Genomic DNA, 143,165 nt, shown 5'->3' with positions numbered 1-143,165 from the left:
TAGAGTGATGTGTAGAGTGATGTTTTCAATGTTGTGCAGAGTGATGTGTAGCGTGATATTTCAATGTTGTGGAGAGTGATGTGTAGAGTGATGTTTTCAATGTTCTGTAGAGTGATGTGTAGAGTGATGTTTTCAATGTTGTGCAGAATGATGTACAGAGTGACTTTTTCATTGTTGTGTAGACTCATGTGTAGAGTGATGTATACAATGTTGTGTAGAGTGATGTGTAGAGTGATGTTTTCAATGTTATGCCGAGTGATGTATAGAGTGATGTTTTCAATGTTGTGTAGAGTGATGTGTAGAGTGATGTTTTCAATATTCTGCAGAGTGATGTGTAGATTGATGTTTTCAATGTTGTGCAGATTGTTGTGTAGAGTGATGTTTTCAATGTTGTGTAGAGTGAAGTGTAGAGTGATATTTTCAATGTTCTGTAGAGTGATCAATAGAGTGATGTATTCAATGTTGTGCAGAGTGGGGTACAGAGTGATTTTTTCAATGTTGTGTAGAGTCATGAGTAGAGAGATGTTTTCAACGTTGTGTAGAGTGCTGTGTAGAGTGATGTTTTCAATATTGTGTGGAGTGATGTGCAGAGTGATGTTTTCAATGTTGTGTAAAGTGATGTGTTGAGTGATGTTTTCAATGTTGTGTAAAGTGAAGTGGAGAGTGATGTTTTCAATGTTGTGTAGAATGCTGTGTAGAGTGATGTTTTCAATGTTGTGCTGAGTGATATGTAGAGTGATGTTTTCAATGTTGTGCAGAGTGAAGTGTAGAGTGATGTTTTCAATGTTCTGTAGAGTAATGTGTAGAGTGATGTTTTCAATGTTGTGCAGAATGATGTACAGAGTGACTTTTTCATTGTTGTGTAGACTCATGTGTAGAGTGATGTTTACAATGTTGTGTAGAGTGATGTGTAGAGTGATGTTTTCAATGTTGTGTCGAGTGATATATAGAGTGATGTTTTCAATGTTGTGTAGAGTGATGTGTAGAGTGATGTTTTCAATATTCTGCAGAGTGATGTGTAGATTGATGTTTTCAATGTTGTGCAGATTGTTGTGTAGAGTGATGTTTTCAATGTTGTGTAGAGTGAAGTGTAGAGTGATGTTTTCAATGTTCTGTAGAGTGATCGATAGAGTGATGTATTCAATGTTGTGCAGAGTGGGGTACAGAGTGATTTTTTCAATGTTGTGTAGAGTCATGTGTAGAGTGATGTTTACAATGTTGTGTAGAGTGATGTATAGAGTGATGTTTTCAATGTTGTGTAGAGTGATGTGTAGAGTGATGTTTTCAATGTTGTGTAGAATGCTGTGCAGAGTGATGTTTTCAATATTGTGTAGAGTGATGTGTAGAGTGATGTTTTCAATGTTATGTAGATTGTTGTGTAGAGTGATATTTTCAATGTTGTGTAGAGTGATGTGTAGAGTGATGTTTTCAATGTTGTGTAGATTGTTGTGTAGAGTGATGTTTTCAATGTTGTGTAGAGTGCTGTGTAGAGTGATGTTTTCAATATTGTGTAGAGTGATGTGCAGAGTGATGTTTTCAATGTTGTGTAGAGTGATGTGTAGAGTGATGTTTTCAATGTTTTGCAGAGTGATGTGTAGTGTGATGATTTCAATGTTGTGTAGACTGATGTGTAGCGTGATATTAAATGTTGTGGAGAGTGATGTGTAGAGTGATGTTTTCAATGTTCTGTGGAGTGATCGATAGAGTGATGTATTCAATGTTGTGCAGAGTGGGGTACAGAGTGATTTTTTCAATGTTGTGTAGAGTCATGTGTAGAGTGATGTTTACAATGTTGTGTAGAGTGATGTATAGAGTGATGTTTTCAATGTTGTGTAGAGTGATGTGTAGAGTGATGTTTTAAATGTTGTGTAGAGTGATGTATAGAGTGATGTTTTCAATATTGTGTAGATTGTTGTGTAGAGTGATGTTTTCAATGTTGTGTAGAGTGCTGTGTAGAGTGATGTTTTCAATATTGTGTAGAGTGATGTGCAGAGTGATGTTTTCAATGTTGTGTAGAGTGCTGTGTAGAGTGATGTTTTCAATATTGTGTAGAGTGATGTGTAGAGTGATGTTTTCAATGTTGTGTAGAGTGATGTGTATAGTGCTGTTTTCAATGTTGTGTAGATTGTTGTGTAGAGTGATGTTTTCAATGTTGTGTAGAGTGCTGTGTAGAGTGATGTTTTCAATATTGTGTAGAGTGATGTGCAGAGTGATGTTTTCAATGTTGTGTAGAGTGATGTGTTGAGTGATGTTTTCAATGTTGTGTAGAGTGCTATGTAGAGTGATGTTTTCAATATTGTGTAGAGTGATGTGCAGAGTGATGTTTTCAATGTTGTGTAGAGTGATGTGTTGAGTGATGTTTTCAATGTTGTGTAGGTTGCTGTGTAGAGTGATGTTTTCAATGTTGTGCAGAGTGATATGTAGAGTGATGTTTTCAAAGTTGTGCAGAGTGATGTGTAGAGTGATGTTTTCAATATTGTGTAGAGTGATGTGTAGAGTGATATTTCAATGTTGTGGAGAGTGATGTGTAGAGTGATATTTTCAATGTTCTGTAGAGTGATGTGTAGAGTGATGTTTTCAATGTTCTGTAGAGTGATGTGTAGAGTGATGTTTTCAATGTTTTGCAGAATGATGTACAGAGTGATTTTTTCAATGTTGTGTCGACTCATGTGTAGAGTGATGTTTTCAATGTTGTGTCGAGTGAAATGTAGAGTGATGTTTTCAATGTTGTGTCGAGTGATGTATAGAGTGATGTTTTCAATGTTGTGTAGAGTGATGTGTAGAGTGATGTTTTCAATATTCTGCAGAGTGATGTGTAGATTGATGTTTTCAATGTTGTGTAGATTGTTGTGTTGAGTGATGTTTTCAATGTTGTGTAGAGTGAAGTGGAGAGTGATGTTTTCAATGTTGTGTAGAGTGCTGTGTAGAGTGATGTTTTCAATGTTGTGTAGAGTGATATGTAGAGTGATGTTTTCAATGTTGTGCAGAGTGATGTGTAGAGTGATGTTTTCAATATTGTGTAGAGTGATGTGTAGAGTGATGTTTTCAATGTTGTGCAGAGTGATGTGTAGCGTGATATTTCAATGTTGTGGAGAGTGATGTGTAGAGTGATGTTTTCAATGTTCTGTAGAGTGATGTGTAGAGTGATGTTTTCAATGTTGTGCAGAATGATGTACAGAGTGACTTTTTCATTGTTGTGTAGACTCATGTGTAGAGTGATGTTTACAATGTTGTGTAGAGTGATGTGTAGAGTGATGTTTTCAATGTTATGCCGAGTGATGTATAGAGTGATGTTTTCAATGTTGTGTAGAGTGATGTGTAGAGTGATGTTTTCAATATTCTGCAGAGTGATGTGTAGATTGATGTTTTCAATGTTGTGCAGATTGTTGTGTAGAGTGATGTTTTCAATGTTTTGTAGAGTGAAGTGTAGAGTGATGTTTTCAATGTTCTGTAGAGTGATCGATAGAGTGATGTATTCAATGTTGTGCAGAGTGGGGTACAGAGTGATTTTTTCAATGTTGTGTAGTCATGTGTAGAGAGATGTTTACAATGTTGTGTAGAGTGATGTATAGAGTGATGTTTTCAATGTTGTGTAGAGTGATGTGTAGAGTGATGTTTTCAATGTTGTGTAGAGTGCTGTGCAGAGTGATGTTTTCAATATTGTGTAGAGTGATGTGTAGAGTGATGTTTTCAATGTTGTGTAGATTGTTGTGTAGAGTGATATTTTCAATGTTGTGTAGAGTGATGTGCAGAGTGATGTTTTCAATGTTGTGTAGATTGTTGTGTAGAGTGATGTTTTCAATGTTGTGTAGAGTGCTGTGTCGAGTGATGTTTTCAATATTGTGTAGTGATGTGCAGAGTGATGTTTTCAATGTTGTGTAAAGTGAAGTGGAGAGTGATGTTTTCAATGTTGTGTAGGTTGCTGTGTAGAGTGATGTTTTCAATGTTGTGCAGAGTGATATGTAGAGTGATGTTTTCAAAGTTGTGCAGAGTGATGTGTAGAGTGATGTTTTCAATATTGTGTAGAGTGATGTGTAGAGTGATGTTTTCAATGTTGTGCAGAGTGATGTGTAGCGTGATATTTCAATGTTGTGGAGAGTGATGTGTAGAGTGATATTTTCAATGTTCTGTAGAGTGATGTGTAGAGTGATGTTTTCAATGTTGTGCAGAATGATGTGCAGAGTGATTTTTTCAATGTTGTGTCGACTCATGTGCAGAGTGATGTTTTCAATGTTGTGTCGAGTGAAAGGTAGAGTGATGTTTTCAATGTTGTGTCGAGTGATGTATAGAGTGATGTTTTCAATGTTGTGTAGAGTGATGTGTAGAGTGATGTTTTCAATATTCTGCAGAGTGATGTGTAGATTGATGTTTTCAATGTTGTGTAGATTGTTGTGTTGAGTGATGTTTTCAATGTTGTGTAGAGTAAAGTGTAGAGTGATGTTTTCAATGGTGTGCATAGTGATGTGTAGAGTGATGTTTACAATGTTGTGTCGAGTGATGTTTAGAGTGATGTTTTCAATGTTCTGTATAGTGATGTGTAGATTGATGTTTTCAATGTTGTTTAGAGTGAAGTGTTGAGTGATGTTTTCAGTGTTGTGTAGAGTGATGTGTAGAGTGATAGTTTCAATGTTGTGTACAGTGATGTGTAGAGTGATGTATTCAATGTTGTGCAGAGTGATGTCTAGAGTGATGTTTTCAATGTTGTGTAGAGTGATGTCTAGAGTGATGTTTTCAATGTTGTGTAGAGTGATATCTAGAGTGATGTTTTCAATGTTGTGTAGAGTGATGTGTAGAGTGATGTTTTCAATGTGATGTAGAGTGATGTGTAGAGTGATGTTTTCAATGCTGTGTAGAGTGATGTCTAGAGTGATGTTTTCAATGTTGTGTAGAGTGATGTGTAGAGTGATGTTTTCAATGTTCTGCAGAGTGATGTGTAGTGTGATGATTTCAATGTTGTGCAGAGTGATGTGTAGCGTGATATTTAAATGTTGTAGAGAGTGATGTGTAGAGTGATGTTTTCAATGTTCTGTAGAGTGATCTATAGAGTGATGTATTCAATGTTGTGCAGAGTGGGGTACTGAGTGTTTTTTTCAATGTTGTGTAGAGTCATGTGTAGAGTGATGTTTACAATGTTGTGTAAAGTGATGTATAGAGCGATGTTTTCAATGTGATGTAGAGTGATGTGTAGAGTGATGTTTTCAATGCTGTGTAGAGTGCTGTGTAGAGTGATGTTTTCAATATTGTGCAGAGTGATGTGTAGAGTGATGTTTTCAATGTTGTGTAGATTGTTGTGTAGAGTGATGTTTTCAATGTTGTGTAGAGTGATGTCTAGAGTGATGTTTTCAATGTTGTGTAGAGTGATGTGTAGAGTGATGTTTTCAATGTTCTGCAGAGTGATGTGTAGTGTGATGATTTCAATGTTGTGTAGAGTGATGTGTAGCGTGATATTTAAATGTTGTAGAGAGTGATGTGTAGAGTGATGTTTTCAATGTTCTGTAGAGTGATCTATAGAGTGATGTATTCAATGTTGTGCAGAGTGGGGTACTGAGTGGTTTTTTCAATGTTGTGTAGAGTCATGTGTAGAGTGATGTTTACAATGTTGTGTAGAGTGATGTATAGAGTGATGTTTTCAATGTTATGTAGAGTGATGTGTAGAGTGATGTTTTCCATGCTGTGTAGAGTGCTGTGTAGAGTGATATTTTCAATATTGTGTAGAGTGATGTGTAGAGTGATGTTTTCAATGTTGTGTAGAGTGATGTGTAGAGTGATGTTTTCAATGTTGCGTAGATTGTTGTGTATCGTGATGTTTTCAATGTTGTGTCGAGTGATGTGTAGAGTGATGTTTTCAATGTTGTGTAGAGTGATGTGTAGAGTGATGTTTTCAATGTTCTGTAGAGTGATGTGTAGAGTGATGAATTCAATGTTGTGCAGAGTGGGGTACAGAGTGATTTTTTCAATGTTGTGTAGAGTCATGTTTAGAGTGATGTTTACAATGTTGTGTAGAGTGATATATAGAGTGATGTTTTCAATGTTGTGTGGAGTGATGTGCAGAGTGATGTTTTCAATGCTGTGTAGAGTGCTGTGTAGAGTGATGTTTTCAATATTGTGCAGAGTGATGTGTAGTGTGATGTTTTCAATGTTGCGTAGATTGTTGTGTAGAGTGATGTTTTCAATGTTGTGTAGAGTGATGTGTAGAGTGATGTTTTCAATATTGTGTAGAGTGATGTGCAGAGTGACGTTTTCAATGTTGTGTAGAGTGATGTGTTGAGTGATGTTTTCAATGTTGTGTAAAGTGAAGTGTAGAGTGATGTTTTCAATGTTGTGTAGAGTGATGTGTAGAGTGATGTTTTCAATGTTATGCAGAGTGATGTGCAGAGTGATGTTTTCAATGTTGTGCAGAGTGATGTGTAGAGTGATATTTTCAATGTTGTGTAGAGTGATGTGTAGAGTGATGTTTTCAATGTTGTGTAGATTGTTGTGTAGAGTGATGTTTTCAATGTTGTGGAGAGTGATGTGTAGAGTGATGTTTTCAATGTTTTGTGGAGTGTTGTGTAGAGTGATGTTTTCAATGTTGTGTAGATTGTTCTGTAGAGTAATGTTTTCAATGTTGTGGAGAGTGATGTGTAGAGTGATGTTTTCAATGTTCTGTAGAGTTTTGTGTAGATTGATGTTTTCAATGTTGTGCAGAATGATGTACAGAGTGATTTGTTCAACGTTGTGTAGACTCATGCGTAGTGTGATGTTTACAATGTTGTGTTGAGTGATGTGTAGAGTGATGTTTTCAATGTTGTGTAGAGTGATGTGTTGAGTGATGTTTTCAATGTTGTGTAAAGTGAAGTGGAGAGTGATGTTTTCAATGTTGTGTAGAGTGCTGTGTAGAGTGATGTTTTCAATGTTGTGCAGAGTGATATGTAGAGTGATGTTTTCAATATTGTGCAGAGTGATGTGTAGAGTGATGTTTTCAATATTGTGTAGAGTGATGTGTAGAGTGATGTTTTCAATGTTGTGCAGAGTGATGTGTAGCGTGATATTTCAATGTTGTGGAGAGTGATGTGCAGAGTAATGCTTTCAATGTTCTGTAGAGTGATGTTTAGGGTGATGTTTTCAATGTTGTGCAGAATGATGTACAGAGTGATTTTTTCAATGTTGTGTGGAATCATGTGTAGAGTGATGTTTATAATGTTGTGTAGAGTGATGTGTAGAGTGATGTTTTCAATGTTGTGTCGAGTGATGTATAGAGTGATGTTTTCAATGTTGTGTAGAGTGATGTGTAGAGTGATGTTTTCAATATTCTGCAGAGTGATGTGTAGATTGATGTTTTCAATGTTGTGTAGATTGTTGTGTAGAGTGATGTTTTCAATGTAGTGCAGAGTGTTGTGTAGAGTGATGTTTTCAATGTTGTGTAGATTGTTGTTTAGATTGATGTTTTCAATGTTGTGGAAAGTGATGTGTAGAGTGATGTTTTCAATGTTCTGTAGAGTGTTGTGTAGATTGATGTTTTCAATGTTGTGCAGAATGATGTACAGAGTGATTTTTTCAATGTTGTGTAGACTCATGTGTAGAGTGATGTTTACAATGTTGTGTAGAGTGATGTGTAGAGTGATGTTTTCAATGTTGTGTAGAGTGATGTATAGAGTGATGTTTTCAATGTTCTGTAGTTGTTGTGTAGATTGATGTTTTCAATGTTGTGCAGAATGATGTACAGAGTGATTTTTTCAATGTTGTGTAGACTCATGTGTAGAGTGATGTTTACAATGTTGTGTAGAGTGATGTGTAGAGTGATGTTTTCAATGTTGTGTAGAGTGATGTATAGACTGATGTTTTCAATGTTGTGTAGAGTGATGTGTAGAGTGATGTTTTCAATGTTGTGTAGTTTGTTGTTTAGAGTGATGTTTTCAATGTTGTGTAGAGTGAAGTGTAGAGTAATGTTTTCAATGGTGTGCAGAGTGATGTGTAGAGTGATGTTTACAATGTTGTGTCGCGTGATGTGTAGAGTGATGTTTTCAATGTTCTGTAGAGTGATGTGTAGATTGATGTTTTCAATGTTGTGTAGAGTGATGTGTTGAGTGATGTTTTCAATGGTGTGTAGAGTGATGTGTAGATTGATGTTTTCAATGTTGTGTAGAGTGATGTGTAGAGTGATTTTTTTCAATGTTGTGTCGTGTGATATATAGAATGTTGTTTTCAATGTTGTGTCGAGTGATGTGCAGAGTGATGTTTTCAATGTAGTGTAGAGTGATGTTTTCAATGTTGTGTAGATTGAAGTGCAGAGTGATGTTTTCAATGTTGTGTAGAGTGATGTGTAGAGTGATGTTTTCAATGTTGTGTAGAGTGATGTGTAGAGTGATGTGATATGTATAGTGATGTTTTCAATGTTGTGCAGAGTGATATGTAGAGTGATGTTTTCAATGTTGTGTCGAGTGATGTGTAGAGTGATGTTTTCAATGTTGTGTAGAGTGATGTGTAGGGTGATCTTTTCAATGTTGTGTAGATTATTGTGTAGAGTGATGTTTACAATGTTGTGTAGAGTGATGTGTAGAGTGATTTTTTCAATGTTGTGTCGAGTGATGTATAGAATGTTGTTTTCAATGTTGTGTAGAGTGATGTGTAGAGTGATGTTTTCAATGTATTGTATAGTGATGTTTTCAATGATGTGTAGAGTGAAGTTTAGAGTGATGTTTTCAATGTTGTGTAGATGGATGTGTAGAGTGATGTTTTCAATGATGTGTAGAGTGATGTCTAGAGTGATGTGATATGTATAGTGATGTTTTCAATGTTGTGCAGAGTGATATGTAGAGTGATGTTTTCAATGTTGTGTAGAGTGATATGTAGAGTGATGTTTTAAATGTTGTGTGGAGTGATGTGTAGAGTGATGTATTCAATATTGTATAGATTGATGTGTAGAGTGATGTTTTCAATGTTGTGTAGAGTGATGTGTAGAGTGATCTTTTCAATGTTGTGTGGAGTGATGTGTAGAGTGATGTATTCAATATTGTATAGATTGATGTGTAGAGTGATGTTTTCAATGTTGTGTAGAGTGATGTGTGGAGTGATATTTTCAAAGTTGTGCAGAGTGATGTGTAGAGTGATGTTTTCAATGCTGTGCAGAGTGATGTGTAGAGTGATGTTTTCAATGTTGTGCTGAGTGATGTGTAGAGTGATGTTTTCAATGTTGTGTAGAGTGAAGTGTCGAGTGATGTTTTCAATGGTGTGCAGAGTGATGTGTAGAGTGATGTTTACAATGTTGTGTCGAGTGATGTATAGAGTGATGTTTTCAATGTTCTGTAGAGTGATGTGTAGATTGATATTTCCAATGTTGTGTAGAGTGATGTGTTGAGTGATGTTTTCAGTGTTGTGCAGAGTGATGTGTAGAGTGATGTTTTCAATGGTGTGTAGAGTGATGTGTAGAGTGATGTTTACAATGTTGTGTAGAGTGATGTGTAGAGTGATATTTTCAATGTTGTGTCGTGTGATATATAGAATGTTGTTTTCAATGTTGTGTAGAGTGATGTGCAGAGTGATGTTTTCAATGTAGTGTAGAGTGATGTTTTCAATGTTGTGTAGATTGAAGTGTAGAGTGATGTTTTCAATGTTGTGTAGAGTGATGTGTAGAGTGATGTGATATGTATAGTGATGTTTTCAATGTTGTGCAGAGTGATATGTAGAGTGATGTTTTCAATGTTGTGTAGAGTGATGTGTAGAGTGATATTTTCAATGTTGTGTAGAGTGATGTGTAGAGTGATCTTTTCAATGTTGTGTAGATTATTGTGTAGAGTGATGTTTACAATGTTGTGTAGAGTGATGTGTAGAGTGATTTTTTCAATGTTGTGTCGAGTGATGTATAGAGTGTTGTTTTCAATGTTGTGTAGAGTGATGTGTAGAGTGATGTTTTCAATGTATTGTATAGTGATGTTTTCAATGTTGTGTAGAGTGAAATGTAGAGTGATGTTTTCAATGTTGTGTAGATGGATGTGTAGAGTGATGTGATATGTATAGTGATGTTTTCAATGTTGTGCAGAGTGATATGTAGAGTGATGTTTTCAATGTTGTGTAGAGTGATATGTAGAGTGATGTTTTCAATGTTGTGTGGAGTGATGTGTAGAGTGATGTATTCAATATTGTATAGATTGATGTGTAGAGTGATGTTTGCAATGTTGTGTAGAGTGATGTGTAGAGTGATCTTTTCAATGTCTTGTGGAGTGATGTGTAGAGTGGTGTATTCAATATTGTATAGATTGATGTGTAGAGTGATGTTTTCAAAGTTGTGTAGAGTGATGTGTAGAGTGATGTTTTCAATGTTGTGGAGAGTGATGTGTAGAGTGATCTTTTCAATGTCTTGTGGAGTGATGTGTAGAGTGATGTATTCAATATTGTATAGATTGATGTGTAGAGTGATCTTTTCAATGTCTTGTGGAGTGATATGTATAGTGATGTTTTCAATGTTGTGCAGAGTGATATGTAGAGTGATATTTTCAATGTTGTGTAGAGTGATGTGTAGAGTGATGTTTTCAATGTTGTGTAGAGTGATGTTTTCAATGTTGTGTAGAGTGATGTGTAGAGTGATGTGATATGTATAGTGATGTTTTCAATGTTGTGCAGAGTGATATGTAGAGTGATGTTTTCAATGTTGTGTCGAGTGATGTGTAGAGTGATGTTTTCAATGTTGTGTAGAGTGATGTGTAGGGTGATCTTTTCAATGTTGTGTAGATTATTGTGTAGAGTGATGTTTACAATGTTGTGTAGAGTGATGTGTAGAGTGATTTTTTCAATGTTGTGTCGAGTGATGTATAGAATGTTGTTTTCAATGTTGTGTAGAGTGATGTGTAGAGTGATGTTTTCAATGTATTGTATAGTGATGTTTTCAATGATGTGTAGAGTGAAGTTTAGAGTGATGTTTTCAATGTTGTGTAGATGGATGTGTAGAGTGATGTTTTCAATGATGTGTAGAGTGATGTCTAGAGTGATGTGATATGTATAGTGATGTTTTCAATGTTGTGCAGAGTGATATGTAGAGTGATGTTTTCAATGTTGTGTAGAGTGATATGTAGAGTGATGTTTTAAATGTTGTGTGGAGTGATGTGTAGAGTGATGTATTCAATATTGTATAGATTGATGTGTAGAGTGATGTTTTCAATGTTGTGTAGAGTGATGTGTAGAGTGATCTTTTCAATGTTGTGTGGAGTGATGTGTAGAGTGATGTATTCAATATTGTATAGATTGATGTGTAGAGTGATGTTTTCAATGTTGTGTAGAGTGATGTGTGGAGTGATATTTTCAAAGTTGTGCAGAGTGATGTGTAGAGTGATGTTTTCAATGCTGTGCAGAGTGATGTGTAGAGTGATGTTTTCAATGTTGTGCTGAGTGATGTGTAGAGTGATGTTTTCAATGTTGTGTAGAGTGAAGTGTAGAGTGATGTTTTCAATGGTGTGCAGAGTGATGTGTAGAGTGATGTTTACAATGTTGTGTCGAGTGATGTATAGAGTGATGTTTTCAATGTTCTGTAGAGTGATGTGTAGATTGATATTTCCAATGTTGTGTAGAGTGATGTGTTGAGTGATGTTTTCAGTGTTGTGCAGAGTGATGTGTAGAGTGATGTTTTCAATGGTGTGTAGAGTGATGTGTAGAGTGATGTTTACAATGTTGTGTAAAGTGATGTGTAGAGTGATATTTTCAATGTTGTGTCGTGTGATATATAGAATGTTGTTTTCAATGTTGTGTAGAGTGATGTGCAGAGTGATGTTTTCAATGTAGTGTAGAGTGATGTTTTCAATGTTGTGTAGATTGAAGTGTAGAGTGATGTTTTCAATGTTGTGTAGAGTGATGTGTAGAGTGATGTGATATGTATAGTGATGTTTTCAATGTTGTGCAGAGTGATATGTAGAGTGATGTTTTCAATGTTGTGTAGAGTGATGTGTAGAGTGATATTTTCAATGTTGTGTAGAGTGATGTGTAGAGTGATCTTTTCAATGTTGTGTAGATTATTGTGTAGAGTGATGTTTACAATGTTGTGTAGAGTGATGTGTAGAGTGATTTTTTCAATGTTGTGTCGAGTGATGTATAGAGTGTTGTTTTCAATGTTGTGTAGAGTGATGTGTAGAGTGATGTTTTCAATGTATTGTATAGTGATGTTTTCAATGTTGTGTAGAGTGAAATGTAGAGTGATGTTTTCAATGTTGTGTAGATGGATGTGTAGAGTGATGTGATATGTATAGTGATGTTTTCAATGTTGTGCAGAGTGATATGTAGAGTGATGTTTTCAATGTTGTGTAGAGTGATATGTAGAGTGATGTTTTCAATGTTGTGTGGAGTGATGTGTAGAGTGATGTATTCAATATTGTATAGATTGATGTGTAGAGTGATGTTTGCAATGTTGTGTAGAGTGATGTGTAGAGTGATCTTTTCAATGTCTTGTGGAGTGATGTGTAGAGTGGTGTATTCAATATTGTATAGATTGATGTGTAGAGTGATGTTTTCAAAGTTGTGTAGAGTGATATGTAGAGTGATGTTTTCAATGTTGTGGAGAGTGATGTGTAGAGTGATCTTTTCAATGTCTTGTGGAGTGATGTGTAGAGTGATGTATTCAATATTGTATAGATTGATGTGTAGAGTGATCTTTTCAATGTCTTGTGGAGTGATATGTATAGTGATGTTTTCAATGTTGTGCAGAGTGATATGTAGAGTGATATTTTCAATGTTGTGTAGAGTGATGTGTAGAGTGATGTTTTCAATGTTGTGTAGAGTGATGTGTAGAGTGATCTTTTCAATGTTGTGTAGATTATTGTGTAGAGTGATGTTTACAATGTTGTGTAGAGTGATGTGTAGAGTGATTTTTTCAATGTTGTGTCGAGTGATGTATAGAATGTTGTGTAGAGTGATGTGTAGAGTGATCTTTTCAATGTTGTGTGGAGTGATGTGTAGAGTGATGTATTCAATATTGTATAGATTGATGTGTAGAGTGATGTTTTCAATGTTGTTTAGAGTGAAGTGTTGAGTGATGTTTTCAGTGTTGTGTAGAGTGATGTGTAGAGTGATAGTTTCAATGTTGTGTACAGTGATGTGTAGAGTGATGTATTCAATGTTGTGCAGAGTGATGTCTAGAGTGATGTTTTCAATGTTGTGTAGAGTGATGTCTAGAGTGATGTTTTCAATGTTGTGTAGAGTGATGTCTAGAGTGATGTTTTCAATGTTGTGTAGAGTGATGTGTAGAGTGATGTTTTCAATGTGATGTAGAGTGATGTGTAGAGTGATGTTTTCAATGCTGTGTAGAGTGATGTCTAGAGTGATGTTTTCAATGTTGTGTAGAGTGATGTGTAGAGTGATGTTTTCAATGTTCTGCAGAGTGATGTGTAGTGTGATGATTTCAATGTTGTGCAGAGTGATGTGTAGCGTGATATTTAAATGTTGTAGAGAGTGATGTGTAGAGTGATGTTTTCAATGTTCTGTAGAGTGATCTATAGAGTGATGTATTCAATGTTGTGCAGAGTGGGGTACTGAGTGTTTTTTTCAATGTTGTGTAGAGTCATGTGTAGAGTGATGTTTACAATGTTGTGTAAAGTGATGTATAGAGCGATGTTTTCAATGTGATGTAGAGTGATGTGTAGAGTGATGTTTTCAATGCTGTGTAGAGTGCTGTGTAGAGTGATGTTTTCAATATTGTGCAGAGTGATGTGTAGAGTGATGTTTTCAATGTTGTGTAGATTGTTGTGTAGAGTGATGTTTTCAATGTTGTGTAGAGTGATGTCTAGAGTGATGTTTTCAATGTTGTGTAGAGTGATGTGTAGAGTGATGTTTTCAATGTTCTGCAGAGTGATGTGTAGTGTGATGATTTCAATGTTGTGTAGAGTGATGTGTAGCGTGATATTTAAATGTTGTAGAGAGTGATGTGTAGAGTGATGTTTTCAATGTTCTGTAGAGTGATCTATAGAGTGATGTATTCAATGTTGTGCAGAGTGGGGTACTGAGTGGTTTTTTCAATGTTGTGTAGAGTCATGTGTAGAGTGATGTTTACAATGTTGTGTAGAGTGATGTATAGAGTGATGTTTTCAATGTTATGTAGAGTGATGTGTAGAGTGATGTTTTCCATGCTGTGTAGAGTGCTGTGTAGAGTGATATTTTCAATATTGTGTAGAGTGATGTGTAGAGTGATGTTTTCAATGTTGTGTAGATTGTTGTGTAGAGTGATGTTTTCAATGTTGTGTAGAGTGATGTGTAGAGTGATGTTTTCAATGTTGCGTAGATTGTTGTGTAGAGTGATGTTATCAATGTTGTGTAGAGTGATGTGTAGAGTGATGTTTTCAATGTTGTGCAGAGTGATGTGTATCGTGATGTTTTCAATGTTGTGTCGAGTGATGTGTAGAGTGATGTTTTCAATGTTGTGTAGAGTGATGTGTAGAGTGATGTTTTCAATGTTCTGTAGAGTGATGTGTAGAGTGATGAATTCAATGTTGTGCAGAGTGGGGTACAGAGTGATTTTTTCAATGTTGTGTAGAGTCATGTTTAGAGTGATGTTTACAATGTTGTGTAGAGTGATATATAGAGTGATGTTTTCAATGTTGTGTGGAGTGATGTGCAGAGTGATGTTTTCAATGCTGTGTAGAGTGCTGTGTAGAGTGATGTTTTCAATATTGTGCAGAGTGATGTGTAGTGTGATGTTTTCAATGTTGCGTAGATTGTTGTGTAGAGTGATGTTTTCAATGTTGTGTAGAGTGATGTGTAGAGTGATGTTTTCAATATTGTGTAGAGTGATGTGCAGAGTGACGTTTTCAATGTTGTGTAGAGTGATGTGTTGAGTGATGTTTTCAATGTTGTGTAAAGTGAAGTGTAGAGTGATGTTTTCAATGTTGTGTAGAGTGATGTGTAGAGTGATGTTTTCAATGTTATGCAGAGTGATGTGCAGAGTGATGTTTTCAATGTTGTGCAGAGTGATGTGTAGAGTGATATTTTCAATGTTGTGTAGAGTGATGTGTAGAGTGATGTTTTCAATGTTGTGTAGATTGTTGTGTAGAGTGATGTTTTCAATGTTGTGGAGAGTGATGTGTAGAGTGATGTTTTCAATGTTTTGTGGAGTGTTGTGTAGAGTGATGTTTTCAATGTTGTGTAGATTGTTCTGTAGAGTGATGTTTTCAATGTTGTGGAGAGTGATGTGTAGAGTGATGTTTTCAATGTTCTGTAGAGTTTTGTGTAGATTGATGTTTTCAATGTTGTGCAGAATGATGTACAGAGTGATTTGTTCAACGTTGTGTAGACTCATGCGTAGTGTGATGTTTACAATGTTGTGTTGAGTGATGTGTAGAGTGATGTTTTCAATGTTGTGTAGAGTGATGTGTTGAGTGATGTTTTCAATGTTGTGTAAAGTGAAGTGGAGAGTGATGTTTTCAATGTTGTGTAGAGTGCTGTGTAGAGTGATGTTTTCAATGTTGTGCAGAGTGATATGTAGAGTGATGTTTTCAATATTGTGCAGAGTGATGTGTAGAGTGATGTTTTCAATATTGTGTAGAGTGATGTGTAGAGTGATGTTTTCAATGTTGTGCAGAGTGATGTGTAGCGTGATATTTCAATGTTGTGGAGAGTGATGTGCAGAGTAATGCTTTCAATGTTCTGTAGAGTGATGTTTAGGGTGATGTTTTCAATGTTGTGCAGAATGATGTACAGAGTGATTTTTTCAATGTTGTGTGGAATCATGTGTAGAGTGATGTTTATAATGTTGTGTAGAGTGATGTGTAGAGTGATGTTTTCAATGTTGTGTCGAGTGATGTATAGAGTGATGTTTTCAATGTTGTGTAGAGTGATGTGTAGAGTGATGTTTTCAATATTCTGCAGAGTGATGTGTAGATTGATGTTTTCAATGTTGTGTAGATTGTTGTGTAGAGTGATGTTTTCAATGTAGTGCAGAGTGTTGTGTAGAGTGATGTTTTCAATGTTGTGTAGATTGTTGTTTAGATTGATGTTTTCAATGTTGTGGAAAGTGATGTGTAGAGTGATGTTTTCAATGTTCTGTAGAGTGTTGTGTAGATTGATGTTTTCAATGTTGTGCAGAATGATGTACAGAGTGATTTTTTCAATGTTGTGTAGACTCATGTGTAGAGTGATGTTTACAATGTTGTGTAGAGTGATGTGTAGAGTGATGTTTTCAATGTTGTGTAGAGTGATGTATAGAGTGATGTTTTCAATGTTCTGTAGTTGTTGTGTAGATTGATGTTTTCAATGTTGTGCAGAATGATGTACAGAGTGATTTTTTCAATGTTGTGTAGACTCATGTGTAGAGTGATGTTTACAATGTTGTGTAGAGTGATGTGTAGAGTGATGTTTTCAATGTTGTGTAGAGTGATGTATAGACTGATGTTTTCAATGTTGTGTAGAGTGATGTGTAGAGTGATGTTTTCAATGTTGTGTAGTTTGTTGTTTAGAGTGATGTTTTCAATGTTGTGTAGAGTGAAGTGTAGAGTGATGTTTTCAATGGTGTGCAGAGTGATGTGTAGAGTGATGTTTACAATGTTGTGTCGAGTGATGTGTAGAGTGATGTTTTCAATGTTCTGTAGAGTGATGTGTAGATTGATGTTTTCAATGTTGTGTAGAGTGATGTGTTGAGTGATGTTTTCAGTGTTGTGTAGAGTGATGTGTAGAGTGATGTTTTCAATGGTGTGTAGAGTGATGTGTAGAGTGATGTTTTCAATGTTGTGTAGAGTGATGTGTAGAGTGATTTTTTTCAATGTTGTGTCGTGTGATATATAGAATGTTGTTTTCAATGTTGTGTCGAGTGATGTGCAGAGTGATGTTTTCAATGTAGTGTAGAGTGATGTTTTCAATGTTGTGTAGATTGAAGTGTAGAGTGATGTTTTCAATGTTGTGTAGAGTGATGTGTAGAGTGATGTTTTCAATGTTGTGTAGAGTGATGTGTAGAGTGATGTGATATGTATAGTGATGTTTTCAATGTTGTGCAGAGTGATATGTAGAGTGATGTTTTCAATGTTGTGTCGAGTGATGTGTAGAGTGATGTTTTCAATGTTGTGTAGAGTGATGTGTAGGGTGATCTTTTCAATGTTGTGTAGATTATTGTGTAGAGTGATGTTTACAATGTTGTGTAGAGTGATGTGTAGAGTGATTTTTTCAATGTTGTGTCGAGTGATGTATAGAATGTTGTTTTCAATGTTGTGTAGAGTGATGTGTAGAGTGATGTTTTCAATGTATTGTATAGTGATGTTTTCAATGATGTGTAGAGTGAAGTTTAGAGTGATGTTTTTAATGTTGTGTAGATGGATGTGTAGAGTGATGTTTTCAATGATGTGTAGAGTGATGTCTAGAGTGATGTGATATGTATAGTGATGTTTTCAATGTTGTGCAGAGTGATATGTAGAGTGATGTTTTCAATGTTGTGTAGAGTGATATGTAGAGTGATGTTTTAAATGTTGTGTGGAGTGATGTGTAGAGTGATGTATTCAATATTGTATAGATTGATGTGTAGAGTGATGTTTTCAATGTTGTGTAGAGTGATGTGTAGAGTGATCTTTTCAATGTTGTGTGGAGTGATGTGTAGAGTGATGTATTCAATATTGTATAGATTGATGTGTAGAGTGATGTTTTCAATGTTGTGTAGAGTGATGTGTGGAGTGATATTTTCAAAGTTGTGCAGAGTGATGTGTAGAGTGATGTTTTCAATGTTCTGTAGAGTGATGTGTAGATTGATATTTCCAATGTTGTGTAGAGTGATGTGTTGAGTGATGTTTTCAGTGTTGTTCAGAGTGATGTGTAGAGTGATGTTTTCAATGGTGTGTAGAGTGATGTGTAGAGTGATGTTTACAATGTTGTGTAGAGTGATGTGTAGAGTGATATTTTCAATGTTGTGTCGTGTGATATATAGAATGTTGTTTTCAATGTTGTGTAGAGTGATGTGCAGAGTGATGTTTTCAATGTAGTGTAGAGTGATGTTTTCAATGTTGTGTAGATTGAAGTGTAGAGTGATGTTTTCAATGTTGTGTAGAGTGATGTGTAGAGTGATGTGATATGTATACTGATGTTTTCAATGTTGTGCAGAGTGATATGTAGAGTGATGTTTTCAATGTATTGTATAGTGATGTTTTCAATGTTGTGTAGAGTGAAATGTAGAGTGATGTTTTCAATGTTGTGTAGATGGATGTGTAGAGTGATGTGATATGTATAGTGATGTTTTCAATGTTGTGCAGAGTGATATGTAGAGTGATGTTTTCAATGTTGTGTAGAGTGATATGTAGAGTGATGTTTTCAATGTTGTGTGGAGTGATGTGTAGAGTGATGTATTCAATATTGTATAGATTGATGTGTAGAGTGATGTTTGCAATGTTGTGTAGAGTGATGTGTAGAGTGATCTTTTCAATGTCTTGTGGAGTGATGTGTAGAGTGATGTATTCAATATTGTATAGATTGATGTGTAGAGTGATGTTTTCAAAGTTGTGTAGAGTGATGTGTAGAGTGATGTTTTCAATGTTGTGGAGAGTGATGTGTAGAGTGATCTTTTCAATGTCTTGTGGAGTGATGTGTAGAGTGATGTATTCAATATTGTATAGATTGATGTGTAGAGTGATCTTTTCAATGTCTTGTGGAGTGATATGTATAGTGATGTTTTCAATGTTGTGCAGAGTGATATGTAGAGTGATATTTTCAATGTTGTGTAGAGTGATGTGTAGAGTGATGTTTTCAATGTTGTGTAGAGTGATGTGTAGAGTGATCTTTTCAATGTTGTGTAGATTATTGTGTAGAGTGATGTTTACAATGTTGTGTAGAGTGATGTGTAGAGTGATTTTTTCAATGTTGTGTCGAGTGATGTATAGAATGTTGTGTAGAGTGATGTGTAGAGTGATCTTTTCAATGTTGTGTGGAGTGATGTGTAGAGTGATGTATTCAATATTGTATAGATTGATGTGTAGAGTGATGTTTTCAATGTTGTGTAGAGTGATGTGTGGAGTGATATTTTCAAAGTTGCGCAGAGTGATGTGTAGAGTGATGTTTTCAATGCTGTGCAGAGTGATGTGTAGAGTAATGTTTTCAATGTTGTGCTGAGTGATGTGTAGAGTGATGTTTTCAATGTTGTGTAGAGTGAAGTGTAGAGTGATGTTTTCAATGGTGTGCAGAGTGATGTGTAGAGTGATGTTTACAATGTTGTGTCGAGTGATGTATAGAGTGATGTTTTCAATGTTCTGTAGAGTGATGTGCAGATTGATATTTCCAATGTTGTGTAGAGTGATGTGTTGAGTGATGTTTTCAGTGTTGTGTAGAGTGATGTGTAGAGTGATGTTTTCAATGGTGTGTAGAGTGATGTGTAGAGTGATGTTTACAATGTTGTGTAGAGTGATGTGTAGAGTGATATTTTCAATGTTGTGTCGTGTGATATATAGAATGTTGTTTTCAATGTTGTGTAGAGTGATGTGCAGAGTGATGTTTTCAATGTAGTGTAGAGTGATGTTTTCAATGTTGTGTAGATTGAAGTGTAGAGTGATGTTTTCAATGTTGTGTAGAGTGATGTGTAGAGTGATGTGATATGTATAGTGATGTTTTCAATGTTGTGCAGAGTGATATGTAGAGTGATGTTTTCAATGTTGTGTAGAGTGATGTGTAGAGTGATGTTTTCAATGTTGTGTAGAGTGATGTGTAGAGTGATCTTTTCAATGTTGTGTAGATTATTGTGTAGAGTGATGTTTACAATGTTGTGTAGAGTGATGTGTAGAGTGATTTTTTCAATGTTGTGTCGAGTGATGTATAGAGTGTTGTTTTCAATGTTGTGTAGAGTGATGTGTAGAGTGATGTTTATAATGTATTGTATAGTGATGTTTTCAATGTTGTGTAGAGTGAAATGTAGAGTGATGTTTTCAATGTTGTGTAGATGGATGTGTAGAGTGATGTTTTCAATGTTGTGTAGAGTGATGTGTAGAGTGATGTGATATGTATAGTGATGTTTTCAATGTTGTGCAGAGTGATATGTAGAGTGATGTTTTCAATGTTGTGTAGAGTGATATGTAGAGTGATGTTTTCAATGTTGTGTGGAGTGATGTGTAGAGTGATGTATTCAATATTGTATAGATTGATGTGTAGAGTGATGTTTTCAATGTTGTGTAGAGTGATGTGTAGAGTGATCTTTTCAATGTTTTGTGGAGTGATGTGTAGAGTGATGTATTCAATATTGTATAGATTGATGTGTAGAGTGATGTTTTCAATGTTGTGTAGAGTGTTGTGTGGAGTGATATTTTCAAAGTTGTGTAGAGTGATGTGTAGAGTGATGTTTTCAATGCTGTGCAGTGTGATGTGTAGAGTGATGTTTTCAATGTTGTGCTGAGTGATGTGTAGAGTGATGTTTTCAATATTGTATAGATTGATGTGTAGAGTGATGTTTTCAATGTTGTATAGAGTGATGTGTAGAGTGATGTTTTCAATGTTGTGGAGAGTGATATGTAGAGTGATGTTTTCAATGTTGTGTCGAGTGATGTGTAGAGTGATGTATTCAATACTGTATAGATTGATGTGTAGAGTGATGTTTTCAATGTTGTGTTGAGTGATGTGTAGAGTGATTTTTTCAATGTTGTGTACATTGTTGTGTAGAGTGATGTTTTCAATGTTGGGTAGAGTGATGTGTAGAGTGATGTTTTCAATATTGTGTAGAGTGATGTGCAGAGTGATGTTTTCAATGTTGTGTAGAGTGATGTGTTGAGTGATGTTTTCAATGTTGTGTAAAGTGAAGTGTAGAGTGATGTTTTCAATGTTGTGTAGAGTGATGTGTAGAGTGATGTTTTCAATAATGTGCAGAGTGATGTGTAGAGTGATGTTTTCAATGTTGTGCAGAGTGATGTGTAGAGTGATGCTTTCAATGTTGTGCAGAGTGATGTGTAGAGTGATGTTTTCAATGTTGTGTAGAGTGATGTGTAGAGTGATGTTTTCAATGTTGTGCAGAGTGATGTGCAGAGTGATGTTTTCAATGTTGTGCAGAGTGATGTGTATAGTGATGTTTTCAATGTTGTGTCGAGTGATGTGTAGAGTGATGTTTTCAATGTTCTGCAGAGTGATGTGTAGTGTGATGATTTCGAATGTTGTGTAGAGTGATGTGTAGCGTGATATTTAAATGTTGTGGAGAGTGATGTGTAGAGTGATGTTTTCAATGTTCTGTAGAGTGATCTATAGAGTGATGTATTCAATGTTGTGCAGAGTGGGGTACTGAGTGGTTTTTTCAATGTTGTGTAGAGTCATGGGTCGAGTGATGTTTACAATGTTGTGTAGAGTGATGTATAGAGTGATGTTTTCAATGTTATGTAGAGTGATGTGTAGAGTGATGTTTTCAATGCTGTGTAGAGTGATGTGTAGAGTGATGTTTTCAATATTGTGTAGAGTGATGTGTAGAGTGATGTTTTCAATGTTGTGTAGATTGTTGTGTAGAGTGATGTTTTCAATGTTGTGTAGAGTGATGTGTAGAGTGATGTTTTCAATGTTGTGTAAAGTGAAGTGTAGAGTGATGTTTTCAATGTTGTGTAGAGTGATGTGTAGAGTGATGTTTTCAATGTTCTGCAGAGTGATGTGTAGAGTGATGAATTCAATGTTGTGTAGAGTGATGTGTAGCGTGATATTTAAATGTTGTGGAGAGTGATGTGTAGAGTGATGTTTTCAATGTTCTGAAGAGTGATCTATAGAGTGATGTATTCAATGTTGTGCAGAGTGGGGTACAGAGTGATTTTTTCAATGTTGTGTAGAGTCATGTGTAGAGTGATGTTTACAATGTTGTGCAGAGTGATGTATAGAGTGATGTTTTCAATGTTGTGTAGAATGATGTGTAGAGTGATGTTTTCAATGCTGTGTAGAGTGCTGTGTAGAGTGATGTTTTCAATATTGTGTAGAGTGATGTGTAGAGTGATGTTTTCAATGTTGTGTAGATTGTTGTGTTGAGTGATGTTTTCAATGTTGTGTAAAGTGAATTGTAGAGTGATGTTTTCAATGTTGTGTAGATTGATGTGTAGAGTGATGTTTTCAATGTTGTGCAGAGTGATGTGCAGAGTGATGTTTACAATATTGTGCAGAGTGATGTGTAGAGTGATATTTTCAATGTTGTGTAGAGTGATGTGTAGAGTGATGTTTTCAATGTTGTGTAGATTGTTGTGTAGAGTGATGTTTTCAATGTTGTGGAGAGTGATGTGTAGAGTGATGTTTTCAATGTTGTGTAGAGTGTTGTGTAGATTGATGTTTTCAATGTTGTGCAGAATGATGTACAGAGTGATTTTTTCAACGTTGTGTAGACTCATGCGAAGAGTGATGTTTACAATGTTGTGTAGAGTGATGTGTAGAGTGATGTTTTCAATGTTGTGTAGAGTGATGTGTTGAGTGATGTTTTCAATGTTGTGTAAAGTGAAGTGGAGAGTGATGTTTTCAATGTTGTGTAGAGTGCTGTGTAGAGTGATGTTTTCAATGTTGTGCAGAGTGATATATAGAGTGATGTTTTCAATGTTGTGCAGAGTGATGTGTAGAGTGATGTTTTCAATATTGTGTAGAGTGATGTGTAGAGTGATGTTTTCAATGTTGTGCAGAGTGATGTGTCGAGTGATATTTCAATGTTGTGGAGAGTGATGTGTAGAGTGATGTTTTCAATGTTCTGTAGAGTGATGTGTAGAGTGATGTTTTCAATGTTGTGCAGAATGATGTACAGAGTGATTTTTTCAATGTTGTGTAGACTCATGTGTAGAGTGATGTTTATAATGTTGTGTAGAGTGATGTGTAGAGTGATGTTTTCAATGTTGTGTCGAGTGATGTATAGAATGATGTTTTCAATGTTGTGTAGAGTGATGTGTAGAGTGATGTTTTCAATATTCTGCAGAGTGATGTGTAGATTGATGTTTTCAATGTTGTGTAGATTGTTGTGTAGAGTGATGTTTTCAAAGTTGTGTAGAGTTTTGTGTAGAGTGATGTTTTCAATGTTGTGTAGATTGTTGTTTAGATTGATGTTTTCATTGTTGTGGAGAGTGATGTGTAGAGTGATATTTTCAATGTTCTGTAGAGTGTTGTGTAGATTGATGTTTTCAATGTTGTGCAGAATGATATACAGAGTGATTTTTTCAATGTTGTGTAGAGTCATGTGTAGAGTGATGTTTACAATGTTGTGCAGAGTGATGTATAGAGTGATGTTTTCAATGTTGTGTAGAATGATGTGTAGAGTGATGTTTTCAATGCTGTGTAGAGTGCTGTGTAGAGTGATGTTTTCAATATTGTGTAGAGTGATGTGTAGAGTGATGTTTTCAATGTTGTGTAGAGTGTTGTGTAAATTGATGTTTTCAATGTTGTGCAGAATGATGTACAGAGTGCTTTTTTCAACGTTGTGTAGACTCATGCGAAGAGTGATGTTTACAATGTTGTGTAGAGTGATGTGTAGAGTGATGTTTTCAATGTTGTGTAGAGTGATGTGTTGAGTGATGTTTTCAATGTTGTGTAAAGTGAAGTGGAGAGTGATGTTTTCAATGTTGTGTAGAGTGCTGTGTAGAGTGATGTTTTCAATGTTGTGCAGAGTGATATGTAGAGTGATGTTTTCAATGTTGTGCAGAGTGATGTGTAGAGTGATGTTTTCAATATTGTGTAGAGTGATGTGTAGAGTGATGTTTTCAATGTTGTGCAGAGTGATGTGTCGAGTGATATTTCAATGTTGTGGAGAGTGATGTGTAGAGTGATGTTTTCAATGTTCTGTAGAGTGATGTGTAGAGTGATGTTTTCAATGTTGTGCAGAATGATGTACAGAGTGATTTTTTCAATGTTGTGTAGACTCATGTGTAGAGTGATGTTTATAATGTTGTGTAGAGTGATGTGTAGAGTGATGTTTTCAATGTTGTGTCGAGTGATGTATAGAGTGATGTTTTCAATGTTGTGTAGAGTGATGTGTAGAGTGATGTTTTCAATATTCTGCAGAGTGATGTGTAGATTGATGTTTTCAATGTTGTGTAGATTGTTGTGTAGAGTGATGTTTTCAATGTTGTGTAGAGTGATGTGTAGAGTGATGTTTTCAATGTTGTGTAGAGTGTTGTGTAGATTGATGTTTTCAATGTTGTGCAGAATGATGTACAGAGTGATTTTTTCAACGTTGTGTAGACTCATGCGAAGAGTGATGTTTACAATGTTGTGTAGAGTGATGTGTAGAGTGATGTTTTCAATGTTGTGTAGAGTGATGTGTTGAGTGATGTTTTCAATGTTGTGTAAAGTGAAGTGGAGAGTGATGTTTTCAATGTTGTGTAGAGTGCTGTGTAGAGTGATGTTTTCAATGTTGTGCAGAGTGATATATAGAGTGATGTTTTCAATGTTGTGCAGAGTGATGTGTAGAGTTTTTTTTCAATATTGTGTAGAGTGATGTGTAGAGTGATGTTTTCAATGTTGTGCAGAGTGATGTGTCGAGTGATGTATTCAATACTGTATAGATTGATGTGTAGAGTGATGTTTTCAATGTTGTGTTGAGTGATGTGTAGAGTGATTTTTTCAATGTTGTGTACATTGTTGTGTAGAGTGATGTTTTCAATGTTGGGTAGAGTGATGTGTAGAGTGATGTTTTCAATATTGTGTAGAGTGATGTGCAGAGTGATGTTTTCAATGTTGTGTAGAGTGATGTGTTGAGTGATGTTTTCAATGTTGTGTAAAGTGAAGTGTAGAGTGATGTTTTCAATGTTGTGTAGAGTGATGTGTAGAGTGATGTTTTCAATAATGTGCAGAGTGATGTGTAGAGTGATGTTTTCAATGTTGTGCAGAGTGATGTGTAGAGTGATGCTTTCAATGTTGTGCAGAGTGATGTGTAGAGTGATGTTTTCAATGTTGTGTAGAGTGATGTGTAGAGTGATGTTTTCAATGTTGTGCAGAGTGATGTGCAGAGTGATGTTTTCAATGTTGTGCAGAGTGATGTGTATAGTGATGTTTTCAATGTTGTGTCGAGTGATGTGTAGAGTGATGTTTTCAATGTTCTGCAGAGTGATGTGTAGTGTGATGATTTCGAATGTTGTGTAGAGTGATGTGTAGCGTGATATTTAAATGTTGTGGAGAGTGATGTGTAGAGTGATGTTTTCAATGTTCTGTAGAGTGATCTATAGAGTGATGTATTCAATGTTGTGCAGAGTGGGGTACTGAGTGGTTTTTTCAATGTTGTGTAGAGTCATGTGTCGAGTGATGTTTACAATGTTGTGTAGAGTGATGTATAGAGTGATGTTTTCAATGTTATGTAGAGTGATGTGTAGAGTGATGTTTTCAATGCTGTGTAGAGTGATGTGTAGAGTGATGTTTTCAATATTGTGTAGAGTGATGTGTAGAGTGATGTTTTCAATGTTGTGTAGATTGTTGTGTAGAGTGATGTTTTCAATGTTGTGTAGAGTGATGTGTAGAGTGATGTTTTCAATGTTGTGTAAAGTGAAGTGTAGAGTGATGTTTTCAATGTTGTGTAGAGTGATGTGTAGAGTGATGTTTTCAATGTTCTGCAGAGTGATGTGTAGAGTGATGAATTCAATGTTGTGTAGAGTGATGTGTAGCGTGATATTTAAATGTTGTGGAGAGTGATGTGTAGAGTGATGTTTTCAATGTTCTGCAGAGGGATCTATAGAGTGATGTATTCAATGTTGTGCAGAGTGGGGTACAGAGTGATTTTTTCAATGTTGTGTAGAGTCATGTGTAGAGTGATGTTTACAATGTTGTGCAGAGTGATGTATAGAGTGATGTTTTCAATGTTGTGTAGAATGATGTGTAGAGTGATGTTTTCAATGCTGTGTAGAGTGATGTGTAGAGTGATGTTTTCAATGTTGTGTAGATTGTTGTGTTGAGTGATGTTTTCAATGTTGTGTAAAGTGAATTGTAGAGTGATGTTTTCAATGTTGTGTAGATTGATGTGTAGAGTGATGTTTTCAATGTTGTGCAGAGTGATGTGCAGAGTGATGTTTACAATATTGTGCAGAGTGATGTGTAGAGTGATATTTTCAATGTTGTGTAGAGTGATGTGTAGAGTGATGTTTTCAATGTTGTGTAGATTGTTGTGTAGAGTGATGTTTTCAATGTTGTGGAGAGTGATGTGTAGAGTGATGTTTTCAATGTTGTGTAGAGTGTTGTGTAGATTGATGTTTTCAATGTTGTGCAGAATGATGTACAGAGTGATTTTTTCAACGTTGTGTAGACTCATGCGAAGAGTGATGTTTACAATGTTGTGTAGAGTGATGTGTAGAGTGATGTTTTCAATGTTGTGTAGAGTGATGTGTTGAGTGATGTTTTCAATGTTGTGTAAAGTGAAGTGGAGAGTGATGTTTTCAATGTTGTGTAGAGTGCTGTGTAGAGTGATGTTTTCAATGTTGTGCAGAGTGATATATAGAGTGATGTTTTCAATGTTGTGCAGAGTGATGTGTAGAGTGATGTTTTCAATATTGTGTAGAGTGATGTGTAGAGTGATGTTTTCAATGTTGTGCAGAGTGATGTGTCGAGTGATATTTCAATGTTGTGGAGAGTGATGTGTAGAGTGATGTTTTCAATGTTCTGTAGAGTGATGTGTAGAGTGATGTTTTCAATGTTGTGCAGAATGATGTACAGAGTGATTTTTTCAATGTTGTGTAGACTCATGTGTAGAGTGATGTTTATAATGTTGTGTAGAGTGATGTGTAGAGTGATGTTTTCAATGTTGTGTCGAGTGATGTATAGAATGATGTTTTCAATGTTGTGTAGAGTGATGTGTAGAGTGATGTTTTCAATATTCTGCAGAGTGATGTGTAGATTGATGTTTTCAATGTTGTGTAGATTGTTGTGTAGAGTGATGTTTTCAAAGTTGTGTAGAGTTTTGTGTAGAGTGATGTTTTCAATGTTGTGTAGATTGTTGTTTAGATTGATGTTTTCATTGTTGTGGAGAGTGATGTGTAGAGTGATGTTTTCAATGTTCTGTAGAGTGTTGTGTAGATTGATGTTTTCAATGTTGTGCAGAATGATATACAGAGTGATTTTTTCAATGTTGTGTAGAGTCATGTGTAGAGTGATGTTTACAATGTTGTGCAGAGTGATGTATAGAGTGATGTTTTCAATGTTGTGTAGAATGATGTGTAGAGTGATGTTTTCAATGCTGTGTAGAGTGCTGTGTAGAGTGATGTTTTCAATATTGTGTAGAGTGATGTGTAGAGTGATGTTTTCAATGTTGTGTAGAGTGTTGTGTAAATTGATGTTTTCAATGTTGTGCAGAATGATGTACAGAGTGCTTTTTTCAACGTTGTGTAGACTCATGCGAAGAGTGATGTTTACAATGTTGTGTAGAGTGATGTGTAGAGTGATGTTTTCAATGTTGTGTAGAGTGATGTGTTGAGTGATGTTTTCAATGTTGTGTAAAGTGAAGTGGAGAGTGATGTTTTCAATGTTGTGTAGAGTGCTGTGTAGAGTGATGTTTTCAATGTTGTGCAGAGTGATATGTAGAGTGATGTTTTCAATGTTGTGCAGAGTGATGTGTAGAGTGATGTTTTCAATATTGTGTAGAGTGATGTGTAGAGTGATGTTTTCAATGTTGTGCAGAGTGATGTGTCGAGTGATATTTCAATGTTGTGGAGAGTGATGTGTAGAGTGATGTTTTCAATGTTCTGTAGAGTGATGTGTAGAGTGATGTTTTCAATGTTGTGCAGAATGATGTACAGAGTGATTTTTTCAATGTTGTGTAGACTCATGTGTAGAGTGATGTTTATAATGTTGTGTAGAGTGATGTGTAGAGTGATGTTTTCAATGTTGTGTCGAGTGATGTATAGAGTGATGTTTTCAATGTTGTGTAGAGTGATGTGTAGAGTGATGTTTTCAATATTCTGCAGAGTGATGTGTAGATTGATGTTTTCAATGTTGTGTAGATTGTTGTGTAGAGTGATGTTTTCAATGTTGTGTAGAGTGATGTGTAGAGTGATGTATTCAATGTTGTGTAGAGTGTTGTGTAGATTGATGTTTTCAATGTTGTGCAGAATGATGTACAGAGTGATTTTTTCAACGTTGTGTAGACTCATGCGAAGAGTGATGTTTACAATGTTGTGTAGAGTGATGTGTAGAGTGATGTTTTCAATGTTGTGTAGAGTGATGTGTTGAGTGATGTTTTCAATGTTGTGTAAAGTGAAGTGGAGAGTGATGTTTTCAATGTTGTGTAGAGTGCTGTGTAGAGTGATGTTTTCAATGTTGTGCAGAGTGATATATAGAGTGATGTTTTCAATGTTGTGCAGAGTGATGTGTAGAGTGATGTTTTCAATATTGTGTAGAGTGATGTGTAGAGTGATGTTTTCAATGTTGTGCAGAGTGATGTGTCGAGTGATATTTCAATGTTGTGGAGAGTGATGTGTAGAGTGATGTTTTCAATGTTCTGTAGAGTGATGTGTAGAGTGATGTTTTCAATGTTGTGCAGAATGATGTACAGAGTGATTTTTTCAATGTTGTGTAGACTCATGTGTAGAGTGATGTTTATAATGTTGTGTAGAGTGATGTGTAGAGTGATGTTTTCAATGTTGTGTCGAGTGATGTATAGAATGATGTTTTCAATGTTGTGTAGAGTGATGTGTAGAGTGATGTTTTCAATATTCTGCAGAGTGATGTGTAGATTGATGTTTTCAATGTTGTGTAGATTGTTGTGTAGAGTGATGTTTTCAAAGTTGTGTAGAGTTTTGTGTAGAGTGATGTTTTCAATGTTGTGTAGATTGTTGTTTAGATTGATGTTTTCATTGTTGTGGAGAGTGATGTGTAGAGTGATGTTTTCAATGTTCTGTAGAGTGTTGTGTAGATTGATGTTTTCAATGTTGTGCAGAATGATATACAGAGTGATTTTTTCAATGTTGTGTAGAGTCATGTGTAGAGTGATGTTTACAATGTTGTGCAGAGTGATGTATAGAGTGATGTTTTCAATGTTGTGTAGAATGATGTGTAGAGTGATGTTTTCAATGCTGTGTAGAGTGCTGTGTAGAGTGATGTTTTCAACATTGTGTAGAGTGATGTGTAGAGTGATGTTTTCAATGTTGTGTAGAGTGTTGTGTAAATTGATGATTTCAATGTTGTGCAGAATGATGTACAGAGTGATTTTTTCAACGTTGTGTAGACTCATGCGAAGAGTGATGTTTACAATGTTGTGTAGAGTGATGTGTAGAGTGATGTTTTCAATGTTGTGTAGAGTGATGTGTTGAGTGATGTTTTCAATGTTGTGTAAAGTGAAGTGGAGAGTGATGTTTTCAATGTTGTGTAGAGTGCTGTGTAGAGTGATGTTTTCAATGTTGTGCAGAGTGATATGTAGAGTGATGTTTTCAATGTTGTGCAGAGTGATGTGTAGAGTGATGTTTTCAATATTGTGTAGAGTGATGTGTAGAGTGATGTTTTCAATGTTGTGCAGAGTGATGTGTCGAGTGATATTTCAATGTTGTGGAGAGTGATGTGTAGAGTGATGTTTTCAATGTTCTGTAGAGTGATGTGTAGAGTGATGTTTTCAATGTTGTGCAGAATGATGTACAGAGTGATTTTTTCAATGTTGTGTAGACTCATGTGTAGAGTGATGTTTATAATGTTGTGTAGAGTGATGTGTAGAGTGATGTTTTCAATGTTGTGTCGAGTGATGTATAGAGTGATGTTTTCAATGTTGTTTAGAGTGATGTGTAGAGTGATGTTTTCAATATTCTGCAGAGTGATGTGTAGATTGATGTTTTCAATGTTGTGTAGATTGTTGTGTAGAGTGATGTTTTCAAAGTTGTGTGGAGTTTTGTGTAGAGTGATGTTTTCAATGTTGTGTAGAGTGATGTGTAGAGTGATGTTTTCAATGTTGTGTAGATTGTTGTGTAGAGTGATGTTTTCAATGTTGTGGAGAGTGATGTGTAGAGTGATGTTTTCAATGTTGTGTAGAGTGTTGTGTAGATTGATGTTTTCAATGTTGTGCAGAATGATGTACAGAGTGATTTTTTCAACGTTGTGTAGACTCATGCGAAGAGTGATGTTTACAATGTTGTGTGGAGTGATGTGTAGAGTGATGTTTTCAATGTTGTGTAGAGTGATGTGTTGAGTGATGTTTTCAATGTTGTGTAAAGTGAAGTGGAGAGTGATGTTTTCAATGTTGTGTAGAGTGCTGTGTAGAGTGATGTTTTCAATGTTGTGCAGAGTGATATATAGAGTGATGTTTTCAATGTTGTGCAGAGTGATGTGTAGAGTGATGTTTTCAATATTGTGTAGAGTGATGTGTAGAGTGATGTTTTCAATGTTGTGCAGAGTGATGTGTCGAGTGATATTTCAATGTTGTGGAGAGTGATGTGTAGAGTGATGTTTTCAATGTTCTGTAGAGTGATGTGTAGAGTGATGTTTTCAATGTTGTGCAGAATGATGTACAGAGTGATTTTTTCAATGTTGTGTAGACTCATGTGTAGAGTGATGTTTATAATGTTGTGTAGAGTGATGTTTAGAGTGATGTTTTCAATGTTGTGTCGAGTGATGTATAGAATGATGTTTTCAATGTTGTGTAGAGTGATGTGTAGAGTGATGTTTTCAATATTCTGCAGAGTGATGTGTAGATTGATGTTTTCAATGTTGTGTAGATTGTTGTGTAGAGTGATGTTTTCAAAGTTGTGTAGAGTTTTGTGTAGAGTGATGTTTTCAATGTTGTGTAGATTGTTGTTTAGATTGATGTTTTCATTGTTGTGGAGAGTGATGTGTAGAGTGATGTTTTCAATGTTCTGTAGAGTGTTGTGTAGATTGATGTTTTCAATGTTGTGCAGAATGATATACAGAGTGATTTTTTCAATGTTGTGTAGAGTCATGTGTAGAGTGATGTTTACAATGTTGTGCAGAGTGATGTATAGAGTGATGTTTTCAATGTTGTGTAGAATGATGTGTAGAGTGATGTTTTCAATGCTGTGTAGAGTGCTGTGTAGAGTGATGTTTTCAATATTGTGTAGAGTGATGTGTAGAGTGATGTTTTCAATGTTGTGTAGAGTGTTGTGTAAATTGATGTTTTCAATGTTGTGCAGAATGATGTACAGAGTGATTTTTTCAACGTTGTGTAGACACATGCGAAGAGTGATGTTTACAATGTTGTGTAGAGTGATGTGTAGAGTGATGTTTTCAATGTTGTGTAGAGTGATGTGTTGAGTGATGTTTTCAATGTTGTGTAAAGTGAAGTGGAGAGTGATGTTTTCAATGTTGTGTAGAGTGCTGTGTAGAGTGATGTTTTCAATGTTGTGCAGAGTGATATGTAGAGTGATGTTTTCAATGTTGTGCAGAGTGATGTGTAGAGTGATGTTTTCAATATTGTGTAGAGTGATGTGTAGAGTGATGTTTTCAATGTTGTGCAGAGTGATGTGTCGAGTGATATTTCAATGTTGTGGAGAGTGATGTGTAGAGTGATGTTTTCAATGTTCTGTAGAGTGATGTGTAGAGTGATGTTTTCAATGTTGTGCAGAATGATGTACAGAGTGATTTTTCAATGTTGTGTAGACTCATGTGTAGAGTGATGTTTATAATGTTGTGTAGAGTGATGTGTAGAGTGATGTTTTCAATGTTGTGTCGAGTGATGTATAGAGTGATGTTTTCAATGTTGTGTAGAGTGATGTGTAGAGTGATGTTTTCAATATTCTGCAGAGTGATGTGTAGATTGATGTTTTCAATGTTGTGTAGATTGTTGTGTAGAGTGATGTTTTCAAAGTTGTGTAGAGTTTTGTGTAGAGTGATGTTTTCAATGTTGTGTAGAGTGATGTGTAGAGTGATGTTTTCAATGTTGTGTAGATTGTTGTGTAGAGTGATGTTTTCAATGTTGTGGAGAGTGATGTGTAGAGTGATGTTTTCAATGTTGTGTAGAGTGTTGTGTAGATTGATGTTTTCAATGTTGTGCAGAATGATGTACAGAGTGATTTTTTCAACGTTGTGTAGACTCATGCGAAGAGTGATGTTTACAATGTTGTGTAGAGTGATGTGTAGAGTGATGTTTTCAATGTTGTGTAGAGTGATGTGTTGAGTGATGTTTTCAATGTTGTGTAAAGTGAAGTGGAGAGTGATGTTTTCAATGTTGTGTAGAGTGCTGTGTAGAGTGATGTTTTCAATGTTGTGCAGAGTGATATATAGAGTGATGTTTTCAATGTTGTGCAGAGTGATGTGTAGAGTGATGTTTTCAATATTGTGTAGAGTGATGTGTAGAGTGATGTTTTCAATGTTGTGCAGAGTGATGTGTCGAGTGATATTTCAATGTTGTGGAGAGTGATGTGTAGAGTGATGTTTTCAATGTTGTGCAGAATGATGTACAGAGTGATTTTTTCAATGTTGTGTAGACTCATGTGTAGAGTGATGTTTATAATGTTGTGTAGAGTGATGTGTAGAGTGATGTTTTCAATGTTGTGTCGAGTGATGTATAGAATGATGTTTTCAATGTTGTGTAGAGTGATGTGTAGAGTGATGTTTTCAATATTCTGCAGAGTGATGTGTAGATTGATGTTTTCAATGTTGTGTAGATTGTTGTGTAGAGTGATGTTTTCAAAGTTGTGTAGAGTTTTGTGTAGAGTGATGTTTTCAATGTTGTGTAGATTGTTGTTTAGATTGATGTTTTCATTGTTGTGGAGAGTGATGTGTAGAGTGATGTTTTCAATGTTCTGTAGAGTGTTGTGTAGATTGATGTTTTCAATGTTGTGCAGAATGATATACAGAGTGATTTTTTCAATGTTGTGTAGAGTCATGTGTAGAGTGATGTTTACAATGTTGTGCAGTGTGATGTATAGAGTGATCTTTTCAATGTTGTGTAGAATGATGTGTAGAGTGATGTTTTCAATGCTGTGTAGAGTGCTGTGTAGAGTGATGTTTTCAATATTGTGTAGAGTGATGTGTAGAGTGATGTTTTCAATGTTGTGTAGAGTGTTGTGTAAATTGATGTTTTCAATGTTGTGCAGAATGATGTACAGAGTGATTTTTTCAACGTTGTGTAGACTCATGCGAAGAGTGATGTTTACAATGTTGTGTAGAGTGATGTGTAGAGTGATGTTTTCAATGTTGTGTAGAGTGATGTGTTGAGTGATGTTTTCAATGTTGTGTAAAGTGAAGTGGAGAGTGATGTTTTCAATGTTGTGTAGAGTGCTGTGTAGAGTGATGTTTTCAATGTTGTGCAGAGTGATATGTAGAGTGATGTTTTCAATGTTGTGCAGAGTGATGTGTAGAGTGATGTTTTCAATATTGTGTAGAGTGATGTGTAGAGTGATGTTTTCAATGTTGTGCAGAGTGATGTGTCGAGTGATATTTCAATGTTGTGGAGAGTGATGTGTAGAGTGATGTTTTCAATGTTCTGTAGAGTGATGTGTAGAGTGATGTTTTCAATGTTGTGCAGAATGATGTACAGAGTGATTTTTTCAATGTTGTGTAGACTCATGTGTAGAGTGATGTTTATAATGTTGTGTAGAGTGATGTGTAGAGTGATGTTTTCAATGTTGTGTCGAGTGATGTATAGAGTGATGTTTTCAATGTTGTGTAGAGTGATGTGTAGAGTGATGTTTTCAATATTCTGCAGAGTGATGTGTAGATTGATGTTTTCAATGTTGTGTAGATTGTTGTGTAGAGTGATGTTTTCAAAGTTGTGTAGAGTTTTGTGTAGAGTGATGTTTTCAATGTTGTGTAGAGTGATGTGTAGAGTGATGTTTTCAATGTTGTGTAGATTGTTGTGTAGAGTGATGTTTTCAATGTTGTGGAGAGTAATGTGTAGAGTGATGTTTTCAATGTTGTGTAGAGTGTTGTGTAGATTGATGTTTTCAATGTTGTGCAGAATGATGTACAGAGTGATTTTTTCAACGTTGTGTAGACTCATGCGAAGAGTGATGTTTACAATGTTGTGTAGAGTGATGTGTAGAGTGATGTTTTCAATGTTGTGTAGAGTGATGTGTTGAGTGATGTTTTCAATGTTGTGTAAAGTGAAGTGGAGAGTGATGTTTTCAATGTTGTGTAGAGTGCTGTGTAGAGTGATGTTTTCAATGTTGTGCAGAGTGATATATAGAGTGATGTTTTCAATGTTGTGCAGAGTGATGTGTAGAGTGATGTTTTCAATATTGTGTAGAGTGATGTGTAGAGTGATGTTTTCAATGTTGTGCAGAGTGATGTGTCGAGTGATATTTCAATGTTGTGGAGAGTGATGTGTAGAGTGATGTTTTCAATGTTCTGTAGAGTGATGTGTAGAGTGATGTTTTCAATGTTGTGCAGAATGATGTACAGAGTGATTTTTTCAATGTTGTGTAGACTCATGTGTAGAGTGATGTTTATAATGTTGTGTAGAGTGATGTGTAGAGTGATGTTTTCAATGTTGTGTCGAGTGATGTATAGAATGATGTTTTCAATGTTGTGTAGAGTGATGTGTAGAGTGATGTTTTCAATATTCTGCAGAGTGATGTGTAGATTGATGTTTTCAATGTTGTGTAGATTGTTGTGTAGAGTGATGTTTTCAAAGTTGTGTAGAGTTTTGTGTAGAGTGATGTTTTCAATGTTGTGTAGATTGTTGTTTAGATTGATGTTTTCATTGTTGTGGAGAGTGATGTGTAGAGTGATGTTTTCAATGTTCTGTAGAGTGTTGTGTAGATTGATGTTTTCAATGTTGTGCAGAATGATATACAGAGTGATTTTTTCAATGTTGTGTAGAGTCATGTGTAGAGTGATGTTTACAATGTTGTGCAGAGTGATGTATAGAGTGATGTTTTCAATGTTGTGTAGAATGATGTGTAGAGTGATGTTTTCAATGCTGTGTAGAGTGCTGTGTAGAGTGATGTTTTCAATATTGTGTAGAGTGATGTGTAGAGTGATGTTTTCAATGTTGTGTAGAGTGTTGTGTAAATTGATGTTTTCAATGTTGTGCAGAATGATGTACAGAGTGATTTTTTCAACGTTGTGTAGACTCATGCGAAGAGTGATGTTTACAATGTTGTGTAGAGTGATGTGTAGAGTGATGTTTTCAATGTTGTGTAGAGTGATGTGTTGAGTGATGTTTTCAATGTTGTGTAAAGTGAAGTGGAGAGTGATGTTTTCAATGTTGTGTAGAGTGCTGTGTAGAGTGATGTTTTCAATGTTGTGCAGAGTGATATGTAGAGTGATGTTTTCAATGTTGTGCAGAGTGATGTGTAGAGTGATGTTTTCAATATTGTGTAGAGTGATGTGTAGAGTGATGTTTTCAATGTTGTGCAGAGTGATGTGTCGAGTGATATTTCAATGTTGTGGAGAGTGATGTGTAGAGTGATGTTTTCAATGTTCTGTAGAGTGATGTGTAGAGTGATGTTTTCAATGTTGTGCAGAATGATGTACAGAGTGATTTTTTCAATGTTGTGTAGACTCATGTGTAGAGTGATGTTTATAATGTTGTGTAGAGTGATGTGTAGAGTGATGTTTTCAATGTTGTGTCGAGTGATGTATAGAGTGATGTTTTCAATGTTGTGTAGAGTGATGTGTAGAGTGATGTTTTCAATATTCTGCAGAGTGATGTGTAGATTGATGTTTTCAATGTTGTGTAGATTGTTGTGTAGAGTGATGTTTTCAAAGTTGTGTAGATTGTTGTTTAGATTGGTGTTTTCAATGTTGTGGAGAGTGATGTGTAGAGTGATGTTTTCAATGTTCTGTAGAGTGTTGTGTAGATTGATGTTTTCAATGTTGTGCAGAATGATATACAGAGTGATTTTTTCAATGTTGTGTAGACTCATGTGTAGAGTGATGTTTACAATTTTGTGTAGAGTGATGTGTAGAGTGATGTTTTCAATGTTGTGTAGAGTGATATATAGAGTGATGTTTTCAATGTTGTGTAGAGTGATGTGTAGATTGATGTTTTCAATGTTGTGTAGTTTGTTGTTTAGAGTGATGTTTTCAATGTTGTGTAGAGTGAAGTGTAGCGTGATGTTTTCAATGGTGTGCAGAGTGATGTGTAGAGTGATGTTTACAATGTTGTGTCGAGTGGTGTGTAGAGTGATGTTTTCAATGTTCTGTAGAGTGATGTGTAGATTGATGTTTTCAATGTTCTGTAGAGTGATGTGTAGATTGATGTTTTCAATGTTGTGTAGAGTGATGTGTTGAGTGACGTTTTCAGTGTTGTGTAGAGTGATGTGTAGAGTGATGTTTTCAATGGTGTGTAGAGTGATGTGTAGAGTGATGTTTACAATGTTGTGTAGAGTGATGTGTAGAGTGATTTTTTTCAATGTTGTGTCGTGTGATATATAGAGTGTTGTTTTCAATGTTGTGTAGAGTGATGTGCAGAGTGATGTTTTCAATTTAGTGTAGAGTGATGTTTTCAATGTTGTGTAGATTGAAGTGTAGAGTGATGTTTTCAATGATGTGTAGAGTGATGTGTAGAGTGATATTTTCAATGTTGTGTAGAGTGATGTGTAGAGTGATGTGATATGTATAGTTATGTTTTCAATGTTGTGCAGAGTGATATGTAGAGTGATGTTTTCAATGTTGTGTAGAGTGATGTGTAGAGTGATATTTTCAATGTTGTGCAGAGTGATATGGAGAGTGATGTTTTCAATGTTGTGTGGAGTGATGTGTAGAGTGATGTATTCAATATTGTATAGATTGATGTGTAGAGTGATATTTTCAATGTTGTGTAGAGTGATGTGTAGAGTGATCTTTTCAATGTTGTGTAGATTATTGTGTAGAGTGATGTTTACAATGTTGTGTAGAGTGATGTGTAGAGTGATTTTTTCAATGTTGTGTCGAGTGATGTATAGAGTGTTGTTTTCAATGTTGTGTAGAGTGATGTGTAGAGTGATGTTTTCAATGTATTGTATAGTGATGTTTTCAATGTTGTGTAGAGTGAAGTTTAGAGTGATGTTTTCAATGTTGTGTAGATGGATGTGTAGAGTGATGTTCTCAATGTTGTGTAGAGTGAAGTGTAGAGTGATGTGATATGTATAGTGATGTTTTCAATGTTGTGCAGAGTGATATGTAGAGTGATGTTTTCAATGTTGTGTAGAGTGATATGTAGAGTGATGTTTTCAATGTTGTGTGGAGTGATGTGTAGAGTGATGTATTCAATATTGTATAGATTGATGTGTAGAGTGATGTTTTCAATGTTGTGTAGAGTGATGTGTAGAGTGATCTTTTCAATGTTGTGTGGAGTGATGTGTAGAGTGATGTATTCAAATTGTATAGATTGATGTGTGGAGTGATGTTTTCAATGTTGTGTAGAGTGATGTGTAGAGTGATATATTCAAAGTTGTGTAGAGTGATGTGTAGAGTAATGTTTTCAATGCTGTGCAGAGTGATGTGTAGAGTGATGTTTTCAATGTTGTGCTGAGTGATGTGTAGAGTGATGTTTTCAATGTTGTGTGGAGTGATGTGTAGAGTGATGTTTTCAATGTTGTGCAGAGTGAGGTGCAGAGTGATGTTTTCGATGTTGTATAGAGTGATGTGTAGAGTGATGTTTTCAATGTTGTGCAGAGTGATATGTAGAGTGATGTTTTCAATGTTGTGTAGATTATTGTGTAGAGTGATGTTTACAATGTTGTGTAGAGTGATGTGTAGAGTGATTTTTTCAATGTTGTGTCGAGTGAAGTATAGAGTGTTGTTTTCAATGTTGTGTAGAGTGATGTGTAGAGTGATGTTTTCAATGTATTGTATAGTGATGTTTTCAATGTTGTGTAGAGTGAAGTTTAGAGTGATGTTTTCAATGTTGTGTAGATGGATGTGTAGAGTGATGTTCTCAATGTTGTGTAGAGTGAAGTGTAGAGTGATGTGATATGTATAGTGATGTTTTCAATGTTGTGCAGAGTGATATGTAGAGTGATGTTTTCAATGTTGTGTAGAGTGATATGTAGAGTGATGTTTTCAATGTTGTGTGGAGTGATGTGTAGAGTGATGTATTCAATATTGTATAGATTGATGTGTAGAGTGATGTTTTCAATGTTGTGTAGAGTGATGTGTAGAGTGATCTTTTCAATGTTGTGTTGAGTGATGTGTAGAGTGATTTTTTCAATGTTGTGTACATTGTTGTGTAGAGTGATGTTTTCAATGTTGTGTAGACTCATGTGTAGAGTGATGTTTACAATTTTGTGTAGAGTGATGTGTAGAGTGATGTTTTCAATGTTGTGTAGAGTGATATATAGAGTGATGTTTTCAATGTTGTGTAGAGTGATGTGTAGATTGATGTTTTCAATGTTGTGTAGTTTGTTGTTTAGAGTGATGTTTTCAATGTTGTGTAGAGTGAAGTGTAGCGTGATGTTTTCAATGGTGTGCAGAGTGATGTGCAGAGTGATGTTTACAATGTTGTGTCGAGTGATGTGTAGAGTGATGTTTTCAATGTTCTGTAGAGTGATGTGTAGATTGATGTTTTCAATGTTCTGTAGAGTGATGTGTAGATTGATGTTTTCAATGTTGTGTAGAGTGATGTGTTGAGTGACGTTTTCAGTGTTGTGTAGAGTGATGTGTAGAGTGATGTTTTCAATGGTGTGTAGAGTGATGTGTAGAGTGATGTTTACAATGTTGTGTAGAGTGATGTGTAGAGTGATTTTTTTCAATGTTGTGTCGTGTGATATATAGAGTGTTGTTTTCAATGTTGTGTAGAGTGATGTGCAGAGTGATGTTTTCAATGTAGTGTAGAGTGAAGTTTTCAATGTTGTGTAGATTGAAGTGTAGAGTGATGTTTTCAATGATGTGTAGAGTGATGTGTAGAGTGATATTTTCAATGTTGTGTAGAGTGATGTGTAGAGTGATGTGATATGTATAGTTATGTTTTCAATGTTGTGCAGAGTGATATGTAGAGTGATGTTTTCAATGTTGTGTAGAGTGATGTGTAGAGTGATATTTTCAATGTTGTGCAGAGTGATATGGAGAGTGATGTTTTCAATGTTGTGTGGAGTGATGTGTAGAGTGATGTATTCAATATTGTATAGATTGATGTGTAGAGTGATATTTTCAATGTTGTGTAGAGTGATGTGTAGAGTGATCTTTTCAATGTTGTGTAGATTATTGTGTAGAGTGATGTTTACAATGTTGTGTAGAGTGATGTGTAGAGTGATTTTTTCAATGTTGTGTCGAGTGAAGTATAGAGTGTTGTTTTCAATGTTGTGTAGAGTGATGTGTAGAGTGATGTTTTCAATGTATTGTATAGTGATGTTTTCAATGTTGTGTAGAGTGAAGTTTAGAGTGATGTTTTCAATGTTGTGTAGATGGATGTGTAGAGTGATGTTCTCAATGTTGTGTAGAGTGAAGTGTAGAGTGATGTGATATGTATAGTGATGTTTTCAATGTTGTGCAGAGTGATATGTAGAGTGATGTTTTCAATGTTGTGTAGAGTGATATGTAGAGTGATGTTTTCAATGTTGTGTGGAGTGATGTGTAGAGTGATGTATTCAATATTGTATAGATTGATGTGTAGAGTGATGTTTTCAATGTTGTGTAGAGTGATGTGTAGAGTGATCTTTTCAATGTTGTGTGGAGTGATGTGTAGAGTGATGTATTCAAATTGTATAGATTGATGTGTGGAGTGATGTTTTCAATGATGTGTAGAGTGATGTGTAGAGTGATATATTCAAAGTTGTGTAGAGTGATGTGTAGAGTAATGTTTTCAATGCTGTGCAGAGTGATGTGTAGAGTGATGTTTTCAATGTTGTGCTGAGTGATGTGTAGAGTGATGTTTTCAATGTTGTGTGGAGTGATGTGTAGAGTGATGTTTTCAATGTTGTGCAGAGTGAGGTGCAGAGTGATGTTTTCGATGTTGTATAGAGTGATGTGTAGAGTGATGTTTTCAATGTTGTGCAGAGTGATATGTAGAGTGATGTTTTCAATGTTGTGTCGAGTGATGTGTAGAGTGATGTTTTCAATATTGTATAGATTGATGTGTAGAGTGATGTTTTCAATGTTGTGTTGAGTGATGTGTAGAGTGATTTTTTCAATGTTGTGTACATTGTTGTGTAGAGTGATGTTTTCAATGTTGGGTAGAGTGCTGTGTAGAGTGATGTTTCCAATATTGTGTAGAGTGATGTGCAGAGTGATGTTTTCAATGTTGTGTAGAGTGATGTGTTGAGTGATGTTTTCAATGTTGTGTAAAGTGAAGTGTAGAGTGATGTTTTCAATGTTGTGTAGAGTGATGTGTAGAGTGATGTTTTCAATGTTGTGCAGAGTGATGTGTAGAGTGATGTTTTCAATGTTGTGCAGAGTGATGTGTGGCGTGATATTTCAATATTGTGGAGAGTGATGTGTAGAGTGATGTTTTCAATGTTGTGCAGTGTGAGGTGCAGAGTGATGTTTTCTATGTTGTATAGAGTGATGTGTAGAGTGATGTTTTCAATGTTGTGCAGAGTGATATGTAGAGTGATGTTTTCAATGTTGTGTGGAGTGATGTGTAGAGTGATGTATTCAATATTGTATAGATTGATGTCTAGAGTGATGTTTTCAATGTTGTGTAGAGTGATGTGTAGAGTGATGTTTTCAATGTAGTGTAGAGTGATGTTTTCAATGTTGTGTAGAGTGAAGTGTAGAGTGATGTTTTCAATATTCTGCAGAGTGATGTGTAGATTGATGTTTTCAATGTTGTGTAGATTGTTGTGTAGAGTGATGTTTTCAATGTAGTGCAGAGTGTTGTGTAGAGTGATGTTTTCAATGTTGTGTAGATTGTTGTTTATATTGATGTTTTCAATGTTGTGCAGAATGATGTACAGAGTGATTTTTTCAACGTTGTGTAGACTCATGCGAAGAGTGATGTTTACAATGTTGTGTAGAGTGATGTGTAGAGTGATGTTTTCAATGTTGTGTAGAGTGATGTGTTGAGTGATGTTTTCAATGTTGTGTAAAGTGAAGTGGAGAGTGATGTTTTCAATGTTGTGTAGAGTGCTGTGTAGAGTGATGTTTTCAATGTTGTGCAGAGTGATATGTAGAGTGATGTTTTCAATGTTGTGCAGAGTGATGTGTAGAGTGATGTTTTCAATATTGTGTAGAGTGATGTGTAGAGTGATGTTTTCAATGTTGTGCAGAGTGATGTGTCGAGTGATATTTCAATGTTGTGGAGAGTGATGTGTAGAGTGATGTTTTCAATGTTCTGTAGAGTGATGTGTAGAGTGATGTTTTCAATGTTGTGCAGAATGATGTACAGAGTGATTTTTTCAATGTTGTGTAGACTCATGTGTAGAGTGATGTTTATAATGTTGTGTAGAGTGATGTGTAGAGTGATGTTTTCAATGTTGTGTCGAGTGATGTATAGAGTGATGTTTTCAATGTTGTGTAGAGTGATGTGTAGAGTGATGTTTTCAATATTCTGCAGAGTGATGTGTAGATTGATGTTTTCAATGTTGTGTAGATTGTTGTGTAGAGTGATGTTTTCAAAGTTGTGTAGATTGTTGTTTAGATTGGTGTTTTCAATGTTGTGGAGAGTGATATGTAGAGTGATGTTTTCAATGTTCTGTAGAGTGTTGTGTAGATTGATGTTTTCAATGTTGTGCAGAATGATATACAGAGTGATTTTTTCAATGTTGTGTAGACTCATGTGTAGAGTGATGTTTACAATTTTGTGTAGAGTGATGTGTAGAGTGATGTTTTCAATGTTGTGTAGAGTGATATATAGAGTGATGTTTTCAATGTTGTGTAGAGTGATGTGTAGATTGATGTTTTAAATGTTGTGTAGTTTGTTGTTTAGAGTGATGTTTTCAATGTTGTGTAGAGTGAAGTGTAGCGTGATGTTTTCAATGGTGTGCAGAGTGATGTGTAGAGTGATGTTTACAATGTTGTGTCGAGTGATGTGTAGAGTGATGTTTTCAATGTTCTGTAGAGTGATGTGTAGATTGATGTTTTCAATGTTCTGTAGAGTGATGTGTAGATTGATGTTTTCAATGTTGTGTAGAGTGATGTGTTGAGTGACGTTTTCAGTGTTGTGTAGAGTGATGTGTAGAGTGATGTTTTCAATGGTGTGTAGAGTGATGTGTAGAGTGATGTTTACAATGTTGTGTAGAGTGATGTGTAGAGTGATTTTTTTCAATGTTGTGTCGTGTGATATATAGAGTGTTGTTTTCAATGTTGTGTAGAGTGATGTGCAGAGTGATGTTTTCAATGTAGTGTAGAGTGATGTTTTCAATGTTGTGTAGATTGAAGTGTAGAGTGATGTTTTCAATGATGTGTAGAGTGATGTGTAGAGTGATATTTTCAATGTTGTGTAGAGTGATGTGTAGAGTGATGTGATATGTATAGTTATGTTTTCAATGTTGTGCAGAGTGATATGTAGAGTGATGTTTTCAATGTTGTGTAGAGTGATGTGTAGAGTGATATTTTCAATGTTGTGCAGAGTGATATGGAGAGTGATGTTTTCAATGTTGTGTGGAGTGATGTGTAGAGTGATGTATTCAATATTGTATAGATTGATGTGTAGAGTGATATTTTCAATGTTGTGTAGAGTGATGTGTAGAGTGATCTTTTCAATGTTGTGTAGATTATTGTGTAGAGTGATGTTTACAATGTTGTGTAGAGTGATGTGTAGAGTGATTTTTTCAATGTTGTGTCGAGTGATGTATAGAGTGTTGTTTTCAATGTTGTGTAGAGTGATGTGTAGAGTGATGTTTTCAATGTATTGTATAGTGATGTTTTCAATGTTGTGTAGAGTGAAGTTTAGAGTGATGTTTTCAATGTTGTGTAGATGGATGTGTAGAGTGATGTTCTCAATGTTGTGTAGAGTGAAGTGTAGAGTGATGTGATATGTATAGTGATGTTTTCAATGTTGTGCAGAGTGATATGTAGAGTGATGTTTTCAATGTTGTGTAGAGTGATATGTAGAGTGATGTTTTCAATGTTGTGTGGAGTGATGTGTAGAGTGATGTATTCAATATTGTATAGATTGATGTGTAGAGTGATGTTTTCAATGTTGTGTAGAGTGATGTGTAGAGTGATCTTTTCAATGTTGTGTGGAGTGATGTGTAGAGTGATGTATTCAAATTGTATAGATTGATGTGTGGAGTGATGTTTTCAATGTTGTGTAGAGTGATGTGTAGAGTGATATATTCAAAGTTGTGTAGAGTGATGTGTAGAGTAATGTTTTCAATGCTGTGCAGAGTGATGTGTAGAGTGATGTTTTCAATGTTGTGCTGAGTGATGTGTAGAGTGATGTTTTCAATGTTGTGTGGAGTGATGTGTAGAGTGATGTTTTCAATGTTGTGCAGAGTGAGGTGCAGAGTGATGTTTTCGATGTTGTATAGAGTGATGTGTAGAGTGATGTTTTCAATGTTGTGCAGAGTGATATGTAGAGTGATGTTTTCAATGTTGTGTCGAGTGATGTGTAGAGTGATGTTTTCAATATTGTATAGATTGATGTGTAGAGTGATGTTTTCAATGTTGTGTTGAGTGATGTGTAGAGTGATTTTTTCAATGTTGTGTACATTGTTGTGTAGAGTGATGTTTTCAATGTTGTGTAGACTCATGTGTAGAGTGATGTTTACAATTTTGTGTAGAGTGATGTGTAGAGTGATGTTTTCAATGTTGTGTAGAGTGATATATAGAGTGATGTTTTCAATGTTGTGTAGAGTGATGTGTAGATTGATGTTTTCAATGTTGTGTAGTTTGTTGTTTAGAGTGATGTTTTCAATGTTGTGTAGAGTGAAGTGTAGCGTGATGTTTTCAATGGTGTGCAGAGTGATGTGTAGAGTGATGTTTACAATGTTGTGTCGAGTGATGTGTAGAGTGATGTTTTCAATGTTCTGTAGAGTGATGTGTAGATTGATGTTTTCAATGTTCTGTAGAGTGATGTGTAGATTGATGTTTTCAATGTTGTGTAGAGTGATGTGTTGAGTGACGTTTTCAGTGTTGTGTAGAGTGATGTGTAGAGTGATGTTTTCAATGGTGTGTAGAGTGATGTGTAGAGTGATGTTTACAATGTTGTGTAGAGTGATGTGTAGAGTGATTTTTTTCAATGTTGTGTCGTGTGATATATAGAGTGTTGTTTTCAATGTTGTGTAGAGTGATGTGCAGAGTGATGTTTTCAATGTAGTGTAGAGTGATGTTTTCAATGTTGTGTAGATTGAAGTGTAGAATGATGTTTTCAATGATGTGTAGAGTGATGTGTAGAGTGATATTTTCAATGTTGTGTAGAGTGATGTGTAGAGTGATGTGATATGTATAGTTATGTTTTCAATGTTGTGCAGAGTGATATGTAGAGTGATGTTTTCAATGTTGTGTAGAGTGATGTGTAGAGTGATATTTTCAATGTTGTGCAGAGTGATATGGAGAGTGATGTTTTCAATGTTGTGTGGAGTGATGTGTAGAGTGATGTATTCAATATTGTATAGATTGATGTGTAGAGTGATATTTTCAATGTTGTGTAGAGTGATGTGTAGAGTGATCTTTTCAATGTTGTGTAGATTATTGTGTAGAGTGATGTTTACAATGTTGTGTAGAGTGATGTGTAGAGTGATTTTTTCAATGTTGTGTCGAGTGATGTATAGAGTGTTGTTTTCAATGTTGTGTAGAGTGATTTGTAGAGTGATGTTTTCAATGTATTGTATAGTGATGTTTTCAATGTTGTGTAGAGTGAAGTTTAGAGTGATGTTTTCAATGTTGTGTAGATGGATGTGTAGAGTGATGTTCTCAATGTTGTGTAGAGTGAAGTGTAGAGTGATGTGATATGTATAGTGATGTTTTCAATGTTGTGCAGAGTGATATGTAGAGTGATGTTTTCAATGTTGTGTAGAGTGATATGTAGAGTGATGTTTTCAATGTTGTGTGGAGTGATGTGTAGAGTGATGTATTCAATATTGTATAGATTGATGTGTAGAGTGATGTTTTCAATGTTGTGTAGAGTGATGTGTAGAGTGATCTTTTCAATGTTGTGCGGAGTGATGTGTAGAGTGATGTATTCAAATTGTATAGATTGATGTGTGGAGTGATGTTTTCAATGATGTGTAGAGTGATGTGTAGAGTGATATATTCAAAGTTGTGTAGAGTGATGTGTAGAGTAATGTTTTCAATGCTGTGCAGAGTGATGTGTAGAGTGATGTTTTCAATGTTGTGCTGAGTGATGTGTAGAGTGATGTTTTCAATGTTGTGTGGAGTGATGTGTAGAGTGATGTTTTCAATGTTGTGCAGAGTGAGGTGCAGAGTGATGTTTTCGATGTTGTATAGAGTGATGTGTAGAGTGATGTTTTCAATGTTGTGCAGAGTGATATGTAGAGTGATGTTTTCAATGTTGTGTCGAGTGATGTGTAGAGTGATGTTTTCAATATTGTATAGATTGATGTGTAGAGTGATGTTTTCAATGTTGTGTTGAGTGATGTGTAGAGTGATTTTTTCAATGTTGTGTACATTGTTGTGTAGAGTGATGTTTTCAATGTTGGGTAGAGTGCTGTGTAGAGTGATGTTTCCAATATTGTGTAGAGTGATGTGCAGAGTGATGTTTTCAATGTTGTGTAGAGTGATGTGTTGAGTGATGTTTTCAATGTTGTGTAAAGTGAAGTGTAGAGTGATGTTTTCAATGTTGTGTAGAGTGATGTGTAGAGTGATGTTTTCAATGTTGTGCAGAGTGATGTGTAGAGTGATGTTTTCAATGTTGTGCAGAGTGATGTGTGGCGTGATATTTCAATATTGTGGAGAGTGATGTGTAGAGTGATGTTTTCAATGTTGTGCAGTGTGAGGTGCAGAGTGATGTTTTCTATGTTGTATAGAGTGATGTGTAGAGTGATGTTTTCAAAGTTGTGCAGAGTGATATGTAGAGTGATGTTTTCAATGTTGTGTGGAGTGATGTGTAGAGTGATGTATTCAATATTGTATAGATTGATGTCTAGAGTGATGTTTTCAATGTTGTGTAGAGTGATGTGTAGAGTGATGTTTTCAATGTAGTGTAGAGTGATGTTTTCAATGTTGTGTAGAGTGAAGTGTAGAGTGATGTTTTCAATGTTGTTTAGAGTGAGGTGTAGAGTGATGTTTTCAATGTTGTGTAGAGTGATGTGATATGTATAGTGATGTTTTCAATGTTGTGCAGAGTGATATGTAGAGTGATGTTTTCAATGTTGTGTAGAGTGATGTGTAGAGTGATATTTTCAATGTTGTGCAGAGTGATATGGAGAGTGATGTTTTCAATGTTGTGTGGAGTGATGTGTAGAGTGATGTATTCAATATTGTATAGATTGATGGGTAGAGTGATATTTTCAATGTTGTGTAGAGTGATGTGTAGAGTGATCTTTTCAATGTTGTGTAGATTATTGTGTAGAGTGATGTTTACAATGTTGTGTAGAGTGATGTGTAGAGTGATTTTTTCAATGTTGTGTCGAGTGATTTATAGAGTGTTGTTTTCAATGTTGTGTAGAGTGATGTGTAGAGTGATGTTTTCAATGTATTGTATAGTGATGTTTTCAATGTTGTGTAGAGTGAAGTTTAGAGTGATGTTTTCAATGTTGTGTAGATGGATGTGTAGAGTGATGTTCTCAATGTTGTGTAGAGTGAAGTGTAGAGTGATGTGATATGTATAGTGATGTTTTCAATGTTGTGCAGAGTGATATGTAGAGTGATGTTTTCAATGTTGTGTAGAGTGATATGTAGAGTGATGTTTTCAATGTTGTGTGGAGTGATGTGTAGAGTGATGTATTCAATATTGTATAGATTGATGTGTAGAGTGATGTTTTCAATGTTGTGTAGAGTGATGTGTAGAGTGATCTTTTCAATGTTGTGTGGAGTGATGTGTAGAGTGATGTATTCAAATTGTATAGATTGATGTGTGGAGTGATGTTTTCAATGTTGTGTAGAGTGATGTGTAGAGTGATATATTCAAAGTTGTGTAGAGTGATGTGTAGAGTAATGTTTTCAATGCTGTGCAGAGTGATGTGTAGAGTGATGTTTTCAATGTTGTGCTGAGTGATGTGTAGAGTGATGTTTTCAATGTTGTGTGGAGTGATGTGTAGAGTGATGTTTTCAATGTTGTGCAGAGTGAGGTGCAGAGTGATGTTTTCGATGTTGTATAGAGTGATGTGTAGAGTGATGTTTTCAATGTTGTGCAGAGTGATATGTAGAGTGATGTTTTCAATGTTGTGTCGAGTGATGTGTAGAGTGATGTTTTCAATATTGTATAGATTGATGTGTAGAGTGATGTTTTCAATGTTGTGTTGAGTGATGTGTAGAGTGATTTTTTCAATGTTGTGTACATTGTTGTGTAGAGTGATGTTTTCAATGTTGTGTAGACTCATGTGTAGAGTGATGTTTACAATTTTGTGTAGAGTGATGTGTAGAGTGATGTTTTCAATGTTGTGTAGAGTGATATATAGAGTGATGTTTTCAATGTTGTGTAGAGTGATGTGTAGATTGATGTTTTCAATGTTGTGTAGTTTGTTGTTTAGAGTGATGTTTTCAATGTTGTGTAGAGTGAAGTGTAGCGTGATGTTTTCAATGGTGTGCAGAGTGATGTGTAGAGTGATGTTTATAATGTTGTGTCGAGTGATGTGTAGAGTGATGTTTTCAATGTTCTGTAGAGTGATGTGTAGATTGATGTTTTCAATGTTCTGTAGAGTGATGTGTAGATTGATGTTTTCAATGTTGTGTAGAGTGATGTGTTGAGTGACGTTTTCAGTGTTGTGTAGAGTGATGTGTAGAGTGATGTTTTCAATGGTGTGTAGAGTGATGTGTAGAGTGATGTTTACAATGTTGTGTAGAGTGATGTGTAGAGTGATTTTTTTCAATGTTGTGTCGTGTGATATATAGAGTGTTGTTTTCAATGTTGTGTAGAGTGATGTGCAGAGTGATGTTTTCAATGTAGTGTAGAGTGATGTTTTCAATGTTGTGTAGATTGAAGTGTAGAGTGATGTTTTCAATGATGTGTAGAGTGATGTGTAGAGTGATATTTTCAATGTTGTGTAGAGTGATGTGTAGAGTGATGTGATATGTATAGTTATGTTTTCAATGTTGTGCAGAGTGATATGTAGAGTGATGTTTTCAATGTTGTGTAGAGTGATGTGTAGAGTGATATTTTCAATGTTGTGCAGAGTGATATGGAGAGTGATGTTTTCAATGTTGTGTGGAGTGATGTGTAGAGTGATGTATTCAATATTGTATAGATTGATGTGTAGAGTGATATTTTCAATGTTGTGTAGAGTGATGTGTAGAGTGATCTTTTCAATGTTGTGTAGATTATTGTGTAGAGTGATGTTTACAATGTTGTGTAGAGTGATGTGTAGAGTGATTTTTTCAATGTTGTGTCGAGTGATGTATAGAGTGTTGTTTTCAATGTTGTGTAGAGTGATGTGTAGAGTGATGTTTTCAATGTATTGTATAGTGATGTTTTCAATGTTGTGTAGAGTGAAGTTTAGAGTGATGTTTTCAATGTTGTGTAGATGGATGTGTAGAGTGATGTTCTCAATGTTGTGTAGAGTGAAGTGTAGAGTGATGTGATATGTATAGTGATGTTTTCAATGTTGTGCAGAGTGATATGTAGAGTGATGTTTTCAATGTTGTGTCGAGTGATGTGTAGAGTGATGTTTTCAATATTGTATAGATTGATGTGTAGAGTGATGTTTTCAATGTTGTGTTGAGTGATGTGTAGAGTGATTTTTTCAATGTTGTGTACATTGTTGTGTAGAGTGATGTTTTCAATGTTGTGTAGACTCATGTGTAGAGTGATGTTTACAATTTTGTGTAGAGTGATGTGTAGAGTGATGTTTTCAATGTTGTGTAGAGTGATATATAGAGTGATGTTTTCAATGTTGTGTAGAGTGATGTGTAGATTGATGTTTTCAATGTTGTGTAGTTTGTTGTTTAGAGTGATGTTTTCAATGTTGTGTAGAGTGAAGTGTAGCGTGATGTTTTCAATGGTGTGCAGAGTGATGTGTAGAGTGATGTTTATAATGTTGTGTCGAGTGATGTGTAGAGTGATGTTTTCAATGTTCTGTAGAGTGATGTGTAGATTGATGTTTTCAATGTTCTGTAGAGTGATGTGTAGATTGATGTTTTCAATGTTGTGTAGAGTGAAGTGTTGAGTGACGTTTTCAGTGTTGTGTAGAGTGATGTGTAGAGTGATGTTTTCAATGGTGTGTAGAGTGATGTGTAGAGTGATGTTTACAATGTTGTGTAGAGTGATGTGTAGAGTGATTTTTTTCAATGTTGTGTCGTGTGATATATAGAGTGTTGTTTTCAATGTTGTGTAGAGTGATGTGCAGAGTGATGTTTTCAATGTAGTGTAGAGTGATGTTTTCAATGTTGTGTAGATTGAAGTGTAGAGTGATGTTTTCAATGATGTGTAGAGTGATGTGTAGAGTGATATTTTCAATGTTGTGTAAAGTGATGTGTAGAGTGATGTGATATGTATAGTTATGTTTTCAATGTTGTGCAGAGTGATATGTAGAGTGATGTTTTCAATGTTGTGTAGAGTGATGTGTAGAGTGATATTTTCAATGTTGTGCAGAGTGATATGGAGAGTGATGTTTTCAATGTTGTGTGGAGTGATGTGTAGAGTGATATATTCAATATTGTATAGATTGATGTGTAGAGTGATATTTTCAATGTTGTGTAGAGTGATGTGTAGAGTGATCTTTTCAATGTTGTGTAGATTATTGTGTGGAGTGATGTTTACAATGTTGTGTAGAGTGATGTGTAGAGTGATTTTTTCAATGTTGTGTCGAGTGATGTATAGAGTGTTGTTTTCAATGTTGAGTAGAGTGATGTGTAGAGTGATGTTTTCAATGTATTGTATAGTGATGTTTTCAATGTTGTGTAGAGTGAAGTTTAGAGTGATGTTTTCAATGTTGTGTAGATGGATGTGTAGAGTGATGTTCTCAATGTTGTGTAGAGTGAAGTGTAGAGTGATGTGATATGTATAGTGATGTTTTCAATGTTGTGCAGAGTGATATGTAGAGTGATGTTTTCAATGTTGTGTAGAGTGATATGTAGAGTGATGTTTTCAATGTTGTGTGGAGTGATGTGTAGAGTGATGTATTCAATATTGTATAGATTGATGTGTAGAGTGATGTTTTCAATGTTGTGTAGAGTGATGTGTAGAGTGATCTTTTCAATGTTGTGTGGAGTGATGTGTAGAGTGATGTATTCAAATTGTATAGATTGATGTGTGGAGTGATGTTTTCAATGATGTGTAGAGTGATGTGTAGAGTGATATATTCAAAGTTGTGTAGAGTGATGTGTAGAGTAATGTTTTCAATGCTGTGCAGAGTGATGTGTAGAGTGATGTTTTCAATGTTGTGCTGAGTGATGTGTAGAGTGATGTTTTCAATGTTGTGTGGAGTGATGTGTAGAGTGATGTTTTCAATGTTGTGCAGAGTGAGGTGCAGAGTGATGTTTTCGATGTTGTATAGAGTGATGTGTAGAGTGATGTTTTCAATGTTGTGCAGAGTGATATGTAGAGTGATGTTTTCAATGTTGTGTCGAGTGATGTGTAGACTGATGTTTTCAATATTGTATAGATTGATGTGTAGAGTGATGTTTTCAATGTTGTGTTGAGTGATGTGTAGAGTGATTTTTTCAATGTTGTGTACATTGTTGTGTAGAGTGATGTTTTCAATGTTGGGTAGAGTGCTGTGTAGAGTGATGTTTCCAATATTGTGTAGAGTGATGTGCAGAGTGATGTTTTCAATGTTGTGTAGAGTGATGTGTTGAGTGATGTTTTCAATGTTGTGTAAAGTGAAGTGTAGAGTGATGTTTTCAATGTTGTGTAGAGTGATGTGTAGAGTGATGTTTTCAATGTTGTGCAGAGTGATGTGTAGAGTGATGTTTTCAATGTTGTGCAGAGTGATGTGTGGCGTGATATTTCAATATTGTGGAGAGTGATGTGTAGAGTGATGTTTTCAATGTTGTGCAGTGTGAGGTGCAGAGTGATGTTTTCTATGTTGTATAGAGTGATGTGTAGAGTGATGTTTTCAATGTTGTGCAGAGTGATATGTAGAGTGATGTTTTCAATGTTGTGTGGAGTGATGTGTAGAGTGATGTATTCAATATTGTATAGATTGATGTCTAGAGTGATGTTTTCAATGTTGTGTAGAGTGATGTGTAGAGTGATGTTTTCAATGTAGTGTAGAGTGATGTTTTCAATGTTGTGTAGAGTGAAGTGTAGAGTGATGTTTTCAATGTTGTTTAGAGTGAGGTGTAGAGTGATGTTTTCAATGTTGTGTAGAGTGATGTGATATGTATAGTGATGTTTTCAATGTTGTGCAGAGTGATATGTAGAGTGATGTTTTCAATGTTGTGTAGAGTGATGTGTAGAGTGATGTTTTCAAAGTTGTGCAGAGTGATATGTAGAGTGATGTTTTCAATGTTGTGTGGAGTGATGTGTAGAGTGATGTATTCAATATTGTACAGATTGATGTGTAGAGTGATGTTTTCAATGTTGTGTAGAGTGATGTTTTCAATGTTGTGTAGAGTGCTGTGTAGAGTGATGTTTCCAATGTTGTGTAGAGTGGTGTCTTGAGTGATGTTTTCAATGTTGTGTAGAGTGAAGTGTAGAGTGATGTTTTCAAATTTGTGCAGAGTGATGTGTGGAGTGATGTTTTCAATGTTGTGTAGAGTGATGTGCAGAGTGATGTTTTCAATGTAGTGTAGAGTGATGTTTTCAATGTTGTGTAGAGTGCTGTGTAGAGTGATGTTTCCAATGTTGTGTAGAGTGGTGTCTTGAGTGATGTTTTCAATGTTGTGTAGAGTGAAGTGTAGAGTGATGTTTTCAAATTTGTGCAGAGTGATGTGTGGAGTGATGTTTTCAATGTTGTGTAGAGTGAAGTGTAGAGTGATGTTTTCAAATTTGTGCAGAGTGATGTGTGGAGTGATGTTTTCAATGTTGTGTAGAGTGATGTGTAGAGTGATGTGATATGTATAGTTATGTTTTCAATGTTGTGCAGAGTGATATGTAGAGTGATGTTTTCAATGTTGTGTAGAGTGATGTGTAGAGTGATATTTTCAATGTTGTGCAGAGTGATATGGAGAGTGATGTTTTCAATGTTGTGTGGAGTGATGTGTAGAGTGATGTATTCAATATTGTATAGATTGATGTGTAGAGTGATATTTTCAATGTTGTGTAGAGTGATGTGTAGAGTGATCTTTTCAATGTTGTGTAGATTATTGTGTAGAGTGATGTTTACAATGTTGTGTAGAGTGATGTGTAGAGTGATTTTTTCAATGTTGTGTCGAGTGATGTATAGAGTGTTGTTTTCAATGTTGTGTAGAGTGATGTGTAGAGTGATGTTTTCAATGTATTGTATAGTGATGTTTTCAATGTTGTGTAGAGTGAAGTTTAGAGTGATGTTTTCAATGTTGTGTAGATGGATGTGTAGAGTGATGTTCTCAATGTTGTGTAGAGTGAAGTGTAGAGTGATGTGATATGTATAGTGATGTTTTCAATGTTGTGCAGAGTGATATGTAGAGTGATGTTTTCAATGTTGTGTAGAGTGATATGTAGAGTGATGTTTTCAATGTTGTGTGGAGTGATGTGTAGAGTGATGTATTCAATATTGTATAGATTGATGTGTAGAGTGATGTTTTCAATGTTGTGTAGAGTGATGTGTAGAGTGATCTTTTCAATGTTGTGTGGAGTGATGTGTAGAGTGATGTATTCAAATTGTATAGATTGATGTGTGGAGTGATGTTTTCAATGTTGTGTTGAGTGATGTGTAGAGTGATATATTCAAAGTTGTGTAGAGTGATGTGTAGAGTAATGTTTTCAATGCTGTGCAGAGTGATGTGTAGAGTGATGTTTTCAATGTTGTGCTGAGTGATGTGTAGAGTGATGTTTTCAATGTTGTGTGGAGTGATGTGTAGAGTGATGTTTTCAATGTTGTGCAGAGTGAGGTGCAGAGTGATGTTTTCGATGTTGTATAGAGTGATGTGTAGAGTGATGTTTTCAATGTTGTGCAGAGTGATATGTAGAGTGATGTTTTCAATGTTGTGTCGAGTGATGTGTAGACTGATGTTTTCAATATTGTATAGATTGATGTGTAGAGTGATGTTTTCAATGTTGTGTTGAGTGATGTGTAGAGTGATTTTTTCAATGTTGTGTACATTGTTGTGTAGAGTGATGTTTTCAATGTTGGGTAGAGTGCTGTGTAGAGTGATGTTTCCAATATTGTGTAGAGTGATGTGCAGAGTGATGTTTTCAATGTTGTGTAGAGTGATGTGTTGAGTGATGTTTTCAATGTTGTGTAAAGTGAAGTGTAGAGTGATGTTTTCAATGTTGTGTAGAGTGATGTGTAGAGTGATGTTTTCAATGTTGTGCAGAGTGATGTGTAGAGTGATGTTTTCAATGTTGTGCAGAGTGATGTGTGGCGTGATATTTCAATATTGTGGAGAGTGATGTGTAGAGTGATGTTTTCAATGTTGTGCAGTGTGAGGTGCAGAGTGATGTTTTCTATGTTGTATAGAGTGATGTGTAGAGTGATGTTTTCAATGTTGTGCAGAGTGATATGTAGAGTGATGTTTTCAATGTTGTGTGGAGTGATGTGTAGAGTGATGTATTCAATATTGTATAGATTGATGTCCAGAGTGATGTTTTCAATGTTGTGTAGAGTGATGTGTAGAGTGATGTTTTCAATGTAGTGTAGAGTGATGTTTTCAATGTTGTGTAGAGTGAAGTGTAGAGTGATGTTTTCAATGTTGTTTAGAGTGAGGTGTAGAGTGATGTTTTCAATGTTGTGTAGAGGGATGTGATATGTATAGTGATGTTTTCAATGTTGTGCAGAGTGATATGTAGAGTGATGTTTTCAATGTTGTGTAGAGTGATGTGTAGAGTGATGTTTTCAAAGTTGTGCAGAGTGATATGTAGAGTGATGTTTTCAATGTTGTGTGGAGTGATGTGTAGAGTGATGTATTCAATATTGTACAGATTGATGTGTAGAGTGATGTTTTCAATGTTGTGTAGAGTGATGTTTTCAATGTTGTGTAGAGTGCTGTGTAGAGTGATGTTTCCAATGTTGTGTAGAGTGGTGTCTTGAGTGATGTTTTCAATGTTGTGTAGAGTGAAGTGTAGAGTGATGTTTTCAACTTTGTGCAGAGTGATGTGTGGAGTGATGTTTTCAATGTTGTGCAGAGTGATGTGTAGCCTGATGTTTTCAATATTGTGCTGTGTGATGTGTAGAGTGATGTTTTCAATGTTGTGTAGAGTGATGTATAGAGTGATGTTTTCAATGTTGTGCAGAGTGATGTGTAGAGTGATGATTTCAATGTTGTGTAGAGTGATGTGTAGCGTGATTTTTTCAATGTTGTGGAGAGTGATGTGTAGAGTGATGTTTTCAGTGTTCTGCAGAGTGACGTATAGAGTGATGTATTCAATGTTGTGCAGAGTGGGATACAGAGTGATTTTTTCAATGTTGTGTAGAGTCATTTGTAGAGTGATGGTTACAATGTTGTGTAGAGTGATGTATAAAGTGATGTTTTCAATGTTGTGCAGAGTGATGTGTAGAGTGATGTTTTCAATGTTGTGTAGAGTGATGTTTTCAATGTTGTGTAGAGTGATGTGTAGAGTGATCTTTTCAATGTTGTGTGGAGTGATGTGTAGAGTGATGTATTCAATATTGTATAGATTGATGTGTGGAGTGATGTTTTCAATGTTGTGTAGAGTGATGTGTAGAGTGATATATTCAAAGTTGTGCAGAGTGATGTGTAGAGTGATGTTTTCAATGTTGTGCTGAGTGATGTGTAGAGTGATGTTTTCAATGTTGTGTGGAGTGATGTGTAGAGTGATGTTTTCAATGTCGTGTAGAGTGATGTGCAGAGTGATGTTCTCAATGTTGTGTCGAGTGATGTATAGAGTGTTGTTTTCAATGTTGTGTAGAGTGATGTGTAGAGTGATGATTTCAATGTAGTGTAGAGTGAGGTGTAGAGTGATGTTTTCAATGTTGTGTAGAGTGATGTGATATGTATAGTGATGTTTTCAATGTTGTTCAGAGTGATATGTAGAGTGATGTTTTCAATGTTGTGTAGAGTGATGTGTAGAGTGATGTTTTCAATGTTATGCAGAGTGATATGTAGAGTGATGTTTTCAATGTTGTGTGGAGTGATGTGTAGAGTGATGTATTCAATATTGTACAGATTGATGTGTAGAGTGATGTATTCAATGTTGTGTAGAGTGATGTTTTCAATGTTGTGTAGAGTGCTGTGTGGAGTGTTGTTTTCAATGTTGTGTAGAGTGGTGTGTTGAGTGATGTTTTCAATGTTGTGTAGAGTGAAGTGTAGAGTGATGTATTCAAATTTGTGCAGAGTGATGTGTGGAGTGATGTTTTCAATGTTGTGCAGAGTGATGTGTAGCCTGATGTTTTCAATATTGCGCTGTGTGATGTGTAGAGTGATGTTTTCATTGTTGTGTAGAGTGATGTATAGAGTGATGTTTTCAATGTTGTGCAGAGTGATGTGTAGAGTGATGATTTCAATGTTGTGTAGAGTGATGTGTAGCGTGATATTTCAATGTTGTGGAGAGTGATGTGTACAGTGATGTTTTCAGTGTTCTGTAGAGTGACGTATAGAGTGATGTATTCAATGTTGTGCAGAGTGGGATACAGAGTGATTTTTTCAATGTTGTGTAGAGTCATGTGTAGAGTGATGGTTACAATGTTGTGTAGAGTGATGTATAAAGTGATGTTTTCAATGTTGTGCAGAGTGATGTGTAGAGTGATGTTTTCAATGTTGTGTAGAGTGATGTTTTCAATGTTGTGTAGAGTGATGTGTAGAGTGATCTTTTCAATGTTGTGTGGAGTGATGCGTAGAGTGATGTATTCAATATTGTATAGATTGATGTGTGGAGTGATGTTTTCAATGTTGTGTAGAGTGATGTGTAGAGTGATATATTCAAAGTTGTGTAGAGTGATGTGTAGAGTAATGTTTTCAATGCTGTGCAGAGTGATGTGTAGAGTGATGTTTTCAATGTTGTGCTGAGTGATGTGTAGAGTGATGTTTTCAATGTTGTGTGGAGTGATGTGTAGAGTGATGTTTTCAATGTCGTGTGGAGTGATGTGCAGAGTGATGTTCTCAATGTTGTGCAGAGTGATGTGCAGAGTGATTTTTTCAATGTTGTGTCGAGTGATGTATAGAGTGTTGTTTTCAATGTTGTGTAGAGTGATGTGTAGAGTGATGTTTTCAATGTAGTGTAGAGTGATGTTTTCAATGTTGTGTAGAGTGAAGTGTAGAGTCATGTTTTCAATGTTGTTTAGAGTGAGGTGTAGAGTGATGTTTTCAATGTTGTGTAGAGTGATGTGATATGTATAGTGATGTTTTCAATGTTGTGCAGAGTGATATGTAGAGTGATGTTTTCAATGTTGTGTAGAGTGATGTGTAGAGTGATCTTTTCGATGTTGTGCAGAGTGATATGTAGAGTGATGTTTTCAATGTTGTGTGGAGTGATGTGTAGATTGATGTATTCAATATTGTATAGATTGATGTGTAGAGTGATGTTTTCAATGTTGTGTAGAGTGATGTTTTCAATGTTGTGTAGAGTGCTGTGTAGAGTGATGTTTTCAATGTTGTGTAGAGTGGTGTGTTGAGTGATGTTTTCAATGTTGTGTAGAGTGATGTGTAGAGTGATCTTTTCAATGTTGTGTGGAGTGATGTGTAGAGTGATGTATTCAATATTGTATAGATTGATGTGTGGAGTGATGTTTTCAATGTTGTGTAGAGTGATGTGTAGAGTGATGTTTTCAATGTTGTGCAGAGTGATGTGCAGAGTGATGTTTTCAATGTTGTGCAGAGTGATGTGCATAGTGATGTTTTCAATGTTGTGTCGAGTGATGTGTAGAGTGATGTTTTCAATGTTGTGTAGAGTGATGTGTAGAGTGATGTTTTCAATGTTCTGCAGAGTGATGTGTAGTGTGATGAGTTCAATGTTGTGTAGAGTGATGTGTAGCGTGATATATAAATGTTGTGGAGAGTGATGTGTAGAGTGATGTTTTCAATGTTCTTTCGAGTGATCTATAGAGTGATGTATTCAATGTTGTGCAGAGTGTGGTACAGAGTGATTTTTTCAATGTTGTGTAGAGTCATGTGTAGAGTGATGTTTACAATGTTGTGTAGAGTGATGTATAGAGTGATGTTTTCAATGTTGTGTAGAGTGATGTGTAGAGTGATGTTTTAAATGTTGTGTAGAGTGATGTATAGAGTGATGTTTTCAATATTGTGTAGAGTGATGTGTAGAGTGATGTTTTCAATGCTGTGTAGATTGTTGTGTAGAGTGATGTTTTCAATGTTGTGTAGAGTGCTGTGTCGAGTGATGTTTTCAATATTGTGTAGAGTGATGTGCAGAGTGATGTTTTCAATGTTGTGTAGAGTGATGTGTAGAGTGATGTTTTCAATATTGTGTAGAGTGATGTGCAGAGTGATGTTTTCAATGTTGTGTAGAGTGATGTGTTGAGTGATGTTTTCAATGTTGTGTAAAGTGAAGTGTAGAGTGATGTTTTCAATGTTGTGTAAAGTGAAGTGGAGAGTGATGTTTTCAATGTTGTGTAGAGTACTGTGTAGAGTGATGTTTTCAATGTTGTGCAGAGTGATATGTAGAGTGATGTTTTCAATGTTGTGCAGAGTGATGTGTAGAGTGATGTTTTCAATATTGTGTAGAGTGATGTGTAAAGTGATGTTTTCAATGTTGTGCAGAGTGATGTGTAGCGTTATATTTCAATGTTGTGGAGAGTGATGTGTAGAGTGATGTTTTCAATGTTGTGTAGAGTGAAGTGTAGAGTGATGTTTTCAATGGTGTGCAGAGTGATGTGTAGATTGATGTTTTCAATGTTGTGTAGATTGTTGTGTAGAGTGATGTTTTCAATGTTGTGTAGAGTGAAGTGTAGAGTGATGTTTTCAATGGTGTGCAGAGTGATGTGTAGAGTGATGTTTACAATGTTGTGTCGAGTGATGTTTAGAGTGATGTTTTCAATGTTCTGTAGAGTGATGTGTAGATTTATGTTTTCAATGTTGTTTAGAGTGAAGTGTTGAGTGATGTTTTCAATGTTGTGCAGAGTGGTGTATAGAATGATGTCTTCAATGTTGTGTAGAGTGATGTGTAGAGTGATGTTTTCAATGTTGTGCAGAGTGATGTGCAGAGTGATGTTTTCAATGTTGTGCAGAGTGATGTGCATAGTGATGTTTTCAATGTTGTGTCGAGTGATGTGTAGAGTGATGTTTTCAATGTTGTGTAGAGTGATGTGTAGAGTGATGTTTTCAATGTTCTGCAGAGTGATGTGTAGTGTGATGATTTCAATGTTGTGTAGAGTGCTGTGTAGAGTGATGTTTTCAATATTGTGTAGAGTGATGTGCAGAGTGATGTTTTCAATGTTGTGTAGAGTGATGTGTTGAGTGATGTTTTCAATGTTGTGTAAAGTGAAATGTAGAGTGATGTTTTCAATGTTGTGTAGAGTGCTGTGTAGAGTGATGTTTTCAATGTTGTGTAGATTGTTGTGTAGAGTGATGTTTTCAATGTTGTGCAGAGTGATGTGTAGAGTGTTGTTTTCAATATTGTGTAGATTGTTGTGTAGAGTGATGTTTTCAATGTTATGTAGAGTGCTGTGCAGAGTGATGTTTTCAATATTGTGTAGAGTGACGTGCAGAGTGATGTTTTCAATGTTGTATAGAGTGATGTGTTGAGTGATGTTTTCAATGTTGTGTAGAGTGCTGTGTAGAGTGATGTTTTCAATATTGTGTAGAGTGATGTGCAGAGTGATGTTTTCAATGTTGTGTAGAGTGATGTGTTGAGTGATGTTTTCAATGTTGTGTAAAGTGAAGTGGAGAGTGATGTTTTCAATGTTGTGTAGAATGCTGTGTTGAGTGATGTTTTCAATGTTGTGCTGAGTGATATGTAGAGTGATGTTTTCAATGTTGTGCAGAGTGATGTGTAGAGTGATGTTTTCAATATTGTGTAGAGTGATGTGTAGAGTGATGTTTTCAATATTGTGTAGAGTGATGTGTAGAGTGATGTTTTCAATGTTGTGCAGAGTGATGTGTAGCGTGATATTTCAATGTTGTGGAGAGTGATGTGTAGAGTGATGTTTTCAATGTTCTGTAGAGTGATGTGTAGAGTGATGTTTTCAATGTTGTGCAGAATGATGTACAGAGTGACTTTTTCGTTGTTGTGTAGACTCATGTGTAGAGTGATGTTTACAATGTTGTGTAGAGTGATGTGTAGAGTGATGTTTTCAATGTTGTGTCGAGTGATGTATAGAGTGATGTTTTCAATGTTGTGTAGAGTGATGTGTAGAGTGATGTTTTCAATATTCTGCAGAGTGATGTGTAGATTGATGTTTTCAATGTTCTGTAGATTGTTGTGTAGAGTGATGTTTTCAATGTTGTGTAGAGTGAAGTGTAGAGTGATGTTTTCAATGGTGTGCAGAGTGATGTGTAGAGTGATGCTTTCAATGTTGTGCAGAGTAGTGTATAGAATGATGTCTTCAATGTTGTGTAGAGTGATGTGCACAGTGATGTTTTCAATGTTGTGCAGAGTGATGTGCAGAGTGATGTTTTCAATGTTGTGCAGAGTGATGTGCATAGTGATGTTTTCAATGTTGTGTCGAGTGATGTGTAGAGTGATGTTTTCAATGTTGTGTAGAGTGATGTGTAGAGTGATGTTTTCAATGTTCTGCAGAGTGATGTGTAGTGTGATGATTTCAATGTTGTGCAGAGTGATGTGTAGCGTGATATATAAATGTTGTGGAGAGTGATGTGTAGAGTGATGTTTTCAATGTTCTGTAGAGTGATCTATAGAGTGATGTATTCAATGTTGTGCAGGGTGGGGTACAGAGTGATTTTTTCAATGTTGTGGAGAGTCATGTGTAGAGTGATGTTTACAATGTTGTGTAGAGTGATGTATAGAGTGATGTTTTCAATGTTGTGTAGAGTGATGTGTAGAGTGATGTTTTCAATGTTCTGCAGAGTGATGTGTAGTGTGATGATTTCAATGTTGTGTAGAGTGCTGTGTAGAGTGATGATTTCAATATTGTGTAGAGTGATGTGCAGAGTGATGTTTTCAATGTTGTGTAGAGTGATGTGTTGAGTGATGTTTTCAATGTTGTGTAAAGTGAAATGTAGATTGATGTTTTCAATGTTGTGTAGAGTGCTGTGTAGTGATGTTTTCAATGTTGTGTAGATTGTTGTGTAGAGTGATGTTTTCAATGTTGTGCAGAGTGATGTGTAGAGTGTTGTTTTCAATATTGTGTAGATTGTTGTGTAGAGTGATGTTTTCAATGTTATGTAGAGTGCTGTGCAGAGTGATGTTTTCAATATTGTGTAGAGTGATGTGCAGAGTGATGTTTTCAATGTTGTGTAGAGTGATGTGTTGAGTGATGTTTTCAATGTTGTGTAGAGTGCTGTGTAGAGTGATGTTTTCAATATTGTGTAGAGTGATGTGCAGAGTGATGTTTTCAATGTTGTGTAGAGTGATGTGTTGAGTGATGTTTTCAATGTTGTGTAAAGTGAAGTGGAGAGTGATGTTTTCAATGTTGTGTAGAGTGCTGTGTTGAGTGATGTTTTCAATGTTGTGCTGAGTGATATGTAGAGTGATGTTTTCAATGTTGTGCAGAGTGATGTGTAGAGTGATGTTTTCAATATTGTGTAGAGTGATGTGTAGAGTGATGTTTTCAATATTGTGTAGAATGATGTGTAGAGTGATGTTTTCAATGTTGTGCAGAGTGATGTGTAGCGTGATATTTCAATGTTGTGGAGAGTGATGTGTAGAGTGATGTTTTCAATGTTCTGTAGAGTGATGTGTAGAGTGATGTTTTCAATGGTGTGCAGAATGATGTACAGAGTGACTTTTTCGTTGTTGTGTAGACTCATGTGTAGAGTGATGTTTACAATGTTGTGTAGAGTGATGTGTAGAGTGATGTTTTCAATGTTGTGTCGAGTGATGTATAGAGTGATGTTTTCAATGTTGTGTAGAGTGATGTGTAGAGTGATGTTTTCAATATTCTGCAGAGTGATGTGTAGATTGATGTTTTCAATGTTCTGTAGATTGTTGTGTAGAGTGATGTTTTCAATGTTGTGTAGAGTGAAGTGTAGAGTGATGTTTTCAATGGTGTGCAGAGTGATGTGTAGAGTGACGCTTTCAATGTTGTGCAGAGTAGTGTATAGAATGATGTCTTCAATGTTGTGTAGATTGATGTGTAAAGTGTTTTTTTCAATGTTGTGCAGAGTGATGTGCAGAGTGATGTTTTCAATGTTGTGCAGAGTGATGTGCATAGTGATGTTTTCAATGTTGTGTCGAGTGATGTGTAGAGTGATGTTTTCAATGTTGTGTAGAGTGATGTGTAGAGTGATGTTTTCAATGTTCTGCAGAGTGATGTGTAGTGTGATGATTTCAATGTTGTGTAGAGTGATGTGTAGCGTGATATATAAATGTTGTCGAGAGTGATGTGTAGAGTGATGTTTTCAATGTTCTGTAGAGTGATCTATAGAGTGATGTATTCAATGTTGTGCAGAGTGGGGTACAGAGTGATGTTTTCAATGTTCTGGAGATTCATGTGTAGAGTGATGTTTTAAATGTTGTGTAGAGTGATGTATAGAGTGATGTTTTCAATATTGTGTAGAGTGATGTGTAGAGTGATGTTTTCAATGTTGTGTAAAGTGAAGTGTAGAGTGATGTTTTCAATGTTCTGTAGAGTGCTGTGTAGAGTGATGTTTTCAATATTGTGTAGAGTGATGTGTAGAGTGATGTTTTCAATGTCGTGTAGAGTGATGTGTAGAGTGATGTTTTCAATATTGTGTAGAGTGATGTGCAGAGTGATGTTTTCAATGTTGTGTAGAGTGATGTGTTGAGTGATGTTTTCAATGTTGTGTAAAGTGAAGTGTAGAGTGATGTTTTCAATATTGTGTAGAGTGATGTGTAGAGTGATGTTTTCAATGTTGTACAGAGTGATGTGTAGCGTGATATTTCAGTGTTGTGGAGAGTGATGTGTAGAGTGATGTTTTCAATGTTCTGTAGAGTGATGTGTAGAGTGATGTTTTCAATGTTGTGCAGAATGATGTACAGAGTGACTTTTTCATTGTTGTGTAGACTCATGTGTAGAGTGATGTTTACAATGTTGTGTAGAGTGATGTGTAGAGTGATGTTTTCAATGTTGTGTAGAGTGATGTGTAGAGTGATGTTTTCAATATTCTGCAGAGTGATGTGTAGATTGATGTTTTCAATGTTGTGTAGATTGTTGTGTAGAGTGATGTTTTCAATGTTGTGTAGAGTGAAGTGTAGAGTGATGTTTTCAATGGTGTGCAGAGTGAAGTGTAGAGTGATGTTTACAATGTTGTGTCGAGTGATGTTTAGAGTGATGTTTTCAATTTTCTGTAGAGTGATGTGTAGATTGATGTTTTCAATGTTGTTTAGAGTGAAGTGTTGAGTGATGTTTTCATTGTTGTGTAGAGTGATGTGTAGAGTGATGTTTTCAATGTTGTGTAGAGTGATGTGCAGAGTGATGTTTTCAATGTTGTGCAGAGTGATGTGTAGAGTGATGCTTTCAATGTTGTGTAGAGTGATGTGTAGAGTGATGTTTTCAATGTTGTGCAGAGTGATTTGCAGAGTGATGTATTCAATGTTGTGCAGAGTGATGTGTATAGTGATGTTTTCAATGTTGTGTCGAGTGATATGTAGAGTGATGTTTTCAATGTTGTGTAGAGTGATGTGTAGAGTGATGTTTTCAATGTTTTGCAGAGTGATGTGTAGTGTGATGATTTCAATATTGTGTAGAGTGATGTGTAGCGTGATATTTAAATGTTGTGGAGAGTGATGTGTAGAGTGGTGTTTTCAATGTTCTGCAGAGTGATCGATAGAGTGACGTATTCAATGTTGTGCAGAGTGGGGTACAGAGTGATTTTTTCAATGTTGTGTAGAGTCATGTGTAGAGTGATGTATACAATGTTGTGTAGAGTGATGTATAAAGTGATGTTTTCAATGTTGTGTAGAGCGATGTGTAGAGTGATGTTTTAAATGTTGTGTAGAGTGCTGTGCAGAGTGATATTTTCAATATTGTGTAGAGTGATGTCTAGAGTGATGTTTTCAATGTTGTGTAAAGTGAAGGGCAGAGTGATGTTTTCAATGTTGTGTAGAGTGATGTGTAGCGTGATGTTTTCAATATTGTGTAGAGTGATGTGTAGAGTGATGTTTTCAATGTTGTGTAGAGTGATGTGTAGAGTGATGTTTTCAATGTTGTGTAGAGTGATGTGTAGAGTGATGTTTTCAATGTTGTGTAGAGTGCTGTGTAGAGTGATGTTTTCAATATTGTGAAGAGTGATGTGCAGAGTGATGTTTTCAATGTTGTGTAGAGTGATGTGTTGAGTGATGTTTTCAATGTTGTGTAAAGTGAAGTGGAGAGTGATGTTTTCAATGTTGTGTAGAGTGCTGTGTTGAGTGATGTTTTCAATGTTGTGCTGAGTGATATGTAGAGTGATGTTTTCAATGTTGTGCAGAGTGATGTGTAGAGTGATGTTTTCAATATTGTGTAGAGTGATGTGTAGAGTGATGTTTTCAATATTGTGTAGAATGATGTGTAGAGTGATGTTTTCAATGTTGTGCAGAGTGATGTGTAGCGTGATATTTCAATGTTGTGGAGAGTGATGTGTAGAGTGATGTTTTCAATGTTCTGTAGAGTGATGTGTAGAGTGATGTTTTCAATGGTGTGCAGAATGATGTACAGAGTGACTTTTTCGTTGTTGTGTAGACTCATGTGTAGAGTGATGTTTACAATGTTGTGTAGAGTGATGTGTAGAGTGATGTTTTCAATGTTGTGTCGAGTGATGTATAGAGTGATGTTTTCAATGTTGTGTAGAGTGATGTGTAGAGTGATGTTTTCAATATTCTGCAGAGTGATGTGTAGATTGATGTTTTCAATGTTCTGTAGATTGTTGTGTAGAGTGATGTTTTCAATGTTGTGTAGAGTGAAGTGTAGAGTGATGTTTTCAATGGTGTGCAGAGTGATGTGTAGAGTGATGCTTTCAATGTTGTGCAGAGTAGTGTATAGAATGATGTCTTCAATGTTGTGTAGAGTGATGTGTAAAGTGATGTTTTCAATGTTGTGCAGAGTGATGTGCAGAGTGATGTTTTCAATGTTGTGCAGAGTGATGTGCATAGTGATGTTTTCAATGTTGTGTCGAGTGATGTGTAGAGTGATGTTTTCAATGTTGTGTAGAGTGATGTGTAGAGTGATGTTTTCAATGTTCTGCAGAGTGATGTGTAGTGTGATGATTTCAATGTTGTGTAGAGTGATGTGTAGCGTGATATATAAATGTTGTCGAGAGTGATGTGTAGAGTGATGTTTTCAATGTTCTGTAGAGTGATCTATAGAGTGATGTATTCAATGTTGTGCAGAGTGGGGTACAGAGTGATGTTTTCAATGTTGTGGAGATTCATGTGCAGAGTGATGTTTACAATGTTGTGTAGAGTGATGTATAGAGTGATGTTTTCAATGTTGTGTAGAGTGATGTGTAGAGTGATGTTTTAAATGTTGTGTAGAGTGATGTATAGAGTGATGTTTTCAATATTGTGTAGAGTGATGTGTAGAGTGATGTTTTCAATGTTGTGTAAAGTGAAGTGTAGAGTGATGTTTTCAATGTTCTGTAGAGTGCTGTGTAGAGTGATGTTTTCAATATTGTGTAGAGTGATGTGTAGAGTGATGTTTTCAATGTTGTGTAGAGTGATGTGTAGAGTGATGTTTTCAATATTGTGTAGAGTGATGTGCAGAGTGATGTTTTCAATGTTGTGTAGAGTGATGTGTTGAGTGATGTTTTCAATGTTGTGTAAAGTGAAGTGTAGAGTTATGTTTTCAATGTTGTGTAGAGTACTGTGTAGAGTGATGTTTTCAATGTTGTGTAGATTGTTGTGTAGAGTGATGTTTTCAATGTTGTGCAGAGTGATGTGTAGAGTGATGTTTTCAATATTGTGTAGATTGTTGTGTAGAGTGATGTTTTCAATGTTATGTAGAGTGCTGTGTAGAGTGATGTTTTTAATATTGTGTAGAGTGATGTGCAGAGTGATGTTTTCAATGTTGTGTAGAGTGATGTGTTGAGTGATGTTTTCAATGTTGTGTAGAGTGCTGTGTAGAGTGATGTTTTCAATATTGTGTAGAGTGATGTGCAGAGTGATGTTTTCAATGTTGTGTAGAGTGATGTGTTGAGTGATGTTTTCAATGTTGTGTAAAGTGAAGTGGAGAGTGATGTTTTCAATGTTCTGTAGAGTGATGTGTAGAGTGATGTTTTCAATGGTGTGCAGAGTGAAGTGTAGAGTGATGTTTACAATGTTGTGTCGAGTGATGTTTAGAGTGATGTTTTCAATTTTCTGTAGAGTGATGTGTAGATTGATGTTTTCAATGTTGTTTAGAGTGAAGTGTTGAGTGATGTTTTCATTGTTGTGTAGAGTGATGTGTAGAGTGATGTTTTCAATGTTGTGTAGAGTGATGTGCAGAGTGATGTTTTCAATGTTGTGCAGAGTGATGTGTAGAGTGATGCTTTCAATGTTGTGTAGAGTGATGTGTAGAGTGATGTTTTCAATGTTGTGCAGAGTGATTTGCAGAGTGATGTATTCAATGTTGTGCAGAGTGATGTGTATAGTGATGTTTTCAATGTTGTGTCGAGTGATATGTAGAGTGATGTTTTCAATGTTGTGTAGAGTGATGTGTAGAGTGATGTTTTCAATGTTTTGCAGAGTGATGTGTAGTGTGATGATTTCAATATTGTGTAGAGTGATGTGTAGCGTGATATTTAAATGTTGTGGAGAGTGATGTGTAGAGTGGTGTTTTCAATGTTCTGCAGAGTGATCGATAGAGTGACGTATTCAATGTTGTGCAGAGTGGGGTACAGAGTGATTTTTTCAATGTTGTGTAGAGTCATGTGTAGAGTGATGTATACAATGTTGTGTAGAGTGATGTATAAAGTGATGTTTTCAATGTTGTGTAGAGCGATGTGTAGAGTGATGTTTTAAATGTTGTGTAGAGTGCTGTGCAGAGTGATATTTTCAATATTGTGTAGAGTGATGTCTAGAGTGATGTTTTCAATGTTGTGTAAAGTGAAGGGCAGAGTGATGTTTTCAATGTTGTGTAGAGTGATGTGTAGCGTGATGTTTTCAATATTGTGTAGAGTGATGTGTAGAGTGATGTTTTCAATGTTGTGTAGAGTGATGTGTAGAGTGATGTTTTCAATGTTGTGTAGAGTGATGTGTAGAGTGATGTTTTCAATGTTGTGTAGAGTGCTGTGTAGAGTGATGTTTTCAATATTGTGAAGAGTGATGTGCAGAGTGATGTTTTCAATGTTGTGTAGAGTGATGTGTTGAGTGATGTTTTCAATGTTGTGTAAAGTGAAGTGGAGAGTGATGTTTTCAATGTTGTGTAGAGTGCTGTGTTGAGTGATGTTTTCAATGTTGTGCTGAGTGATATGTAGAGTGATGTTTTCAATGTTGTGCAGAGTGATGTGTAGAGTGATGTTTTCAATATTGTGTAGAGTGATGTGTAGAGTGATGTTTTCAATATTGTGTAGAATGATGTGTAGAGTGATGTTTTCAATGTTGTGCAGAGTGATGTGTAGCGTGATATTTCAATGTTGTGGAGAGTGATGTGTAGAGTGATGTTTTCAATGTTGTGTAAAGTGATGTGTTGAGTGATGTTTTCAATGTTGTGTAAAGTGAAGTGGAGAGTGATGTTTTCAATGTTGTGTAGAGTACTGTGTAGAGTGATGTTTTCAATGTTGTGCAGAGTGATATGTAGAGTGATGTTTTCAATGTTGTGCAGAGTGATGTGTAGAGTGATGTTTTCAATATTGTGTAGAGTGATGTGTAAAGTGATGTTTTCAATGTTGTGCAGAGTGATGTGTAGCGTTATATTTCAATGTTGTGGAGAGTGATGTGTAGAGTGATGTTTTCAATGTTGTGTAGAGTGAAGTGTAGAGTGATGTTTTCAATGGTGTGCAGAGTGATGTGTAGATTGATGTTTTCAATGTTGTGTAGATTGTTGTGTAGAGTGATGTTTTCAATGTTGTGTAGAGTGAAGTGTAGAGTGATGTTTTCAATGGTGTGCAGAGTGATGTGTAGAGTGATGTTTACAATGTTGTGTCGAGTGATGTTTAGAGTGATGTTTTCAATGTTCTGTAGAGTGATGTGTAGATTTATGTTTTCAATGTTGTTTAGAGTGAAGTGTTGAGTGATGTTTTCAATGTTGTGCAGAGTGGTGTATAGAATGATGTCTTCAATGTTGTGTAGAGTGATGTGTAGAGTGATGTTTTCAATGTTGTGCAGAGTGATGTGCAGAGTGATGTTTTCAATGTTGTGCAGAGTGATGTGCATAGTGATGTTTTCAATGTTGTGTCGAGTGATGTGTAGAGTGATGTTTTCAATGTTGTGTAGAGTGATGTGTAGAGTGATGTTTTCAATGTTCTGCAGAGTGATGTGTAGTGTGATGATTTCAATGTTGTGTAGAGTGCTGTGTAGAGTGATGTTTTCAATATTGTGTAGAGTGATGTGCAGAGTGATGTTTTCAATGTTGTGTAGAGTGATGTGTTGAGTGATGTTTTCAATGTTGTGTAAAGTGAAATGTAGAGTGATGTTTTCAATGTTGTGTAGAGTGCTGTGTAGAGTGATGTTTTCAATGTTGTGTAGATTGTTGTGTAGAGTGATGTTTTCAATGTTGTGCAGAGTGATGTGTAGAGTGTTGTTTTCAATATTGTGTAGATTGTTGTGTAGAGTGATGTTTTCAATGTTATGTAGAGTGCTGTGCAGAGTGATGTTTTCAATATTGTGTAGAGTGACGTGCAGAGTGATGTTTTCAATGTTGTATAGAGTGATGTGTTGAGTGATGTTTTCAATGTTGTGTAGAGTGCTGTGTAGAGTGATGTTTTCAATATTGTGTAGAGTGATGTGCAGAGTGATGTTTTCAATGTTGTGTAGAGTGATGTGTTGAGTGATGTTTTCAATGTTGTGTAAAGTGAAGTGGAGAGTGATGTTTTCAATGTTGTGTAGAATGCTGTGTTGAGTGATGTTTTCAATGTTGTGCTGAGTGATATGTAGAGTGATGTTTTCAATGTTGTGCAGAGTGATGTGTAGAGTGATGTTTTCAATATTGTGTAGAGTGATGTGTAGAGTGATGTTTTCAATATTGTGTAGAGTGATGTGTAGAGTGATGTTTTCAATGTTGTGCAGAGTGATGTGTAGCGTGATATTTCAATGTTGTGGAGAGTGATGTGTAGAGTGATGTTTTCAATGTTCTGTAGAGTGATGTGTAGAGTGATGTTTTCAATGTTGTGCAGAATGATGTACAGAGTGACTTTTTCGTTGTTGTGTAGACTCATGTGTAGAGTGATGTTTACAATGTTGTGTAGAGTGATGTGTAGAGTGATGTTTTCAATGTTGTGTCGAGTGATGTATAGAGTGATGTTTTCAATGTTGTGTAGAGTGATGTGTAGAGTGATGTTTTCAATATTCTGCAGAGTGATGTGTAGATTGATGTTTTCAATGTTCTGTAGATTGTTGTGTAGAGTGATGTTTTCAATGTTGTGTAGAGTGAAGTGTAGAGTGATGTTTTCAATGGTGTGCAGAGTGATGTGTAGAGTGATGCTTTCAATGTTGTGCAGAGTAGTGTATAGAATGATGTCTTCAATGTTGTGTAGAGTGATGTGCACAGTGATGTTTTCAATGTTGTGCAGAGTGATGTGCAGAGTGATGTTTTCAATGTTGTGCAGAGTGATGTGCATAGTGATGTTTTCAATGTTGTGTCGAGTGATGTGTAGAGTGATGTTTTCAATGTTGTGTAGAGTGATGTGTAGAGTGATGTTTTCAATGTTCTGCAGAGTGATGTGTAGTGTGATGATTTCAATGTTGTGCAGAGTGATGTGTAGCGTGATATATAAATGTTGTGGAGAGTGATGTGTAGAGTGATGTTTTCAATGTTCTGTAGAGTGATCTATAGAGTGATGTATTCAATGTTGTGCAGGGTGGGGTACAGAGTGATTTTTTCAATGTTGTGGAGAGTCATGTGTAGAGTGATGTTTACAATGTTGTGTAGAGTGATGTATAGAGTGATGTTTTCAATGTTGTGTAGAGTGATGTGTAGAGTGATGTTTTCAATGTTCTGCAGAGTGATGTGTAGTGTGATGATTTCAATGTTGTGTAGAGTGCTGTGTAGAGTGATGATTTCAATATTGTGTAGAGTGATGTGCAGAGTGATGTTTTCAATGTTGTGTAGAGTGATGTGTTGAGTGATGTTTTCAATGTTGTGTAAAGTGAAATGTAGATTGATGTTTTCAATGTTGTGTAGAGTGCTGTGTAGTGATGTTTTCAATGTTGTGTAGATTGTTGTGTAGAGTGATGTTTTCAATGTTGTGCAGAGTGATGTGTAGAGTGTTGTTTTCAATATTGTGTAGATTGTTGTGTAGAGTGATGTTTTCAATGTTATGTAGAGTGCTGTGCAGAGTGATGTTTTCAATATTGTGTAGAGTGATGTGCAGAGTGATGTTTTCAATGTTGTGTAGAGTGATGTGTTGAGTGATGTTTTCAATGTTGTGTAGAGTGCTGTGTAGAGTGATGTTTTCAATATTGTGTAGAGTGATGTGCAGAGTGATGTTTTCAATGTTGTGTAGAGTGATGTGTTGAGTGATGTTTTCAATGTTGTGTAAAGTGAAGTGGAGAGTGATGTTTTCAATGTTGTGTAGAGTGCTGTGTTGAGTGATGTTTTCAATGTTGTGCTGAGTGATATGTAGAGTGATGTTTTCAATGTTGTGCAGAGTGATGTGTAGAGTGATGTTTTCAATATTGTGTAGAGTGATGTGTAGAGTGATGTTTTCAATATTGTGTAGAATGATGTGTAGAGTGATGTTTTCAATGTTGTGCAGAGTGATGTGTAGCGTGATATTTCAATGTTGTGGAGAGTGATGTGTAGAGTGATGTTTTCAATGTTCTGTAGAGTGATGTGTAGAGTGATGTTTTCAATGGTGTGCAGAATGATGTACAGAGTGACTTTTTCGTTGTTGTGTAGACTCATGTGTAGAGTGATGTTTACAATGTTGTGTAGAGTGATGTGTAGAGTGATGTTTTCAATGTTGTGTCGAGTGATGTATAGAGTGATGTTTTCAATGTTGTGTAGAGTGATGTGTAGAGTGATGTTTTCAATATTCTGCAGAGTGATGTGTAGATTGATGTTTTCAATGTTCTGTAGATTGTTGTGTAGAGTGATGTTTTCAATGTTGTGTAGAGTGAAGTGTAGAGTGATGTTTTCAATGGTGTGCAGAGTGATGTGTAGAGTGACGCTTTCAATGTTGTGCAGAGTAGTGTATAGAATGATGTCTTCAATGTTGTGTAGATTGATGTGTAAAGTGTTTTTTTCAATGTTGTGCAGAGTGATGTGCAGAGTGATGTTTTCAATGTTGTGCAGAGTGATGTGCATAGTGATGTTTTCAATGTTGTGTCGAGTGATGTGTAGAGTGATGTTTTCAATGTTGTGTAGAGTGATGTGTAGAGTGATGTTTTCAATGTTCTGCAGAGTGATGTGTAGTGTGATGATTTCAATGTTGTGTAGAGTGATGTGTAGCGTGATATATAAATGTTGTCGAGAGTGATGTGTAGAGTGATGTTTTCAATGTTCTGTAGAGTGATCTATAGAGTGATGTATTCAATGTTGTGCAGAGTGGGGTACAGAGTGATGTTTTCAATGTTCTGGAGATTCATGTGTAGAGTGATGTTTTAAATGTTGTGTAGAGTGATGTATAGAGTGATGTTTTCAATATTGTGTAGAGTGATGTGTAGAGTGATGTTTTCAATGTTGTGTAAAGTGAAGTGTAGAGTGATGTTTTCAATGTTCTGTAGAGTGCTGTGTAGAGTGATGTTTTCAATATTGTGTAGAGTGATGTGTAGAGTGATGTTTTCAATGTCGTGTAGAGTGATGTGTAGAGTGATGTTTTCAATATTGTGTAGAGTGATGTGCAGAGTGATGTTTTCAATGTTGTGTAGAGTGATGTGTTGAGTGATGTTTTCAATGTTGTGTAAAGTGAAGTGTAGAGTGATGTTTTCAATATTGTGTAGAGTGATGTGTAGAGTGATGTTTTCAATGTTGTACAGAGTGATGTGTAGCGTGATATTTCAGTGTTGTGGAGAGTGATGTGTAGAGTGATGTTTTCAATGTTCTGTAGAGTGATGTGTAGAGTGATGTTTTCAATGTTGTGCAGAATGATGTACAGAGTGACTTTTTCATTGTTGTGTAGACTCATGTGTAGAGTGATGTTTACAATGTTGTGTAGAGTGATGTGTAGAGTGATGTTTTCAATGTTGTGTAGAGTGATGTGTAGAGTGATGTTTTCAATATTCTGCAGAGTGATGTGTAGATTGATGTTTTCAATGTTGTGTAGATTGTTGTGTAGAGTGATGTTTTCAATGTTGTGTAGAGTGAAGTGTAGAGTGATGTTTTCAATGGTGTGCAGAGTGAAGTGTAGAGTGATGTTTACAATGTTGTGTCGAGTGATGTTTAGAGTGATGTTTTCAATTTTCTGTAGAGTGATGTGTAGATTGATGTTTTCAATGTTGTTTAGAGTGAAGTGTTGAGTGATGTTTTCATTGTTGTGTAGAGTGATGTGTAGAGTGATGTTTTCAATGTTGTGTAGAGTGATGTGCAGAGTGATGTTTTCAATGTTGTGCAGAGTGATGTGTAGAGTGATGCTTTCAATGTTGTGTAGAGTGATGTGTAGAGTGATGTTTTCAATGTTGTGCAGAGTGATTTGCAGAGTGATGTATTCAATGTTGTGCAGAGTGATGTGTATAGTGATGTTTTCAATGTTGTGTCGAGTGATATGTAGAGTGATGTTTTCAATGTTGTGTAGAGTGATGTGTAGAGTGATGTTTTCAATGTTTTGCAGAGTGATGTGTAGTGTGATGATTTCAATATTGTGTAGAGTGATGTGTAGCGTGATATTTAAATGTTGTGGAGAGTGATGTGTAGAGTGGTGTTTTCAATGTTCTGCAGAGTGATCGATAGAGTGACGTATTCAATGTTGTGCAGAGTGGGGTACAGAGTGATTTTTTCAATGTTGTGTAGAGTCATGTGTAGAGTGATGTATACAATGTTGTGTAGAGTGATGTATAAAGTGATGTTTTCAATGTTGTGTAGAGCGATGTGTAGAGTGATGTTTTAAATGTTGTGTAGAGTGCTGTGCAGAGTGATATTTTCAATATTGTGTAGAGTGATGTCTAGAGTGATGTTTTCAATGTTGTGTAAAGTGAAGGGCAGAGTGATGTTTTCAATGTTGTGTAGAGTGATGTGTAGCGTGATGTTTTCAATATTGTGTAGAGTGATGTGTAGAGTGATGTTTTCAATGTTGTGTAGAGTGATGTGTAGAGTGATGTTTTCAATGTTGTGTAGAGTGATGTGTAGAGTGATGTTTTCAATGTTGTGTAGAGTGCTGTGTAGAGTGATGTTTTCAATATTGTGAAGAGTGATGTGCAGAGTGATGTTTTCAATGTTGTGTAGAGTGATGTGTTGAGTGATGTTTTCAATGTTGTGTAAAGTGAAGTGGAGAGTGATGTTTTCAATGTTGTGTAGAGTGCTGTGTTGAGTGATGTTTTCAATGTTGTGCTGAGTGATATGTAGAGTGATGTTTTCAATGTTGTGCAGAGTGATGTGTAGAGTGATGTTTTCAATATTGTGTAGAGTGATGTGTAGAGTGATGTTTTCAATATTGTGTAGAATGATGTGTAGAGTGATGTTTTCAATGTTGTGCAGAGTGATGTGTAGCGTGATATTTCAATGTTGTGGAGAGTGATGTGTAGAGTGATGTTTTCAATGTTCTGTAGAGTGATGTGTAGAGTGATGTTTTCAATGGTGTGCAGAATGATGTACAGAGTGACTTTTTCGTTGTTGTGTAGACTCATGTGTAGAGTGATGTTTACAATGTTGTGTAGAGTGATGTGTAGAGTGATGTTTTCAATGTTGTGTCGAGTGATGTATAGAGTGATGTTTTCAATGTTGTGTAGAGTGATGTGTAGAGTGATGTTTTCAATATTCTGCAGAGTGATGTGTAGATTGATGTTTTCAATGTTCTGTAGATTGTTGTGTAGAGTGATGTTTTCAATGTTGTGTAGAGTGAAGTGTAGAGTGATGTTTTCAATGGTGTGCAGAGTGATGTGTAGAGTGATGCTTTCAATGTTGTGCAGAGTAGTGTATAGAATGATGTCTTCAATGTTGTGTAGAGTGATGTGTAAAGTGATGTTTTCAATGTTGTGCAGAGTGATGTGCAGAGTGATGTTTTCAATGTTGTGCAGAGTGATGTGCATAGTGATGTTTTCAATGTTGTGTCGAGTGATGTGTAGAGTGATGTTTTCAATGTTGTGTAGAGTGATGTGTAGAGTGATGTTTTCAATGTTCTGCAGAGTGATGTGTAGTGTGATGATTTCAATGTTGTGTAGAGTGATGTGTAGCGTGATATATAAATGTTGTCGAGAGTGATGTGTAGAGTGATGTTTTCAATGTTCTGTAGAGTGATCTATAGAGTGATGTATTCAATGTTGTGCAGAGTGGGGTACAGAGTGATGTTTTCAATGTTGTGGAGATTCATGTGCAGAGTGATGTTTACAATGTTGTGTAGAGTGATGTATAGAGTGATGTTTTCAATGTTGTGTAGAGTGATGTGTAGAGTGATGTTTTAAATGTTGTGTAGAGTGATGTATAGAGTGATGTTTTCAATATTGTGTAGAGTGATGTGTAGAGTGATGTTTTCAATGTTGTGTAAAGTGAAGTGTAGAGTGATGTTTTCAATGTTCTGTAGAGTGCTGTGTAGAGTGATGTTTTCAATATTGTGTAGAGTGATGTGTAGAGTGATGTTTTCAATGTTGTGTAGAGTGATGTGTAGAGTGATGTTTTCAATATTGTGTAGAGTGATGTGCAGAGTGATGTTTTCAATGTTGTGTAGAGTGATGTGTTGAGTGATGTTTTCAATGTTGTGTAAAGTGAAGTGTAGAGTTATGTTTTCAATGTTGTGTAGAGTACTGTGTAGAGTGATGTTTTCAATGTTGTGTAGATTGTTGTGTAGAGTGATGTTTTCAATGTTGTGCAGAGTGATGTGTAGAGTGATGTTTTCAATATTGTGTAGATTGTTGTGTAGAGTGATGTTTTCAATGTTATGTAGAGTGCTGTGTAGAGTGATGTTTTTAATATTGTGTAGAGTGATGTGCAGAGTGATGTTTTCAATGTTGTGTAGAGTGATGTGTTGAGTGATGTTTTCAATGTTGTGTAGAGTGCTGTGTAGAGTGATGTTTTCAATATTGTGTAGAGTGATGTGCAGAGTGATGTTTTCAATGTTGTGTAGAGTGATGTGTTGAGTGATGTTTTCAATGTTGTGTAAAGTGAAGTGGAGAGTGATGTTTTCAATGTTCTGTAGAGTGATGTGTAGAGTGATGTTTTCAATGGTGTGCAGAGTGAAGTGTAGAGTGATGTTTACAATGTTGTGTCGAGTGATGTTTAGAGTGATGTTTTCAATTTTCTGTAGAGTGATGTGTAGATTGATGTTTTCAATGTTGTTTAGAGTGAAGTGTTGAGTGATGTTTTCATTGTTGTGTAGAGTGATGTGTAGAGTGATGTTTTCAATGTTGTGTAGAGTGATGTGCAGAGTGATGTTTTCAATGTTGTGCAGAGTGATGTGTAGAGTGATGCTTTCAATGTTGTGTAGAGTGATGTGTAGAGTGATGTTTTCAATGTTGTGCAGAGTGATTTGCAGAGTGATGTATTCAATGTTGTGCAGAGTGATGTGTATAGTGATGTTTTCAATGTTGTGTCGAGTGATATGTAGAGTGATGTTTTCAATGTTGTGTAGAGTGATGTGTAGAGTGATGTTTTCAATGTTTTGCAGAGTGATGTGTAGTGTGATGATTTCAATATTGTGTAGAGTGATGTGTAGCGTGATATTTAAATGTTGTGGAGAGTGATGTGTAGAGTGGTGTTTTCAATGTTCTGCAGAGTGATCGATAGAGTGACGTATTCAATGTTGTGCAGAGTGGGGTACAGAGTGATTTTTTCAATGTTGTGTAGAGTCATGTGTAGAGTGATGTATACAATGTTGTGTAGAGTGATGTATAAAGTGATGTTTTCAATGTTGTGTAGAGCGATGTGTAGAGTGATGTTTTAAATGTTGTGTAGAGTGCTGTGCAGAGTGATATTTTCAATATTGTGTAGAGTGATGTCTAGAGTGATGTTTTCAATGTTGTGTAAAGTGAAGGGCAGAGTGATGTTTTCAATGTTGTGTAGAGTGATGTGTAGCGTGATGTTTTCAATATTGTGTAGAGTGATGTGTAGAGTGATGTTTTCAATGTTGTGTAGAGTGATGTGTAGAGTGATGTTTTCAATGTTGTGTAGAGTGATGTGTAGAGTGATGTTTTCAATGTTGTGTAGAGTGCTGTGTAGAGTGATGTTTTCAATATTGTGAAGAGTGATGTGCAGAGTGATGTTTTCAATGTTGTGTAGAGTGATGTGTTGAGTGATGTTTTCAATGTTGTGTAAAGTGAAGTGGAGAGTGATGTTTTCAATGTTGTGTAGAGTGCTGTGTTGAGTGATGTTTTCAATGTTGTGCTGAGTGATATGTAGAGTGATGTTTTCAATGTTGTGCAGAGTGATGTGTAGAGTGATGTTTTCAATATTGTGTAGAGTGATGTGTAGAGTGATGTTTTCAATATTGTGTAGAATGATGTGTAGAGTGATGTTTTCAATGTTGTGCAGAGTGATGTGTAGCGTGATATTTCAATGTTGTGGAGAGTGATGTGTAGAGTGATGTTTTCAATGTTCTGTAGAGTGATGTGTAGAGTGATGTTTTCAATGGTGTGCAGAATGATGTACAGAGTGACTTTTTCGTTGTTGTGTAGACTCATGTGTAGAGTGATGTTTACAATGTTGTGTAGAGTGATGTGTAGAGTGATGTTTTCAATGTTGTGTCGAGTGATGTATAGAGTGATGTTTTCAATGTTGTGTAGAGTGATGTGTAGAGTGATGTTTTCAATATTCTGCAGAGTGATGTGTAGATTGATGTTTTCAATGTTCTGTAGATTGTTGTGTAGAGTGATGTTTTCAATGTTGTGTAGAGTGAAGTGTAGAGTGATGTTTTCAATGGTGTGCAGAGTGATGTGTAGAGTGATGCTTTCAATGTTGTGCAGAGTAGTGTATAGAATGATGTCTTCAATGTTGTGTAGAGTGATGTGTAAAGTGATGTTTTCAATGTTGTGCAGAGTGATGTGCAGAGTGATGTTTTCAATGTTGTGCAGAGTGATGTGCATAGTGATGTTTTCAATGTTGTGTCGAGTGATGTGTAGAGTGATGTTTTCAATGTTGTGTAGAGTGATGTGTAGAGTGATGTTTTCAATGTTCTGCAGAGTGATGTGTAGTGTGATGATTTCAATGTTGTGTAGAGTGATGTGTAGCGTGATATATAAATGTTGTCGAGAGTGATGTGTAGAGTGATGTTTTCAATGTTCTGTAGAGTGATCTATAGAGTGATGTATTCAATGTTGTGCAGAGTGGGGTACAGAGTGATGTTTTCAATGTTGTGGAGATTCATGTGCAGAGTGATGTTTACAATGTTGTGTAGAGTGATGTATAGAGTGATGTTTTCAATGTTGTGTAGAGTGATGTGTAGAGTGATGTTTTAAATGTTGTGTAGAGTGATGTATAGAGTGATGTTTTCAATATTGTGTAGAGTGATGTGTAGAGTGATGTTTTCAATGTTGTGTAAAGTGAAGTGTAGAGTGATGTTTTCAATGTTCTGTAGAGTGCTGTGTAGAGTGATGTTTTCAATATTGTGTAGAGTGATGTGTAGAGTGATGTTTTCAATGTTGTGTAGAGTGATGTGTAGAGTGATGTTTTCAATATTGTGTAGAGTGATGTGCAGAGTGATGTTTTCAATGTTGTGTAGAGTGATGTGTTGAGTGATGTTTTCAATGTTGTGTAAAGTGAAGTGTAGAGTTATGTTTTCAATGTTGTGTAGAGTACTGTGTAGAGTGATGTTTTCAATGTTGTGTAGATTGTTGTGTAGAGTGATGTTTTCAATGTTGTGCAGAGTGATGTGTAGAGTGATGTTTTCAATATTGTGTAGATTGTTGTGTAGAGTGATGTTTTCAATGTTATGTAGAGTGCTGTGTAGAGTGATGTTTTTAATATTGTGTAGAGTGATGTGCAGAGTGATGTTTTCAATGTTGTGTAGAGTGATGTGTTGAGTGATGTTTTCAATGTTGTGTAGAGTGCTGTGTAGAGTGATGTTTTCAATATTGTGTAGAGTGATGTGCAGAGTGATGTTTTCAATGTTGTGTAGAGTGATGTGTTGAGTGATGTTTTCAATGTTGTGTAAAGTGAAGTGGAGAGTGATGTTTTCAATGTTCTGTAGAGTGATGTGTAGAGTGATGTTTTCAATGTTGTGCAGAATGATGTACAGAGTGACTTTTTCATTGTTGTGTAGACTCATGTGTAGAGTGATGTTTACAATGTTGTGTAGAGTGATGTGTAGAGTGATGTTTTCAATGTTGTGTAGAGTGATGTGTAGAGTGATGTTTTCAATATTCTGCAGAGTGATGTGTAGATTGATGTTTTCAATGTTGTGTAGATTGTTGTGTAGAGTGATGTTTTCAATGTTGTGTAGAGTGAAGTGTAGAGTGATGTTTTCAATGGTGTGCAGAGTGAAGTGTAGAGTGATGTTTACAATGTTGTGTCGAGTGATGTTCAGAGTGATGTTTTCAATGTTCTGTAGAGTGATGTGTAGATTGATGTTTTCAATATTGTTTAGAGTGAAGTGTTGAGTGATGTTTTCATTGTTGTGTAGAGTGATGTGTAGAGTGATGTTTTCAATGTTGTGTAGAGTGATGTGCAGAGTGATGTTTTCAATGTTGTGCAGAGTGATGTGTAGAGTGATGCTTTCAATGTTGTGTAGAGTGATGTGTAGAGTGATGTTTTCAATGTTGTGCAGAATGATTTGCAGAGTGATGTATTCAATGTTGTGCAGAGTGATGTGTATAGTGATGTTTTCAATGTTGTGTCGAGTGATGTGTAGAGTGATGTTTCCAATGTTGTGTAGGGTGATGTGTAGAGTGATGTTTTCAATGTTTTGCAGAGTGATGTGTAGTGTGATGATTTCAATGTTGTGTAGAGTGATGTGTAGCGTGATATTTAAATGTTGTGGAGAGTGATGTGTAGAGTGATGTTTTCAATGTTCTGCAGAGTGATCGATAGAGTGATGTATTCAATGTTGTGCAGAGTGGGGTACAGAGTGATTTTTTCAATGTTGTGTAGAGTCATGTGTAGAGTGATGTATACAATGTTGTGTAGAGTGATGTATAAAGTGATGTTTTCAATGTTGTGTAGAGTGATGTGTAGAGTGATGTTTTAAATGTTGTGTAGAGTGCTGTGCAGAGTGATATTTTCAATATTGTGTAGAGTGATGTGTAGAGTGATGTTTTCAATGTTGTGTAAAGTGAAGGGCAGAGTGATGTTTTCAATGTTGTGTAGAGTGATGTGTAGCGTGATGTTTTCAATATTGTGTAGAGTGATGTGTAGAGTGATGTTTTCAATGTTGTGTAGAGTGATGTGTAGAGTGATGTTTTCAATGTTGTGTAGAGTGAAGTGTAGAGTGATATTTTCAATGTTGTGTAGAGTGCTGTGTAGAGTGATGTTTTCAATATTGTGAAGAGTGATGTGCAGAGTGATGTTTTCAATGTTGTGTAGAGTGATGTGTTGAGTGATGTTTTCAACGTTGTGTAGAGTGCTGTGTAGAGTGATGTTTTCAATATTGTGTGGAGTGATGTGCAGAGTGATGTTTTCAATGTTGTGTAAAGTGATGTGTTGAGTGATGTTTTCAATGTTGTGTAAAGTGAAGTGGAGAGTGATGTTTTCAATGTTGTGTAGAGTGCTGTGTAGAGTGATGTTTTCAATGTTGTGCTGAGTGATATGTAGAGTGATGTTTTCAATGTTGTGCAGAGTGATGTGTAGAGTGATGTTTTCAATATTGTGTAGAGTGATGTGTAGAGTGATATTTTCAATGTTGTGCAGAGTGATGTGTAGCGTGATATTTCAATGTTGTGGAGAGTGATGTGTAGAGTGATGTTTTCAATGTTGTGCAGAATGATGTACAGAGTGACTTTTTCATTGTTGTGTAGACTCATGTGTAGAGTGATGTTTACAATGTTGTGTAGAGTGATGTGTAGAGTGATGTTTTCAATATTCTGCAGAGTGATGTGTAGATTGATGTTTTCAATGTTGTGCAGATTGTTGTGTAGAGTGATGTTTTCAATGTTGTGTAGAGTGAAGTGTAGAGTGATGTTTTCAATGTTCTGTAGAGTGATCGATAGAGTGATGTATTCAATGTTGTGCAGAGTGGGGTACAGAGTGATTTTTTCAATGTTGTGTAGAGTCATGTGTAGAGTGATGTTTACAATGTTGTGTAGAGTGATGTATAGAGTGATGTTTTCAATGTTGTGTAGAGTGATGTGTAGAGTGATGTTTTCAATGTTGTGTAGAATGCTGTGCAGAGTGATGTTTTCAATATTGTGTAGAGTGATGTGTAGAGTGATGTTTTCAATGTTATGTAGATTGTTGTGTAGAGTGATATTTTCAATGTTGTGTAGAGTGATGTGTAGAGTGATGTTTTCAATGTTGTGTAGATTGTTGTGTAGAGTGATGTTTTCAATGTTGTGTAGAGTGCTGTGTCGAGTGATGTTTTCAATATTGTGTAGAGTGATGTGCAGAGTGATGTTTTCAATGTTGTGTAGAGTGATGTGTAGAGTGATGTTTTCAATGTTTTGCAGAGTGATGTGTAGTGTGATGATTTCAATGTTGTGTAGAGTGATGTGTAGCGTGATATTAAATGTTGTGGAGAGTGATGTGTAGAATGATGTTTTCAATGTTCTGTGGAGTGATCGATAGAGTGATGTATTCAATGTTGTGCAGAGTGGGGTACAGAGTGATTTTTTCAATGTTGTGTAGAGTCATGTGTAGAGTGATGTTTACAATGTTGTGCAGAGTGATGTATAGAGTGATGTTTTCAATGTTGTGTGGAGTGATGTGTAGAGTGATGTTTTAAATGTTGTGTAGAGTGATGTATAGAGTGATGTTTTCAATATTGTGTAGAGTGATGTGTAGAGTGATGTTTTCAATGTTGTGTAGAGTGATGTGTAGAGTGATGTTTTCAATATTGTGTCGATTGTTGTGTAGAGTGATGTTTTCAATGTTGTGTAGAGTGCTGTGTAGAGTGATGTTTTCAATATTGTGTAGAGTGATGTGCAGAGTGATGTTTTCAATGTTGTGTAGAGTGATGTGTTGAGTGATGCTTTCAATGTTGTGTAGAGTGCTATGTAGAGTGATGTTTTCAATAATGTGTAGAGTGATGTGCAGAGTGATGTTTTCAATGTTGTGCAGAGTGATGTGTTGAGTGATGTTTTCAATGTTGTGTAAAGTGAAGTGGAGAGTGATGTTTTCAATGTTGTGTAGAGTGCTGTGTAGAGTGATGTTTTCAATGTTGTGCTGAGTGATATGTAGAGTGATGTTTTCAATGTTGTGCAGAGTGATGTGTAGAGTGATGTTTTCAATATTGTGTAGAGTGATGTGTAGAGTGATGTTTTCAATGTTGTGCAGAGTGATGTGTAGCGTGATATTTCAATGTTGTGGAGAGTGATGTGTAGAGTGATGTTTTCAATGTTCTGTAGAGTGATGTGTAGAGTGATGTTTTCAATGGTGTGCAGAATGATGTACAGAGTGACTTTTTCGTTGTTGTGTAGACTCATGTGTAGAGTGATGTTTTCAATATTGTGTAGATTGTTGTGTAGAGTGATGTTTTCAATGTTATGTAGAGTGCTGTGTAGAGTGATGTTTTTAATATTGTGTAGAGTGATGTGCAGAGTGATGTTTTCAATGTTGTGTAGAGTGATGTGTTGAGTGATGTTTTCAATGTTGTGTAGAGTGCTGTGTAGAGTGATGTTTTCAATATTGTGTAGAGTGATGTGCAGAGTGATGTTTTCAATGTTGTGTAGAGTGATGTGTTGAGTGATGTTTTCAATGTTGTGTAAAGTGAAGTGGAGAGTGATGTTTTCAATATTGTGTAGAGTGATGTGTAGAGTGATGTTTTCAATGTTGTACAGAGTGATGTGTAGCGTGATATTTCAGTGTTGTGGAGAGTGATGTGTAGAGTGATGTTTTCAATGTTCTGTAGAGTGATGTGTAGAGTGATGTTTTCAATGTTGTGCAGAATGATGTACAGAGTGACTTTTTCATTGTTGTGTAGACTCATGTGTAGAGTGATGTTTACAATGTTGTGTAGAGTGATGTGTAGAGTGATGTTTTCAATGTTGTGTAGAGTGATGTGTAGAGTGATGTTTTCAATATTCTGCAGAGTGATGTGTAGATTGATGTTTTCAATGTTGTGTAGATTGTTGTGTAGAGTGATGTTTTCAATGTTGTGTAGAGTGAAGTGTAGAGTGATGTTTTCAATGGTGTGCAGAGTGAAGTGTAGAGTGATGTTTACAATGTTGTGTCGAGTGATGTTTAGAGTGATGTTTTCAATGTTCTGTAGAGTGATGTGTAGATTGATGTTTTCAATGTTGTTTAGAGTGAAGTGTTGAGTGATGTTTTCATTGTTGTGTAGAGTGATGTGTAGAGTGATGTTTTCAATGTTGTGTAGAGTGATGTGCAGAGTGATGTTTTCAATGTTGTGCAGAGTGATGTGTAGAGTGATGCTTTCAATGTTGTGTATAGTGATGTGTAGAGTGATGTTTTCAATGTTGTGCAGAGTGATTTGCAGAGTGATGTATTCAATGTTGTGCAGAGTGATGTGTATAGTGATGTTTTCAATGTTGTGTCGAGTGATGTGTAGAGTGATGTTTTCAATGTTGTGTAGAGTGATGTGTAGAGTGATGTTTTCAATGTTTTGCAGAGTGATGTGTAGTGTGATGATTTCAATGTTGTGTAGAGTGATGTGTAGCGTGATATTTAAATGTTGTGGAGAGTGATGTGTAGAGTGATGTTTTCAATGTTCTGCAGAGTGATCGATAGAGTGATGTATTCAATGTTGTGCAGAGTGGGGTACAGAGTGATTTTTTCAATGTTGTGTAGAGTCATGTGTAGAGTGATGTATACAATGTTGTGTAGAGTGATGTATAAAGTGATGTTTTCAATGTTGTGTAGAGTGATGTGTAGAGTGATGTTTTAAATGTTGTGTCGAGTGCTGTGCAGAGTGATATTTTCAATATTGTGTAGAGTGATGTGTAGAGTGATGTTTTCAATGTTGTGTAAAGTGAAGGGCAGAGTGATGTTTTCAATGTTGTGTAGAGTGATGTGTAGCGTGATGTTTTCAATATTGTGTAGAGTGATGTGTAGAGTGATGTTTTCAATGTTGTGTCGAGTGATGTGTAGAGTGATGTTTTCAATGTTGTGTAGAGTGAAGTGTAGAGTGATGTTTTCAATGTTGTGTAGAGTGCTGTGTAGAGTGATGTTTTCAATATTGTGAAGAGTGATGTGCAGAGTGATGTTTTCAATGTTGTGTAGAGTGATGTGTTGAGTGATGTTTTCAACGTTGTGTAGAGTGCTGTGTAGAGTGATGTTTTCAATATTGTGTGGAGTGATGTGCAGAGTGATGTTTTCAATGTTGTGTAAAGTGATGTGTTGAGTGATGTTTTCAATGTTGTGTAAAGTGAAGTGGAGAGTGATGTTTTCAATGTTGTGTAGAGTGCTGTGTAGAGTGATGTTTTCAATGTTGTGCTGAGTGATATGTAGAGTGATGTTTTCAATGTTGTGCAGAGTGATGTGTAGAGTGATGTTTTCAATATTGTGTAGAGTGATGTGTAGAGTGATATTTTCAATGTTGTGCAGAGTGATGTGTCGCGTGATATTTCAATGTTGTGGAGAGTGATGTGTAGAGTGATGTTTTCAATGTTCTGTAGAGTGATGTAAGAGTGATGTTTTCAATGTTGTGCAGAATGATGTACAGAGTGACTTTTTCATTGTTGTGTAGACTCATGTGTAGAGTGATGTTTACAATGTTGTGTAGAGTGATGTGTAGAGTGATGTTTTCAATATTCTGCAGAGTGATGTGTAGATTGATGTTTTCAATGTTGTGCAGCTTGTTGTGTAGAGTGATGTTTTCAATGTTGTGTAGAGTGAAGTGTAGAGTGATGTTTTCAATGTTCTGTAGAGTGATCGATAGAGTGATGTATTCAATGTTGTGCAGAGTGTGGTACAGAGTGATTTTTTCAATGTTGTGTAGAGTCATGTGTAGAGTGATGTTTACAATGTTGTGTAGAGTGATGTATAGAGTGATGTTTTCAATGTTGTGTAGAGTGATGTGTAGAGTGATGTTTTCAATGTTGTGTAGAATGCTGTGCAGAGTGATGTTTTCAATATTGTGTAGAGTGATGTGTAGAGTGATGTTTTCAATGTTATGTAGATTGTTGTGTAGAGTGATATTTTCAATGTTGTGTAGAGTGATGTGTAGAGTGATGTTTTCAATGTTGTGTAGATTGTTGTGTAGAGTGATGTTTTCAATGTTGTGTAGAGTGCTGTGTCGAGTGATGTTTTCAATATTGTGTAGAGTGATGTGCAGAGTGATGTTTTCAATGTTGTGTAGAGTGATGTGTAGAGTGATGTTTTCAATGTTTTGCAGAGTGATGTGTAGTGTGATGATTTCAATGTTGTGTAGAGTGATGTGTAGCGTGATATTAAATGTTGTGGAGAGTGATGTGTAGAATGATGTTTTCAATGTTCTGTGGAGTGATCGATAGAGTGATGTATTCAATGTTGTGCAGAGTGGGGTACACAGTGATTTTTTCAATGTTGTGTAGAGTCATGTGTAGAGTGATGTTTACAATGTTGTGCAGAGTGATGTATAGAGTGATGTTTTCAATGTTGTGTGGAGTGATGTGTAGAGTGATGTTTTAAATGTTGTGTAGAGTGATGTATAGAGTGATGTTTTCAATATTGTGTAGAGTGATGTGTCGAGTGATGTTTTCAATGTTGTGTAAAGTGAAGTGTAGAGTGATGTTTTCAATGTTGTGTAGAGTGCTGTGTAGAGTGATGTTTTCAATATTGTGTAGAGTGATGTGTAGAGTGATGTTTTCAATGTTGTGTAGAGTGATGTGTAGAGTGATGTTTTCAATATTGTGTAGATTGTTGTGTAGAGTGATGTTTTCAATGTTGTGTAGAGTGCTGTGTAGTGTGATGTTTTCAATATTGTGTAGAGTGATGTGCAGAGTGATGTTTTCGATGTTGTGTAGAGTGATGTGTTGAGTGATGTTTTCAATGTTGTGTAGAGTGCTATGTAGAGTGATGTTTTCAATAATGTGTAGAGTGATGTGCAGAGTGATGTTTTCAATGTTGTGCAGAGTGATGTGTTGAGTGATGTTTTCAATGTTGTGTAAAGTGAAGTGGAGAGTGATGTTTTCAATGTTGTGTAGAGTGCTGTGTAGAGTGATGTTTTCAATGTTGTGCTGAGTGATATGTAGAGTGATGTTTTCAATGTTGTGCAGAGTGATGTGTAGAGTGATGTTTTCAATATTGTGTAGAGTGATGTGTAGAGTGATGTTTTCAATGTTGTGCAGAGTGATGTGTAGCGTGATATTTCAATGTTGTGGAGAGTGATGTGTAGAGTGATGTTTTCAATGTTCTGTAGAGTGATGTGTAGAGTGATGTTTTCAATGTTGTGCAGAATGATGTACAGAGTGACTTTTTCATTGTTGTGTAGACTCATGTGTAGAGTGATGTTTACAATGTTGTGTAGAGTGATGTGTAGAGTGATGTTTTCAATGTTATGCCGAGTGATGTATAGAGTGATGTTTTCAATGTTGTGTAGAGTGATGTGTAGAGTGATGTTTTCAATATTCTGCAGAGTGATGTGTAGATTGATGTTTTCAATGTTGTGCAGATTGTTGTGTAGAGTGATGTTTTCAATGTTGTGTAGAGTGAAGTGTAGAGTGATGTTTTCAATGTTCTGTAGAGTGATCGATAGAGTGATATATTCAATGTTGTGCAGAGTGGGGTACAGAGTGATTTTTTCAATGTTGTGTAGAGTCATGTGTAGAGAGATGTTTTCAACGTTGTGTAGAGTGCTGTGTAGAGTGATGTTTTCAATATTGTGTGGAGTGATGTGCAGAGTGATGTTTTCAATGTTGTGTAAAGTGATGTGTTGAGTGATGTTTTCAATGTTGTGTAAAGTGAAGTGGAGAGTGATGTTTTCAATGTTGTGTAGAGTGCTGTGTAGAGTGATGTTTTCAATGTTGTGCTGAGTGATATGTAGAGTGATGTTTTCAATGTTGTGCAGAGTGATGTGTAGAGTGATGTTTTCAATATTGTGTAGAGTGATGTGTAGAGTGATATTTTCAATGTTGTGCAGAGTGATGTGTAGCGTGATATTTCAATGTTGTGGAGAGTGATGTGTAGAGTGATGTTTTCAATGTTCTGTAGAGTGATGTGTAGAGTGATGTTTTCAATGTTGTGCAGAATGATGTACAGAGTGACTTTTTCATTGTTGTGTAGACTCATGTGTAGAGTGATGTTTACAATGTTGTGTAGAGTGATGTGTAGAGTGATGTTTTCAATGTTGTGTCGAGTGATATATAGAGTGATGTTTTCAATGTTGTGTAGAGTGATGTGTAGAGTGATGTTTTCAATATTCTGCAGAGTGATGTGTAGATTGATGTTTTCAATGTTGTGCAGATTGTTGTGTAGAGTGATGTTTTCAATGTTGTGTAGAGTGAAGTGTAGAGTGATGTTTTCAATGTTCTGTAGAGTGATCGATAGAGTGATGTATTCAATGTTGTGCAGAGTGGGGTACAGAGTGATTTTTTCAATGTTGTGTAGAGTCATGTGTAGAGTGATGTTTACAATGTTGTGTAGAATGATGTATAGAGTGATGTTTTCAATGTTGTGTAGAGTGATGTGTAGAGTGATGTTTTCAATGTTGTGTAGAATGCTGTGCAGAGTGATGTTTTCAATATTGTGTAGAGTGATGTGTAGAGTGATGTTTTCAATGTTATGTAGATTGTTGTGTAGAGTGATATTTTCAATGTTGTGTAGAGTGATGTGTAGAGTGATGTTTTCAATGCTGTGTAGATTGTTGTGTAGAGTGATGTTTTCAATGTTGTGTAGAGTGCTGTGTCGAGTGATGTTTTCAATATTGTGTAGAGTGATGTGCAGAGTGATGTTTTCAATGTTGTGTAGAGTGATGTGTAGAGTGATGTTTTCAATGTTTTGCAGAGTGATGTGTAGTGTGATGATTTCAATGTTGTGTAGACTGATGTGTAGCGTGATATTAAATGTCGTGGAGAGTGATGTGTAGAGTGATGTTTTCAATGTTCTGTGGAGTGATCGATAGAGTGATGCATTCAATGTTGTGCAGAGTGGGGTACAGAGTGATTTTTTCAATGTTGTGTAGAGTCATGTGTAGAGTGATGTTTACAATGTTGTGTAGAGTGATGTATAGAGTGATGTTTTCAATGTTGTGTAGAGTGATGTGTAGAGTGATGTTTTAAATGTTGTGTAGAGTGATGTATAGAGTGATGTTTTCAATATTGTGTAGATTGTTGTGTAGAGTGATGTTTTCAATGTTGTGTAGAGTGCTGTGTAGAGTGATGTTTTCAATATTGTGTAGAGTGATGTGCAGAGTGATGTTTTCAATGTTGTGTAGAGTGCTGTGTAGAGTGATGTTTTCAATATTGTGTAGAGTGATGTGTAGAGTGATGTTTTCAATGTTGTGTAGAGTGATGTGTAGAGTGATGTTTTCAATATTGTGTAGATTGTTGTGTAGAGTGATGTTTTCAATGTTGTGTAGAGTGCTGTGTAGAGTGATGTTTTCAATATTGTGTAGAGTGATGTGCAGAGTGATGTTTTCAATGTTGTGTAGAGTGATGTGTTGAGTGATGTTTTCAATGTTGTGTAGAGTGCTATGTAGAGTGATGTTTTCAATATTGTGTAGAGTGATGTGCAGAGTGATGTTTTCAATGTTGTGTAGAGTGATGTGTTGAGTGATGTTTTCAATGTTGTGTAAAGTGAAGTGGAGAGTGATGTTTTCAATGTTGTGTAGAGTGCTGTGTAGAGTGATGTTTTCAATGTTGTGCTGAGTGATATGTAGAGTGATGTTTTCAATGTTGTGCAGAGTGATGTGTAGAGTGATGTTTTCAATATTGTGTAGAGTGATGTGTAGAGTGATGTTTTCAATGTTGTGCAGAGTGATGTGTAGCGTGATATTTCAATGTTGTGGAGAGTGATGTGTAGAGTGATGTTTTCAATGTTCTGTAGAGTGATGTGTAGAGTGATGTTTTCAATGTTGTGCAGAATGATGTACAGAGTGACTTTTTCATTGTTGTGTAGACTCATGTGTAGAGTGATGTTTACAATGTTGTGTAGAGTGATGCGTAGAGTGATGTTTTCAATGTTATGCCGAGTGATGTATAGAGTGATGTTTTCAATGTTGTGTAGAGTGATGTGTAGAGTGATGTTTTCAATATTCTGCAGATTGATGTGTAGATTGATGTTTTCAATGTTGTGCAGATTGTTGTGTAGAGTGATGTTTTCAATGTTGTGTAGAGTGAAGTGTAGAGTGATGTTTTCAATGTTCTGTAGAGTGATCGATAGAGTGATGTATTCAATGTTGTGCAGAGTGGGGTACAGAGTGATTTTTTCAATGTTGTGTAGTCATGTGTAGAGAGATGTTTACAATGTTGTGTAGAGTGATGTATAGAGTGATGTTTTCAATGTTGTGTAGAGTGATGTGTAGAGTGATGTTTTCAATGTTGTGTAGAGTGCTGTGCAGAGTGATGTTTTCAATATTGTGTAGAGTGATGTGTAGAGTGATGTTTTCAATGTTGTGTAGATTGTTGTGTAGAGTGATATTTTCAATGTTGTGTAGAGTGATGTGCAGAGTGATGTTTTCAATGTTGTGTAGATTGTTGTGTAGAGTGATGTTTTCAATGTTGTGTAGAGTGCTGTGTCGAGTGATGTTTTCAATATTGTGTAGAGTGATGTGCAGAGTGATGTTTTCAATGTTGTGTTGAGTGATGTGTTGAGTGATGTTTTCAATGTTGTGTAAATTGAAGTGGAGAGTGATGTTTTCAATGTTGTGTAGGTTGCTGTGTAGAGTGATGTTTTCAATGTTGTGCAGAGTTATATGTAGAGTGATGTTTTCAAAGTTGTGCAGAGTGATGTGTAGAGTGATGTTTTCAATATTGTGTAGAGTGATGTGTAGAGTGATGTTTTCAATGTTGTGCAGAGTGATGTGTAGCGTGATATTTCAATGTTGTGGAGAGTGATGTGTAGAGTGATATTTTCAATGTTCTGTAGAGTGATGTGTAGAGTGATGTTTTCAATGTTGTGCAGAATGATGTACAGAGTGAGTTTTTCAATGTTATGTCGACTCATGTGTAGAGTGATGTTTTCAATGTTGTGTCGAGTGAAATGTAGAGTGATGTTTTCAATGTTGTGTCGAGTGATGTATAGAGTGATGTTTTCAATGTTGTGTAGAGTGATGTGTAGAGTGATGTTTTCAATATTCTGCAGAGTGATGTGTAGATTGATGTTTTCAATGTTGTGTAGATTGTTGTGTTGAGTGATGTTTTCAATGTTGTGTAGAGTGAAGTGTAGAGTGATGTTTTCAATGGTGTGCATAGTGATGTGTAGAGTGATGTTTACAATGTTGTGTCGAGTGATGTTTAGAGTGATGTTTTCAATGTTCTGTATAGTGATGTGTAGATTGATGTTTTCAATGTTGTTTAGAGTGAAGTGTTGAGTGATGTTTTCAGTGTTGTGTAGAGTGATGTGTAGAGTGATAGTTTCAATGTTGTGTACAGTGATGTGTAGAGTGATGTATTCAATGTTGTGCAGAGTGATGTCTAGAGTGATGTTTTCAATGTTGTGTAGAGTGATGTCTAGAGTGATGTTTTCAATGTTGTGTAGAGTGATGTCTAGAGTGATGTGTTCAATGTTGTGTAGAGTGATGTGTAGAGTGATGTTTTCAATGTGATGTAGAGTGATGTGTAGAGTGATGTTTTCAATGCTGTGTAGAGTGATGTCTAGAGTGATGTTTTCAATGTTGTGTAGAGTGATGTGTAGAGTGATGTTTTCAATGTTCTGCAGAGTGATGTGTAGTGTGATGATTTCAATGTTGTGTAGAGTGATGTGTAGCGTGATATTTAAATGTTGTAGAGAGTGATGTGTAGAGTGATGTTTTCAATGTTCTGTAGAGTGATCTATAGAGTGATGTATTCAATGTTGTGGAGAGTGGGGTACTGAGTGTTTTTTCAATGTTGTGTAGAGTCATATGTAGAGTGATGTTTACAATGTTGTGTAGAGTGATGTATAGAGCGATGTTTTCAATGTGATGTAGAGTGATGTGTAGAGTGATGTTTTCAATGCTGTGTAGAGTGCTGTGTAGAGTGATGTTTTCAATATTGTGCAGAGTGATGTGTAGAGTGATGTTTTCAATGTTGTGTGGATTGTTGTGTAGAGTGATGTTTTCAATGTTGTGTAGAGTGATGTCTAGAGTGATGTTTTCAATGTTGTGTAGAGTGATGTGTAGAGTGATGTTTTCAATGTTCTGCAGCGTGATGTGTAGTGTGATGATTTCAATGTTGTGTAGAGTGATGTGTAGCGTGATATTTAAATGTTGTAGAGAGTGATGTGTAGAGTGATGTTTTCAATGTTCTGTAGAGTGATCTATAGAGTGATGTATTCAATGTTATGTAGAGTGATGTGTAGAGTGATGTTTTCCATGCTGTGTAGAGTGCTGTGTAGAGTGATATTTTCAATATTGTGTAGAGTGATGTGTAGAGTGATGTTTTCAATGTTGTGTAAAGTGATGTGTAGAGTGATGTTTTCCATGCTGTGTAGAGTGATGTGAAGAGTGATGTTTTCAATGGTGTGTAGAGTGATGTCTAGAGTGAAGTTTTCAATGTTGTGCAGAGTGGGGTACAGAGTGATTTTTTCAATGTTGTGTAGAGTCATGGGTAGATTGATGTTTACAATGTTGTGTTGAGTGTTGGAAAGAGCGATGTTTTCAATGTTGTGTCGAGTGATGTGTAGAGTGATGTTTTCAATGCTGTGTAGAGTGTTGTGCAGAGTGATGTTTTCAATATTGTGTAGAGTGATGTGTAGAGTGATGTTTTCTATGTTGTGTAGAGTGATGTGCAGAGTGATGTTTTCAATGTTGTGTAGAGTGATGTGTAGAGTGATGTTTTCAATGTTGTGTAGAGTGTTGTGTAGAGTGATGTTTTCAATGTTGTGCAGAATGATGTACAGAGTGATTTTTTCAATGTTGTGTAGACGCATGTGTAGACTGATGTTTACAGTGTTGTGTAGAGTGTTGTAGAGAGTGATGTTTTCAATGTTGTGTAGAGTGATGTGTATAGTGGTGTTTTCAATGTTGTGCAAAGTGAAGTGTAGAGTGATGTTTTCAATATTGTGTAGAGTGATGTGTGGAGTGATGTTTTCAATGTTGTGCAGATTGATGTGTAGAGTGATGTTTTCAATGTTGTGCAGAGTGATGTGTCGAGTGATGTTTTCAATGTTGTGTGGAGTGATGTGTAGAGTGATGTTTTCAATGTTGTGCAGAGTGATGTACAGAGTGATGTTTTCAATGTTGTATCGATTGTTGTGTAGAGTGATGTTTTCAATGTTGTGTAGAGTGCTGTGTAGAGTGATGTTTTAATATTGTGTAGAGTGATGTGCAGAGTGATGTTTTCAACGTTGTGTAGAGTGATGTGTTGATTGATGTTTTCAATGTTGTGCAGAGTGATGTGCAGAGTGATGTTTTCAATGTTGTGCAGAGTGATGTGTATAGTGATTTTTTCAATGTTGTGTCGAGTGATGTGTAGAGTGATGTGTTCAATGTTGTGTAGAGTGATGTGTAGAGTGATGTTTTCAATGTTGTGCAGAGTGATGTGTAGAATGATGATTTCAATGTTGTGTAGAGTGATGTGTAGCGTGATATTTAAATGTTGTGGAGAGTGATGTGTAGAGTGATGTTTTCAATGTTCTATAGAGTGGTGTGTAGAGTGATGTATTCAATGTTGTGCAGAGTGGGGTACAGAGTGATTTTTTCAATGTTGTGTAGAGTCATGTGTAGAGTGATGTTTACAATGTTGTGTAGAGTGATGTATAGTGTGTTGTTTTCAATGTTGTGTAGAGTGATGTGTAGAGTGATGTTTTCAACGCTGTGTAGAGTGCTGTGTAGAGTGATGTTTTCAATATTGTGTAGAGTGATGTGTAGAGTGATGTTTTCAATGTTGTGTAGATTGTTGTGTAGAGTGATGTGTTCAATGTTGTGTAGAGTGATGTGTAGAGTGATGTTATCAATGTTGCGTAGAGTGATGTGTGGAGTGATGTTTTCAATGTTGTGCAGAGTGAAGTGCAGAGTGATGTTTTCAATGTTGTGCAGAGTGCTGTGTAGAGTCATGTGTTCAATGTTGTGTAGAGTGATGTGTAGAGTGATGTTTTCAATGTTGTGTAGATTGTTGTGTAGAGTGATGTTTTCAATGTTGTGTAGAGTGATGTGTAGAGTGATGTTTTCAATGTTTTGTAGAGTGTTGTGTAGAGTGATGTTTTCAATGGTGTGCAGAGTGATGTGTAGAGTGATGTTTACAATGTTGTGTCGAGTGATGTGTAGAGTGATGTTTTCAATGTTGTGCAGAGTGATGTGTAGAGTGATGTTTTCAATGTTGTGTAGAGTGATGTGTAGAGTGATGTTTTCAATGTTGTGCAGAGTGATGTGCAGAGTGATGTTTTCAATGTTGTACAGAGTGATGTGTATAGTTATGTTGTCAATGTTGTGTCGAGTGATGTGTAGAGTGATGTGTTCAATGTTGTGTAGAGTGATATGTAGAGTGATGTTTTCAATGTTGTGTAGAGTGATGTGTAGAATGATGATTTCAATGTTGTGTAGAGTGCTGTGTAGCGTGATATTTAAATGTTGTGGAGAGTGATGTGTAGAGTAATGTTTTCAATGTTCTGTTGAGTGATGTATAGAGTTATATATTCAATGTTGTGCAGAGTGGGGTACAGAGTGATTTTTTCAATGTTGTGTAGAGTCATGTGTAGATTGATGTTTACAATGTTGTGCTGAGTGTTGTATAGAGCGATGTTTTCAATGTTGTGTCGAGTGATGTGTAGAGTGATGTTTTCAATGCTGTGTAGAGTGCTGTGCAGAGTGATGTTTTCAATATTGTGTAGAGTGATGTGTAGAGTGATGTTTTCAATGTTGTGTAGATTGTTGTGTAGAGTGATGTTTTCAATGTTGTGTAGAGTGATGTGTAGAGTGATGTTATCAATGTTGCGTAGATTGTTGTGTAGAGTGATGTTTTCAATGTTGTGTAGAGTGCTGTGTAGAGTGATGTTTTCAATGTTCTGTCGAGTGTTGTGTAGATTGATGTTTTCAATGATGTGCAGAATGATGTACAGAGTGATTTTTTCAATGTTGTGTAGACGCATGTGTAGAGTGATGTTTACAATGTTGTGTAGAGTGATGTGTAGAGTGATGTTTTCAATGGTGTGTAGAGTGATATATAGAGTGATGTTTTCAATGTTGTGTAGAGTGATGTGTAGAGTGATGTTTTCAATATTCTGCAGAGTGATGTGTAGATTGATGTTTTCAATGTTGTGTAGATTGTTGTTTGGAGCGATGTTTTCAATGTTGTGTGGAGTGAAGTGTAGAGTGATGTTTTCAATGGTGTGCAGAGTGATGTGTAGAGTGATGTTTACAATGTTGTGTCGAGTGATGTGTTGAGTGATGTTTTCAATGTTGTGCAGAGTGATGTGTAGAGTGATGTTTTCCATGTTGTGCAGCGTGATGTGTAGAGTGATGTTTTCAATGTTGTGTAGAGTGATGTGTAGAGTGATGTTTTCAATGTTGTGCAGAGTGATGTGCAGAGTGATGTTTTCAATGTTGTGCAGAGTGATGTGTATAGTGATGTTTTCAATGTTGTGTCGAGTGATGTGTAGAGTGATGTGTTCAATGTTGTGTAGAGTGATGTGTAGAGTGATGTTTTCAATGTTGTGCAGAGTGATGTGCAGAGTGATGTTTTCAATGTTGTGCAGGGTGATGTGTAGAGTGATGTTTTCAATGTTGTGTAGAGTGATGTGTAGAGTGATGTTTTCAATGTTGTGTAGATTGTTGTGTAGAGTGATGTTTTCAATGTTGTGGAGAGTGATGCGTAGAGTGATGTTTTCAATGTTTTGTAGAGTGTTGTGTAGAGTGATGTTTTCAATGTTGTGTAGATTGTTGTGTAGAGTGATGTATTCAGTGTTGTGGAGAGTGATGTGTAGAGTGATGTTTTCAATGTTCTGTCGAGTGTTGTGTAGATTGATATTTTCAATGATGTGCAGAATGATGTACAGAGTGATTTTTTCAATGTTGTGTAGACTCATGTGTAGAGTGATGTTTACAATGTTGTGTAGAGTGATGTGTAGTGTGATGTTTTCAATGTTGTGTAGAGTGATATATAGAGTGATGTTTTCAATGCTGTGTAGAGTGATGTGTAGAGTGATGTTTTTAATATTCTGCAGAGTGATGTGTAAATTGATGTTTTCAATGTTATGTAGATTGTTGTTTAGAGCGATGTTTTCAATGTTGTGTAGAGTGAAGTGTCTAGTGATGTTTTCAATGGTGTGCAGAGTGATGTGTAGAGTGATGTTTACAATGTTGTGTCAAGTGATGTGTAGAGTGATGTTTTCAATGTTGTGCAGAGTGATGTGTAGAGTGATGTTTTCAATGTTGTGCAGAGTGAGGTGTAGAGTGATGTTTTCAATGTTGTGTAGAGTGATGTGTAGAGTGATGTTTTCAGTGTTGTGCAGAGTGATGTGCAGAGTGATGTTTTCAATGTTGTGCAGAGTGATGTGTATAGTGATGTTTTCAATGTTGTGTCGAGTGATGTGTAGAGTGATGTGTTCAATGTTGTGCAGAGTGATGTGTAGAGTGCTGTTTTCAATGTTGTGTAGAGTGATGTGTAGAATGATGATTTCAATGTTGTGTAGAGTGATGTGTAGCGTGATATTTAAATGTTGTGGAGAGTGATGTGTAGAGTGATGTTTTCAATGTTCTGTTGAGTGATGTATAGAGTTATGTATTCAATGTTGTGCAGAGTGGGGTACAGAGTGATTTTTTCAATGTTGTGTAGAGTCATGGGTAGATTGATGTTTACAATGTTGTGTTGAGTGTTGTATAGAGCGATGTTTTCAATGTTGTGTCGAGTGATGTGTAGAGTGATGTTTTCAATGCTGTGTAGAGTGTTGTGCAGAGTGATGTTTTCAATATTGTGTAGAGTGATGTGTAGAGTGATGTTTTCAATGTTGTGTAGATTGTTGTGTAGAGTGATGTTTTCAATGTTGTGTAGAGTGATGTGTAGAGTGATGTTATCAATGTTGCGTAGATTGTTGTGTAGAGTGATGTTTTTAATGTTGTGTAGAGTGCTGTGTAGAGTGATGTTTTCAATATTGTGTGGAGTGATGTGCAGAGTGATGTTTTCAATGTTGTGTAGAGTGAGGTGTTGAGTGATGTTTTCAATGTTGTGCAAAGTGAAGTGTAGAGTGATGTTTTCAATGTTGTGTAGAGTGATGTGTAGAGTGATGTTTTCAATGTTGTGCAGAGTGATGTCCAGAGTGATGTTTTCAATGTTGTGCAGAGTGATGTGTAGAGTGATGTTTTCAATGTTGTGTAGATTGTTGTGTAGAGTGATGTATTCAGTGTTGTGGAGAGTGATGTGTAGAGTGATGTTTTCAATGTTATGTCGAGTGTTGTGTAGATGGATGTTTTCAATGATGTGCAGAATGATGTACAGAGTGATTTTTTCAATGTTGTGTAGACTCATGTGTAGAGTGATGTTTACAATGTTGTGTAGAGTGATGTGTAGAGTGATGTTTTCAATGTTGTGTAGAGTGATATATAGAGTGATGTTTTCAATGTTGTGTAGAGTGATGTGTAGAGTGATGTTTTCAATATTCTGCAGGGTGATGTGTAGATTGATGTTTTCAATGTTGTGTAGATTGTTGTTTAGAGCGATGTTTTCAATGTTGTGTAGAGTGAAGTGTAGAGTGATGTTTTCAATGGTGTGCAGAGTGATGTGTAGAGTGATGTTTACAATGTTGTGTCGAGTGATGTGTAGAGTGATGTTTTCAATGTTGTGCAGAGTGATGTGTAGAGTGATGTTTTCAATGTTGTGCAGAGTGATGTGTAGAGTGATGTTTTCAATGTTGTGTTGAGTGATGTGTAGATTGATGTTTACAATGTTGTGTTGAGTGTTGTATAGAGCGATGTTTTCAATGTTGTGTCGAGTGATGTGTAGAGTGATGTTTTCAATGCTGTGTAGAGTGCTGTGCAGAGTGATGTTTTCAATATTGTGTAGAGTGATGTGTAGAGTGATGTTTTCAATGTTGTGTAGATTGTTGTGTAGAGTGATGTTTTCAATGTTGTGTAGAGTGATGTGTAGAGTGATGTTATCAATGTTGCGTAGATTGTTGTGTAGAGTGATGTTTTCAATGTTGTGTAGAGTGCTGTGTAGAGTGATGTTTTCAGTATTGTGTGGAGTGATGTGCAGAGTGATGTTTTCAATGTTGTGTAGAGTGAGGTGTTGAGTGATGTTTTCAATGTTGTGCAAAGTGAAGTGTAGAGTGATGTTTTCAATGTTGTGTAGAGTGATGTGTAGAGTGATGTTTTCAATGTTGTGCAGAGTGATGTCTAGAGTGATGTTTTCAATGTTGTGCAGAGTGATGTGTAGAGTGATGTTTTCAATGTTGTGTAGAGTGATGTGTAGAGTGATGTTTTCAATGTTGTGTAGATTGTTGTGTCGAGTGATGTTTTCAATGTTGTGTAGAGTGATGTGTAAAGTGATGTTTTCAATGTTTTGTAGAGTGTTGTGTAGAGTGATGTTTTCAATGTTGTGTAGATTGTTGTGTAGAGTGATGTTTTCAATGTTGTGTAGAGTGATGTGTAGATTGATGTTTACAATGTTGTGTTGAGTGTTGTATAGAGCGATGTTTTCAATGTTGTGTCGAGTGATGTGTAGAGTGATGTTTTCAATGCTGTGTAGAGTGCTGTGCAGAGTGATGTTTTCAATATTGTGTAGAGTGATGTGTAGAGTGATGTTTTCAATGTTGTGTAGATTGTTGTGTAGAGTGATGTTTTCAATGTTGTGTAGAGTGATGTGTAGAGTGATGTTATCAATGTTGCGTAGATTGTTGTGTAGAGTGATGTTTTCAATGTTGTGTAGAGTGCAGTGTAGAGTGATGTTTTCAGTATTGTGTGGAGTGATGTGCAGAGTGATGTTTTCAATGTTGTGTAGAGTGAGGTGTTGAGTGATGTTTTCAATGTTGTGCAAAATGAAGTGTAGAGTGATGTTTTCAATGTTGTGTAGAGTGATGTGTAGAGTGATGTTTTCAATGTTGTGCAGAGTGATGTCTAGAGTGATGTTTTCAATGTTGTGCAGAGTGATGTGTAGAGTGATGTTTTCAATGTTGTGTAGAGTGATGTGTAGAGTGATGTTTTCAATGTTGTGTAGATTGTTGTGTCGAGTGATGTTTTCAATGTTGTGTAGAGTGATGTGTAAAGTGATGTTTTCAATGTTTTGTAGAGTGTTGTGTAGAGTGATGTTTTCAATGTTGTGTAGATTGTTGTGTAGAGTGATGTTTTCAATGTTGTGGAGAGTGATGTGTAGAGTGATGTTGTCAATGTTCTGTAGAGTGTTGTGTAGATTGATGTTTTCAATGTTGTGCAGAATGATGTACAGAGTGATTTTTTCAATGTTGTGTAGACTCATGTGTAGAGTGATGTTTACAATGTTGTGTAGAGTGAAGTGTAGAGTGATGTTTTCAATGGTGTGCAGAGTGATGTGTAGATTGATGTTTACAATGTTGTGTCGAGTGATGTGTTGAGTGATGTTTTCAATGTTGTGCAGAGTGATGTGCAGAGTGATGTTTTCAATGTTGTGCAGAGTGATGTGTAGAGTGATGTTTTCAATGTTGTGTAGAGTGATGTGTAGAGTGATGGTTTCAATGTTGTACAGACTGATGTGTAGAGTGATGTTTTCAATGTTCTGTAGAGTGATGTATAGAGTGATGTATTCAATGTTGTGCAGCGTGGGGTACAGAGTGATTTTTTCAATGTTGTGCAGCGTGGGGTACAGAGTGATTTTTTCAATGTTGTGTAAAGTCATGTGTAGAGTGATGTTTACAATGTTGTGTAGAGTGATGAATAGAGTGATGTTTTCAATGTTGCGTAGAGTGATGTGTAGAGTGATGTTTTCAATGCTGTGTAGAGTGCTGTGTAGAGTGATGTTTTCAATATTGTGTAGAGTGATGTGTAGAGTGATGTTTTCAATGTTGTGTAGATTGTTGTGTAGAGTGATGTTTTCAATATTGTGTAGAGTGATGTGTAGAGTGATGTTATCAATGTTGCGTAGATTGTTGTGTTGAGTGATGTTTTCAATGTTGTGTAGAGTGATGTGCAGAGTGATGTTTTCAATGTTGTGTAGAGTGATGTGTTGAGTGATGTTTTCAATGTTGTGTAAAATGAAGTGTAGAGTGATGTTTTCAATGTTGTGTAGATTGTTGTGTAGAGTGATGTTGTCAATGTTGTGGAGAGTGATGTGTAGAGTGATGTTTTCAATGTTTTGCAGAGTGTTGTGTAGTGTGATGGTTTCAATGTTGTGGAGAGTGATGTGTAGAATGATGTTTTCAATGTTCTGTAGAGTGTTGTGTAGATTGATGTTTTCAATGTTGTGCAGAATGATGTACAGAGTGATTTTTTCAATGTTGTGTAGACTCATGTGTAGAGTGATGTTTACAATGTTGTGTAGAGTTATGTGTAGAGTGATTTATTCAATGTTGTGTAGAGTGATGTGTAGAGTGATGTGATATGTATAGTGATGTTTTCAATGTTGTGCAGAGTGATGTATAGAGTGTTGTTTTCAATGTTGTGTCGAGTGATGTGTAGAGTGATGTTTTCAATGTAGTATAGAGTGATGTTTTCAATGTTGTGTAGAGTGATGTGTAGAGTGATGTTTTCAATGTTGTGTAGAGTGATGTGTAGAGTGATGTATTCAATGTTGTGTAGAGTGATGTGTAGAGTGATGTGATATGTATAGTGATGTTTTCAATGTTGTGCAGAGTGATATGTAGAGTGATGTTTTCAATGTTGTGTAGAGTGATGTGTAGAGTGATGTTTTCAATGTTGTGCAGAGTGATATGTAGAGTGATGTTTTCAATGTTGTGTGAAGTGATGTGTAGAGTGATGTATTCAATATTGTATAGATTGATGTGTAGAGTGATGTTTTCAATGTTGTGTAGAGTGATGTGTAGAGTGATCTTTTCAATGTTGTGTAGATTGTTGTGTAGCGTGATGTTTTCAATGTTGTGTAGAGTGCTGTGTAGAGTGATGTTTTCAATGTTCTGTAGAGTGATGTGCAGAGTGATGTTTTCAATGTTGTGCTGAGTGATGTGTAGAGTGATGTTTTCAATGTTGTGTGGAGTGATGTGTAGAGTGATGTTTTCAATGTTGTGCAGAGTGAGGTGCAGAGTGAAGTTTTATATGTTGTACAGAGTGATGTGTAGAGTGATGTTTTCAATGTTGTGCAGAGTGATATATAGAGTGATGTTTTCAATGTTGTGTCGAGTGATGTGTAGAGTGATGTTTTCAATGTTGTGCAGAGTGATATGTAGACTGATGTTTTCAATGTTGTGTGGAGTGATGTGTCGAGTGATGTTTTCAATATTATATAGATTGATGTGTAGAGTGATGTTTTCAATGCTGTGTTGAGTGATGTGTAGAGTGATTTTTTCAATGTTGTGTAGATTGTTGTGTAGAGTGATGTTTTCAATAGTTGGGTAGAGTGCTGTGCAGAGTGATGTTTTCAATATTGTTTAGAGTGATGTGCAGAGTGATGTTTTCAATGTTGTGTAGAGTGATGTGTTGAGTGATGTTTTCAATGTTGTGTAAATTGAAGTGTAGTGCGATGTTTTCAATGTTGTGTAGAGTGATGTGTAGAGTGATGTTTTCAATGTTGTGCAGAGTGATGTGCATAGTGATGTTTTCAATGTTGTGCAGAGTGATGTGTAGAGTCATGTTTACAATGTTGTGCAGAGTGATGTGTAGAGTGATGTTTTCAATGTTGGGTAGAGTGCTGTGTAGAGTGATGTTAGCAATGTTGTGTAGAGTGATGTCTAGAGTGATGTTTTCAATGTTGTGTAGAGTGATGTGCAGAGTGATATTCTCAATGTTGTGCAGAGTGATGTGTAGAGTGATGTTTACAAAGCTGTGTAGAGTGATGTATAGAGTGATGTTTTCAATGTTGTGTAGAGTGATGTGTAGAGTGATGTTTTCAATGTTGTGCAGAGTGAGGTGCAGAGTGATGTTTTCTATGTTGTATAGAGTGATGTGTAGAGTGATGTTTTCAATGTTGTGCAGAGTGATATGTAGAGTGATGTTTTCAATGTTGTGGAGAGTGATGTGTAGAGTGATGTTTTCAATGTTGTGCAGAGTGATGTGTTGAGTAATGATTTCAATGTTGTGTAGAGTGCTGTGTATATTGATGTTTTCAATGTTGTGCAGAGTGATATGCAGAGTGATGATTTCAATGTTGTGTAGAGTGATGTGTAGCGTGATATTTCAATGTTGTGGAGAGTGAGGTGTAGAGTGATGTTTTCAATGTTCTGTAGAGTGACGTATAGAGTGATGTATTCAATGTTGTGCAGAGTGGGATACAGAGTGATTTTTTTTCAATGTTGTGTAGAGTCATGTGTAGAGTGATGTTTACAATGTTGTGTAGAGTGATGTGTAGAGTGATGTTTTCAATGTTGTGTAGAGTGATTTGTAGAGTGATGTTTTCAATGTTGTGCAGAGTGATGTGTAGAGTGATGTTTACAATGTTGTGCAGAGTGATGTGTAGAGTGATGTTTTCAATGTTGGGTACAGTGCTGTGTAGAGTGATGTTTGCAATGTTGTGTAGAGTGATGTGTAGAGTGATGTTTTCAATGTTCTGTAGATTGTTGTGTAGATTGATGTTTTCAATGTTGTGCAGAATGATATACAGAGTGATTTTTTCAATGTTGTGTAGACTCATGTGTAGAGTGATGTTTACAATGTTGCGTAGATTGTTGTGTAGAGTGATGTTTTCAATGTTGTGTAGAGTGATGTGCAGAGTGATGTTTTCAATGTTGTGTAGATTGTTGTGTAGAGTGATGTTGTCAATGTTGTGGAGAGTGATGTGTTGAGTGACGTTTTCAATGTTGTGTAAAGTGAAGTGTAGAGTGATGTTTTCAATGTTGTGTAGAGTGATGTGTAGAGTGATGTTTTCAATGTTGTGTAGATTGTTGTGTAGAGTGATGTTGTCAATGTTGTGGAGAGTGATGTGTTGAGTGACGTTTTCAATGTTGTGTAAAGTGAAGTGTAGAGTGATGTTTTCAATGTTTTGTAGAGTGTTGTGTAGAGTGATGTTTTCAATGGTGTGCAGAGTGATGTGTAGAGTGATGTTTACAATGTTGTGTCGAGTGATGTGTAGAGTGATGTTTTCAATGTTGTGCAGAGTGATGTGTAGAGTGATGTTTTCAATGTTGTGTAGAGTGATGTGTAGAGTGATGTTTTCAATGTTGTGCAGAGTGATGTGCAGAGTGATGTTTTCAATGTTGTACAGAGTGATGTGTATAGTTATGTTGTCAATGTTGTGTCGAGTGATGTGTAGAGTGATGTGTTCAATGTTGTGTAGAGTGATATGTAGAGTGATGTTTTCAATGTTGTGTAGAGTGATGTGTAGAATGATGATTTCAATGTTGTGTAGAGTGCTGTGTAGCGTGATATTTAAATGTTGTGGAGAGTGATGTGTAGAGTAATGTTTTCAATGTTCTGTTGAGTGATGTATAGAGTTATATATTCAATGTTGTGCAGAGTGGGGTACAGAGTGATTTTTTCAATGTTGTGTAGAGTCATGTGTAGATTGATGTTTACAATGTTGTGCTGAGTGTTGTATAGAGCGATGTTTTCAATGTTGTGTCGAGTGATGTGTAGAGTGATGTTTTCAATGCTGTGTAGAGTGCTGTGCAGAGTGATGTTTTCAATATTGTGTAGAGTGATGTGTAGAGTGATGTTTTCAATGTTGTGTAGATTGTTGTGTAGAGTGATGTTTTCAATGTTGTGTAGAGTGATGTGTAGAGTGATGTTATCAATGTTGCGTAGATTGTTGTGTAGAGTGATGTTTTCAATGTTGTGTAGAGTGCTGTGTAGAGTGATGTTTTCAATGTTCTGTCGAGTGTTGTGTAGATTGATGTTTTCAATGATGTGCAGAATGATGTACAGAGTGATTTTTTCAATGTTGTGTAGACGCATGTGTAGAGTGATGTTTACAATGTTGTGTAGAGTGATGTGTAGAGTGATGTTTTCAATGGTGTGTAGAGTGATATATAGAGTGATGTTTTCAATGTTGTGTAGAGTGATGTGTAGAGTGATGTTTTCAATATTCTGCAGAGTGATGTGTAGATTGATGTTTTCAATGTTGTGTAGATTGTTGTTTGGAGCGATGTTTTCAATGTTGTGTGGAGTGAAGTGTAGAGTGATGTTTTCAATGGTGTGCAGAGTGATGTGTAGAGTGATGTTTACAATGTTGTGTCGAGTGATGTGTTGAGTGATGTTTTCAATGTTGTGCAGAGTGATGTGTAGAGTGATGTTTTCCATGTTGTGCAGCGTGATGTGTAGAGTGATGTTTTCAATGTTGTGTAGAGTGATGTGTAGAGTGATGTTTTCAATGTTGTGCAGAGTGATGTGCAGAGTGATGTTTTCAATGTTGTGCAGAGTGATGTGTATAGTGATGTTTTCAATGTTGTGTCGAGTGATGTGTAGAGTGATGTGTTCAATGTTGTGTAGAGTGATGTGTAGAGTGATGTTTTCAATGTTGTGCAGAGTGATGTGCAGAGTGATGTTTTCAATGTTGTGCAGGGTGATGTGTAGAGTGATGTTTTCAATGTTGTGTAGAGTGATGTGTAGAGTGATGTTTTCAATGTTGTGTAGATTGTTGTGTAGAGTGATGTTTTCAATGTTGTGGAGAGTGATGCGTAGAGTGATGTTTTCAATGTTTTGTAGAGTGTTGTGTAGAGTGATGTTTTCAATGTTGTGTAGATTGTTGTGTAGAGTGATGTATTCAGTGTTGTGGAGAGTGATGTGTAGAGTGATGTTTTCAATGTTCTGTCGAGTGTTGTGTAGATTGATGTTTTCAATGATGTGCAGAATGATGTACAGAGTGATTTTTTCAATGTTGTGTAGACTCATGTGTAGAGTGATGTTTACAATGTTGTGTAGAGTGATGTGTAGTGTGATGTTTTCAATGTTGTGTAGAGTGATATATAGAGTGATGTTTTCAATGCTGTGTAGAGTGATGTGTAGAGTGATGTTTTTAATATTCTGCAGAGTGATGTTTAAATTGATGTTTTCAATGTTATGTAGATTGTTGTTTAGAGCGATGTTTTCAATGTTGTGTAGAGTGAAGTGTCTAGTGATGTTTTCAATGGTGTGCAGAGTGATGTGTAGAGTGATGTTTACAATGTTGTGTCAAGTGATGTGTAGAGTGATGTTTTCAATGTTGTGCAGAGTGATGTGTAGAGTGATGTTTTCAATGTTGTGCAGAGTGAGGTGTAGAGTGATGTTTTCAATGTTGTGTAGAGTGATGTGTAGAGTGATGTTTTCAGTGTTGTGCAGAGTGATGTGCAGAGTGATGTTTTCAATGTTGTGCAGAGTGATGTGTATAGTGATGTTTTCAATGTTGTGTCGAGTGATGTGTAGAGTGATGTGTTCAATGTTGTGCAGAGTGATGTGTAGAGTGCTGTTTTCAATGTTGTGTAGAGTGATGTGTAGAATGATGATTTCAATGTTGTGTAGAGTGATGTGTAGCGTGATATTTAAATGTTGTGGAGAGTGATGTGTAGAGTGATGTTTTCAATGTTCTGTTGAGTGATGTATAGAGTTATGTATTCAATGTTGTGCAGAGTGGGGTACAGAGTGATTTTTTCAATGTTGTGTAGAGTCATGGGTAGATTGATGTTTACAATGTTGTGTTGAGTGTTGTATAGAGCGATGTTTTCAATGTTGTGTCGAGTGATGTGTAGAGTGATGTTTTCAATGCTGTGTAGAGTGTTGTGCAGAGTGATGTTTTCAATATTGTGTAGAGTGATGTGTAGAGTGATGTTTTCAATGTTGTGTAGATTGTTGTGTAGAGTGATGTTTTCAATGTTGTGTAGAGTGATGTGTAGAGTGATGTTATCAATGTTGCGTAGATTGTTGTGTAGAGTGATGTTTTTAATGTTGTGTAGAGTGCTGTGTAGAGTGATGTTTTCAATATTGTGTGGAGTGATGTGCAGAGTGATGTTTTCAATGTTGTGTAGAGTGAGGTGTTGAGTGATGTTTTCAATGTTGTGCAAAGTGAAGTGTAGAGTGATGTTTTCAATGTTGTGTAGAGTGATGTGTAGAGTGATGTTTTCAATGTTGTGCAGAGTGATGTCCAGAGTGATGTTTTCAATGTTGTGCAGAGTGATGTGTAGAGTGATGTTTTCAATGTTGTGTAGATTGTTGTGTAGAGTGATGTATTCAGTGTTGTGGAGAGTGATGTGTAGAGTGATGTTTTCAATGTTATGTCGAGTGTTGTGTAGATGGATGTTTTCAATGATGTGCAGAATGATGTACAGAGTGATTTTTTCAATGTTGTGTAGACTCATGTGTAGAGTGATGTTTACAATGTTGTGTAGAGTGATGTGTAGAGTGATGTTTTCAATGTTGTGTAGAGTGATATATAGAGTGATGTTTTCAATGTTGTGTAGAGTGATGTGTAGAGTGATGTTTTCAATATTCTGCAGGGTGATGTGTAGATTGATGTTTTCAATGTTGTGTAGATTGTTGTTTAGAGCGATGTTTTCAATGTTGTGTAGAGTGAAGTGTAGAGTGATGTTTTCAATGGTGTGCAGAGTGATGTGTAGAGTGATGTTTACAATGTTGTGTCGAGTGATGTGTAGAGTGATGTTTTCAATGTTGTGCAGAGTGATGTGTAGAGTGATGTTTTCAATGTTGTGCAGAGTGATGTGTAGAGTGATGTTTTCAATGTTGTGTTGAGTGATGTGTAGATTGATGTTTACAATGTTGTGTTGAGTGTTGTATAGAGCGATGTTTTCAATGTTGTGTCGAGTGATGTGTAGAGTGATGTTTTCAATGCTGTGTAGAGTGCTGTGCAGAGTGATGTTTTCAATATTGTGTAGAGTGATGTGTAGAGTGATGTTTTCAATGTTGTGTAGATTGTTGTGTAGAGTGATGTTTTCAATGTTGTGTAGAGTGATGTGTAGAGTGATGTTATCAATGTTGCGTAGATTGTTGTGTAGAGTGATGTTTTCAATGTTGTGTAGAGTGCTGTGTAGAGTGATGTTTTCAGTATTGTGTGGAGTGATGTGCAGAGTGATGTTTTCAATGTTGTGTAGAGTGAGGTGTTGAGTGATGTTTTCAATGTTGTGCAAAGTGAAGTGTAGAGTGATGTTTTCAATGTTGTGTAGAGTGATGTGTAGAGTGATGTTTTCAATGTTGTGCAGAGTGATGTCTAGAGTGATGTTTTCAATGTTGTGCAGAGTGATGTGTAGAGTGATGTTTTCAATGTTGTGTAGAGTGATGTGTAGAGTGATGTTTTCAATGTTGTGTAGATTGTTGTGTCGAGTGATGTTTTCAATGTTGTGTAGAGTGATGTGTAAAGTGATGTTTTCAATGTTTTGTAGAGTGTTGTGTAGAGTGATGTTTTCAATGTTGTGTAGATTGTTGTGTAGAGTGATGTTTTCAATGTTGTGTAGAGTGATGTGTAGATTGATGTTTACAATGTTGTGTTGAGTGTTGTATAGAGCGATGTTTTCAATGTTGTGTCGAGTGATGTGTAGAGTGATGTTTTCAATGCTGTGTAGAGTGCTGTGCAGAGTGATGTTTTCAATATTGTGTAGAGTGATGTGTAGAGTGATGTTTTCAATGTTGTGTAGATTGTTGTGTAGAGTGATGTTTTCAATGTTGTGTAGAGTGATGTGTAGAGTGATGTTATCAATGTTGCGTAGATTGTTGTGTAGAGTGATGTTTTCAATGTTGTGTAGAGTGCAGTGTAGAGTGATGTTTTCAGTATCGTGTGGAGTGATGTGCAGAGTGATGTTTTCAATGTTGTGTAGAGTGAGGTGTTGAGTGATGTTTTCAATGTTGTGCAAAATGAAGTGTAGAGTGATGTTTTCAATGTTGTGTAGAGTGATGTGTAGAGTGATGTTTTCAATGTTGTGCAGAGTGATGTCTAGAGTGATGTTTTCAATGTTGTGCAGAGTGATGTGTAGAGTGATGTTTTCAATGTTGTGTAGAGTGATGTGTAGAGTGATGTTTTCAATGTTGTGTAGATTGTTGTGTCGAGTGATGTTTTCAATGTTGTGTAGAGTGATGTGTAAAGTGATGTTTTCAATGTTTTGTAGAGTGTTGTGTAGAGTGATGTTTTCAATGTTGTGTAGATTGTTGTGTAGAGTGATGTTTTCAATGTTGTGGAGAGTGATGTGTAGAGTGATGTTGTCAATGTTCTGTAGAGTGTTGTGTAGATTGATGTTTTCAATGTTGTGCAGAATGATGTACAGAGTGATTTTTTCAATGTTGTGTAGACTCATGTGTAGAGTGATGTTTACAATGTTGTGTAGAGTGAAGTGTAGAGTGATGTTTTCAATGGTGTGCAGAGTGATGTGTAGATTGATGTTTACAATGTTGTGTCGAGTGATGTGTTGAGTGATGTTTTCAATGTTGTGCAGAGTGATGTGCAGAGTGATGTTTTCAATGTTGTGCAGAGTGATGTGTAGAGTGATGTTTTCAATGTTGTGTAGAGTGATGTGTAGAGTGATGGTTTCAATGTTGTACAGACTGATGTGTAGAGTGATGTTTTCAATGTTCTGTAGAGTGATGTATAGAGTGATGTATTCAATGTTGTGCAGCGTGGGGTACAGAGTGATTTTTTCAATGTTGTGCAGCGTGGGGTACAGAGTGATTTTTTCAATGTTGTGTAAAGTCATGTGTAGAGTGATGTTTACAATGTTGTGTAGAGTGATGAATAGAGTGATGTTTTCAATGTTGCGTAGAGTGATGTGTAGAGTGATGTTTTCAATGCTGTGTAGAGTGCTGTGTAGAGTGATGTTTTCAATATTGTGTAGAGTGATGTGTAGAGTGATGTTTTCAATGTTGTGTAGATTGTTGTGTAGAGTGATGTTTTCAATATTGTGTAGAGTGATGTGTAGAGTGATGTTATCAATGTTGCGTAGATTGTTGTGTTGAGTGATGTTTTCAATGTTGTGTAGAGTGATGTGCAGAGTGATGTTTTCAATGTTGTGTAGAGTGATGTGTTGAGTGATGTTTTCAATGTTGTGTAAAATGAAGTGTAGAGTGATGTTTTCAATGTTGTGTAGATTGTTGTGTAGAGTGATGTTGTCAATGTTGTGGAGAGTGATGTGTAGAGTGATGTTTTCAATGTTTTGCAGAGTGTTGTGTAGTGTGATGGTTTCAATGTTGTGGAGAGTGATGTGTAGAATGATGTTTTCAATGTTCTGTAGAGTGTTGTGTAGATTGATGTTTTCAATGTTGTGCAGAATGATGTACAGAGTGATTTTTTCAATGTTGTGTAGACTCATGTGTAGAGTGATGTTTACAATGTTGTGTAGAGTTATGTGTAGAGTGATTTATTCAATGTTGTGTAGAGTGATGTGTAGAGTGATGTGATATGTATAGTGATGTTTTCAATGTTGTGCAGAGTGATGTATAGAGTGTTGTTTTCAATGTTGTGTCGAGTGATGTGTAGAGTGATGTTTTCAATGTAGTATAGAGTGATGTTTTCAATGTTGTGTAGAGTGATGTGTAGAGTGATGTTTTCAATGTTGTGTAGAGTGATGTGTAGAGTGATGTATTCAATGTTGTGTAGAGTGATGTGTAGAGTGATGTGATATGTATAGTGATGTTTTCAATGTTGTGCAGAGTGATATGTAGAGTGATGTTTTCAATGTTGTGTAGAGTGATGTGTAGAGTGATGTTTTCAATGTTGTGCAGAGTGATATGTAGAGTGATGTTTTCAATGTTGTGTGAAGTGATGTGTAGAGTGATGTATTCAATATTGTATAGATTGATGTGTAGAGTGATGTTTTCAATGTTGTGTAGAGTGATGTGTAGAGTGATCTTTTCAATGTTGTGTAGATTGTTGTGTAGCGTGATGTTTTCAATGTTGTGTAGAGTGCTGTGTAGAGTGATGTTTTCAATGTTCTGTAGAGTGATGTGCAGAGTGATGTTTTCAATGTTGTGCTGAGTGATGTGTAGAGTGATGTTTTCAATGTTGTGTGGAGTGATGTGTAGAGTGATGTTTTCAATGTTGTGCAGAGTGAGGTGCAGAGTGAAGTTTTATATGTTGTACAGAGTGATGTGTAGAGTGATGTTTTCAATGTTGTGCAGAGTGATATATAGAGTGATGTTTTCAATGTTGTGTCGAGTGATGTGTAGAGTGATGTTTTCAATGTTGTGCAGAGTGATATGTAGACTGATGTTTTCAATGTTGTGTGGAGTGATGTGTCGAGTGATGTTTTCAATATTATATAGATTGATGTGTAGAGTGATGTTTTCAATGCTGTGTTGAGTGATGTGTAGAGTGATTTTTTCAATGTTGTGTAGATTGTTGTGTAGAGTGATGTTTTCAATAGTTGGGTAGAGTGCTGTGCAGAGTGATGTTTTCAATATTGTTTAGAGTGATGTGCAGAGTGATGTTTTCAATGTTGTGTAGAGTGATGTGTTGAGTGATGTTTTCAATGTTGTGTAAATTGAAGTGTAGTGCGATGTTTTCAATGTTGTGTAGAGTGATGTGTAGAGTGATGTTTTCAATGTTGTGCAGAGTGATGTGCATAGTGATGTTTTCAATGTTGTGCAGAGTGATGTGTAGAGTCATGTTTACAATGTTGTGCAGAGTGATGTGTAGAGTGATGTTTTCAATGTTGGGTAGAGTGCTGTGTAGAGTGATGTTAGCAATGTTGTGTAGAGTGATGTCTAGAGTGATGTTTTCAATGTTGTGTAGAGTGATGTGCAGAGTGATATTCTCAATGTTGTGCAGAGTGATGTGTAGAGTGATGTTTACAAAGCTGTGTAGAGTGATGTATAGAGTGATGTTTTCAATGTTGTGTAGAGTGATGTGTAGAGTGATGTTTTCAATGTTGTGCAGAGTGAGGTGCAGAGTGATGTTTTCTATGTTGTATAGAGTGATGTGTAGAGTGATGTTTTCAATGTTGTGCAGAGTGATATGTAGAGTGATGTTTTCAATGTTGTGGAGAGTGATGTGTAGAGTGATGTTTTCAATGTTGTGCAGAGTGATGTGTTGAGTAATGATTTCAATGTTGTGTAGAGTGCTGTGTATATTGATGTTTTCAATGTTGTGCAGAGTGATATGCAGAGTGATGATTTCAATGTTGTGTAGAGTGATGTGTAGCGTGATATTTCAATGTTGTGGAGAGTGAGGTGTAGAGTGATGTTTTCAATGTTCTGTAGAGTGACGTATAGAGTGATGTATTCAATGTTGTGCAGAGTGGGATACAGAGTGATTTTTTTTCAATGTTGTGTAGAGTCATGTGTAGAGTGATGTTTACAATGTTGTGTAGAGTGATGTGTAGAGTGATGTTTTCAATGTTGTGTAGAGTGATTTGTAGAGTGATGTTTTCAATGTTGTGCAGAGTGATGTGTAGAGTGATGTTTACAATGTTGTGCAGAGTGATGTGTAGAGTGATGTTTTCAATGTTGGGTACAGTGCTGTGTAGAGTGATGTTTGCAATGTTGTGTAGAGTGATGTGTAGAGTGATGTTTTCAATGTTCTGTAGATTGTTGTGTAGATTGATGTTTTCAATGTTGTGCAGAATGATATACAGAGTGATTTTTTCAATGTTGTGTAGACTCATGTGTAGAGTGATGTTTACAATGTTGCGTAGATTGTTGTGTAGAGTGATGTTTTCAATGTTGTGTAGAGTGATGTGCAGAGTGATGTTTTCAATGTTGTGTAGATTGTTGTGTAGAGTGATGTTGTCAATGTTGTGGAGAGTGATGTGTTGAGTGACGTTTTCAATGTTGTGTAAAGTGAAGTGTAGAGTGATGTTTTCAATGTTGTGTAGAGTGATGTGTAGAGTGATGTTTTCAATGTTGTGTAGATTGTTGTGTAGAGTGATGTTGTCAATGTTGTGGAGAGTGATGTGTAGAGTGATGTTTTCAATGTTTTGCAGAGTGTTGTGTAGAGTGATGTTTTCAATGTTGTGTAGATTGTTGTGTAGAGTGATGGTTTCAATGTTGTGTAGATTGTTGTGTAGAGTGATGGTTTCAATGTTGTGGAGAGTGATGTGTAGAGTGATGTTTACAATGTTGTGCAGAGTGATGTGTAGAGTGATGTTTTCAATGTTGGGTACAGTGCTGTGTAGAGTGATGTTTGCAATGTTGTGTAGAGTGATGTGTAGAGTGATGTTTTCAATGTTCTGTAGAGTGTTGTGTAGATTGATGTTTTCAATGTTGTGCAGAATGATGTACAGAGTGATTTTTTCAATGTTGTGTAGACTCATGTGTCGAGTGATGTTTACAATGTTGTGTAGAGTTATGTGTAGAGTGATGTATTCAATGTTGTGTAGAGTGATGTGTAGAGTGATGTTTTCAATGTTGTGTAGATTGTTGTGTAGAGTGATGTTGTCAATGTTGTGGAGAGTGATGTGTAGAGTGATGTTTTCAATGTTTTGCAGAGTGTTGTGTAGAGTGATGTTTTCAATGTTGTGTAGATTGTTGTGTAGAGTGATGGTTTCAATGTTGTGGAGAGTGATGTGTAGAGTGATATTTTCAATGTTCTGTAGAGTGTTGTGTAGATTGATGTTTTCAATGTTGTGCAGAATGATGTACAGAGTGATTTTTTCAATGTTGTGTAGACTCATGTGTAGAGTGATGTTTACAATGTTGTGTAGAGTTATGTGTAGAGTGATGTATTCAATGTTGTGTAGAGTGATGTGTAGAGTGATGTGATATGTATAGTGATGTTTTCAATGTTGTGCAGAGTGATGTATAGAGTGTTGTTTTCAATGTTGTGTCGAGTGATGTGTAGAGTGATGTTTTCAATGTAGTGTAGAGTGATGTTTTCAATGTTGTGTAGAGTGATGTGTAGAGTGATGTTTTCAATGTTGTGTAGAGTGATGTATTCAATGTTGTGTAGAGTGATGTGTAGAGTGATGTGATATGTATAGTGATGTTTTCAATGTTGTGCAGAGTGATATGTAGAGTGATGTTTTCAATGTTGTGTAGAGTGATGTGTAGAGTGATGTTTTCAATGTTGTGCAGAGTGATATGTAGAGTGATGTTTTCAATGTTGTGTGAAGTGATGTGTAGAGTGATGTATTCAATATTGTATAGATTGATGTGTAGAGTGATGTTTTCAATGTTGTGTAGAGTGATGTGTAGAGTGATCTTTTCAATGTTGTGTAGATTGTTGTGTAGAGTGATGTTTTCAATGTTGTGTAGAGTGCTGTGTAGATTGATGTTTTCAATGTTGTGTAGAGTGATGTGCAGAGTGATGTTTTCAATGTTGTGTAGAGTGATGTGTAGCGTGATATTTCAATGTTGTGGAGAGTGAGGTGTAGAGTGATGTTTTCAATGTTCTGTAGAGTGACGTATAGAGTGATGTATTCAATGTTGTGCAGAGTGGGATACAGCGTGATTTTTTCAAAGTTGTGTAGAGTCATGTGTAGAGTGATGTTTACAATGTTGTGTAGAGTGATGTATAGAGTGATGTTTTCAATGTTGTGCAGAGTGATGTGCAGAGTGATGTTTTCAATGTTCTGTAGAGTGAAATGTAGAGTAATGTTTTCAATGTTGTGTCGAGTGATGTGTAGAGTGATGTTTTCAATGTTGTGTAGAGTGATGTGCAGAGTGATGTTCTCAATGTTGTGCAGAGTGATGTGTAAGTGATGTTTACAATGCTGTGTAGAGTGATGTATAGAGTGATGTTTTCAATGTTGTGTAGAGTGATGTGCAGAGTGATGTTTTCAATGTTGTGCAGAGTGAGGTGCAGAGTGATGTTTTCTATGTTATATAGAGTGATATGTAGAGTGATGTTTTCAATGTTGTGTAGAGTGATGTGTAGAGTGATGTTTTCAATGTTGTGCAGAGTGATATGTAGAGTGATGTTTTCAATATTGTGTAGTGCAGAGTGATGTTTTCAATGTTGTGTAGAGTGTTGTGTTGAGTGATGTTTTCAATGTTGTGTAAAGTGAAGTGCAGAGTGATGTTTTCAATGTTGTGTAGAGTGATGTGTAGAGTGATGTTTTCAATGTTGTGCAGAGTGATGTGTAGAGTGATGTTTTCAATGTTGTGCAGAGTGATGTGTAGAGTGATGTTTTCAATGTTGTGTAGAGTGATTTGTAGAGTGATGTTTTCAATGTTGTGCAGAGTGATGTGTAGAGTGATGTTTACAATGTTGTGCCGAGTGATGTGTAGAGTGATGTTTTCAATGTTGGGTAGAGTGCTGTGTAGAGTGATGTTTGCAATGTTGTGTAGAGTGATGTCTAGAGTGATGCTTTCAATGTTGTGCAGAGTGATGTGTAGAGTGATGTTTTCAATGTTCTGTAGCGTGATATGTAGAGTAATGTATTCAATGTTGTGTCGAGTGATGTGTAGAGTGATGTTTTCAATGTTGTGTAGAGTGATGTGCAGAGTGATGTTCTCAATGTTGTGCAGAGTGATGTGTAGAGTGATGTTTACAAAGCTGTGTAGAGTGATGTATAGAGTGATGTTTTCAATGTTGTGTAGAGTGATGTGTAGATTGATGTTTTCAATGTTGTGCAGAGTGATGTGTAGAGTGATGTGATATATATAGTGATGTTTTCAATGTTGTGCAGAGTGATATGTAGAGTGATGTTTTCAATGTTGTGTGGAGTGATGTGTAGAGTGATGTATTCAATATTGTATAGATTGATGTGTAGAGTGATGTTTTCAATGTTGTGTAGAGTGATGTGTAGAGTGATCTTTTCAATGTTGTGTAGATTGTTGTGTAGAGTGATGTTTTCAATGTTGTGTAGAGTGCTGTGTAGAGTGATGTTTTCAATGTTGTGTAGAGTGATGTACAGAGTGATGTTTTCAATGTTGTGTAGAGTGATGTGTTGAGTGATGTTTTCAATGTTGTGTAGAGTGAAGTGTAGAGTGATGTTTTCAAAGTTGTGTAGAGTGATGTGTAGAGTGATGTTTTCAATGTTGTGCAGAGTGATGTGTAGAGTGATATTTGCAGTGTTGTGTAGAGTGATGTGTAGATTGATGTTTTCAATGTTGTGCAGAGTGATGTGTAGAGTGATGTTTGCAGTGTTCTGTAGAGTGATATGTAGAGTAATGTAATCAATGTTGTGTCGAGTGATGTGTAGAGTGATGTTTTCAATGTTGTGTAGAGTGTTTGCAGAGTGATGTTCTCAATGTTGTGCAGAGTGATATGTAGAGTGATGTTTACAATGCTGTGTGGAGTGATGTGTAGAGTGATGTTTTCAATGTTGTGTAGAGTGATGTGTAGAGTGATGTTTTCAATGTTGTGCAGAGTGAGGTGCAGAGTGATGTTTTCTATGGTGTATAGAGTGATGTGTAGAGTGATGTTTTCAATGTTGTGCAGAGTGATAATAGAGTGATGTTTTCAATGTTGTGTCGAGAGATGTGTAGAGTGATGTTTTCAATGTTGTGTAGAGTGATGTGTAGAGTGATGTTTTCAATATTGTGCTGAGTGATGTGCAGAGTGATGGTTTCAATGTTGTGTAGAGTGATGTGTAGCGTGATATTTCAATGTTGTGGAGAGTGAGGTGTAGAGTGATGTTTTCAATGTTCTGTAGAGTGACGTATATGGTGTTGTATTCAATGTTGTGCAGAGTGGGATACAGAGTGATTTTTTCAATGTTGTGTAGAGTCATATGTAGAGTGATGTTTACAATGGTGTGTAGAGTGATGTATAGAGTGATGTTTTCAATGTTGTGCAGACTGATGTGTAGAGTGATGTTGTCAATGTTCTGTAGAGTGATATGTAGAGTAATGTTTTCAATGTTGTGTCGAGTGATGTGTAGAGTGATGTTTTCAATGTTGTGCAGAGTGATATGTAGAGTGATGTTTTCAATGTTGTGTAGAGTGATGTGTAGAGTGATGTTTTCAATGTTGTGCAGAGTGATATGTAGAGTGATGTTTTCAATGTTGTGTGGAGTGATGTGTCGAGTGATGTTTTCAATATTGTATAGATTGATGTGTAGAGTGATGTTTTCAATGTTGTGTAGAGTGATGTGTAGAGTGATGTTTTCTATGTTGTGTAGAGTGATGTGTAGAGTGATGTTTACAATGCTGTGTAGAGTGATGTATAGAGTGATGTTTTCAATGTTGTGTAGAGTGATGTGTAGAGTGATGTTTTCAATGTTGTGCAGAGTGAGGTGCAGAGTGATGTTTTCAATGTTGTATAGAGTGACGTGTAGAGTGATGTTTTCAATGTTGTGTAGAGTGATGTGTAGAGTGATGTTTTCAATGTTGTGCAGAGTGATATGTAGAGTGATGTTTTCAATGTTGTGTGGAGTGATGTGTCGAGTGATGTTTTCAATATTGTATAGATTGATGTGTAGAGTGATGTTTTCAATGTTGTGTAGAGTGATGTGTAGAGTGATGTTTTCTATGTTGTGTAGAGTGATGTGTAGAGTGATGTTTTCAATGTTGTGCAGAGTGCTGTGCAGAGTGATGTTTTCAATGTTGTGCAGAGTGATGTGTATAGTGATGTTTTTAATGTTGCGTCCAGTGATGTGTAGAGTGATGTTTTCAATGTTGTGTAGAGTGATGAGTACAGTGATGTTTTCAATGTTGTGCAGAGTGATGTGTAGAGTGATGATTTCAGTGTTGTGTAGAGTGATGTGTAGCGTGATATTTAAATGTTGTGGAGAGTGATGTGTAGAGTGATGTTTTCAATGTTCTGTAGAGTGATGTATAGAGTGATGTATTCAATGTTGTGCAGAGTGGGGTACAGAGAGATATTTTCAATGTTGTGTAGAGTCATGTGTAGAGTGATGTTTACAATGTTGTGTAGAGTGATGTATAGAGTGGTGTTTTCAATGTTGTGTAGAGTGATGTGTAGAGTGATGTTTTCAATGCTGTGTAGAGTGCTGTGTAGAGTGATGTTTTCAATGTTGTGTAGAGTGATGTGTAGAGTGATGTTTTCAATGTTGTGTAGATTGTTGTGTAGAATGATGTTTTCAATGTTGTGTAGAGTGATATGTAGAGTGATGTTTTCAATGTTGTGTAGATTGTTGTGTACAGTGATGCTTTCAATATTGTGTAGAGTGCTGTGTAGAGTGATGTTTTCAATATTGTGTAGATTGATGTGCAGAGTGATGTTTTCAATGTTGTGTAGATTGATGTGTAGAGTGATGTTTTCAATGTTGTGTAGATTGTTGTGTAGAGTGATGTTTTCAATGTTGTGGAGAGTGATGTGTAGAGTGATGTTTTCAATGTTGTGTAGAGTGTTGTGTAGAGTGATGTTTTCAATGTTTTGTAGAGTGATGTGTATAGTGATGTTTTCAATGTTGTGTAAAGTGAAATGTAGAGTGATGTTTTCAATGTTGTGTAGAGTGATGTGTAGAGTGATGTTTTCAATGTTGTGCAGAGTGATGTGTAGAGTGATGTTTTCAATGTTGTGCAGAGTGATGTGTAGAGTGATGTTTTCAATGTTGTGTAGAGTGATGTGTAGAGTGATGATTTCAATGTTGTGTAGAGTGCTGTGTAGAGTGATGTTTTCAATTTTGTGTAGAGTGAGTGCAGAGTGATGTTTTCAATGTTGTGTAGAGTGATGTGTTGAGTGATGTTTTCAATGTTGTGTAAAGTGAAGTGTAGAGTGATGTTTTCAATGTTGCGTAGAGTGATGTGTAGAGTGATGTTTTCAATGTTGTGCAGAGTGATGTGCAGAGTGATGTTTTCAATGTTGTGCAGAGTGATGTGTATAGTGATGTTTTCAATGTTGCGTCGAGTGATGTGTAGAGTGATGTTTTCAATGTTGTGTAGAGTGATGTGTACAGTGATGTTTTCAATGTTGTGCAGAGTGATGTGTAGAGTGATGAATTCAGTGTTGTGTAGAGTGATGTGTAGCGTGATATTTAAATGTTGTGGAGAGTGATGTGTAGAGTGATGTTTTCAATGTTCTGTAGTGTGATGTATAGAGTGATGTATTCAATGTTGTGCAGAATGGGGTACAGAGAGATTTTTTCAATGTTGTGTAGTCATGTGTAGAGTGATGTTTACAATGCTGTGTAGTGTGCGGTGTAGAGTGATGTTTTCAATGTTGTGTAGAGTGATGTGTAGAGTGATGTTTTCAATGTTGTGTAGATTGTTGTGTAAAGTGATGTTTTCAATGTTGTGTAGAGTGATGTGTCGAGTGATGTTTTCAATGTTGTGTAGATTGTTGTGTAGAGTGATGCTTTCAATGTTGTGTAGAGTGCTGTGTAGAGTGACGTTTTCAATATTGTGTAGAGTGATGTGCAGAGTGATGTTTTCAATGTTGTGTAGATTGATGTGTAGAGTGATGTTTTCAATGCTGTGTAGATTGTTGTGCAGAGTGATGTTTTCAATGTTGTGGAGAGTGATGTGTAGAGTGATGTTTTCAATGTTATGTAGAGTATTGTGTAGAGTGATGTTTTCAATGTTGTGCAGAATGATGTACAGAGTGAGTTTTTCAATGTTGTGTAGACTCATGTGTAGAGTGATGTTTACAATGTTGTGTAGAGTGATGTATAGAGTGATGTTTTCAATGTTGTGTAAAGTGAAGTGTAGAGTGATGTATTCAATGTTGTGTAGAGTGATGTGTAGAGTGATGTTTTCAATGTTGTGCAGAGTGATGTGTAGAGTGATGTTTTCAATGTTGTGCAGAGTGATGTCTAGAGTGATGTTTTCAATGTTGTGTAGAGTGATGTGTAGAGTGATGTTTTCAATGTTGTGCAGAGTGATGTGCAGAGTGATGTTTTCAATGTTGTGCAGAGTGATGTGTAGAGTGATGTTTTCAATGTTGTGTAGAGTGATGTGTAGAGTGAAGTTTTCAATGTTGTGTAGATTGTTGTGTAGAGTGATGTTTTCAATGTTGTGTAGAGTGCTGTGTAGAGTGATGTTTTCAATTTTGTGTAGAGTGATGTGCAGAGTGATGTTTTCAATGTTGTGTAGAGTGATGTGTTGAGTGATGTTTTCAATGTTGTGTAAAGTGAAGTGTAGAGTGATGTTTTCAATGTTGTGTAGAGTGATGTGTAGAGTGATGTTTTCAATGTTGTGCAGAGTGATGTGTAGAGTGATGTTTTCAATGTTGTGCAGATTGATGTGTAGAGTGATTTTTTTCAATGTTGTATAGAGTGATGTGTAGAGTGATGTTTTCAATGTTGTGCAGAGTGATGTGTGGAGTGATGATTTCAATGTTGTGTCGAGTGATGTGTAGCGTGATATTTAAATGTTGTGGAGAGTGATGTGTAGAGTGATGTTTTCAATGTTCTGTAGAGTGATGTATAGAGTGATGTATTCAATGTTGTGCAGAGTGGGGTACAGAGTGATTTTTTCAATGTTGTGTAGAGTCATGTGTCGAGTGATGTTTACAATGTTGTGTAGAGTGATGTATAGAGTGATGTTTTCAATGTTGTGTGGAGTGATGTGTAGAGTGATGTTTTCAATGCTGTGTAGAGTGCTGTGTTGAGTGATGTTTTCAATATTGTGTAGAGTGATGTGTAGAGTGATGTTTTCAATGTTGTGTAGATTGTTGTGTAGAGTGATGTTTTCAATGTTGTGTAGAGTGATGTGTAGAGTGATGTTTTCAATGTTGCGTAGATTGTTGTGTAGAGTGATGTTTTCAATGTTGTGCAGAGTGCTGTGTAGAGTGATGTTTTCAATATTGTGTAGAGTGATGTGCAGAGTGATGTTTTCAATGTTGTGTAGAGTGATGTGTTGAGTGATGTTTTCAATGTTGTGTAAAGTGAAGTGTAGAGTGATGGTTTCAATGTTGTGTAGAGTGATGTGTAGAGTGATGTTTTCAATGTTGTGCAGAGTGATATGTAGAGTGATGTTTTCAATGTTGTGCAGAGTGATGTGTAGAGTGATGTTTTCAATGTTGTGTAGAGTGATGTGTAGAGTGATGTTTTCAATATTCTGCAGAGTGATGTGTAGATTGATGTTTTCAATGTTGTGTAGATTGTTGTTTAGAGCGATGTTTTCAATGTTGTGTAGAGTGAAGTGCAGTGTGATGTTTTCAATGGTGTTCAGAGTGATGTGTAGAGTGATGTTTTCAATGTTGTGCAGAGTGATGTGTAGAGTGATGATTTCAGTGTTGTGTAGCGTGATGTGTAGCGTGATATTTAAATGTTGTGGAGAGTGATGTGTAGAGTGATGTTTTCAATGTTCTGTAGAGTGATGTATAGAGTGATGTATTCAATGTTGTGCAGAATGGGGTACAGAGAGTGTTTTTCAATGTTGTGTAGAGTCATGTGCATAGTGATGTTTTCAATGCTGTGTAGAGTGATGTATAGAGTGATGTTTTCAATGTTGTGTAGAGTGATGTGTAGAATGATGTTTTCAATGCTGTGTAGAGTGCTGTGTAGAGTGATGTTTTCAATGTTGTGCAGAGTGATGTGTAGAGTGATGCTTTCAATGTTGTGTAGCGTGCTGTGTAGAGTGATGTTTTCAATGCTGTGTCGAGTGCTGTGTAGAGTGATGTTTTCAATGTTGTGTAGATTGTTGTGTAGAGTGATGCTTTCAATGTTGTGTAGCGTGCTGTGTAGAGTGATGTTTTCAATATTGTGTAGAGTGATGTGCAGAGTGATGTTTTCAATGTTGTGTAGATTGATGTGTAGAGTGATGTTTTCAATGTTCTGTAGATTGTTGTGCAGAGTGATGTTTTCAATGTTGTGGAGAGTGATGTGTAGAGTGATGTTTTCAATGTTCTGTAGAGTGTTGTGTAGAGTGATGTTTTCAATGTTGTGCAGAATGATGTACAGAGTGATGCTTTCAATGTTGTGTGGAGTGATGTGTAGAGTGATGTTTTCAATGTTGTGTAGATTGTTGTGTAGAGTGATGTTTTCAATGTTGTGGAGAGTGATGTGTTGAGTGATGTTTTCAATGTTGTGTAGAGTGATGTTTTCAATGTTGTGTAGGGTGATGTGTAGAGTGATGTTTACAATGTTTTGTAGATTGATGTGTAGAGTGATGTGATATGTAGAGTGATGTTTTCAATGTTGTGCAGAGTGATATGTAGAGTGATGTTTTCAATGTTCTGTAGTGTGATGTATAGAGTGATGTATTCAATGTTGTGCAGAATGGGGTACAGAGAGATTTTTTCAATGTTGTGTAGTCATGTGTAGAGTGATGTTTACAATGCTGTGTAGTGTGCGGTGTAGAGTGATGTTTTCAATGTTGTGTAGAGTGATGTGTAGAGTGATGTTTTCAATGTTGTGTAGATTGTTGTGTAAAGTGATGTTTTCAATGTTGTGTAGAGTGATGTGTCGAGTGATGTTTTCAATGTTGTGTAGATTGTTGTGTAGAGTGATGCTTTCAATGTTGTGTAAAGTGCTGTGTAGAGTGACGTTTTCAATATTGTGTAGAGTGATGTGCAGAGTGATGTTTTCAATGTTGTGTAGATTGATGTGTAGAGTGATGTTTTCAATGCTGTGTAGATTGTTGTGCAGAGTGATGTTTTCAATGTTGTGGAGAGTGATGTGTAGAGTGATGTTTTCAATGTTATGTAGAGTATTGTGTAGAGTGATGTTTTCAATGTTGTGCAGAATGATGTACAGAGTGAGTTTTTCAATGTTGTGTAGACTCATGTGTAGAGTGATGTTTACAATGTTGTGTAGAGTGATGTATAGAGTGATGTTTTCAATATTGTGTAAAGTGAAGTGTAGAGTGATGTATTCAATGTTGTGTAGAGTGATGTGTAGAGTGATGTTTTCAATGTTGTGCAGAGTGATGTGTAGAGTGATGTTTTCAATGTTGTGCAGAGTGATGTCTAGAGTGATGTTTTCAATGTTGTGTAGAGTGATGTGTAGAGTGATGTTTTCAATGTTGTGCAGAGTGATGTGCAGAGTGATGTTTTCAATGTTGTGCAGAGTGATGTGTAGAGTGATGTTTTCAATGTTGTGTAGAGTGATGTGTAGAGTGAAGTTTTCAATGTTGTGTAGATTGTTGTGTAGAGTGATGTTTTCAATGTTGTGTAGAGTGCTGTGTAGAGTGATGTTTTCAATGTTGTGTAGAGTGATGTGCAGAGTGATGTTTTCAATGTTGTGTAGAGTGATGTGTTGAGTGATGTTTTCAATGTTGTGTAAAGTGAAGTGTAGAGTGATGTTTTCAATGTTGTGTAGAGTGATGTGTAGAGTGATGTTTTCAATGTTGTGCAGAGTGATGTGTAGAGTGATGTTTTCAATGTTGTGCAGATTGATGTGTAGAGTGATTTTTTTCAATGTTGTGTCGAGTGATGTGTAGTGTGATGTGTTCAATGTTGTATAGAGTGATGTGTAGAGTGATGTTTTCAATGTTGTGCAGAGTGATGTGTGGAGTGATGATTTCAATGTTGTGTCGAGTGATGTGTAGCGTGATATTTAAATGTTGTGGAGAGTGATGTGTAGAGTGATGTTTTCAATGTTCTGTAGAGTGATGTATAGAGTGATGTATTCAATGTTGTGCAGAGTGGGGTACAGAGTGATTTTTTCAATGTTGTGTAGAGTCATGTGTCGAGTGATGTTTACAATGTTGTGTAGAGTGATGTATAGAGTGATGTTTTCAATGTTGTGTGGAGTGATGTGTAGAGTGATGTTTTCAATGCTGTGTAGAGTGCTGTGTTGAGTGATGTTTTCAATATTGTGTAGAGTGATGTGTAGAGTGATGTTTTCAATGTTGTGTAGATTGTTGTGTAGAGTGATGTTTTCAATGTTGTGTAGAGTGATGTGTAGAGTGATGTTTTCAATGTTGCGTAGATTGTTGTGTAGAGTGATGTTTTCAATGTTGTGCAGAGTGCTGTGTAGAGTGATGTTTTCAATATTGTGTAGAGTGATGTGCAGAGTGATGTTTTCAATGTTGTGTAGAGTGATGTGTTGAGTGATGTTTTCAATGTTGTGTAAAGTGAAGTGTAGAGTGATGGTTTCAATGTTGTGTAGAGTGATGTGTAGAGTGATGTTTTCAATGTTGTGCAGAGTGATATGTAGAGTGATGTTTTCAATGTTGTGCAGAGTGATGTGTAGAGTGATGTTTTCAATGTTGTGTAGAGTGATGTGTAGAGTGATGTTTTCAATATTCTGCAGAGTGATGTGTAGATTGATGTTTTCAATGTTGTGTAGATTGTTGTTTAGAGCGATGTTTTCAATGTTGTGTAGAGTGAAGTGCAGTGTGATGTTTTCAATGGTGTTCAGAGTGATGTGTAGAGTGATGTTTTCAATGTTGTGCAGAGTGATGTGTAGAGTGATGATTTCAGTGTTGTGTAGCGTGATGTGTAGCGTGATATTTAAATGTTGTGGAGAGTGATGTGTAGAGTGATGTTTTCAATGTTCTGTAGAGTGATGTATAGAGTGATGTATTCAATGTTGTGCAGAATGGGGTACAGAGAGTGTTTTTCAATGTTGTGTAGAGTCATGTGCATAGTGATGTTTTCAATGCTGTGTAGAGTGATGTATAGAGTGATGTTTTCAATGTTGTGTAGAGTGATGTGTAGAATGATGTTTTCAATGCTGTGTAGAGTGCTGTGTAGAGTGATGTTTTCAATGTTGTGCAGAGTGATGTGTAGAGTGATGCTTTCAATGTTGTGTAGCGTGCTGTGTAGAGTGATGTTTTCAATGCTGTGTCGAGTGCTGTGTAGAGTGATGTTTTCAATGTTGTGTAGATTGTTGTGTAGAGTGATGCTTTCAATGTTGTGTAGCGTGCTGTGTAGAGTGATGTTTTCAATATTGTGTAGAGTGATGTGCAGAGTGATGTTTTCAATGTTGTGTAGATTGATGTGTAGAGTGATGTTTTCAATGTTCTGTAGATTGTTGTGCAGAGTGATGTTTTCAATGTTGTGGAGAGTGATGTGTAGAGTGATGTTTTCAATGTTCTGTAGAGTGTTGTGTAGAGTGATGTTTTCAATGTTGTGCAGAATGATGTACAGAGTGATGCTTTCAATGTTGTGTGGAGTGATGTGTAGAGTGATGTTTTCAATGTTGTGTAGATTGTTGTGTAGAGTGATGTTTTCAATGTTGTGGAGAGTGATGTGTTGAGTGATGTTTTCAATGTTGTGTAGAGTGATGTTTTCAATGTTGTGTAGGGTGATGTGTAGAGTGATGTTTACAATGTTTTGTAGATTGATGTGTAGAGTGATGTGATATGTAGAGTGATGTTTTCAATGTTGTGCAGAGTGATATGTAGAGTGATGTTTTCAATGTTGTGTAGAGTAATGTGTAGAGTGATGTTTTCAATGTTGTGCAGAGTGATATGTAGAGTGATGTTTTCAATGTTGTGTGGAGTGATGTGTAGAGTGATATTTTCAATTTTGTATAGATTGATGTGTAGAGTGATGTTTTCAATGTTGTGTAGAGTGATTTGTAGAGTGATATTTTCAATGTTGTGTCGATTGTTGTGCAGAGTGATGTTTTCAATGTTGTGTAGAGCGCTGTGTAGAGTGATGTTTTCAATGTTGTGTAGAGTGATGTGTAGAGTGATGTTTTCAATGTTGTGTAGAGTGATGTCTTGAGTGAAGTTTTCAATGTTGTGTAGATTGTTGTGTAGAGTGATGTTTTCAATGTTGTGTAGAGTGCTGTGTAGAGTGATGTTTTCAATTTTGTGTAGAGTGATGTGCAGAGTGATGTTTTCAATGTTGTGTAGAGTGATGTGTTGAGTGATGTTTTCAATGTTGTGTAAAGTGAAGTGTAGAGTGATGTTTTCAATGTTGTGTAGAGTGATGTGTAGAGTGATGTTTTCAATGTTGTGCAGAGTGATGTGTAGAGTGATGTTTTCAATGTTGTGCAGATTGATGTGTAGAGTGATTTTTTTCAATGTTGTGTAGAGTAATGTGCAGAGTGATGTTTTCAATGTTGTGCAGAGTGATGTGTATAGTGATGTTTTCAATGTTGTGTCGAGTGATGTGTAGTGTGATGTGTTCAATGTTGTATAGAGTGATGTGTAGAGTGATGTTTTCAATGTTGTGCAGAGTGATGTGTGGAGTGATGATTTCAATGTTGTGTCGAGTGATGTGTAGCGTGATATTTAAATGTTGTGGAGAGTGATGTGTAGAGTGATGTTTTCAATGTTCTGTAGAGTGATGTATAGAGTGATGTATTCAATGTTGTGCAGAGTGGGGTACAGAGTGATTTTTTCAATGTTGTGTAGAGTCATGTGTCGAGTGATGTTTACAATGTTGTGTAGAGTGATGTATAGAGTGATGTTTTCAATGTTGTGTGGAGTGATGTGTAGAGTGATGTTTTCAATGCTGTGTAGAGTGCTGTGTTGAGTGATGTTTTCAATATTGTGTAGAGTGATGTGTAGAGTGATGTTTTCAATGTTGTGTAGATTGTTGTGTAGAGTGATGTTTTCAATGTTGTGTAGAGTGATGTGTAGAGTGATGTTTTCAATGTTGCGTAGATTGTTGTGTAGAGTGATGTTTTCAATGTTGTGCAGAGTGCTGTGTAGAGTGATGTTTTCAATATTGTGTAGAGTGATGTGCAGAGTGATGTTTTCAATGTTGTGTAGAGTGATGTGTTGAGTGATGTTTTCAATGTTGTGTAAAGTGAAGTGTAGAGTGATGGTTTCAATGTTGTGTAGAGTGATGTGTAGAGTGATGTTTTCAATGTTGTGCAGAGTGATATGTAGAGTGATGTTTTCAATGTTGTGCAGAGTGATGTGTAGAGTGATGTTTTCAATGTTGTGTAGAGTGATGTGTAGAGTGATGTTTTCAATATTCTGCAGAGTGATGTGTAGATTGATGTTTTCAATGTTGTGTAGATTGTTGTTTAGAGCGATGTTTTCAATGTTGTGTAGAGTGAAGTGCAGTGTGATGTTTTCAATGGTGTTCAGAGTGATGTGTAGAGTGATGTTTTCAATGTTGTGCAGAGTGATGTGTAGAGTGATGATTTCAGTGTTGTGTAGCGTGATGTGTAGCGTGATATTTAAATGTTGTGGAGAGTGATGTGTAGAGTGATGTTTTCAATGTTCTGTAGAGTGATGTATAGAGTGATGTATTCAATGTTGTGCAGAATGGGGTACAGAGAGTGTTTTTCAATGTTGTGTAGAGTCATGTGCATAGTGATGTTTTCAATGCTGTGTAGAGTGATGTATAGAGTGATGTTTTCAATGTTGTGTAGAGTGATGTGTAGAATGATGTTTTCAATGCTGTGTAGAGTGCTGTGTAGAGTGATGTTTTCAATGTTGTGCAGAGTGATGTGTAGAGTGATGCTTTCAATGTTGTGTAGCGTGCTGTGTAGAGTGATGTTTTCAATGCTGTGTCGAGTGCTGTGTAGAGTGATGTTTTCAATGTTGTGTAGATTGTTGTGTAGAGTGATGCTTTCAATGTTGTGTAGCGTGCTGTGTAGAGTGATGTTTTCAATATTGTGTAGAGTGATGTGCAGAGTGATGTTTTCAATGTTGTGTAGATTGATGTGTAGAGTGATGTTTTCAATGTTCTGTAGATTGTTGTGCAGAGTGATGTTTTCAATGTTGTGGAGAGTGATGTGTAGAGTGATGTTTTCAATGTTCTGTAGAGTGTTGTGTAGAGTGATGTTTTCAATGTTGTGCAGAATGATGTACAGAGTGATGCTTTCAATGTTGTGTGGAGTGATGTGTAGAGTGATGTTTTCAATGTTGTGTAGATTGTTGTGTAGAGTGATGTTTTCAATGTTGTGGAGAGTGATGTGTTGAGTGATGTTTTCAATGTTGTGTAGAGTGATGTTTTCAATGTTGTGTAGGGTGATGTGTAGAGTGATGTTTACAATGTTTTGTAGATTGATGTGTAGAGTGATGTGATATGTAGAGTGATGTTTTCAATGTTGTGCAGAGTGATATGTAGAGTGATGTTTTCAATGTTGTGTAGAGTAATGTGTAGAGTGCTGTTTTCAATGTTGTGCAGAGTGATATGTAGAGTGATGTTTTCAATGTTGTGTGGAGTGATGTGTAGAGTGATATTTTCAATTTTGTATAGATTGATGTGTAGAGTGATGTTTTCAATGTTGTGTAGAGTGATTTGTAGAGTGATATTTTCAATGTTGTGTCGATTGTTGTGCAGAGTGATGTTTTCAATGTTGTGTAGAGCGCTGTGTAGAGTGATGTTTTCAATGTTGTGTAGAGTGATGTGTAGAGTGATGTTTTCAATGTTGTGTAGAGTGATGTCTTGAGTGATGTTTTCAATGTTGTGTAGATTGTTGTGTAGAGTGATGATTTCAATGTTGTGTAGTGTGAAGTGTAGAGTGATGTTTTCAATGGTGTGCAGAGTGATGTGTAGAGTGATGTTTACAATGTTGTGTCGAGTGCTGTGTAGAGTGATGTTTTCAATGTTGTGTAGAGTGATGTGTAGATTGATGTTCTCAATGTTGTGTAGAGTGATGTGTAGAGTGATATTTTGAATGTTGTGTATAGTGATGTGTAGAGTGATGTTTTCAATGTTGTGTAGAGTGTTGTTTTCAATGTTGTGTAGGTTGATGTGCAGAGTGATGTTTTCAATGTTGTGTTGAGTGGTGTGTAGAGTGATGTGATATATAGAGTGATGTTTTCAATGTTGTGCAGAGTGATATGTAGAGTGTTTTTTTTCAATGTTGTGTAGAGTGATGTTGAGAGTGATGTTTTCAATGTTGTGCAGAGTGATATGTAGAGTGATATTTTCAATGTTGTGTGGAGTGATGTGTAAAGTGATATTTTCAATATTGTATATATTGATGTGTAGAGTGATGTTTTCAATGTTGTGTAGAGTTATGTGTAGAGTGATGTTTTCAATGTTGTGTAGTATGTTGTGTAGAGTGATATTTTCAATGTTGTGTTGAGTGCTGTGTAGAGTTATGTTTTCAATGTTGTGTAGAGTGATGTGTAGAGTGATGTTTTCAATGTTGTGTAAAGTGAAGTGTAGAGTGATGTTTTCAATGTTGTGTAGAGTGAAGTGTAGAGTGATGTTTTCAATGGTGTGCAGAGTGATGTGTAGAGTGCTGTTTACAATGTTGTGTCGAGTGATGTGTAGAGTGATGTTTTCAATGTTGTGTAGACTGATGTGTAGAGTGATGTTTTCAATGTTGTGTAGAGTGATGTGTAGAGTGATATTTTGAATGTTGTGTATAGTGATGTGTAGAGTGATGTGATATGTAGAGTAATGTTTTCAATGTTGTGCAGAGTGATATATAGAGTGATGATTTCAATGTTGTGCAGAGTGATGTTTACAGTGATATTTTCAATGTTGTGTAAAGTGATGGATAGAGTGATCTTTTCAATGATGTGTAGAATGATGTTTTCAATGTTACGTAGAGTGATGTGTAGAATGATGTTTTCAATGTTTTGTAGGGTGATGTGCAGAGTGATGTTTACAATGTTGTGTAGAGTGATGTGTAGAGTGATGTTTTCAATGTTGTGTAGGGTGATGTGTAGAGTGATATTTACAATGTTGTGTAGAGTGATGTGTAGAGTGATGTTTTCAATGTTGTGTTGAGTGGTGTGTAGAGTGATGTGATATGTAGAGTGATGTTTTCAATGTTGTGCAGAGTGATATGTAGAGTGTTTTTTTTCAATGTTGTGTAGAGTGATGTTGAGAATGATGTTTTCAATGTTATGCAGAGTGATATGAAGAGTGATGTTTTCAATGTTTTGTGGAGTGATGTGTAGAGTGATATTTTCAATATTGTATATATTGATGTGTAGAGTGATGTTTTCAATGTTGTGTAGAGTGATGTGTAGAGTGATGTTTTCAATGTTGTGTAGATTGTTGTGTAGACTGATGTTTTCAATGTTGTGTAGAGTGCTGTGTAGAGTGATGTTTTCAATGTTGTGTAGAGTGATGTGTAGAGTGATGTTTTCAATGTTGTGTAGATTGTTGTGTAGAGTGATGTTTTCAATGGTGTGCAGAGTGATGTGTAGAGTGATGTTTTCAATGGTGTTCAGAATGATGTGTAGAGTGATGTTTTCAATGTTGTGCAGAGTGATGTGTAGAGTGATGATTTCAGTGTTGTGTAGAGTGATGTGTAGCGTGATATTTAAATGTTGTGGAGAGTGATGTGCAGAGTGATGTTTTCAATGTTCTGTAGAGTGATGTATAGAGTGATGTATTCAATGTTGTGCAGAGTGGGGTACAGAGAGAGTTTTTCAATGTTGTGTAGAGTCATGTGTATAGTGATGTTTTCAATGCTGTGTAGAGTGATGTATAGAGTGATGTTTTCAATTTTGTGTAGAGTGATGTGTAGAGTGATGTTTTCAATGCTGTGTAGCGTGCTGTGTAGAGTGATGTTTTCAATGTTGTGTAGAGTGATGTGTAGAGTGATTTTTTCAATGTAGTGTAGAGTGATGTTTTCAATGTTGTGTAGAGTGAAGTGTAAAGTGATGTTTTCAATGTTGTGTAGATTGTTGTGTAGAGTGATGCATTCAATGTTGTGAAGCGTGCTGTGTAGAGTGATGTTTTCAATATTGTGTAGAGTGATGTGCAGAGTGATGTTTTCAATGTTGTGTAGATTGATGTGTAGAGTGATGTTTTCAATGTTGTGTAGATTGTTGTGTAGAGTGATGTTTTCAATGTTGTGGAGAGTGATGTGCAGAGTGATGTTTTCACTGTTCTGTAGAGTGTTGTGTAGAGTGATGTTTTCAATGTTGTGCAGAATGATGTACAGAGTGATGTTTTCAATGTTGTGTAGAGTGATGTTTTCAATGTTGTGTAGATTGTTGTGTAGAGTGATGTTTACAATGTTGTGGAGAGCGATGTGTAGAGTGATGTTTTCAATGTTGTGTAGAGTGATGTGTAGAGTGATGTTTTCAATGTTGTGTAGGGTGATGTGTAGAGTGATGTTTACAATGTTTTGTAGAGTGATGTGTTGACTGATGTGATATGTAGAGTGATGTTTTCAATGTTGTGTAGAGTGATATGTAGAGTGATGTTTTCAATGTTGTGTAGAGTAATGTGTAGAGTGATGTTTTCAATGTTGTGCAGAGTGATATGTAGAGTGATGTTTTCAATGTTGTGTGGAGTGATGTGTAGAGTGATATTTTCAATTTTGTATAGATTGATGTGTAGAGTGATGTTTTCAATGTTTTGTAGAGTGATTTGTAGAGTGATATTTTCAATGTTGTGTAGATTGTTGTGTAGAGTGATGTTTTCAATGTTGTGTAGAGTGCTGTGTAGAGTGATGTTTTCAATGTTGTGTAGAGTGATGTGTAGAGTGATGTTTTCAATGTTGTGCAGAGTGATGTGTTGAGTGATGTTTTCAATGTTGTGTAGATTGTTGTGTAGAGTGATGATTTCAATGTTGTGTAGTGTGAAGTGTAGCGTGATGTTTTCAATGGTGTGCAGAGTGATGTGTAGAGTGATGTTTACAATGTTGTTTCGAGTGCTGTGTAGAGTGATGTTTTCAATGTTGTGTAGAGTGATGTGTAGATTGATGTTTTCAATGTTGTGTAGAGTGATGTGTAGAGTGATATTTTTAATGGTGTACAGTGATGTGTAGAGTGATGTTTTCAATGTTGTGTAGAGTGTTGTTTTCAATGTTGTGTAGGTTGATGTGCAGAGTGATGTTTAAAATGTTGTGTAGAGTGATGTGTAGAGTGATGTGATATGTAGAATGATGTTTTCAATGTTGTGCAGAGTGATATGTAGAGTGATGTTTTCAATGTTGTGCAAAGTGATGTGTAGAGTGATATTTTCAATGTTGTGTAGAGTGATGTATCGAGTGATGGTTTCAATGTTGTGCAAAGTGATGTGCAGAGTGATGTTTACAATGTTGTGCAGAGTGATATGTAGAGTGTTTTTTTTCAATGTTGTGTAGAGTGATGTTGAGAGTGATGTTTTCAATGTTGTGCAGAGTGATATGGAGAGTGATGTTTTCAATGTTGTGTGGAGTGATGTGTAGAGTGATATTTTCAATATTGTATATATTGATGTGTAGAGTGATGTTTTCAATGTTGTGTAGAGTGATGTGTAGAGTGATGTTTTCAATGTTGTGTAGAGTGATGTGTAGAGTGATGTTTTCAATGTTGTGTAGATTGTTGTGTAGAGTGATGTTTTCAATGTTGTGTCGAGTGATGTGTAGAGTGATGTTTTCAATGTTGTGTGGAGTGATGTGTAGAGTGACGTTTTCAATATTGTACAGATTGATGTGTAGAGTGATGTTTTCAATTTTGTGCAGAGTGATGTGTAGAGTGATGTTTTCAATGTTGTGCTGAGTGATGTGTAGCGTGATATTTTGAATGCTGTGTATAGTGATGTGTAGAGTGATTTTTCGATGTTGTGTAGAGTGATTTTTTCAATGTTGTGTAGGGTGATGTGTAGAGTGATGTTTGCAATGTTGTGTCGAGTGATGTGTAGAGTGATGTGATATGTAGAGTGAGGTGATATGTAGAGTGATGTTTTCAATGTTGTGCAGAGTGATATATGGAGTGTTTTTTTTCAATGTTGTGCAGAGTGATGTTGAGAGTGATGTTTTCAATGTTGTGCAGAGTGATATGTAGAGTGATGTTTTCAATCTTGTGTAGAGTGATGTGTAGAGTGATGTTTTCAATGTTGTGTAGAGTGATGTGTAGAGTGATCTTTTCAATGTTGTGCAGAGTGATGTGTATAGTGATGTTTTCAATGTTGTGCAGAGTGATGTGTTGCGTGATATTTCAATGTTGAAGAGAGTGATGTGTAGAGTGATGTTTTCAATGTTCTGTAGAGTGATGTGTAGTGTGATGTTTTCAATGTTGTGCAGAGTGATATGTATAGAGATGTTTTCAATGTTGTGTGGAGTGATGTGTAGAGTGATGTATTCATTATTGTATAGATTGATGTGTAGAGTGATGTTTTCAATGTTGTGTAGAGTGATGTGTAGAGTGATTTTTTCAATGTTGTGTAGATTGTTGTGTAGAGTGATGTTTTCAATGTTGTGTAGAGTGCTGTGTAGAGTGATGTTTTCAATGTTGTGTAGAGTGATGTGCAGAATGATGTTTTCAATGTTGTGTAGAGTGATGTGTTGAGTGATGTTTTCAATGTTGTGTAGAGTGAAGTGTAGAGTGATGTTTTCAAAGTTGTGTAGAGTGATGTGTAGAGTGATGTTTTCAATGTTGTGCAGAGTGATGTGTAGAGTGATGTTTTCAATGTTGTGCTGAGTGATGTGTAGAGTGATATTTTGAATGCTGTGTATAGTGATGTGTAGAGTGATTTTTCGATGTTGTGTAGAGTGATTTTTTCAATGTTGTGTAGAGTGCTGTGTAGAGTGATGTTTGCAATGTTGTGTAGAGTGATGTGTAGAGTGATGTGATATGTAGAGTGATGTGATATGTAGAGTGATGTTTTCAATGTTGTGCAGAGTGATATATAGAGTGTTTTTTTTCAATGTTGTGCAGAGTGATGTTGAGAGTGATGTTTTCAATGTTGTGCAGAGTGATATGTAGAGTGATGTTTTCAATCTTGTGTAGAGTGATGTGTAGAGTGATGTTTTCAATGTTGTGTAGAGTGATGTGTAGAGTGATCTTTTCAATGTTGTGCAGAGTGATGTGTATAGTGATGTTTTCAATGTTGTGCGGAGTGATGTGTAGCGTGATATTTCAATGTTGAAGAGAGTGATGTGTAGAGTGACGTTTTCAATGGTGTGTAGAGTGATGTGTAGAGTGGTGTTGACAAAGTTGTGTAGAGTGATGTGTAGAGTGATTTTTTCAATGTTGTGTCGAGTGATGTATAGAGTGTCGTTTTCAATTTTGTATAGAGTGATGTGTAGAGTGATGTTTTCAATGTTGTGTAGAGTGATGTGTAGAGTGATGTGATATGTATAGTGATGTTTTCAATGTTGTGCAGAGTGATGTGTAGAGTGATGTATTCAATATTGTATAGATTGATGTGTAGAGTGATGTTTTCAATGTTGTGTAGAGTGATGTGTAGAGTGATTTTTTCAATGTTGTGCAGATTGTTGTGTAGAGTGATGTTTTCAATGTTGTGTAGAGTGCTGTGTAGAGTGATGTTTTCAATGTTGTGTAGAGTGATGTGCAGAATGATGTTTTCAATGTTGTGTTGAGTGATGTGTTGAGTGATGTTTTCAATGTTGTGTAGAGTGAAGTGTAGAGTGATGATTTCAATGTTGTGCGGAGCGATGTGTAGAGTGATGTTTTCAATGTTGTGCAGAGTGAGGTGCAGAGTGATGTTTTCTATGTTGTACAGAGTGATGTGCAGAGTGATGTTTTCAATGTTGTGCAGAGTGATATGTAGAGTGATGTTTTCAATGTTGTGTAGATTGATGTGTAGAGTGATGTTTTCAATGTTGTGCAGAGTGATGTGTTGAGTAATGATTGCAATGTTGTGTAGAGTGCTGTGTAGATTGATGTTTTCAATGTTGTGTCGAGTGATGTGTAGAGTGATGTTTTCAATGTTGTGTAGAGTGATGTGTAGAGTGATGTTTTCAATGTTGTGCAGAGTGATATGCAGAGTGATGATTTCAATGTTGTGTAGAGTGATGTGTAGCGTGATATTTCAATGTTGTGGAGAGTGAGGTGTAGAGTGATGTTTTCAATGTTCTGTAGAGTGACGTATAGAGTGATGTATTCAATGTTGTGCAGAGTGGGATACAGCGTGATTTTTTCAATGTTGTGTAGAGTCATGTGTAGAGTGATGTTTACAATGTTGTGTAGAGTGATGTATTGAGTGATGTTTTCAATGTTGTGCAGAGTGATGTGTAGAGTGATGTTTTCAATGTTCTGTAGAGTGATATGTAGAGTGATGTGATATGTATAGTGATGTTTTCAATGTTGTGCAGAGTGATGTGTAGTGTGATGTTTTCAATGTTGTGCAGAGTGATATGTAGAGAGATGTTTTCAATGTTGTGTGGAGTGATGTGTAGAGTGATATATTCAATATTGTATAGATTGATGTGTAGAGTGATGTTTTCAATGTTATGTAGAGTGATGTGTAGAGTGATTTTTTCAATGTTGTGTAGATTGTTGTGTAGAGTGATGTTTTCAATGTTGTGTAGAGTGCTGTGTCGAGTGATTTTTTCAATGTTGTGTAGAGTGATGTGCAGAATGATGTTTTCAATGTTGTGTAGAGTGATGTGTTGAGTGATGTTTTCAATGTTGTGTAGAGTGAAGTGTAGAGTGATGTTTTCAAAGTTGTGTAGAGTGATGTGTAGAGTGATGTTTTCAATGTTGTGCAGAGTGATGTGTAGAGTGATGTTTTCAATGTTGTGCTGAGTGATGTGTAGAGTGATGTTTTCAATGTTGTGTGGAGTGATGTGTCGAGTGATGTTTTCAATGTTGTGCAGAGTGAGGTGCAGAGTGATGTTTTCTATGTTGTATAGAGTGATGTGTAGAGTGATGTTTTCAATGTTGTTCAGAGTGATAGGTAGAGTGATGTTTTCAATGTTGTGTAGAGTGATGTGTAGAGTGATGTTTTCAATGTTGTGCAGAGTGATGTGTTGAGTAATGTTTTCAATGTTGTGTAGAGTGCTGTCTAGATTGATGTTGTCAATGTTGTGTCGAGTGATGTGTAGAGTGATGTTTTCAATGTTGTGCAGAGTGATGTGCAGAGTGATGATTTCAATGTTGTGTAGAGTGATGTGTAGCGTGATATTTCAATGTTGTGGAGAGTGAGGTGTTGAGTGATGTTTTCAATGTTCTGTAGAGTGACGTATAGAGTGATGTATTCAATGTTGTGCAGAGTGGGATACAGAGTGATTTTTTCAATGTTGTGTAGAGTCATGTGTAGAGTGATGTTTACAATGTTGTGTAGAGTGATGTATAGAGTGATGTTTTCACTGTTGTGCAGAGTGATGTGTAGAGTGATGTTTCCAATTTTCTGTAGAGTGATATGTAGAGTAATGTTTTCAATGTTGTGTCGAGTGATGTGTAGAGTGATGTTTTCAATGTTGTGTAGAGTGCTGTGTAGAGTGATGTTTTCAATGTTCTGTAGAGTGATGTGCAGAGTGATGTTTTCAATGTTGTGCTGAGTGATGTGTAGAGTGATGTTTTCAATGTTGTGTGGAGTGATGTGTAGAGTGATGTTTTCAATGTTGTGCAGAGTGAGGTGCAGAGTGAAGTTTTCTATGTTGTACAGAGTGATGTGTAGAGTGATGTTTTCAATGTTGTGCAGAGTGATATATAGAGTGATGTTTTCAATGTTGTGTCGAGTGATGTGTAGAGTGATGTTTTCAATGTTGTGCAGAGTGATATGTAGACTGATGTTTTCAATGTTGTGTGGAGCGATGTGTCGAGTGATGTTTTCAATATTATATAGATTGATGTGTAGAGTGATGTTTTCAATGTTGTGTTGAGTGATGTGTAGAGTGATTTTTCAATGTTGTGTAGATTGTTGTGTAGAGTGATGTTTTCAATAGTTGGGTAGAGTGCTGTGCAGAGTGATGTTTTCAATATTGTGTAGAGTGATGTGCAGAGTGATGTTTTCAATGTTGTGTAGAGTGATGTGTTGAGTGATGTTTTCAATGTTGTGTAAATTGAAGTGTAGTGCGATGTTTTCAATGTTGTGTAGCGTGATGTGTAGAGTGATGTTTTCAATGTTGTGTAGAGTGATTTGTAGAGTGATGTTTTCAATGTTGTGCAGAGTGATGTGTAGAGTCATGTTTACAATGTTGTGCAGAGTGATGTGTAGAGTGATGTTTTCAATGTTGGGTAGAGTGCTGTGTAGAGTGATGTTAGCAATGTTGTGTAGAGTGATGTCTAGAGTGATGTTTTCAATGTTGTGCAGAGTGATGTGTAGAGTGATGTTTTCAATGTTCTGTACAGTGATATGTAGAGTAATGTATTCAATGTTGTGTCGAGTGATGTGCAGAGTGATATTCTCAATGTTGTGCAGAGTGATGTGTAGAGTGATGTTTACAAAGCTGTGTAGAGTGATATATAGAGTGATGTTTTCAATGTTGTGTAGAGTGATGTGTAGAGTGATGTTTTCAATGTTGTGCAGAGTGAGGTGCAGAGTGATGTTTTCTATGTTGTATAGAGTGATGTGTAGAGTGATGTTTTCAATGTTGTGCAGAGTGATATGTAGAGTGATGTTTTCAATGTTGTGGAGAGTGATGTGTAGAGTGATGTTTTCAATGTTGTGCAGAGTGATGTGTTGAGTAATGATTTCAATGTTGTGTAGAATGCTGTGTAGATTGATGTTTTCAATGTTGTGCAGAGTGATATGCAGAGTGATGATTTCAATGTTGTGTAGAGTGATGTGTAGCGTGATATTTCAATGTTGTGGAGAGTGAGGTGTAGAGTGATGTTTTCAATGTTCTGTAGAGTGACGTATAGAGTGATGTATTCAATGTTGTGCAGAGTGGGATACAGAGTGATTTTTTTCAATGTTGTGCAGAGTGATGTGTAGAGTGATGTTTACAATGTTGTGCAGAGTGATGTGTAGAGTGATGTTTTCAATGTTGGGTACAGTGCTGTGTAGAGTGATGTTTGCAATGTTGTGTAGAGTGATGTGTAGAGTGATGTTTTCAATGTTCTGTAGATTGTTGTGTAGATTGATGTTTTCAATGTTGTGCAGAATGATATACAGAGTGATTTTTTCAATGTTGTGTAGACTCATGTGTAGAGTGATGTTTACAATGTTGCGTCGATTGTTGTGTAGAGTGATGTTTTCAATGTTGTGTAGAGTGATGTGCAGAGTGATGTTTTCAATGTTGTGTAGATTGTTGTGTAGAGTGATGTTGTCAATGTTGTGGAGAGTGATGTGTTGAGTGACGTTTTCAATGTTGTGTAAAGTGAAGTGTAGAGTGATGTTTTCAATGTTGTGTAGAGTGATGTGTAGAGTGATGTTTTCAATGTTGTGTAGATTGTTGTGTAGAGTGATGTTGTCAATGTTGTGGAGAGTGATGTGTAGAGTGATGTTTTCAATGTTTTGCAGAGTGTTGTGTAGAGTGATGTTTTCAATGTTGTGTAGATTGTTGTGTAGAGTGATGGTTTCAATGTTGTGTAGATTGTTGTGTAGAGTGATGGTTTCAATGTTGTGGAGAGTGATGTGTAGAGTGATGTTTTCAATGTTCTGTAGAGTGTTGTGTAGATTGATGTTTTCAATGTTGTGCAGAATGATGTACAGAGTGATTTTTTCAATGTTGTGTAGACTCATGTGTAGAGTGATGTTTACAATGTTGTGTAGAGTTATGTGTAGAGTGATGTATTCAATGTTGTGTAGAGTGATGTGTAGAGTGATGTTTTCAATGTTGTGTAGATTGTTGTGTAGAGTGATGTTGTCAATGTTGTGGAGAGTGATGTGTAGAGTGATGTTTTCAATGTTTTGCAGAGTGTTGTGTAGAGTGATGTTTTCAATGTTGTGTAGATTGTTGTGTAGAGTGATGGTTTCAATGTTGTGGAGAGTGATGTGTAGAGTGATGTTTTCAATGTTCTGTAGAGTGTTGTGTTAATTGATGTTTTCAATGTTGTGCAGAATGATGTACAGAGTGATTTTTTCAATGTTGTGTAGACTCATGTGTAGAGTGATGTTTACAATGTTGTGTAGAGTTATGTGTAGAGTGATGTATTCAATGTTGTGTAGAGTGATGTGTAGAGTGATGTGATATGTATAGTGATGTTTTCAATGTTGTGCAGAGTGATGTATAGAGTGTTGTTTTCAATGTTGTGTCGAGTGATGTGTAGAGTGATGTTTTCAATGTAGTGTAGAGTGATGTTTTCAATGTTGTGTAGAGTGATGTGTAGAGTGATGTTTTCAATGTTGTGTAGAGTGATGTATTCAATGTTGTGTAGAGTGATGTGTAGAGTGATGTGATATGTATAGTGATGTTTTCAATGTTGTGCAGAGTGATATGTAGAGTGATGTTTTCAATGTTGTGTAGAGTGATGTGTAGAGTGATGTTTTCAATGTTGTGCAGAGTGATATGTAGAGTGATGTTTTCAATGTTGTGTGAAGTGATGTGTAGAGTGATGTATTCAATATTGTATAGATTGATGTGTAGAGTGATGTTTTCAATGTTGTGTAGAGTGATGTGTAGAGTGATCTTTTCAATGTTGTGTAGATTGTTGTGTAGAGTGATGTTTTCAATGTTGTGTAGAGTGCTGTGTAGATTGATGTTTTCAATGTTGTGTAGAGTGATGTGCAGAGTGATGTTTTCAATGTTGTGTAGAGTGAAGTGTAGAGTGATGTTTTCACAGTTGTTTAGAGTGATGTGTAGAGTGATGTTTTCAATGTTGTGCAGAGTGATGTGTAGAGTGATGTTTTCAATGTTGTGCTGAGTGATGTGCAGAGTGATGTTTTCAATGTTGTGTGGAGTGATGTGTAGAGTGATGTTTTCATTGCTGTGCAGAGTGAGGTGCAGAGTGAAGTTTTCTATGTTGTACAGAGTGATGTGTAGAGTGATGTTTTCAATGTTGTGCAGAGTGATATATAGAGTGATGTTTTCAATGTTGTGTCGAGTGATGTGTAGAGTGATGTTTTCAATGTTGTGCAGAGTGATACGTAGAGTGATGTTTTCAATGTTGTGTGGAGTGATGTGTCGAGTGATGTTTTCAATATTATATAGATTGATGTGTAGAGTGATGTTTTCAATGTTGTGTTGAGTGATGTGTAGAGTGATTTTTTCAATGTTGTGTAGATTGTTGTGTAGAGTGATGTTTTCAATAGTTGGGTAGAGTGCTGTGCAGAGTGATGTTTTCAATATTGTGTAGAGTGATGTGCAGAGTGATGTTTTCAATGTTGTGTAGAGTGATGTGTTGAGTGATGTTTTCAATGTTGTGTAAATTGAAGTGTAGTGTGATGTTTTCAATGTTGTGCAGAGTGATGTGTAGCGTGATGTTTTCAATGTTGTGTAGAGTGATGTGTAAAGTGATGTTTTCAATGTTTTGTAGAGTGTTGTGTAGAGTGATGTTTTCAATGTTGTGTAGATTGTTGTGTAGAGTGATGTTTTCAATGTTGTGGAGAGTGATGTGTAGAGTGATGTTGTCAATGTTCTGTAGAGTGTTGTGTAGATTGATGTTTTCAATGTTGTGCAGAATGATGTACAGAGTGATTTTTTCAATGTTGTGTAGACTCATGTGTAGAGTGATGTTTACAATGTTGCGTAGATTGTTGTGTAGAGTGATGTTTTCAATGGTGTGCAGAGTGATGTGTAGATTGATGTTTACAATGTTGTGTCGAGTGATGTGTTGAGTGATGTTTTCAATGTTGTGCAGAGTGATGTGCAGAGTGATGTTTTCAATGTTGTGCAGAGTGATGTGTAGAGTGATGTTTTCAATGTTGTGTAGAGTGATGTGTAGAGTGATGTTTTCAATGTTGTACAGACTGATGTGTAGAGTGATGTTTTCAATGTTCTGTAGAGTGATGTATAGAGTGATGTATTCAATGTTGTGCAGCGTGGGGTACAGAGTGATTTTTTCAATGTTGTGCAGCGTGGGGTACAGAGTGATTTTTTCAATGTTGTGTAAAGTCATGTGTAGAGTGATGTTTACAATGTTGTGTAGAGTGATGAATAGAGTGATGTTTTCAATGTTGTGCAGAGTGATGTGTAGAGTGATGTTTTCAATGTTCTGTAGAGTGATATGTAGAGTGATGTGATATGTATAGTGATGTTTTCAATGTTGTGCAGAGTGATGTGTAGTGTGATGTTTTCAATGTTGTGCAGAGTGATATGTAGAGAGATGTTTTCAATGTTGTGTGGAGTGATGTGTAGAGTGATATATTCAATATTGTATAGATTGATGTGTAGAGTGATGATTTCAATGTTGTGTAGAGTGATGTGTAGCGTGATATTTCAATGTTGTGGAGAGTGAGGTGTAGAGTGATGTTTTCAATGTTCTGTAGAGTGACGTATAGAGTGATGTATTCAATGTTGTGCAGAGTGGGATACAGCGTGATTTTTTCAATGTTGTGTAGAGTCATGTGTAGAGTGATGTTTACAATGTTGTGTAGAGTGATGTATTGAGTGATGTTTTCAATGTTGTGCAGAGTGATGTGTAGAGTGATGTTTTCAATGTTCTGTAGAGTGATATGTAGAGTGATGTGATATGTATAGTGATGTTTTCAATGTTGTGCAGAGTGATGTGTAGTGTGATGTTTTCAATGTTGTGCAGAGTGATATGTAGAGAGATGTTTTCAATGTTGTGTGGAGTGATGTGTAGAGTGATATATTCAATATTGTATAGATTGATGTGTAGAGTGATGTTTTCAATGTTATGTAGAGTGATGTGTAGAGTGATTTTTTCAATGTTGTGTAGATTGTTGTGTAGAGTGATGTTTTCAATGTTGTGTAGAGTGCTGTGTCGAGTGATTTTTTCAATGTTGTGTAGAGTGATGTGCAGAATGATGTTTTCAATGTTGTGTAGAGTGATGTGTTGAGTGATGTTTTCAATGTTGTGTAGAGTGAAGTGTAGAGTGATGTTTTCAAAGTTGTGTAGAGTTATGTGTAGAGTGATGTTTTCAATGTTGTGCAGAGTGATGTGTAGAGTGATGTTTTCAATGTTGTGCTGAGTGATGTGTAGAGTGATGTTTTCAATGTTGTGTGGAGTGATGTGTAGAGTGATGTTTTCAATGTTGTGCAGAGTGAGGTGCAGAGTGATGTTTTCTATGTTGTATAGAGTGATGTGTAGAGTGATGTTTTCAATGTTGTTCAGAGTGATAGGTAGAGTGATGTTTTCAATGTTGTGTAGAGTGATGTGTAGAGTGATGTTTTCAATGTTGTGCAGAGTGATGTGTTGAGTAATGTTTTCAATGTTGTGTAGAGTGCTGTCTAGATTGATGTTGTCAATGTTGTGTCGAGTGATGTGTAGAGTGATGTTTTCAATGTTGTGCAGAGTGATGTGCAGAGTGATGATTTCAATGTTGTGTAGAGTGATGTGTAGCGTGATATTTCAATGTTGTGGAGAGTGAGGTGTTGAGTGATGTTTTCAATGTTCTGTAGAGTGACGTATAGAGTGATGTATTCAATGTTGTGCAGAGTGGGATACAGAGTGATTTTTTCAATGTTGTGTAGAGTCATGTGTAGAGTGATGTTTACAATGTTGTGTAGAGTGATGTATAGAGTGATGTTTTCACTGTTGTGCAGAGTGATGTGTAGAGTGATGTTTCCAATTTTCTGTAGAGTGATATGTAGAGTAATGTTTTCAATGTTGTGTCGAGTGATGTGTAGAGTGATGTTTTCAATGTTGTGTAGAGTGCTGTGTAGAGTGATGTTTTCAATGTTCTGTAGAGTGATGTGCAGAGTGATGTTTTCAATGTTGTGCTGAGTGATGTGTAGAGTGATGTTTTCAATGTTGTGTGGAGTGATGTGTAGAGTGATGTTTTCAATGTTGTGCAGAGTGAGGTGCAGAGTGAAGTTTTCTATGTTGTACAGAGTGATGTGTAGAGTGATGTTTTCAATGTTGTGCAGAGTGATATATAGAGTGATGTTTTCAATGTTGTGTCGAGTGATGTGTAGAGTGATGTTTTCAATGTTGTGCAGAGTGATATGTAGACTGATGTTTTCAATGTTGTGTGGAGCGATGTGTCGAGTGATGTTTTCAATATTATATAGATTGATGTGTAGAGTGATGTTTTCAATGTTGTGTTGAGTGATGTGTAGAGTGATTTTTTCAATGTTGTGTAGATTGTTGTGTAGAGTGATGTTTTCAATAGTTGGGTAGAGTGCTGTGCAGAGTGATGTTTTCAATATTGTGTAGAGTGATGTGCAGAGTGATGTTTTCAATGTTGTGTAGAGTGATGTGTTGAGTGATGTTTTCAATGTTGTGTAAATTGAAGTGTAGTGCGATGTTTTCAATGTTGTGTAGCGTGATGTGTAGAGTGATGTTTTCAATGTTGTGTAGAGTGATTTGTAGAGTGATGTTTTCAATGTTGTGCAGAGTGATGTGTAGAGTCATGTTTACAATGTTGTGCAGAGTGATGTGTAGAGTGATGTTTTCAATGTTGGGTAGAGTGCTGTGTAGAGTGATGTTAGCAATGTTGTGTAGAGTGATGTCTAGAGTGATGTTTTCAATGTTGTGCAGAGTGATGTGTAGAGTGATGTTTTCAATGTTCTGTACAGTGATATGTAGAGTAATGTATTCAATGTTGTGTCGAGTGATGTGTAGAGTGATGTTTTCAATGTTGTGTAGAGTGATGTGCAGAGTGATATTCTCAATGTTGTGCAGAGTGATGTGTAGAGTGATGTTTACAAAGCTGTGTAGAGTGATGTATAGAGTGATGTTTTCAATGTTGTGTAGAGTGATGTGTAGAGTGATGTTTTCAATGTTGTGCAGAGTGAGGTGCAGAGTGATGTTTTCTATGTTGTATAGAGTGATGTGTAGAGTGATGTTTTCAATGTTGTGCAGAGTGATATGTAGAGTGATGTTTTCAATGTTGTGGAGAGTGATGTGTAGAGTGATGTTTTCAATGTTGTGCAGAGTGATGTGTTGAGTAATGATTTCAATGTTGTGTAGAGTGCTGTGTAGATTGATGTTTTCAATGTTGTGCAGAGTGATATGCAGAGTGATGATTTCAATGTTGTGTAGAGTGATGTGTAGCGTGATATTTCAATGTTGTGGAGAGTGAGGTGTAGAGTGATGTTTTCAATGTTCTGTAGAGTGACATATAGAGTGATGTATTCAATGTTGTGCAGAGTGGGATACAGAGTGATTTTTTTTCAATGTTGTGCAGAGTGATGTGTAGAGTGATGTTTACAATGTTGTGCAGAGTGATGTGTAGAGTGATGTTTTCAATGTTGGGTACAGTGCTGTGTAGAGTGATGTTTGCAATGTTGTGTAGAGTGATGTGTAGAGTGATGTTTTCAATGTTCTGTAGATTGTTGTGTAGATTGATGTTTTCAATGTTGTGCAGAATGATATACAGAGTGATTTTTTCAATGTTGTGTAGACTCATGTGTAGAGTGATGTTTACAATGTTGCGTCGATTGTTGTGTAGAGTGATGTTTTCAATGTTGTGTAGAGTGATGTGCAGAGTGATGTTTTCAATGTTGTGTAGATTGTTGTGTAGAGTGATGTTGTCAATGTTGTGGAGAGTGATGTGTTGAGTGACGTTTTCAATGTTGTGTAAAGTGAAGTGTAGAGTGATGTTTTCAATGTTGTGTAGAGTGATGTGTAGAGTGATGTTTTCAATGTTGTGTAGATTGTTGTGTAGAGTGATGTTGTCAATGTTGTGGAGAGTGATGTGTAGAGTGATGTTTTCAATGTTTTGCAGAGTGTTGTGTAGAGTGATGTTTTCAATGTTGTGTAGATTGTTGTGTAGAGTGATGGTTTCAATGTTGTGTAGATTGTTGTGTAGAGTGATGGTTTCAATGTTGTGGAGAGTGATGTGTAGAGTGATGTTTTCAATGTTCTGTAGAGTGTTGTGTAGATTGATGTTTTCAATGTTGTGCAGAATGATGTACAGAGTGATTTTTTCAATGTTGTGTAGACTCATGTGTAGAGTGATGTTTACAATGTTGTGTAGAGTTATGTGTAGAGTGATGTATTCAATGTTGTGTAGAGTGATGTGTAGAGTGATGTTTTCAATGTTGTGTAGATTGTTGTGTAGAGTGATGTTGTCAATGTTGTGGAGAGTGATGTGTAGAGTGATGTTTTCAATGTTTTGCAGAGTGTTGTGTAGAGTGATGTTTTCAATGTTGTGTAGATTGTTGTGTAGAGTGATGGTTTCAACGTTGTGGAGAGTGATGTGTAGAGTGATGTTTTCAATGTTCTGTAGAGTGTTGTGTAGATTGATGTTTTCAATGTTGTGCAGAATGATGTACAGAGTGATTTTTTCAATGTTGTGTAGACTCATGTGTAGAGTGATGTTTACAATGTTGTGTAGAGTTATGTGTAGAGTGATGTATTCAATGTTGTGTAGAGTGATGTGTAGAGTGATGTGATATGTATAGTGATGTTTTCAATGTTGTGCAGAGTGATGTATAGAGTGTTGTTTTCAATGTTGTGTCGAGTGATGTGTAGAGTGATGTTTTCAATGTAGTGTAGAGTGATGTTTTCAATGTTGTGTAGAGTGATGTGTAGAGTGATGTTTTCAATGTTGTGTAGAGTGATGTATTCAATGTTGTGTAGAGTGATGTGTAGAGTGATGTGATATGTATAGTGATGTTTTCAATGTTGTGCAGAGTGATATGTAGAGTGATGTTTTCAATGTTGTGTAGAGTGATGTGTAGAGTGATGTTTTCAATGTTGTGCAGAGTGATATGTAGAGTGATGTTTTCAATGTTGTGTGAAGTGATGTGTAGAGTGATGTATTCAATATTGTATAGATTGATGTGTAGAGTGATGTTTTCAATGTTGTGTAGAGTGATGTGTAGAGTGATCTTTTCAATGTTGTGTAGATTGTTGTGTAGAGTGATGTTTTCAATGTTGTGTAGAGTGCTGTGTAGATTGATGTTTTCAATGTTGTGTAGAGTGATGTGCAGAGTGATGTTTTCAATGTTGTGTAGAGTGAAGTGTAGAGTGATGTTTTCACAGTTGTTTAGAGTGATGTGTAGAGTGATGTTTTCAATGTTGTGCAGAGTGATGTGTAGAGTGATGTTTTCAATGTTGTGCTGAGTGATGTGCAGAGTGATGTTTTCAATGTTGTGTGGAGTGATGTGTAGAGTGATGTTTTCATTGCTGTGCAGAGTGAGGTGCAGAGTGAAGTTTTCTATGTTGTACAGAGTGATGTGTAGAGTGATGTTTTCAATGTTGTGCAGAGTGATATATAGAGTGATGTTTTCAATGTTGTGTCGAGTGATGTGTAGAGTGATGTTTTCAATGTTGTGCAGAGTGATACGTAGAGTGATGTTTTCAATGTTGTGTGGAGTGATGTGTCGAGTGATGTTTTCAATATTATATAGATTGATGTGTAGAGTGATGTTTTCAATGTTGTGTTGAGTGATGTGTAGAGTGATTTTTTCAATGTTGTGTAGATTGTTGTGTAGAGTGATGTTTTCAATAGTTGGGTAGAGTGCTGTGCAGAGTGATGTTTTCAATATTGTGTAGAGTGATGTGCAGAGTGATGTTTTCAATGTTGTGTAGAGTGATGTGTTGAGTGATGTTTTCAATGTTGTGTAAATTGAAGTGTAGTGTGATGTTTTCAATGTTGTGTAGATTGTTGTGTCGAGTGATGTTTTCAATGTTGTGTAGAGTGATGTGTAAAGTGATGTTTTCAATGTTTTGTAGAGTGTTGTGTAGAGTGATGTTTTCAATGTTGTGTAGATTGTTGTGTAGAGTGATGTTTTCAATGTTGTGGAGAGTGATGTGTAGAGTGATGTTGTCAATGTTCTGTAGAGTGTTGTGTAGATTGATGTTTTCAATGTTGTGCAGAATGATGTACAGAGTGATTTTTTCAATGTTGTGTAGACTCATGTGTAGAGTGATGTTTACAATGTTGCGTAGATTGTTGTGTAGAGTGATGTTTTCAATGGTGTGCAGAGTGATGTGTAGATTGATGTTTACAATGTTGTGTCGAGTGATGTGTTGAGTGATGTTTTCAATGTTGTGCAGAGTGATGTGCAGAGTGATGTTTTCAATGTTGTGCAGAGTGATGTGTAGAGTGATGTTTTCAATGTTGTGTAGAGTGATGTGTAGAGTGATGTTTTCAATGTTGTACAGACTGATGTGTAGAGTGATGTTTTCAATGTTCTGTAGAGTGATGTATAGAGTGATGTATTCAATGTTGTGCAGCGTGGGGTACAGAGTGATTTTTTCAATGTTGTGCAGCGTGGGGTACAGAGTGATTTTTTCAATGTTGTGTAAAGTCATGTGTAGAGTGATGTTTACAATGTTGTGTAGAGTGATGAATAGAGTGATGTTTTCAATGTTGCGTAGAGTGATGTGTAGAGTGATGTTTTCAATGCTGTGTAGAGTGCTGTGTAGAGTGATGTTTTCAATATTGTGTAGAGTGATGTGTAGAGTGATGTTTTCAATGTTGTGCAGATTGTTGTGTAGAGTGATGTTTTCAATATTGTGTAGAGTGATGTGTAGAGTGATGTTATCAATGTTGCGTAGATTGTTGTGTAGAGTGATGTTTTCAATGTTGTGTAGAGTGATGTGCAGAGTAATGTTTTCAATGTTGTGTAGAGTGATGTGTTGAGTGATGTTTTCAATGTTGTGTAAAGTGAAGTGTAGAGTGATGTTTTCAATGTTGTGTAGAGTGATGTGTAGAGTGTTGTTTTCAATGTTGTGTAGATTGTTGTGTAGAGTGATGTTGTCAATGTTGTGGAGAGTGATGTGTAGAGTGATGTTTTCAATGTTTTGCAGAGTGTTGTGTAGAGTGATGTTTTCAATGTTGTGTAGATTGTTGTGTAGAGTGATGGTTT

Source organism: Pristiophorus japonicus, chromosome 29 (genome assembly GCF_044704955.1).
Source record: "Pristiophorus japonicus isolate sPriJap1 chromosome 29, sPriJap1.hap1, whole genome shotgun sequence".
Taxonomy (NCBI): domain Eukaryota; kingdom Metazoa; phylum Chordata; class Chondrichthyes; family Pristiophoridae; genus Pristiophorus; species Pristiophorus japonicus.
Note: the sequence above shows the minus strand (reverse complement) of the source record.